Source organism: Prosopis cineraria, unplaced genomic scaffold (assembly GCF_029017545.1).
Source record: "Prosopis cineraria cultivar Desert tree isolate PC_DT_omini unplaced genomic scaffold, ASM2901754v1 PC2, whole genome shotgun sequence".
Classification (NCBI taxonomy): Eukaryota; Viridiplantae; Streptophyta; class Magnoliopsida; order Fabales; family Fabaceae; genus Prosopis; species Prosopis cineraria.
The window spans coordinates 32,310,484-32,454,662 of NW_026555333.1; the positions used below are offsets into that span (position 1 = coordinate 32,310,484).

At 31.1% G+C, this 144,179-nt stretch overlaps 3 protein-coding genes and 1 pseudogene across 12 annotated transcripts; 3 read left to right on the top strand and 1 right to left on the bottom strand.

Annotated features, from left to right (window-relative positions):
* Nucleotides 1-21,854: 21,854 nt before the first annotated feature.
* On the top strand, nt 21,855-24,454 carry LOC129303476 (biogenesis of lysosome-related organelles complex 1 subunit 2). 5 transcript variants are annotated; one of them, XM_054942822.1, is made up of 4 exons: nt 21,904-22,004; nt 22,665-22,807; nt 23,838-23,956; nt 24,113-24,454. In XM_054942822.1, exons 2-4 carry the CDS (start codon nt 22,789-22,791, stop codon nt 24,377-24,379), a joined length of 405 nt encoding a protein of 134 aa, XP_054798797.1. In that variant the 5' UTR covers nt 21,904-22,004; nt 22,665-22,788; the 3' UTR covers nt 24,380-24,454. The 5 variants fall into 5 exon arrangements, with proteins under 5 accessions (XP_054798798.1, XP_054798799.1, XP_054798800.1 ...); XM_054942823.1 differs by lacking the exon at nt 22,665-22,807 and having other exon boundaries at nt 21,855-22,004; XM_054942824.1 differs by lacking the exon at nt 22,665-22,807 and having other exon boundaries at nt 21,873-22,026.
* A 33,278-nt stretch (nt 24,455-57,732) lies between these two features.
* Nucleotides 57,733-68,552, bottom strand: LOC129302388 (alpha N-terminal protein methyltransferase 1). Of its 6 annotated transcripts, XR_008591273.1 has the most exons (10): nt 68,309-68,551; nt 67,850-67,994; nt 67,035-67,093; nt 64,687-64,806; nt 63,524-63,625; nt 62,902-62,956; nt 60,533-60,630; nt 59,686-59,807; nt 58,203-58,447; nt 57,733-57,884 (listed from the first exon to the last, which is right to left on the bottom strand). XR_008591273.1 is itself a non-coding variant. In XM_054941235.1 (9 exons), the coding sequence occupies exons 2-9, from the start codon at nt 67,977-67,979 to the stop codon at nt 58,435-58,437; spliced, it is 699 nt and encodes a 232-aa protein (XP_054797210.1). In that variant the 5' UTR covers nt 67,980-67,999; nt 68,309-68,449; the 3' UTR covers nt 57,980-58,434. The 6 variants fall into 6 exon arrangements, 3 of the variants coding, with proteins under 3 accessions (XP_054797210.1, XP_054797208.1, XP_054797209.1); XM_054941235.1 differs by lacking the exon at nt 57,733-57,884 and having other exon boundaries at nt 57,980-58,447; nt 67,850-67,999; nt 68,309-68,449; XM_054941233.1 differs by lacking the exon at nt 57,733-57,884 and having other exon boundaries at nt 57,985-58,447.
* Nucleotides 68,553-79,777: 11,225 nt separating this feature from the next.
* Nucleotides 79,778-88,646, top strand: LOC129302707 (uncharacterized). Its single transcript, XM_054941603.1, has 6 exons — nt 79,778-80,078; nt 81,010-81,167; nt 81,294-81,532; nt 82,310-82,472; nt 82,575-82,715; nt 88,431-88,646. The coding sequence occupies exons 1-6, from the start codon at nt 79,778-79,780 to the stop codon at nt 88,644-88,646; spliced, it is 1,218 nt and encodes a 405-aa protein (XP_054797578.1).
* Nucleotides 88,647-104,750: 16,104 nt separating this feature from the next.
* On the top strand, nt 104,751-114,467 carry LOC129302708 (pentatricopeptide repeat-containing protein At2g02980, chloroplastic-like; annotated as a pseudogene).
* Nucleotides 114,468-144,179: the final 29,712 nt, after the last annotated feature.

Consider the following 144,179-nt stretch of genomic DNA (forward strand, 5'->3'; position numbering starts at 1 on the left):
ACATAGCCATTGAGGAGGAAACTTGCTTCCTAGAGGTACTTAAGCGAAGGATGAAAGTTATTAGATGGACTCTTGTTGATATCCCTATAATTAGCCCTGATGTATGCATGCTAAAGGATGGTGCCAAAGCTGTGCGATAGCCACAGAGACGACTTAACTTATTGATTCTTGATATGGTAAAGAAAGAGGTTTCTAAACTTCTTTTTGTAGGTATTATCTATTCTATTTTTGATAGTTAGTAGGTTAGCCCTATTTAAGTAGTCCCTAAAGACTGGTATTACTGTTATCCACAATGATAAGGGTGAGTTAGTTCAAACTAGAGTCTAGAATAGTTGGAGGGTTTGCATAGATTATAGAAAATTGAATTCTGTGACTAGAAAATATCATTACCCTCTTCCCTTTATTGATCAGATGTTTAAGAGACTTGCTGGTAGATACTATTATTGCTTTTTGGATGGTTTTTTTTTGAATATTTTTAGACTTATATTGTACTTGAGGATTAGGATAAGACCACTTTCACATGTCCTTTTAGAACATTTTCTTATAGACACATGCCATTTAGCTTGTGTAATAGACCAGGCACGTTTCAGCATTGCATGGTTTCTATATTTTTTAATTTTCTTGAGCATTGCATGGAGATATTTATGTATAATTTCACTATCTATGATGATTCTTTTGCTGCATGCTTAGTTGATTTGGATAGGGTTTTAGAAAGATGCATTTAATACAATCTTGTGTTAAATTTTAGGAAATGTCATTTCATGGTTAGGAAAGGAATTGCGTTAGGATATGTTTCATATGATGGCATTAAAGTAGATAAAGCTAAAGTTGATATTATTGCATCTCTTCCATATCCTACTTATGTGAAAGATGTGCATTTTTTTTTAGGCATATTGGTTTTTATAGGAAGTTCATTCAAGATTTTAGTAAGATAATATTGTTGTTATCTCATTTATTGTAAAAAGATGTGATTTTGTTTTTAATTATTATTGTAGGTGTGCTTGGGATGAATTAAAAAAGACGCTCACTACACCTCCTGTCATTCAACTGCTAAATTAGAGCCTTCCATTTAAGCTCCTATGTGATGCTTTAGACTTTGCATTAGGTACGATTCTTATTGAAAGAGTAAAGAAAAGACAGCATGTCATAGCCTAAGCATCACAAACATTAGATGTTACTTAGGCTAATTATACTACCATAGAGAAAAAGCTATTTGCAATAGTCTTTGGGTTAGAGAAGTTTTAGTCTTACATCCTTCATGCTAAGGTGATTTTCTTCACAAACCATTCAGCTATCAAGTACTTGTTCAAAAAGCTTTCACCTGATTCAATAGGTAGTATTGATATAAGAGTTTGATGTGGAGTTTCGTGACAAAAGTAGTGTAGATGGTAGTTGATCACTTGAGTAGGATTTAAACCCTTATGGTAACATCTTCTTTACCCTTAGATGATTTTCCTGATAATAGGCTTTGTGTGGTTGGTATGTCTGTTTCTTGGTATGCTGATATTGCTAATTACCTAGCTGCTTCTATTTTACTTGCTAATATGAATAAGCATCAATTAGATAAATATAGAAGTGAGGCTAAATTCTATATATGGGATGACCTTTACTTGTGGCATATTTGTAGTGATCAAATTATTAAGTGGTGCATTCCTAATAATGAATTTGATTCTATTTTGGCTTTTTGCCATACTCTTGCATGTAGGAGGCATTTTAGTGCTAAGAGTACTGCTAGGAAGGTGTTAGATAGTAGATTATTTTAGCCTACCCTATTTCATGATGCCTATGTGTTTTGTAAAAAATGTTCAAGATGTCAATTTGTGGGTAATATTTCTAAAAAGCAAGAGATTCCTCAACAACCCCTTCTGTTTTGTGAAATTTTTTATGTTTAGGGTTTAGATTTTATGGGACCTTTCCTTGTTTCATTTGCCTATCTTTACATTTTGTTGACTATAGATTATGTTTCTAAGTAGGTTGAGGCAATCCTTACTCGTACTGATGACTCTTCTGTAGTGATTTCCTTTATCAGGTCTCATATTTTTTATAGGTTTGGGATCCCAAGAGTTATCATCAGTGGCCAAGGCACTCATTTTTACAATAGGAGTATGCAAAGCTTGGTAGCCAAGTATGGTATGATGTATAAGGTAGCTACTCCATATCACCCTTAAACAAATGGCAAAGTAGAGATCTCCAACAAATAAATCAAGATCATTTTAGAAAAGACGGTGCAACCTAACCGAAAGGATTGGAGTAAGAGACTAGATGATGCACTTTGGGCATATCGCATAGCATATAAGAGTCTCATTGGAATATCTCCATATCAAATTGTCTTTAGAAAAGCATGTCACTTATTGGTAGAGGTGGAGTATAAGGCATATTAGGCAGTTAAATAGTGCAACCTAGATCTCACTAATGCCGGTGTTGAAAGGAAGTTGCAGTTACAAGAACTTGAGGAGATAAGAAGAGAAGCCAATGAGAATGCTAGGATTTACAAAGAGAGAACTAAAGTTATTGATGATAAGCTTTTTAGTGAGAAAAATTTCATGTGGGCTAAAAAGTGTTACTTTATGTTTCTAGATTAAAGCTTATACCTGGACAGCTTTGCTCTAAAAAGGAGGGGCCTTACATTGTTACTAAGTTTTTCCTTTATAGAGATAAAAAGGGAGCCAACAGGTAAATGCTTCAATGTCAATGGGCACCGCTTGAAACCTTTCTATGAGGGATTCCCTACTCAAGATGTAGAGATTGCTGCTCTACGGGACATCATGTAGCCCTAGTTGTATTCCTTCCCTTTACTCTTTTTACTTTATATTGTTCATATTATTAAGCTAGGTTGTGTTGGATATATTTTTCTTCATGATTTATTGTTTGTTATACATTGAGGACAATGCATTATTTAAGTATGGAGGAGGGATGGCTTAGTTTTAATTGTAAATATTTTTTTTGTTTTGTTGAGTTTTTGTTTGTATAATTTTGGTGTTTTAGAAAGAAAATGTTTGAAAAAAATAATTAAAATTCTTTTTCAAAAATTTATAAAAATTTTGTTTTGAATGTGAAAATTGCAAGCACTAAGTGACTTGAGTATGATGCATCTTGATTTGAAGAGTAATTAAGCAGGTGTTAAGTGAGAAAGCTAAGTGGCAATGGTTTGGCTTTAGTGAATTTAGGCTAGTAATCATATATCTATGTGAGGTTTTGAGCCCATTATATTCCATATTTCTTTTTGTGTGTATACCACCTATCTTTTTCCTTAATCTAGAACTTGACTTGAATTTTATTTAAGACCACATTTTATACATTTTATAATTTTGTGTGTATACCCTAAACCCTTCCTAGTATTGAGTGAATATTAGGAAAGGTTACATATATATATATATATATATATGTTTTTATATAGAGTCGTAGGCAATCACAAAAGACTAGTTTTATATGGCATATGTGTGATGAGACATATGATCAACATCATCACATTATGAATGACTGAATTTACAAATGAGGTAACTATATTTTTGAAAAGCTAATTTTATTGTTATTTGTATTAGTTAGTTAATATTTTAATTTTAATTTTATACTTTAATTTAAATGTTTGACATTATGGATCTATTCTCCAAGGAAGAGGTTGACGACAACCTCACATGTTAGGCACAATATTTTACAAATGGTATGTGAGGTTCAAATAGTTTTTTAAGAAATTGTATAGAACATTTGAGTTTTGTGTAATTTCTATAAAATTTTGTATTAAAATTTAGATTATTTATATGTACTGAAACTAGCTGGCTAATGATAAATTATATAGAACATTTTATTTGCAGTAATTAAAGAAATAAGTAGAAACAGAATTATTTTAAAAAAATACTTTTAACAGTGGTTATGATTATAACTGCTGTTAAAAGTATCCCTTTTTTTTTTTCAAAAAATGCAATTAATGGGAAACTTTCAACGGTGAACTTATAATTACTATTGAAAGTTTATTTTTAATAGTGGTTGAACAACCGCTGTTAAAAGTCACATCCCCTGAAACAACAACGGTTCTATAACTATTGTTAAAAATGTTTTTTTAGCCATTGTTACCCATTGTTTAGCTTTTTTTCTCAAAAGAATAACCTCTCTTAATTACAAGCGATATCTCTCCCTCATCTTTACAATGATTTAGAATATGTAAATCACTCAATTGAAACTCTCTCTAAGAGTAATGATGAGTACAATAAAGTTTTAATACTCAAATAACGAAGATATAGATGATATTGACTCAATAATAATGATTTTCATATGATAAGAGTAATTGGAACATGAATTTCATAGCTTGATTATTTTTTAGCTTAATCACTTGTTAAGATAAGTTTGGATTGTTATATTTATAGGAAATAGAGTGAAATAGGTGTTAGAGACAAAATATGACTGTTTTATAATTGCTGCATAATAATTATAGTTGTTGGTGATGTTTCACATATGGAACAAACCTCATTCATGCATGAAATGGATATTTCACATGCACAAGTGACAAATCTCACTTGAAGCATGACAAATCATGTTTGAAACTTCATGTGGTATTATGTAGGTGACAAATCACATGTGGACAGAAAGTGATTCACACTTGAATTGGACCACATAAGCTATTGAGTGAAAAAAAGCTTTTGGGTGATATTTCACTTGTGAATGAGAAGTGATTCACACTTAAATTGGATCACAGAAGCTATCTAAAGATGTTTCAAGCATGTGTGCTAGTTTCAATCACGCGTGTTTTGGAGGGTTCCACTACATAGAACTTTATAAGGCCATAACTAATTCATACAACTCCAAATCCAATAAATTATATATTATTGGAAAGATCTTGAAGTCTAGTTTTTAATAAAAGAATTTTTTCTATAAAGTCAGTGTAACTTTTGAAATATAACTAAAAGAGTAATTGAAGGTCAACTCTAAATATGGTGCAGAAATAATATCTCAATACTCAACTTCTAAAATTCATATCTTTCTTAATAGAACTCTGTTTAGATAAATAAACTATCATTGAAAAGATGTTGGAGTTTATTTTTAAATGAGATATGTTTCACATTAAAATAGTTTTTGTAGAGAGAGATATGACTAGAAACATGATCAAAGGTCAAATATGATCTTTTGCACAATTCTTACTTTAAAGTTTAGAATTCAAGCGTTCATAACTTTTTTAACCTAACTCTTTTTTAAGTCAATAGAATAACTTCAAAAACTTTATAAATTTAGTAATAAAAATATTAAAAATGTTGTGAGATATATATGATTAAGGATGAAAAATATGAATGTAAAAAATATATATCTAACTCTTTTTTCTTAAGAGTTAAAATGTGTGTTTTGATTTAAAATATCTGGAGCCAATATTTCATATATAAATCAATGAGGTTAACATATTTCTAGCCTAATGATATTATACCTATCAAGTTCAAGGCTTTCAAGGTGCATCTAAACTTATATGAATGTCTTTATTCTTCTTAAACTCTTCTTTTGATCGTTCTTCCCTTTATGTTCTCCCATCTTGGGTATGGCATGCATGCTAATGATGACTTCAATTTCTTCCTTTTCATACTCACTCTCATCTTCACTTTGGATAATCTTAAATGATAAAAAATGATTAGTCTAGGTATCAATATGCATATATTCAAGTTATGAAAGATGATACTATAAACATTATTGGATATAGAATCAATTTTTATTTTTTCATTTTTTGCTGAAAGATATAGAATCAATTTAAGATAAGGAAAAATATGATAGTATAAAATAACTTTAATGCATACAAATTTCAAATCTCATATAATATGGAACAACATAAGTAAAAAAAATAGTTTAAAGTACTTATTTCATTGTCATACTTAACTACTCTGTGAGAGAGAGAGAGAGAGAGAGAGAGAACAAGTAGGCATAAGTATAATTAACTCATCTATATTTGTCATCATCAAAACTTAATTTAAACATAATGTCACAAGCTATTATGTCTAACAAAAAGTTCTCATCCACATAAAGATAAGAAATGTTTACCCATGTGTGATAAATGTTTACATATACTCATAATTCACATTGTTCCATCCACACTTGGATTGTAAGTATTCCATGCGTACTTGATCATTTTGTGTGCATATAAGATTTAGAGGATTTCATTTAGGCTTGAATCATAACTGAACCTTGCTTGAATTAAAGTATCAAAAGCGAAAACATAGCAATGTATACTAGCTCACGCTTAGACATCTTTGTGCTCACACTTGATTGGCAAGTTAGTGTGGAACAAATGTCTTGGATAAGCTTATGTAATCTAATTCATGCTTCGGTGTTATTTTTATCCATGCTTGATTGATTTTAAGTGTTAGCTTGAAGTGTGCTTAAGAAGAAATCTACGCTTTAATTCTGTTGAGTTTACACTTGAATGAGTAAAACACCTATTAATATTTAAATTTGACTTAGAGTGAACCTTAGTATTGAACAAGCTATTCAAGCTTGGTTCAGAAGTTGTCCAAGCATGATTCACATCATAACAAGTCTAGGTGCCTCTATATCATTCATTCATGCTTGGTACACAAATTGCTCATGCATATACAACTTATAGTGAAGTTAGGTGTTTCAACCTTCATTAAACACGCTTGAATCTAGATTAATCCATGCTTGGATCAAGTGATGTGATAAATGAGCTAAAAGTAAAGTTATCTCATCCACACTTGGATTGTGCTTGTCCATGCTTGAATGAAAATTCTGATAGCATTTAATGCACTTTACTAGAAAAGTGTTTTTTCTATCTTAGATCACTTCTAAATGTGTATAACAGCAACACTTTGTATTTGATGGGTCTTAAAGATCTTAAATCATGAAAATATATGAGTAAAACCTTATTGGAGTTTGTAGATAATGCTTAGATAGATTGAATACATAGAATTTGCATATGCTCATGTGAAAAGCTCTTAAGCTAGTTCTTAGGCTTACATTCTTATATTTACTATTTGAAAGAGTTTTTAAGTATGCTTAAGATTTTTTTAGTTATCTCTTTGAGAGAGAATTTATTGAAAAAGACAATCTCTATTATTAAAAAGATTCAAGAAAGGATTTTCTTAGTGTATTGAGAAAGTGCTCACTGTCTTAAAGTAAAGGATTAAGGAGACTCACTTGTGCAGTGAGAGACCTTGTAAATAGTTCACAAGTTGCTCATGAAAAGTTGTGGATTGTAATATGCTAATAAGCACCCATTAGAGCTTGTGTTATAGTGAAAATTTTAACTATAAACTTGATGTTAGATATAAGCCAAATGGTAGGCTAAACCTAAATAAATTGACTGCGCAGTATTTCTATCTTTGCTCTTCTTAAATTCAACTCAATTATACTTTGCATATTCCCTTGGTTCTTACATTAAATAATTTATATTTCACAAAAATTTTAAAATTTCTATAATAGAATTTATCCTTAACTCTAAAAGCAGTTTTGCAAATCTGTTGTACTATGTCGAAGTTGTTCTAATATATTTAAGAACAGTGTTTGCTAGCTTTAACACTTGTATCCATCAATTATACTCTTAATTAAGTATTTTGATAAATGTGTGACTTAAGTATTTAAGTTTTACTCTGATTTATTGTGTTGAAACCTCAAGTTGCCTCTTAATCTAAACTTAAAGTGTGAAAAATTTAAGGAAAATAAAAACTTTTTAAACACCCAATTCACGTCCCCTTTAGGTGTTGTTGCTTGAACTTACAACTATAATACCCCCAATTTTAAGTGAAAAAAGAAATGGATCCAAGCTTAAAAAACTTGCAAAACTAAACTTGTCATTTAGTATCCTATTTTTGTTATTATCAAAATAAAAGTAGTCATTACTTAAATTAAAGTAATCATTACTATTTACAAGACTTGGATTTTAATGATTAAAAAATTGTATAGTTGAACTAGCATTTGTAATCACCTTTTATTCATTTTTAGAAAAAAAATAATTATTACTTAAACCAAAGTAGCCACTAATATTTATAAAACTTGAATTTCAATGTTAAGAAATTTTACAAAAAGGAAATTGTAATTACTTATCTCATTTTAGTCACTGCTAAAAGAAAATTTTTCATTATTTAAACCAAAATAGTCATTTCTATGTACAACATTTGAAGTTTAGTGATTAAGCAGGGTGAAGCTTGTTATTTACTATCTTGTTTTAGTTATTTTAAAAAGAAAAATAATTACTACTTAAATCCAAGTAGTAACTAAAGTTTACAAAACTTGAGATCATTATAGCTATTTTACAAATAATAATAATAATAATAATAATAATAATAATAATAATAATAATAATAATAGAAAGGTTAAGAGACTTGAAAAAATTATTATATTTCATAATATTTCATTGTTATTTATATATTTTATGAGATTTTTCTATCTTTTTTCCATTTTATTATACCCAAGAATTTAATACTATTTTATATAAATGAAATGAGTTAATTAAGTATATAAAAGAAGTATTCATTTATAAGTATAAATAAATTATTTAGAGTAATTAATTAATAAAAAATCACAATAAAATCTCTTTAAATTATATAAATGATATTTTGATCCCTTAAAATGTTATAATTCTCTTGTAATCCCTAGAGACTTTTTTATCATTGAGAAATTAATATAAAAAACTAAATTGCCAATTGAAATAAAAATTTCAAGTCTCAAAATATATACTGTGACCTTGATTCACAAACTTTCTTCTTAAAATCATAAGAATTTAATAACAATTCGTAAGTTCGCAATTGAAATTCTAACATTCTTTAAGTGTTGTAAATATCAATTATTATTCACAAGTTTTGTTTTAAAATTTACAACTTTTCTTTTTAAACTAGGACTTACTCCTGTGTGATGCACAGAAAGCATTAATATTGATTATAACATAATTTAATACAATTGCTATCAATAAAGTAGCATATTTATAGTAGCTGAAATACTAATAAAGCTGACATACTAACACTTTATTATATAAATTGAAGACAATAGATCAGAATAAATTAATCATAATAACTAGAAAGATTCACCTTATGGATATTAGTGTATGAACAACATATAACATGAATAGACATGAAATGATAACAATATAAGGATTGGAAAGTTTTGCATAACAATAAGATACCTTAATCTACAAATCACATCACAAAAGGCTATCCCCTTGATGGAAGTAAATCATTAAAAATCTCCCCATACATGACATTTGCAGTTCTGTTCTTTGGCAAATTATGGTTGTCGTGTATAAGAATCTTCAATCCCTCCATACTCCTAACTCTAAAAAGTGCAACATATAATTGACTATATGTAAACACAGGTTTAGGTAAGTATAATCTAACATGTTGTAAAGACTATCCTTGAGTTTATTTATTGTCATATTAAAAGAAAGACTAATAGGGACTTGTCTTTTTTTTCATTTGAAATGGCCATTTACTCTCAAAAGGATTCATGTCTATCCTATGTATTAGCACTTTCTGATTTGGCTTTGAACCATTCAATGTGATGGCTTCAATAATGCTCATTCCTAGCCGAGTTATTCTCAATCTAGTATCATTGCATAATCCTGAAGCCTGATCAACATTTTCTAAGAAGCATTATCGGTGCACCAACCTTTAAACTCAAATTGTGAGGAGGTAACTCTGAGCTTGAAATAGAGTTTAGAAATTTAGTTGAATACAAATCATCAAAGATATCTTCATCTTGCGTTGATTTAGAAACTGTATCACAACCAAAGAATTCACTAGTTTCTCTAAGCAATAATGAACACAGATAATCATTCACATTATTAACTGTCTCAATTGTAGTTGCAAGTATTGCTCTATTATTAAAGTAGTTATTGTTTGATAAGTTATCTAATAAATTTGAATAAATTTCATTGACAATGCCTTGTAACGGATTTTTATAATTAGTTATCAATAACTCTGATGAAATATCAATCTCAATTGTGCCATCATGTGGTAATCCTAGTTTTCCATCACCAACATCTAATAACTAGTTTTAAAATTTTCTAATCTTTATGTCATCTGACTATAATGAATATGAGTTTAATCTTAAATTCTTAGTTAGATAAAAAAATTTACAATAATGCCAAAGATGAGATGAACTAATGCAAGCATCTACAATACTTGCACATGTGCCATTTGGAACAACTAGGAGGATTTGTCTAAAATCACTGCCCATAACAATACACTCCCCTCTAAATACACTGTTGCATTGTATTATGTTTCTTAATAAATGATCAAAGGCCTCTGTGCAATATCTCTGAGCCATTGAAGCCTCATCCCAAATAATCAACTAAGTGGCTTTCAATAAATTTGGTGCATTTATTTGAATAATTCTTCCATCGTCTCATTTGCAATACGTTAGATATTCATCCTCATTAATGGTTGATATATCAGTGAATTTCTTTGGAAAATATTTGGTGCATTTCTTATCCTTCATGTAAGATGACTTTAGGTTTGAATGTCTATAAGGACTGTGAATCATATATTTTCTTACAAGATTATATAGTAAAAGAGAAGAGTCAAGTATCTCAGTAGAAATTACTATCAAGTTGTTTTGGATCTATAATCTTGTCATTCTTGTCAAGGAAAAGGAGTAAGTGTGCATGTGGTAGACCATGCTTTTGGAATTCAATGGTGTACACCTTTACACTTAATGGAAATATAAGATATCAAAAAGAAGATAATGTCTTCAAATGGTTTCACTAATATCATAATCAAATGTACAAAGAATGATATAGTAAATCCATTACCTGCACAAACCATTCCAAAAATCTTCTTATCCTTTATAAATTGGAGTAAGGATTTGAGCTTCAACTTGAATATTCTACATAGTATATCTGGTCTATTAGAAGGATTTAATGATTTGGCCTTGCAAAAGCACATGATCTCAGGCCAAGCTGGATTGCATGTAAATGTAAGGAAAATATCTAGATATGCTATCCATCTACATATTGCCATAGCGTCTTGATAATTTTATATATGTATCTTGCCTTACTAGTAAAAGATGAAGGCAAAATTATTCTTTTACCAGTTGCTCTTGCATTCCTTTGTCCACCGTGCAAACTTCGTATAAATCAACCCTAAGTTCTTTCTAAGGTGTTTTTACCCATAAAAGTCATTGCGACTCTAGCATGGTATATCCATCAACAATGAATTGTTGTAGCAATCTTCTAGCATGTAACAATAAAGAAACTTCTGTATTCTATGCCATCAATCTATATGTAAAGTACTCTCTCATGCTAAGTCTTTTTCTTGTGTTTGGTGTTTTTGAACATAATTCATTGTGCTCAACATCATCACGATAACCATCCTCATTGTATGGGAATAGTAGAGGATATTGAAGTGCAAGATAAAATAGATGCAATTCATTAATCCTTTAGAGCTGACCTGATTAGTCTTGAATTATGATGTCTATTCTATTAAAATGGATATCAATATCACCAATAATTAAAGTTGCAACCTCAAAAGCAGTTGGGAGGTTGTATGTATGACTGTCTTTCTCTCTAGAGCTAAGTAAGCATAACTTCAATGGCCCATAGATGTTGTTATGTATCATGGATGATGCAAGACAATATTGCTTTATGAATTTACTTCATCTAGAACACACTTGATCAAGTTAACTACATATGGATTAACGGTAAAGCCTTTAACATATTTACTGTAGAAGGAATGACCAAAGTGATAAAAACAATTAAAAAGGGTGGAATAAATAATACTATAAATAAAAAAGATTAATTAAGGAAACCTTAAGAGTGTACCTTACTACAAATATCCTATTGTTTACTTCGTTCTCTGTGTCATAAATATATAGTTGGGAATAAACCAAACTCAAACCATTATAAGGTAACAAACCACCTATGGTATGGTAGTTCATACCGAACAAGAAAAATGTGTGTGGCCCAGCACCATCATTCTTGGAATGGTCAATCTTCCTACCCATTGATGTGAAGGAAAATATGTTATTGTAATATCTTATATTACTTTGAAAATTTTTTGACAGTTTGATTTCTTCTCAAAGAATAAAGAATGCAACGGTGGAGGAGGTGCATTCATCATAGGTAACAAAACCTTCCCTTGCAAGCAACATATTGAACAAATAAGAGTTCTCCTCCCACCTTGATTCCTTATACAGTCATGAAGCTACATTAAAAGCTCCACAAAATCTACATTCATATGTTTGATTGCCTAAGTCAATGTAACCTACGCGAGATATGTGTTAGCACAATGATGAGCGTATATTTGGAATGACTAATATTGAAATGTTTACTTAGAGTCACTAAAGTACCTGAATTATCTAACTCATTACTTGATTCACTTTAGATAGTTCTTTTTTAAAAAATATACATTATTAGTATCCTTGAAATGAACATCTTCACCTTTAAGGAAAAATGATAGGACATATTAGTATCATAATATTACCCTCTAATTGGGAGAACCATAACCTTCATATGGTACTATGTATAATTAGAAGCAAAATTAATATAGGTCAAGCAAACTCACAGTCTAAATCTACATATTCAGGAGTACATTCTTCTTTTCCTTTATAATCACATCCACTATAATGAAATTCAATGTCCCTGTAATAGGCAGATGCATCTGTCGAAAAGCATCAACACATTGGATTTCATAATAATTTTGATATTAATATGTAATAATATGCACAGAGTGGTAGATTAAAAGAAACCTGGTATAGACATCTCTACATGAAAGAATACCCTCTTTGTTCTGTTTGATCAATTTTTCAACCGTAACTTCTATAGTAATTCCAAAGATAATAAATGATTGTTGCATCCACTAAGTTTGAATAAGTCACCTAGAACAAAGAGCTTATATTACAATGAATATAGAATCATTGTAATCATACCTTTATGTACTATCGATGATGATCCAGGAAAAGCATTCTCAGTCATTGTGTTTGGAGGATTGTCTGTTAAACTGAATATGGAATTCCTTCCATTCAATTTAGGAGGAGGACCAATTCTGGTTGCTAGTATGAAGAAAAATTCATTTGAAAGCAAGAACATATGAGCTTAGAAAAAAAGAATCACATAAATATGCAATGGTTCTATTATAGCTGTAATTGAATTTATTCAATAGGGAAACTATAGTTATTATATGTTAAAAATTCAAAATCAGTCTCCTTTCATACAATAGTAATAATTGAAAAATAACATCGAAGTATCAAACATAAATGTAATTTTCTTTACCTAAGGAAGTCATTCCGTTAAACTTATAGTTCAGATTTGATGATATCATGTTTAAATCAAGTATAGAGTTCCTTGATTGTTTGTCAAGTAAAATAGAAGAAGTTCGGTCATTTAAGGTATTGGTTGGTTGGGTGCTATGCAAGTTCTCATCATTAGTTACCACAGTAGATGTGGAAGTATGAACATGTGGATTGAATGCATTCTATAGTGACATTGCTATAAATAATGATTGGAAGTGAGAATTAGGATGCAATCATTTTAGATGAATTAAATAAACATTAGCAATACTTATAACACCATGTTTATTATATATAAATAAGTTGATGCAATTGAAAAAAAAAAGAAAACATACTTACGAGAGCATCAAGCCATAAAGGGTACCTTAACTAATAGGAACATATGAGACGTTTGTTGTGTAATAGTTCATATCTAGTGGTGCCGCTTTATTATTTGGGAGATTTTCAAAGAAACTAAACCTTCTACTTCTACAATGCAAGATTGAGTTTGATGCTGTAGATTTATCAAGCTTTCATGGTTATTAAGTCTAGTGAATGAGCTTCAGGGCATGTACATAAATAACTTAATAGTGGAATATGACAATATACCTTGAGGGACATCAGATCCTAAACCAAACATATTTTTGGGTCCTCTGCATTAAAACTCCTATGAAGAGATCTCATCTCTTATTTGACATACGAATCTGCATTGATTGTCATTGATTGATAAATTTACTGCAAAATGAAAAGCTTTGCCATTAACATAAGTTGGTGGATTTGTTATTAAGCATCAGTTTCCACTTCATCAAAAGACTAACGACATCTACTGGAATTAACAATGAGAAGAATTGAAAAGAACAAAACATATGGAATATTGTCATGATAAGATGTTGTGGCTTGAGAAATGGAATACCATGCTCTTGATTTCTATGATTGACTGATATTTCATAAGAGGTTGCTGATGTGGAGAAATTATAAAGCATGAACTTTTTTTTTGTTCCAAGGAAGACTTGTACATTCTCTTGTTCTCTATCTTTTGATTCTTGCATGTAGAATGATTGGTTTGGTGCCCACAACATATTTAGCACACAGTAAGTAGGGAAAGGAATTGCTTATATCATTGGTCAATATAGACAAGTTTTTTATGTATACAAAAAGTTCTGTTTAGAGTATTGTACTTAACAATAATTATTCTTAAAATTGTGCAGACAACTTTATATTGTGCAACTTTAGAGTGAAAGGGACATATGAATGAAAATACTTTTATATTTTGATGATTATTGACAATGTTTTAAGCATAGACCTATTAGATTTTAACTTGTAGTTATATATAATCCAAACTTAAACTATTTACAACCAATTTAAATAGGATTTCAATGTTTTTCTATGAGTAAATTATGGCATATTATCTTGAATATACTCAACTTATATATAGACCAAATTCATAAGTCTCTTATATTACATTAATTATATTTACAAATAATGGTTATCTTATATAACAGCATGTAACCATGATATTTTGATAATATGAATGACATATAGGTGATTTCATTCAATTGACATAATAACTACCTTGTTGGAAAATAATAATGAGATGAAAAAGCTATCGTCATTTTGAAATTCAACAAATAAAGGATTTATTCAATTGAAATTATTAATTTTAATATTACTATTAATATTTTGTGAAACTGTTTTGTAATGTGTATACTTTCAACTTTGAATATCACTGGAAGCTTCAATGATGTAGATTAATATTAAAGTTATAGTTCATCAAGCAAAATTATGATAAGGTCTTTAGTTCAGAGTGTAAAGTTAAAGGTATCCCATATCATGCTTTGATTGCCACACGTTAGTTCAATTACTCCTCTTTTTCACATTTTTTTGTGTCTCTTGATTCTATTCATTTTGTCATTTTTGTTACTTCATAGGTATTTTCATTGAAGTGATTTATTAACTATGCTATCATTGTCCTTAAATAATAAGAAGTCTCATATGGAACTTAGTAAGGAAATTTTTATCTACAACAACAATGCATTAAAATAAGATGGAAAATCATATGATGTTTCTAGCTTGGTACCACATGAAGACAAAGGTATTTATTCATTGGTGAAATGTTTTAAGCACAAAGTATCCATATACACTTCTCCAACATCATAGACCAAATTGACACAAGCTAAAAACATAAAGGATGGAAGGAAAATTCCTATAACTTAGGTGAAAAGCACATGCCATCTACACATGGAAATATAAAAAAGATATAACTCATTTAAATGACCACTAAGTGGTTACTAGACACACAAATAACTAATTCTTCTATTTCTTAATATTCTTATAAGTCTTAGCGATCAAGGTGCTTGAAGAACCATCATCTAGATTGTTCCCCTTCCAATCATCCTTGCTCACTCTCTTCATAGGAATCTTTCTCTTGGACCTTGGTGCAACTAGAGCTGGGATCTCTGATATCTTACTCTCTTCTATGTCAGGGCTGTAGCTCTTGGTGGTCTGAACTTCTTGTGGAGAATAATCCAATGGAGTCTCCCTAAAAACTCCATCCACATTTTCACATCCAACCTAGCCAAATAAAGCATTGGGTAGAAATAAGCTACAACTTAAAGGTTATGTTTGACCTTTAATCTTAATTTTAGTAAATTGTGCAATAGGGAGACATGATTTATTTTGTTAGATATTCATAAACAAACCACATCATCTGTTGCCTCAATAAACTGCTCTATTAAATCTTCATAGCCAATATATTGCACAACACTAATGGATGATTTTAGGAAGTCTTTATTGTATTGGTTCAATTTGAGCTTCAACATCATTCTCCTTGCAACCAAATCATCTAACTCATCAGGTAAGTCATATCCTCTTTTATCCTAGACAAAAAATGATAAACAATGGAATTTGTGTGTGAGTTTTCTTCATAATAAAACTGTTTCTAAAAGTAGTATATTTCTGTTAGATCTCCTGAGCATGTAGAGGTCATATGTTATATTGTAGAATTATATAATAAAACAACAAAATAGGTGAAAATCATCAAAGTTGATTAACTCTTTAATATCATAATATCTACTTTAGTTAAGCCTTGAGTTCTAGGGCATTCTTCTGAAACATCTGATAAGCAAGCTTATCCCAGAACGCAATTGTGGCTTTCCCCGAATCATCAGCAACTTGATAATGGACCTTTAACCTAGAAAAAATTTACGTACACACTTAAGTGGCTCTTGATGTACCTCCATTTGTAATGCAACATGAAAATATGGAATATAGCAACGAAATTAATTAGAAGAATGTATACTTAGGCTCAATAGATTGTGGTTCTCTTTTACAGTTAGGGTAGTAATATTTTCCACCCTTATTTGTTGGCTTTGTCACACACCTGGCACACCCATCATAAATCCATCCATACCTTGTTTCAAGCTTGATGACCTCACAATTTATAAGGAAGGTTGACTCTTATAGTAAAACATGACATGTTGAAAGCTATTATTCAACCATAATGAGAATAAATGTAAAAAATAATGGTAAGAAGAAAGCAATAGATCATTGTACAGCATCTTGGGCATGGATCTCAGAAATCTTGATCTTCTCGTTGACCTACGAAGACCCTTGATGGAAAGTTGACTACTTTGAGAGAGTGGTGGCTAGGAATTATTACTACTATAAACTGGTGAGGAGTATTAGATCCACTATATTGCACAACAAAACAAGTTTGACACTTGTTTAACATGATATACGAGTAAGGTTGCAACAAAACTAAAGCATACATGTAATAAAATATTAGGCTCATGTTGCTATAAGATCCATGACTTTTTTAATGTTTGGATTGAACAATACCCTTGTTGTATGGAATGAGTTACAAACCTATGGTTTGCTATAAAGAATGAAGGAATAAGAAGAAAATGAAAGAAATAAAGGACAAAGATTGTGTATGAATGATAGCAGAATAAGTGAAATACTGTCATCACCAAAATCAATCCTAACTAGATTCAGCACCATAACCATTAGACTTTGCACATTTTCCAAGTGTGTGTTTGGTATGCATTGATGGCACACTCATTGTATAAGACACATTCCATAGAAATTTCACTAGGAATTTATAAATAGTAAGGCCAGAAGTAATGAGGAGAAATATATGTATGTTTTAATTAAAAAAGCACATATAAAAATAATCATAAAGATTCATAAAGTACTCCTTGTCCATGATGGTGAATCTCCACTTGTTCTTAGATACATTGTTTAAGCGATATTCCTCAAGTATCCTAATTGTCTTGACAAAACCAATGACATCTACAGGAAAAGAATATGGTCATTTCAAGCTTGAACAAATGAAAGTGGTAAAAAATTGAAGAATTAAACTATTTAGTATAAGTAATACTTATCAAGTATTTAATAGGTTTGCTCTCGGTAATATGAATAATGTCACAAATAGGGAAGAAGAAGAATGCATTGGTTGGTAACTAGGCAACATCCTCTTAAATATAAGTTTGTTAGCTGAAAGTGATCTTAAATGGATGGGTAGTTGGCCTATTCTGGTTGGTGCTGTGTGACAAGACAAAGTTCTTTTTAAAATACACATTGCCTTTGATGAGACTCAAAGTATATTGATCAAATAGGGCTTTATTCATTACTGATGCTTGGATCTTGTTTCCCTAAAGATAAAAAAAAGATTCAGACTCATAAGTTCAACATTAATCATTGTGGGGAAAAAACAACAGAAGAGACACTAATCAAAGAAACATGAAATACCTCCTCATCTACAAGGATCATTGAAATGCAAAAGAGGTCATGAGGGTAGGTCTTGTGGTAAACATTATATTTTCAGATAACTCTCACCATTATAGCCTAATGATCTGTGCCATCATGCAAGTCACTTATCATGGACATTCTAATGTGAGACATTATCTTGAAAAGTGATCAAAATGCAAGAGGAAGAGATGTAATAGCAACTGATGAAGAACTTTATACATGTACCATTAAGTAAGGAATATTTCATCAACAGAGCTCCCTTCCTATCATTTTCACCAATAAAGAATACTTAAATCCTTGTTAAAAAAAAGATGTTGGTAGATTCATTAGAATACTTGTGATAGATACACGATTAGAGTAATTATTTTATGATGAAGTATGAAAAAGGTTAAAACTTACATTGCTCAAGAATTTAGGAAAAGTAGATAACTAATGAACAGATGAAAAGGTGCAGAGGTCAATAAAATTAAGTAAGATTATAGTCAATATAGCTTCTCATATTTGCCCATTTGTGACAAGGTTTTTGTGAAACAAATCAAGGAAGCCTACATCAAATAAACATGATACTAAATAAAAGTTAAGATATGTATATGAGTTGACTCTTATACTATATACCTAGCAAGTGTGACAGGGCTATATACCTAGCATTTTCACAAATTAAATCAACCATAGAAAAGCTACTGAAAAGGTATATAAAATTTATATAAGAAGCCTTAACTGTATAGGAGGATTCTTACAAGCTATACAAGATATGTTGTCAAAGTAAATCTTCTCCTGATATGTAAGTAGGGTCATTGTTCTGAGCTCTTCATAATTCCAAAAGTAAAGGGTAGCTGTTAGATGCTATATTATTCTGCCAGATGTTTGTGACACAAATCAAGGAAGCTTGCATCAAGGAAGATGGCTGAATATATTATGTCCTCATCTATTACATGAATGAAAACACATGACAAATATGTGTAACATAAATCAAGGAAGCATGCATCAATTGTCACATTGGCCAGATATAAAGAAGATCTTCATATGTGAACTAATTGGGTGGCCATAAAAAAATAAAGGCTCAAGCAATATTATCATAATATCATAAACCTACAATCAGAAGAATAAAATATCATTACAAAGAGAAATTGATATAAGAAAAGGGAGCCAGCTATCATAAGCTAATATGGTAGACATCAGTAACCATTGATGAAAAGTGTCTGTGAAAGAATCAAGGGAACCAGAATTAAAAGAACATAAGATGGGGGAAAAGTAATATGGGTTTAGAAGAAAAACTAATATAGGTACATGAGGTGATGCATTTTAGTTTTATGTGTAACATTAATTAAGGAATGATGCATTAAAGAGCTTCATTCCTATCATTTTCACGAACAAAGAAAGTTAAATCTCATATTGTTAAAAAGATTTTAGTAGAGTCATTAGAATGCCTTTGACTGAGGCATAAAGTATGCTCATAAAACTAAATTTCAAAACACTATTGCACAGAAAAGACTTCTATATGAAACATTCATCAAATAAGCAAGCATGATAGGGCTATATAGCTAGCATTTTCACAAAATAAATCTATAGCAGAAAAGTTGCTGAAAAGGTATATAAAATATATACAGCATGCCTAAATCATATAAATTACCAAGAAGCATGCATAAATTTTCACATTGGGCAAATACAAAAAAGATGTTCATATGTGAAGTAACTATCATAAAGACCGAAAAGGATGGGCATAGGAAAAAAGAGATATAGGGATATTACCATAATATCATAAAACTAACATGAAAAGAAGAAATTATTATAAAAAAGAGAATTGGATGGAAAAAATGCTGTTAGATACAAGAAGGTAATCTAATAGACATCATTAACCATTCATGACAAGTGTCTTTAAAGCAACTCAGGGGAGGCAACATTAAATGAACATGAGAAAGGGAGAAAATTATTTTGGGTTTAGAAAAAAAAAATATAGGTGTGTGAGTAGACTCATTTCACTTGTACATGTAACATTAATCGATGAATGATGAATAACAATCCTGCTTTCTTATCATTTTCACATAAAAGAGTACCTAAATCCTTGTTGTAAAGAAGAATTATGTGGAATCATCATATTCAATATGACTAAGCCACGTAAGATGATCGTAAAGCTAAATGTCATAAGACTACAAATGTCGAGAAGGACTTAGAGAAGTGACAGATACACGATAAGGGTATTATTTCTTTAAAAAACTATGGAAAAAGTTAAAAATAATATTGCACAAGAATTCCAAAAAGTACATATGTAATGAAAATAGTAAAGAGTGCATAAATCAAGGAAAAAACAAAATAATGAAAAAACAATTAATAATTATCAATAAGTGAATGAGTGTTCAATAAATAAGGGCTATGATAAAAAAAACATGTAGATCATCACTACACATACACAAATAAACAAAGTAAGAGGCAACAGGGAAGATAAGGAACATGAAAGGATACTAGCCCTTCACAGAGAAAATGATGATGAGTATAATCAATCATTGGATGAAGATTGATGTTAGAAGTATTATAATATTCCACGAACAATTGGAGATCACATAGAACATAGAATATTAGAAAGTAAAGAAGTGTTCATTTGAGTTAAACTTCCACAAGATACTATGGCATGGTAAAGAAGGGAGGCTGGTGAAACCAGGATCATATGTTTGGAATAATGACAACTACATGTGTTTTTGATTGTTCTATGGGATTCTGAGGATTTATGGATTGAAGAATGAGGAATAAGAGGAAATAGGAGGAAACATAACATGAGCACATTGCAGATACAGGTCAATGCATGGAGGACATATAGAATTTCTTTCGATACTTGAAAGCTAAGCTGCCATACACGCTCCAAGAATCACTCGTAATATACGACCAGTGGTCAAAAAATGGATGAAAGTAACAGTTGTCTCCAGGCTACCAACATACATATAACATCAAGAATTAAGAAATGTCATCCACTACATCCCCTCGAGCAATGGAAATGATGAAGTTCACAATAAAGTCCAAGATCTCTTGTGTCATATGGAATGATCTAGGAAGGGTGATGGAGGATGTTTAATTTCTTGTATCAAGTAACATCTTTATATGTCATTATAAGAGTTATGAAAGAAAGCATGTTAGAGCATGGAATTTAATATAATGTGATTCGTGACGAGTTCTAGCAATTATGAATTGAAATACCTGATATTGAAAAATGATATTCCATACCAAATCACATTTAATTCAATAGTCTATAACGCATCTGATATTCTAAATGATCATATATTGATATGACATAATTTAATATGCAAAGAATTATTATGAGCTCTTGAGATATATAGAAATCTAAGGAAGTATGGAGTTGAGATTGACAAAATAAGGACTTAAAGAACCATTAATTGTTCTTAATTTTCCAATGATAATGATTTCAAGAGGAACAAATTTTAATAACAATTCACAAGTTCACATTTAAAAATCTTAATATTTCTTAAGTGTTGTAAATATTGATTGTCATTCATAAGTTTTGTTTTAAGATTCATAATTTTTCTTTTTAAATTCACAAGAATTGAACAGCAATTTGCAAATTTATATTTGAAATCTTGATATTCCTCAAGTATTGCAAATATAAATTATCATTTATAAATTTTATTTTAATATTCACAACTTTTTTTTAAATTAAAAGAATTTAATGTCAATTTACAAGTTCGAAAATATCTATTCTAAGCCTTGGGATTTTTATTTTAATCAAGGATAATTTAATATTTTATAATAATTTTTTAATTATTAATGACAGAAATTTTTTTTAAAAATTTTAGAAAAATTATTTCATTTTAAAAGATCAAAATATGATTTAAATAATTTAAAGAGATGTTAATGCCATTTTTTTAGTTTATTTTGTTATTTGAATAATTAATTTAGGCCTTGCACCAAATTCTTCTTAAAATTAATTATAACCCCCGATGAAACCCATTCTCATAAGCTCTTTGTCGACGAAGAAGCATCCCATACTCCGTTGGACGCCGTCCGCCATTGTCAGCCGTGCGTGGTCGTTCTCGGGCAAGCAGTGAAGAAGGTTCCAACCCTAGGTCTTTTCTACTCCTAAATCGGGTGATTGATTTGTTGAATCTGGTTTTGAATCTGGATTTGAATTTGTTCCCAGCGGGGCTGTTCTTGATTTGTCTTTGTTTTTTCATTTTAATTTGGTTTTGAATCTGGTCGTGTAATCGTTGAATATTGACGCCTTTGCATTTGGGAATATTTTCCTATTGAGTTTTTTTTTTTGGCACTAGTTCTTGCTTGAATGGTGTGTAATTGGTATTATACTTCTTCGCTCTTCATTTTGATTTCTAGCGACTTACATGAGCTGGATATTTTTGTCTTGCAATGTTGGATTTGTTGCGTATTGGCATTCTGTTTCTAAATCTTTTTATTAATCATCAGTTTGGGAAATTCTCGGGTATTTGTTGTGTATGATCTTGTAATGACTTGGTTTGAGTTGTGTCAAAGTATCTAGATGAAAAGTTGAAAGGTTATTATATCAACCATGCATATTTCAAAGATTTAAGTGGGGGCATGAGTTTAGTCTAGGTCCGCCTATGACGACCAGGACAGTGATGTTGATACATTTTACTTGTTAACGTTAGATTTTCTGGCTTCAAGACTCTTGCAATTGACATTAACTGGTTTAATGTCAGCTACACCAGCTGAGAATGGAATATCTCTTGATAATGTGTTGGAGTTTGCAGAATTATTACTTACAGCGTGGATTGTTGCATCTCGGAGAGGGAAGTCTGGAAAACACTGAATTTTCGCTCTGAAAAGCAGTTCAGTTGTGTGATAAGCTGTATATGAACAAAGAAAATACGACTGATGGGCCCACTGTGGATAAGTAAATGAGATTGCATATTGCATTAACATTTTCAGCCTCATGGGTTTGTGAAATTGTTCTGATGCATCAAAATCTTATAATAGTTGAAAATAAGGCATACTGGACAGATAGGATGTAGGAGAGGATACTGTCTCCTACATCCTGATGAAACCACTTCTGAATTGTGTTATTGAATTGCAAATCCCTGCAGAGAGTGTAGGTCTAATGGAGGATTACACTAGTCAAGGAAAATGAACAGCACCACTCTGTGCGTTCGAGAGGCATAGACTCTCCTAAGTTCTGCCCAAATCTTGCCTACCTCATCCCTCCACAATCTCCATTATACCCCCGCCTTTCCTCTCTTACCTCTAACTGTCAAGTGTCAACTAACAAAATCTCAAAATTACGCATCCACATGTGCTGGACTAACATTTAGGATTTGGGCCGTCTCCTATAATAAGTGAATCCAGGCCATTGTTCAAGAGATACTGGGAGTATTTGAGTTAGGTCTGTAAACATCAACCAAATTTTTTTCTAAGATAATACTTTCTCCTGTCACGGACAATAAATACATTTCATCATCACAACTACATCACTGGGTTCACCAAAATGGTTGACCATTCTCTGTTTATTTCATTGTCTTTCACATACATGATACACCCATATCCATGCGCGTGCACACCCACTCATGTCACATACAAATGCACATACTTTCCAGTCACATTGCTAGTGAACTAAATGTCAAAGTCCTACATCTGATGAATAGATCTTTTGTACTAGGTCAAGATGGCTGCAGTTTAAGCTTTCAATGAACAAATTTTATTCCACGATTTAAGTATGCAGGCTTGTTGCTAAACAGCATGCGTGACTTTGATGAACAATTTGGGGATTTTAATCTTTCCTTTTGGAAATTCGATAGATGAGGCGACCTATGTGTGTTATACTTTAATCATTCTTAAAGATATTTTCATCAGGGATATGATGTTTTGGCATGTATCTAAATTTGCTATTTCTGGTCCTCACTGGGTGGTATTTGCTGTCATAATGGCAGACAAAGCCATGGCTACTTCAAAAGATGATGGACCAACCGAGCAGAGTCCTGACGATCTGGCTGAGTCACTTAATGATCTCTTCTCTAGCGTTTCAACCATGGTTAAATCGGAGCTTCAAGTAATCCCAAATTCTCTCTCTGTTGAAACTATACTCATGATTAATGTTTCCTTGAAATTTCTAGAGCTTCAAAGTCAAATATTCATTGCAGTTGTTAGATTATATTAGATTAAAAGTTGAGTTATTTTTGAAATTTCTCCCTTCATTTTTTCCCAGGGAACCAATAATCATTTAGAGCTTCTGGAGAAGATGAATATGAGAGTAGCAGAAGAGTACAAGGGCTTTGGTGATTTGGCTTCTGGGTTAAGGGTATACATGGAGCAGTTGAAATCCAAGAGTGGTAACTTTGATGAGTATGTTCAGCAAATTGATGCAATCGATCACCAAGTAACTGAATTTGAGGCTGTGGTGTCAATGCTTGATAAATATGTGTCGTTGTTAGAATCAAAAGCACATTCTGTGTGCCGGAATCGATCTTCTTAATTTACATGAGATTCATTTGATGAACTTGATGGAATTTTCCAAAATGAACTTTTATTCATACATTTTATTATTTTACCTTTTTACTGTTTTATCTATTCAATCATATAAGATGGGCATGCCATTATTTGTTTAGGAGCAGGATTCAAACTTTACTTTGTTATAAAGTTATTATGATAAGCTTGATTTCAAATTTGATTAAATTTTCAAGAAAGGGGATGAACATTGTTAATTATTTTCTTATTTACACGTGCAAACATTTTTTTTTATTTACGTTATCATAGTAGAAGTTGCATTTGTTCGTCTTAAATGTTCAACTAATTTATCACATTACTATTATTTTTTCACGTTCTTTGTACAAGCTCATAGTTAAATAAAAGGGTTAAAGTGTAAATTCACCTCCAAACTTTTTCATGAGACGCAATTAGTAGCTTTAACTTTCAAAAAGTGCAATGCACCTTTGATCTTTCAAAAAGAGTATAATGTTACCTTACACTATCAGATTCCGTTTGTGAATGAACTAACTACATTTTATTAAGAAATGGCTTTTTGGTTAGACATCTGGCATATGCTATGCAAAGACATCCAAATGTCTTAATGTGGGAAATAAAAAACTAAATTTGAAATAAAATACTAAAATCATTGAATCTAAAATCAACAAGCCGAACTAAGTCTGAAAACCAAGTCGATTGAATCAATAAGCCAGATCGAAGCAACCTATCGAAGGTTCTCTCTAGCATGCCGATTTGGTCCTTCTCACCCTCCCAACAGCAAACCTATTAAAGGTCCTTCTCTAGCACCCAGATTCGGTCCTTTTCATATCCTCCCAGCAACGGCTTACCTCATACTGTTGAAGGTCCTTCTCTAGCACATCGATTCGTTGTTTGAAGGTCACGGCCTGACTGCTTTTTGTCGTGCTGCCATTCTTCCATTACGTGATTCTCTCCCTTCCATGGTTTGGCAGTTTAGATTCGCAGTTTGAAGTCCAGATATGAAATCCTGGTGCCATGCTAGGGGCGCCCCCAAAAAAAATTAAATAATTGATGGGAGGCACTGTTAAATTCAATGGAAGATTTAGTTTATATTTCTGGGTTATTTTAAAATGCAATTATTTGACATTAATGGAGTATACTGTACATGGATTTGAAATGGAATATTTTAGATCACGTTCCATATTTCACTGGAAATTTGGGTGCCATTCAATGTTGAGGTTAACGATGAAAGGTTGAGGGAAGGAGTGGAGGCTATGGGTCTTAGAGAGCTAAGAATCGACCATCGAAGAGTGTGGTCTCCTATGACTGAAACTAAATCATATATGTTGGACAAAATTACCTCTCTTTAAACATAAATGTTATCTAAAAATTAAATATGTTTGGATGTACATGGATTTAGGTTTAGATTTGAATTTGAGTCAAATTTCCAAATCCATACTTAAATATACTTCCTTTGTAATTTTAAATCCCTTCTTTTCATATTAAGAATTTCAAATTTCAATTCATTTTTAATCACCCTTCACCGCCATCATCCAATGCTAGTCTATTGCTGTCATCCGATGTAGGTTAATTTTTGTCATCTAGTGCTAGTTCGCCGCCACCAATTGGTGTCAGTCTGCCACTGCCATTGTTGTCTGGGATTGATGCGTGATCATTGTCTACAATCCATCAACCTTTGTCATCTAGTGCTAAATGCAGCCATCATTGACTAGAACAAGACTATCAACACTAAACATGATCCAACCTCTACCAATGGGACCCAATGATGACAATGACCAAAAACCATCTATCTATAATTTGGGACTAAACCTTTGAAGTCAACTGGGACAAGAAAGTGGCAGTAATTGACATTAGACAACTGACTTCAACAAAGATCATGTAACATCCTAAAGAATTTAACCCCTAATTAACTAAGTAAATGGGGTTGATTAAATAAATTAATGTGGTGTGTGATTACAAAGTGTTAATGGGTGTTTTTGGTTGTAATTTCAGCCCTAGGGTTGAGTTCGAAGCAAAGTCAAGCCATCCGCACATCAAAAAGTGATAAATAAGCTCCATTAGTATCTTTGCAATTAGTACTAGACCAAGGTTGCTTATTTTAGATTTAATAATATGAGTAAAAGATCCTACTAATAGAATATTTTGTAGATGATAATATTGATGAAGGATTGTCAACCATCAGATCACTAATTTTTAAAGGAGAAGACTATCCTTTCTAGAAGAGTCATATGATGATGTACTTGGAGGATCTTAACATAAAGATGCTAGACATCATTAGAAAAGGTCCTTATGTTCTTATGATGGTTGGAAATAATGGGCTGATGAGAGAGAAGAGAAAAGAAAAATTCACATGCAAATCAAGATGAAGGATGGAGAAAAATAGTCTTATACACAAGCATGAGACTTTTGAGATGAAGGATGGAGAAACCTTCTAGATATGCAAATTATATTTATGCATATCATCAACCACTTGATGAATCTAGGAAAAAACTATACTCAAGAAACCTACTCAAAAGTATACCTATAGAGTAGCAATCTAAAATCACTCCAATCACTAAAGCTAAAGGAGTTTCTATAAGATCTATATTTACACTATTTAGAAGCTCAAAAGAGCATAAACCTACTCTTATACGATATAAAGAAGAAATGAACGAGAAAAAGAAACAAAATGCTCTCACAAAAGAAGAAGCAGAAGAAGAGGTTGAGTCTAACACGTATTAGAAGTTTGCTGTGATGGTAAGATATTTTAATAAGTTCTACAAGGGTAAGAACTTTAAAAGATGATCCTCCAACGACAACAAGAAAGATCAAAAGGAGCCTCTCACTTGTTATGAATGCAAAAAGCCTAGATACATTAAGTGAAATTGTCCATAATGACAAAGAAAGCAAGCAAAGGAAAAGAAGAAGGAGAATCCTCATAAAAAGAAATCATTTACTGCTTAGGGAGATAGCTTCTTTAAGGATGAAGAAGAAGAGGAGGAGAAGGCTAACTTGTGCCTTGTACAACAAGAAGATGATTTAATTGAACAATGAAATGATGTATGCCTCATTATCTCAAAGAAGAAAATGAAGAAGTGGTGCATAGACAATGGATGCTAAAGACATAAGACTATATATATTGATTAGTTCATTGAACTACTTAAAAGAGAAGGGAGTCATGTGACCTTTGGAGAAAATCAGAAGGAACAGATTACTAGTGTTGGAAAAGGAAACAAAGTCAAAGGACTCTTCCACAACCTCATGAGTGTTAGTCAGTGCTATGCCAAAGGAAATAGAGTCATATTTGATTCTAAATTCTACATTATTCAAAGAAAGTTAGATAGAAAGGTCATTCTTCATGGAGACAAGGATAATAATTGCTATACATTTGATCTTGATTTAGAACTACTTTCTCAAAGATGTTTTCTAAGTAAATGTAAGGAAACCTTTTTGTAACAATGACACTTGGCTGAAGTTAATAAAAAGAAATTAGAAAAGTTAGAGAAAAAGGATTTGGTCATTGGCCTTCCACCCTTAAGCTTTGTTCAGGAGAAAGTACACCAAGCATGTCAATTTGAGAAACAAATTAAATCATCCTTTAAACCTAAAGATTATATCTCTACTGAAAAACTTTTTTAACTCTTGCATTTAGATTTGGTAGGTCCTTTAAGAGAAAAAAGCTTTAGTACTAAGCTTTATACACTTGTTCTTATGGATAATTATTCTAGATTTACTTGGACCTTCTTCCTTAACTCTAAGGATGACACATTCTATTCTTTTAGTACTTTGGCTAAAAAGGTCCAAAATGAGAAATGTATATCTATTGTGTTTATTAACTTTGACTATGAAGGAGAGTTTGAGAATGGAGAACTCATGAAGTTTTGTGACGAAAATGGAATTGGCCACAATTTATCAGTATAACACCTTCATAGAATGTTATTGTAGAAAGAAAAAAAAATAAAGTACTCATTGAAATGATGAGAGCTATGTTGAACAACAATGGAGTATCATAAGTGCTCTAGGTAGATGTAATGAGCACTGCATGCTACATTATTAATAGAGCATATGTCAAACCCAAACTCAACAAAACTCCATAGGGAGGAAGCCAAACATTTCCCACCTTCATGTGCTTGGAAGCAAAGTGTTCATCCACAATAATAGCAACAAGGAGAATCTAAGCAAATTTGATGCCAAGTCTGATATGGCAATTTTTATAAGCTAGTTTAATAAAAGCAAGGCATACAGAATTTTTAACCTTAAAACTAATGATAAGACACATTATTTACACACATTTATTAACTTAAAGAGGCCATTTTAATGCCCTGTAAGAGTTCATATGCATTCATATTACATTTTTAGTACAAATTTGCCTAAGTGTTAAATCACATGCAAGTGAGGTTAAGATTGTGAATTATGTCTTTTAATGGGTTAAGATGATTGGTCAAATTAGTTTTTATTGATTCATTTAAGGTTGAGAGTTATTAGAAAAAAAAATTTAAAATTATCTCTCTAAGGGTTTTTACTTAGCCTTTGATTTTAATTTAAGTGTGTGCTAGTCTAAATTTGTGTCTAGTGAAGCTTTTATACTCATTTTCCTTCAGTCATTTTATTACTTTGGATGAATTAAATATTTCTTATCTTAATCCAATTAAATAAATATTATACTATAATTATTTGATTGAATTGTGACTTAGGTAAATTAATGTGTTAATTGAAGACATATTTTCAAGGCAACCAAAGAGAGCTTTCAAAGGGCAAAATAGGCATGATATGTGCATCTTTAAGGAGGTGTAAATTAGGCTTGGAATGGTGCATTGTATTGGTTTAAAGCTAGCCTTGGAGTTGTCACCAATTTCCCTCCAATTTACTAGTTGGTTTTGGCCAAGTCACCTTATGGTTGAAGACCACAACCGCTTAATAAGTTTCCATGACTTTTCTCTCACTTTCTCTAAGCTTAATTCATGCACTTCACTTTCCATTCATATCACTTTCTCATTTTTCTACATTCAAATATTTTCTCTCACTTTTTCACTTGTTCTTTGATTTCCCATCCAATCAATCATCTATACACTAGTACAAAATACCTTTGCTAAACAAGTTTATGCCCATACAGTTTAGAGATGGTGGTATTGTTGAAAATAAATAGAATGCTAAGATGCTATCTAAACTGGTTCCTTAAGTAACTGGTTTAGAAATTAATATTTAAACTAGTTATAATGTATAACAAGTTTAGATGTATATTATATTTTAAAATATTTTTTATTTTTGAGAGATATCTAAACTAGTTATTAAACAAATTGGTTTAAAAGAATATTTTCTAAACAGGTTAAAACGAGTAACTAGTTTCTATTCCACTCCTAAATTTTTACGCACATAGTTTCTTTTTTCTCCAAGCCCTTCTCTTCTCATCCTCTCCTCTTTAATATCATCATTGGTCCTTACTACTTAGGCTTATAACGAAGTCATAGTTGGGTGGTGGATAGATCTGATTCTGAATAGTGGTTGGGTGGCATTTGATAAATGGTAGAGTAATATGGTTGAGATCTAATTTGAATAGATTTGGCATAGTCGCGAGTAGATCTTTAGATGAACTAACTTATGGTAATGGCTAACAATAGGTAGCATTGTGGACAGCATACAAACTCTAGCAGCACAACGAGCAAGAAGCTGGGTTTTTAATCATTTTGAAAAAGGTGTGTTCTTGTGGCTTTCCTCTTAATCATTTCAGTTAGTTACATTGAGATAAATCTTAGGTTTAAAAACCAAAACCTAGGAAGAGAACTATCCTTGTGAGCTATACTATTCTTCTTATGCCTATCTATTTTTGCTTATAATGTCACATTCTGTTTTAATGGTTGGTTATATTTCTCTATAATAGTAAGAAGTTACATTTTCAATTCCTCTAGTCTTTGATGAATTGTTCTTCATCATGTGAATATTTTGATTTTGCAAGAGAACTACTAACCCTAAAAAGGGGTACAAAAGGTGGTTGGACAGTAGAAGAGGTTAGTGTTTTAGAAACAATTGCTCCATTTCTCTCATTCTTCAATTAGATGTAGCCAATAAAGAAAGGAACTTAGCTTAATTTATTTAATTTCTATTAATATCCTTGTATATCTAAAAAAATATTAAAACTTTTTTTGGTTTCATGTTGTGGTAACTTGAGAGTGGTAGATATGCTAATTGTCTTTTATATCCTCATGCCTTTGCTAATTTTATATTCTGTCTTTTAAATTGTTCTTAATGTGTTCTTTATAGGATAAGACACTAAGGAATGCTATTGCCATTTTCAAGGGAAAGAATTAGAAGAAAATAGGTAATTATGTTTGCTTTTAAGGCCTTTGACTAATCTCATTTATTGTTGTATTTATGTGCTAGTATTTGGTTCAAAAATTAGTCCACCTAGGATTGCAAATGCATTCCACAAAAGTGAATTGCTCTAGACTTTAGCATCTTCCTTCTCCACAAAGCAAACCTTTGGATGATTCATCTGCATATATCATCATCATTTTTATTATTTTCATTCATATATCCTTGGATCAAGCATAGGTGGTTATCTTGTAATGGGTTCGACTGTATAAGGTTGCTAGTGAAGACACTAAAAAAAAACCATAATAATAAAAGTACCTATGTTGTACCATTGATTGCTTTTATGAATGTATATAATTTTAAACATTACATACTATTTAGTATATAATATATATATATATATATATATTGATTATTACAAAGAAAGAAAGACCTTGTGAGGAGGGCTAATTCCATTGACTTTATTACTTCTTGTCTCTTATTTCATTCATTTTGATTGGACTGATTGATATGCATAGTTTTTCAAGAAAGCAAAAAGGAGAAGTGTTATATTTGTGCAAACCACAACAATTAACTTATAGGTTATAGAGTACACAATATATTCAGTGCCAAGTGTTTACTATAAAAGAATTGCAATCAATTTTATGATAGACTTAAACTTTTGAATGCAATTGAGTTTTTCCCTAATAGATTAAAAGTGCAATGTCTCCATAGATGGCAAAAAGTTCTTAATCCAAAACTTGTTAAAGGGCCATGGACTTAGGAGGTTGAATCATATTTCTTTTTAGGAGTTATTTTCTTTGTAATTTTATTTCAAAGTTGATAATACTACCATAAAGAAAGATGACACGAATGCATCTACCACTAAAATCAAGTGGTTAGAGTTCATCCTTTTTATTTATTCATTGTAAGCTAGTAGCACTTTGCCTCCTATGCAAGAACTAGAAGGAAGATTTGATGAGTTTGTTTCTCATACTTGGCTTGTATTCTTCTTAGGCTTTACTTGCTTTATGCTTTTTTTGTTTGAATTATAAGATGTAGTCATAGGGTGCATTTTGTTTTGTTTTGTTAGCTTTGACTATTGGTAGCTATATATTGATTTTTTATAAATAGAATGACTTTATAAATACTAAAAATGATATTTTTGTTATAGTTATTGGTGTTGAATTTAATTTATTGTAAGATATAATAAAAATTATACAACAATAAAAAATTAAGGGCATTTTTTTAAATAGGAGGTAATTTAAAAAATGCTCCTATTTTTTAAATGTCTATAAATCATTTGTAAGTTATAACCAGTTTAGATCTATCCAATTCTATCCACAACCAGTTTAGATATAGACTATATCTAAACCGATTATGAGGTCATAATTGGTTTAGAAATAATTTTTGAAGGGAAAAAATTAAAAATTTCTCATCTTAACCTTTATATAAACTGGTTTTACAATTAGTTTAGATATGCTTCATATATCTAAACTAGTCTTATATAAACTAATTATAAAAATGGTTTAGATAATCATTTTTAATTAGTTTAGATATGCTTTTTTTGTACTAGTAATATCTCTCTCATTTCTCATCCAAATCACATAAAACCACCTTCATTCTTCTTCTCTCTCCAATTTAATCCTATCCCTCTAAATTCTATAGGGATTGAAAGCTTAAATCATCATTAAAGAGATAAGAAGGCACATCCTAGTTAGGTTCTCTTTTGAAGCTTTGAAGACATTGATGAGTGGCTAAATTTCTCAATGGATCCTGGAGAGAAAATGTATAGAAGATAAATCATTGGGCTTCACATGGCTAAGACTTTCTATTCTATTAGTTTCTCTCATTTGAATTGATGACTAATACCTTAGTCGAGGATTAATCTATCATTAGTTTGTAATTCTAGTTTGAATTTATCTTAATGTAATGAGAGATACTTGTTTGGTTATTCTTGTGAGATTCTTAGTTTAATTCGGCCATCTATAGTGAAATGCATAGTTGTGTTTTTCTATTAATGATTGTCTTACTTTGCTCTTACATAGTCTTGTGGGTAAGGTTGAGACACTAGAGAGAGCTTTACTAGTCTTGAGATTCACTCTTACCATTGAATAGGCACAGCCTCACTTGGATTTGCTAACCTAAATACTTGGTTAACTCTAAAATCAATCTAAGGAGATAATCTAAGGACATTAGTTGATGACTTAAGAAACTGAACTAGCTTGATTAAGTTTTCTAGGATAGTCTTCATAGGGAACTTTCACATGGCCAAGAAGGGAAGTTCATCACTAAAGCCATAAACAATGATATAGATAATGATTCTTCCACTATATAAACTCTAGGGTTTCAATTCTTTAAGAGGGAATTCACTTCATTTACTTATTAGTCTAGATTTTAATATTTAGTTCACTAGTTGGTAGATAATCTTTCCAAACACTTGGATTGATCTTTTGCTACATTAGGGTTGAGCCTAGTAACTATTTTGATAGGTGTGCGATTAGCCTAGTCAAAATTTGGTGCCATTGTTGGGGATTGTGCTAGATTTGATTTTGAGGTTATTTTAGTGTTTAATTTGTATTTTTGAAACATTTTAAGTTTCTGGAATTTTCAAATTAATTGTTGTAATTTTTGTTTTTACATTTTTAGTAAGTTTTTCTTAATTGCTTTAGTATAGCTTTGTGTGCTTAGTTGCTAGGATTTGTTTGTGTGCATTTTTCACCATTTTAGGTATTAAATTTGAATTTCTGTTGGACTTAATTGTTGTTGGACGGTGCTGAAAATTGCTAGATAGTTTTGATTCTCTTGATTTTTTTTTGTGTTTTTTACTTGTTTTGTGTGTTCTAGGTGCATTTGTTTTGTTTCCTTTCATTCTAGTATTATTTGAGTTGGTTTACTCCAATTTGGTGTCATTATATGCTTGCAGGAATTTTCTGAACAACATTGAAAATTTAAAAAAAAAATTTGTTTCAACTTGTTTTGTATTTTATCTTTGTTTATGTCTATTTAAGTTTAGCTTGTGTGTTGATCGTGCTTGTCTTGGGTTTAAATTGTGCATGACCCATAAGAAACATTCTTCTTTTATGGAATTAGACCCTGAAATTGAAAAGACATTTTGGAAATTAAAAAGATCTCAACCTCACTTGATTCTCATTTAGTGTGTAATTCCATAATAGAGGATAGACTAGGTCATGAGCACTTGCATGAGGATAAAGGTCATAGGAATGGCAATGGAAATGAAAATCAGCATTTGCATAATGATGGTCAAGAATGAGTTTGTAGGATTGCATAAGCTATGAGAGGAGAGAAGCATTAGGCAACTCACACAGCCTAATTGGCATGATAATCCATATGGCTTGTATATTCCTCTACCTAATGTAGATTTTGAATTAAAGCGTTCATTGATTTATGCATTGCCAAAATTTCATGAATTGTCCGGTAAAGATTGTCATAGTTTATTGCATACTCTATAAGTGGTGTGTTATACTATAAAACCTTTGCATATGAATGTTGATGAGGCATTTATTTTCTCTCTTGAAGGGCTTGCTAACAAGTGGTATTTTAACTATCCTTCTTATATGAAGGAGTCCTCTTGGACCAAGCTAAAGAGGATAAGTTTTTCCCAAATTCAAAGGTGACAAACCTTAGAAAGCAAATCTATGGAGTTCAATAAGGAAAGGATGAAAACCTATATGAATATTGGACTAGATTCTAAGGTTTTTGGCTAAGTATCTACATAATCATATCTCAAGTGAGAATTTAGTCCAATAATTCTATGAAGGCTTGATTCCAAGAGACATAAAGTCAACATTAATGCTGCCAGTGGTGGTTGTTTGATTGATCTCACCTCTTTAAAAGCTTGGGAGCTTATTGAAGAGATAGCTTCCAGTGGTGCACAATACTCTTCAAGGGAGAGAAGGAGTGTCAATTGGGTCAACATTGATGAATCACATGTAGATCTTCTAGCTGCCAAGATTAGGAGGATTCTAACTCCACGAATTTCACAAGTTAGCAATGTGAGTACTTCACAAGCCCTTGTTCCTTATTCTTGTAATTTTTGTGACTCACCAATGCATTTATAAAGTGATTTTCCTATCAAGTTTGAGCAAGTGAATTCAATAAATAATGGGAGGCAAGTTTTTAGTGGAAGGCAAGGTCAAGATGTCTACTTAAATACTTAAAATTCATCATGGAGAGACCATCTTAATTCTTCCAATTCTTTTCCATAATCCAATAAAAGGCTTGTTCCCTTTAATTCTTCCCCTAGTTCTTCTAATAATGTGCAGCTTTTAACTAAAATAAATAGTTGAATTTAGAGTATGTTTGATAGTATGAGTAGCATGCTTGATACTTTATCTTCACAATTCAATACTAAGTCTAACTATTTAAGTTTCACAATCTAATGCTATGTCTAAACATCTAAGTTCTTTTAATACATAAGCTCCTACTTTGCCTTCTAATATCATGGCTAATCCAAAGCCTAACCTAAATGCTATTACTTTAAGAAGTGATAAGGAGTTAGCAGAAAGAGAAGAGGAGAAAAATCAAGAAGATACTGTGGGTTCTCAAGAAAATTCTATAGCTATTGGTAAGTCCTCTAATCCCTCTTTTAGTACTAATGGTTTGGCCTTTTGTAAGGATGATGAAGAGGATCAAATTAAAGAGATAGTTTGGGAAGCTCCTCTTCTTAAAGAGGAGAAGAATGTCTCTACCAAGAGCATGAAAAGCAAGGAGTAAGATTCCAAGAAGGAAGAAACCAAGAAGAATCAAGAGTTTGCAATGAGACTACCATTTCCCCAAGTGCGAATTGTACCAACTCAAATCAAGGGACAACATGACAAGGAGGTATACAGGTTTTTTTTTAATAAAGTACATGTAAATGTTCCTTTTATAGATGTTGTGAATAATTTCCTCAAGTATGCTAAATTCCTTGAGGATGTTACACAAATAAAAGAAAGTTTAGACCTAATGCTAGGATGTAATTTTCTTCATTCATGAGTGCTATTATGAAACCCTAATTGCCTATATAGTGTGAGGTTCTCATATCTTTTACAATTCCTTATAAAATTGGCAACACAAATTTCTTTAATGCATTGATTGATTTAGGGCTTCCATAAATGTCATGTTATTATCCATTTACAAATTAAGCCTCAAACTTAGATTGCATGTATAAGACTCCTATAATTTGCCAATTAGTGGATAGAACACTTAGGAAGCCTCATAATTGAGGATTTTCTTATGGGTATCAAATGTTTACTCTTTCCTATTGACTTCTATATTTTGGATATATCTCAAGAGGAGAATGGGGATCATATGTTGATTTTTGGTAGACCTTTTATACAAACGGCACATACCATAATAGATATGGATATGCATAGGGGTGCTTTGATTTTAGAATATGGTAAAGATCAAATAAAATCTATAAAGCTATGAAGTGTCCATTTAAGAATTATTCTTTGTTAGGTCTTAGTGCTATATATGTTATGATTGAGGATGCTTGTGAAAGTCATGCTCTTGATTTGATTTCTCACCATGATTTTACACTTGCCACTACTTCTATCACATGTTCTTGTGTTGATACATATGTATGCCAAAATTGTTTAGATATTGATGAATTTTTAGAAGATATAGATCACTTCTCTCATGTATTGCTTGATAATGATAAAATATATTCTATTCTTGATCTTATGGGCCAAGAGGAGGGTTCTCTTTCTTTTGATGTAGGTACAAATAACATAGAGGTTAGAAATATGGATTCTTCTCTACTCGAAGCTATTGGAGGAAAACTATATACTTGGAAGTCAAGAGGCTGTGACCTATGTTGAAGAACTTGAGGATGCCATGAGGTTTCAAGAAGAAATTTAAATGAAAGTTCATAATTTTGTACCTCAAAAAGAAGAAATGCCTACGAAATCATAGATGAAGAATGGAAAAGAAATTGTGCCACCTCAAGTGGAGGAGGATTATTGCTATCAAATTCCTTAGGAGGATCACATGTTCATTGTTAGGGATTCCACTTTCTACTTCAAGCCTCTTTGATTAGGTTGTACCTCTCTAACCTTGACTTTTACTTTGCTTTATTAGATTTATATAATGATTGATTAAAGTTCAAGCATGAGGGAGGTCAAGCCATTAGGGAAAGGTAGAATTTTATTGTTTTTAGTTTGTTCATTTCATTGAAATTGCATGGCCTTATTTTGTTAAAGCCTTCACCAAAGTCTTGACTAAAGTCATGACTTTCATCTTGGCTATATAGTTCATTATAGGGCATTTGTATAAAAATTTTTCACTTAAACTTGTTTCATACATTCATTTTGAGCTTACATTATCATATGATGAGTCTAGGCATACATTAAGGATAATGTTAAGTATGGGGGAGAGACAAAAATACTTTGGTTTTATTTTCTTTTGATTTTCAAATAATTTTGAAAAAAAGATTATTTTGTTTTGTTTTGTTTTTGTTTGAAGTTTCTTTAATGATTGAGTCTTTTATTGAATCCTTGAAACTTGATTTGAAAGTCACTTTAGAGTTTAAATAGTTGACAAATGAACTTAAACTTTATCGTGAGTAAATGGATATGAGTAGTAAATAACCCTCGATGAAAGTAGTCTTATATACTCTTGTTAGTCAATTCATCTTTTAGAACTTAATTCTTTTCTTATTCAAAGCTACATCTTGTACTTGCTATTTGGAAATGATAAAGGAATTTGTATAAATTGAGCTAAAGGCCAAAAGGCCAACCCTTGATGTTATTATCCTTTGATCAACCTCTTTGAACCTTTTGATTTTTTTTAATGATGCTTGTACCCATATTTTCAAGGAATGCATGTTACTCTATTTTATTTCTCAAGATGCTTGGCATGTTATAAACTTAAAAAGGTGAATTTTTATTATTTTCCATTCTATAGAGCAAGGGTTACAACAAGAAAAAGTTAAAGCAACCTCAAAAGAAAAGAAAGAAAAAAGAGAAAAAGCAAAAGGAAAAAAATATGTCAAGAAAAAGAAAGAAATGCAAGAAAAGAAGAAAAAATGGAAAGAAGAAAAATATATGAAAAGGAGAGGAAAGAAAAAAAAAGTTCAATAAAGGTTACTTAGGTATGTGACACCCTTTGTTTCCTTGAGTGTAGGGGTGTTCACGGGTTTGGTTTGGTTTGATTTTGTGGAAAAACCAAACCAAATCAAACCAATCAATTTATAAATTAGTAGGACCTAATTGGTTTTTGTTGAAATCAATTTGGTTTGATTTTTTTTTTGGTTTAGTTTAGTTTGGTTAATGTTTGGATTAAGTTTCAATGAATTTATTTATTTATTTTCTTTCTTGTCCATATTCATAAATATAATGTTGGCATATATTAAAAATTAAGCCTAATTTCTTTGGCTCTATTTTTTATAAATAGAAGCATAACAATATAATAAAATTTCAATATGCTAATAATAATTAATCATAAAAATTGGTTTTAATATAAAATTTGGTTAACAAAAACCTAATTGGTTAGCATAAAAATCATAAAAATTGGTTAACAAAAACCTAATTGGTTTTTGTTGAAATCGGTTTAGTTAATGTCCGGATCAAGTTTCAATAAATTTATTTTTTTTCTTGTCCATATTCATAAATATAATGTTGGTGTATATTAAAATTAAGCCTAATCTTTTTGGCTTTTTTTTTTTTATAAAGAGGCATAAAAATATAATAAAATTTCAATATGCTAATAATAATTAATCATAAAAATTGATACTAGTGTTTAAGATTAAAATTATTTAATATTATGAACTTTCATTCAAGTCCTTTAAAAATGTTTATCTACATAATATTAAAATTATTTAATATTATGAATTTTAATATGTAATATATAATGAAAAGCTTGCTATAAAAATTCTAAACAAAATTCTTCTTGAAGATAAATTGAATATATGAGGCTTTTAACTTGTAAGTAATTAAAGGATAGTCATAGCATGTGTGATAAATGTATAATTATACATAATGAGGCTTTTTAAGAAGTTGTTAACCCCATCTCAGTTCTCTATACTTATTATTAAACTCTTTAAGTTGAAAGCATAATTATCATGCATATAAGAGAGATTAAAATTAGAGAAATGTGCACGTCTGAGGCTCTGAGCTATTGCTTCTTGACTTCTTCATGATGTGCAAGCAATAATTATTTAAACATACAAAAAGCAAAAACTTACCCAAGTACTATTGTCTTAAGCAATAAGATGAGATTAATTGGATTCTCATTTCTCAACACATACAACTTATGTAACCCCATGTCTTTGGCAATCAATACTCAATGTCATAATATCTACTTAAACTATACCAACTATCTATTATCCAAAAAAGAATTGATATATTTAATTACAACTTGTCCTTAAACCAAAAAGAGACATTCATATGCTTAAAATTATCTTAAAAAAAATCATTCCATCTCAAGCATCAATTAATTGTTATATGAGGCATAACACATGAAATGAAGGAAGAAAATAAGTCAACACTTGAACAAGAAGAATAATTTTATGACAAATAAAATAATTGATATATATATAGTACTTGCATATACAAAAGGAGATTAGAAGATCTTAATAGTAATTATCATCATTTTCATTCAAAGTGATAACACCAAGATCTATAATAATAAAACAAATTATCAAAGTAATGAATAATTTGATAAATAATTAAAATAAATAAACATCACTTAAAATTTATAAAAATATTACTAATTTCTATTTTCTCAATTTCATCCACCTTCTCTTCAACATCACTTGCCAATGGAGTAGATTGAAACTAATTATTTGCACAAATAAGGGCTTCAATTGTCTTGATACCTAGTGAATATCTATACTCATTTAGTATATGATCCACATTGCTGCAAGCAGATTTAAAAGCTATAGTTGAGATAGGCATAGCCAATACATCCCTAGCAATTTGTCTAATGACAAGATATTTAGATGAGTTCACTTTCCACCAATTAAGTATGTCAAATTTAGGATTTGTTTTTCTTTTAATCTCTATCAAGTAGAGGTCTAACTCTGATCAATTCTCAATATTATTATCTTCATTCATAACTTCATCAAACTCCATTGCAAATGAATCTTTTTCACTATCATTATAAGAAACACCTTCCTTCACTTGGGATTGAGTATTGGTTGAACTTTTTTTTAGATCATGAAAAAACTTATACCTATCATACATCTTAAAAAGCAACTCTTTAACCTGCCTAGTGAAATATTCAGCCATATCTCCATTATAGAGTTTTTTCAAACTCTATTCTACAAATTTCAACTTATACCTAGGATCAAGCACCACAACTGTAAAGATCATCATATTCAAATTATCAACATTCTCCTAATACTACTTGTCATGTTTTTGTTTCATTTTCCTTGCCATTGAACTCAACAAAGGATCATCACGTAGACACATATCATTCAAAGTTTTTACTGCCAAGGAAAAATCGTGAAAATATTGAGAAGATGTGACATACAATGAGCTAGAGACTTTTTTAGTGACATTAAAAAATATTTTCAAGAACTTGACAAAAATATATGCATTTTCCCAATCTTTTATGATTAGGGGTACTTACTTATCAATTACAAAAGCAGTATCCTTTTGTTCTAGTTTCTTGATTGCCTTTTGAAATTTCAAGGCACTTTCAAGCATCATGTAAGTGGAATTCTATCTAGTAGGACAATCTAACTTCATAATATCCTTTTCTTGAATTCTTGTTCGCTCTACACATGACTTGAACTTTTGAAACCATAATGGTGATACATGAATATATCAAACTATATTTCTAATTCTTGTTAAAGTATCACCAATTTCTTTCAACCCATTATTAGCAACTAAATTCATGATGTTCTAACATGCATGTATTCTCCCTTTATAATGTGCCCATTCCAATCAAGTATCCTATCTTTAACATAAGATATAATAATGTCATTACTTGAGGCATTATTAGCTGTAATTGTAAAAATCCTATCAATTCCCGAACTCAACAAATACTTCTCAATCAATTCACTAATAATTTCACCTTATGATCAGCAATTTGACAAAAGTTTAAAAAAAATTTATGCAATTTCCATTCATCATTAATGAAATCCAGTGAGATGTAAGTAATTCATATTTTGTAAAAATGTCTAGCAATTAGTGGTCAAAGAAATACTTTGTTTGATTTACAAAATATATTCCTCAATTTAGCTTGTTCAAACAAGTAAAGACTCAAGCAATCTCTAGCTACTATAGTTCGTGATGGAAGGGGAAATAAAGATTGAGCCATTACTTATGAAATACTAGAAACCTTCATTCTTAATAAATTAAAAGGCGATACATCAATAATTATCATTCTAGCAAGAGCTTGCCTACAAGAATTAAGATCAAATGTCACCCCCTTCAAACTAGTTCCACAACCTTCTCCTTCTTTTTTGGTTGAAAAGAAAGTTTAGGTTGTTTAGGATTTATATCTCTAATAGCAAATTTCTTACATCTTTCTTCCAAATGTGTTGCCATGTTAGAAGTGCCATTTCTTGTTTTATGACAAGCATAATCAAAGCCACACCAATTACATGTTTCCCTTGGAAAGTCAAGATCACAACCCTCCATCAAAGTAAAATGACTTCATACTTAAGACTCAAGTCTAGTTGGTTTTCTTTTACTTGTAACTTTTGAATTTTCTAGTTGCTTCTCTTGATCTTGATCTTTCTCTTGCTCTTTTTTTTCCCTCTGTTCTCTTGCTCTTTCTCTTTCTCTTTTTGTTGATTTGAGTCTATAGTTAAACGAGCATTGTTAATTGTTTCAAACTTGTTATTCTAAGATTGCTTATCATCATCATAAACATCCATCAACTCCATATATCTTTCTTGCTGGAAAAAAAAAAGCAATTATATCAATTAAATATGATATTAAATGATTTTTTTAAAAAAATACCAAATAAAACATTTACCTCAGTTCACTCATATTGAAACTCTAGGGCATACATTGTGCAAGTAGCCTCTCAAGAAAGACAAATAATCTTGTATTATGAAAGGAAACATAATTTAAAAAAGTAAATTAAACTAGTTTGTTTTATAAAAAAGATAATATACAATCCTCTTTACTAGAAAGTTAAAGATTATGTTTATTCTATTGGTATTCATGTGCATATCAAAACAAAACAAAATTATGTTTATCCTATTTGAGCTACTTTATATCTTGTAAATTGAAAGGTATTTTCAATCAAGGCATTGCTTTTATGCTTATGCTTGCTTTTTCACATGCATTTCTAGTGCATCATTTCTTAAGCTACATTACAACCCAAATAAAGACATCTTGATGCATAATGTGAGTGCTATCTAGCGGTGGATATGTGGAAAAGTTACAAGCCTATGGTAAGGCAATTGCTAAGTGAACTTGAGTGAAATATATACCCTATGGTTATTTGATTATTTGATTTAATTGTGACTTAGGTGGATTAATGTGATAATTGAAGACATATTTTCAAGGCAACCAAAGAGATCTTTCAAAGGGAAAAATAGGCATGACATGTGCAGCTTTGATTAGGCACAAATTAAGCTTGTACCGGTGCATTACATCGGATCAAGTCTACCTTTAAAGTTGTCACCAATTTCCCTCCAAGATTATTTTGTGATTAATTTTTAAATTGAATCTAAGTCTGACTTAAGCTTTAAAGTGTTTTAAAGTATTTTTCATGTCTTTATTTTTCATTTTGAAATAACAAGTTTTTCGTTTTTGGTATAAAGACCTTTATGCTGGTATAAGCATATCCATACTAAAACTAATGTGTGTTATGAGTGATTTAGGCTAAGACTTTTTATTCTAAAACAAAGAGTTTATTTGGGTATAGTGCTAATTATATTGGTATAAGCTATCTGTACTAGTATAATAAAGAATAAGTGAAGAATGATGATGCACCCTGTCTATTGTAGAATAATGCGATCACTTTAGTATAAAGTCTTTTATAGTAGTATAACACAATTTATACTGGTATAAGCCTTAGTAAAGGAGACAAAGCTTACATTAGAATAAAGAGTTTATTGAGGTATAAGCCTGACTTATACCAAAATAGCTATATCTATACTAGCATAGCGAGGTAATGTTTTGTATTTTGATACATTTACTTATAATTAGTTGTTCCAATGACTAGTTCTTTATACCAGTATAGAAAGTAACTATACTAAAATAAGGGTGTCTTGATATATGGCTCTATTCAGTTATTCCCATTTATTCAAAACCTTACCAGCAAAACTTACTCAAAGCTCCTTTAGCGCTTAAATTTAAATTTAAAGGAGTGAGCCATTTCCATTTTTCTATAAATAGGCAACAAGCACATAACTGAAGGTCTCTCCACACTCTGCAAAACTTACCAAGACTTGCCTAATGCAAAACACTAATTCTAACCTTATATTGCCTTACTTTTCTCCTAGCATGAACCTTTTAATTTGTATAAACCCTACTCCTTAAGCCATTTTTTATTCATCTTATTCCCTTTATTTTCATAGGGCACAAGTTGTATTAACATACTAGTAATACAATCAAAATTTCTCAAATTCACTTGGTACTCTAAGGAAATTTGATAAAGGACCTTTAAAACCCACATGATCATCTAATCAAATTCACATTTTTAAGCACACACTCTTCTGGCATGCTTGGCACACCCTTAAAAGGGTACGGTGCTCCAACCCATTCCTAAAAAAATAAGCGAACATAATTTTTGGCACATCTAATGGGACTCACTTGTCAAGGACAATGCCGAGAAACACCTATTCTAAAGATTTTGAAGATAAATAGATTGTTGACCTTACGGTTTGGAATGCAGTATTACAAGTGTAATGAGCAAGACTCAAAATAACTCAAGAGATATTGAACTACTTAGATCTAAATGAGCCTATATCTATCCTGCACACTGAGCCATTAGGCATTAGGAAGGTTTCTAAATAGTGCCTGAGAGGCCTTCAAAAAAGCTTTAAGTAGAAAACTGAGTAAATCAAGAAGACATTAGAGGACTTTATGAGGCACTACGAGTAAGATAACTATAAATGAGTTGATGTGGTGGGAATATTTCACACTCAACAATTGGAAAAAGTTAAAGAGAAAGAGATAATTTGAGCTACTAAAGCCCAAGAGTAGAAATTCTTTTGCCAACAACAAAAAGAGTGAGACCAGAGAAGGTATATAGAGAGCTATGCTAGGTCATCACGGAAACCATATAGTATTAAGTAATCAGTTCACCATCAATACAGTGATTTGCACAATGATTGTCAAGACCCCTTAGTGAAACACTCCCAAGAAGAGTCCTGTTCATGGGGGCAACCCTCAAGAACAAAAGAGTCCCTAAAGCCCTAACCATTGCCTAAAGATTAGTACACTCTACCCTATCAGAGGGGACAAGCAAGCAAACAAGTCTACTCTAACATAAGAATGAAGGGTTCTCTATAAATGCATTGCTATGGCTAGACTAATCTTTTGAATGACCATACTATATACAAAATTGATATCGTGTAGGGTGTCAAAGGCTTGGGTGGCAACGTTCATCCATAAAGAACCTAAAAAAAGAATCACGTGTGAAGAGAACTACCCTTGGTAGACTAGAAGTAGTTAAGAAGGCATTGAGAGAATTATATGGGTTAGGCTTAAGGACCCTACCGTGGCAAGAGTTCAATAAGCCATATCTAAAGTACATTGATTATGAAAATCCCTTCCTGAAGGGGTTCCGTATCCTTGAGTTCACACTATTTTCTAGAAAGGACAGTGAGGCTACATTAGAACACATTGCAAGGTTCACATTCTAGTGTGGCAAACTCAACCACTTAAACAACATGAAGCTAAGGTTATTTCCTATTTCACTCACAAGACTGACATTATCATGGTACATTAGACTTCTAAGAAGCTTGATATACAACTGGACAAAAATACAAGGGAAGTTCCATGAGCAATTCCACATGACAGAGCTAGAATTTTGTATATCAAAGATGTGAAAAACTATTCAACATCTTAAGGAATTCCTGAATAGGTTCAAGAAACTTCACAATTGTTGTAACCTATAGCTTCTCAAAACTAAGTATGTCAAAATGGCACAGCAAGATTTAGAGTTAAAGCTCCAGAAGAAATTCCAAGGTATGTAATTCTAAGATCTATTTGAGCTCACTGCCAATGTGCTAGAATTCAAAGAACTCAGCATCAAGGACAACTAAAGAAAGTGCACAATCATAGGCACATACTTTACAAAAACACCAAGAGACATTGCTGTGGTGAACTTAGCAAAAGATCAAGAAGTGGCATATCCCCTCTTGGTTCCTAAAGCTAAGGGGAATATGAAGCAAATCAACAGCAACATACAAACTCAATACACATTTGATATTAATAAATTTGATGAAATCTTTGACTTGTTACTAAAGAAAAAATTCATCTCCTTATCTACTAAACACATGTTCCCTTCCAAAGAAGAATAGAGAGGGTAAGACTACTATAAATATCACCATTCCTAGGATCATTCAACTAACTTTTGTTGGTCTTCTAAAAATGCGATCTAAGAATGCATCAATTGAGGGATCCTCAAGTTCCTTGAGGAAAAGAAGAAAACAATAATGTGTTAGATAGAGAGGTACAACAAAAGATTAAAATTTTAAATCCCTATCCTGAGATAGACTGAACGAACTCATTTAAGTCAAGGTGGATAGAATAATTACCTTTTAACTGTGAGCTCCTTATGTGTTGTCTTCAAGAAATTGAATCTTAGGAGCTAACAACATAGATCTGCTCCCTCTATCGGTATCCATACGAATAGCTTTCAACTTAAATGGCGTGCTAGTGCTGGAAGGACACTTTTATCTAGGGTATTTTCGTGGCTCTCACTGGCTTTTACCGTCAAGATTTTTCTGACTCTCACACACACATGAAGCATGTCCCTATCTTTATATAATATATAGATTAGGGTTTTCACCTTTCACTTGAAGAGCCTACCAAAATTTAGTTAAATTTATCTCATAAATTTAATCTACATTATTATATCTAATTCAAATTTTTCTCATAAATTTAAATTATATAACTGACATGATATTCTTCTCATATCATGTTAGTTATTTAAATTTAATCTATCATATAAAATTAAATTTAAAACTAACATAATATAACATAACATAATATAATATAATATAATACATATATCACATATACATATTATATTATATTATATTATATATATTTTGAAAATATATATAATCATATTTTGAATTTTATATTTCATATAAATATATATTTATTAAATAAATATTCAAATATATATATATATATATGAAATCCGTTCACCCAAGAAAAGCATTATATTCATTGAATCTAGACACATTTCAAAATAAACTTAGACATTATAGCTCGAGTTGGGCTATTCTTGTATGCGACCCTATAAGCTCATATGAAATTAGTAGTAGGCTAACTACGCCACTAGCCCACAAGTTACAAGTGGCCTCTAGCAAGACATTGTAACTACATCAATTTATATGGGGATTGATGATCCTATGTAACCTATCATATAACTATATTACATCTTTTTGTCATGTAATATTTTAGTCAAATATGAGATATGGAATTGTCATTCTCCTTATCTAACCATTACTTTCTTGATCTCTAAGTCGAGTAATTATAACACCCTTTCTATTATAGTATGGCCATACATTTTTTTAGTCTTACTCATCGAGATGCCCAGTAATATCTCTCAACTAATGTGAGAGACAAATTTCATCTTGACCACTCGTATTCCTTTACATAAATATCACTAAACTCAATCATAGTCTTTATGATCACCCGATCAAAGGTGACTTTTGATTAGGTCAAAGTTCAGTGGTCGTCATGTAAGAATCCATGATGATCTCAGGGCAAAGGGCTTAGTGATATGGTTACATACGAGATAAGATTATGATTTATACCATGCAACTTTCTCATAGTGGGTCGATCCAGCACCTCAAATCCTTTCAAGTACCTACGACTTTGATTTATATCTCTATAATTAATCAAATTCATACTAGTTTTGTTTTATCTATGATCCCTCATAGATGACTGATTAGGAACATTTAGGATAATCAATATAGTTTCTCCAAGGATATAGTTATCATAGTGAACATGCAATTAGTATGATAACGAGAAATTCTATAAATAACAATATTTATAGTACAATAATTGGCCCTAAAGTATAATTTCCAATATGGTGATAGATGAGAATCCATTTCCTCCTATAGCTACTATCAACATGATATAAATAGCAGAGTCAAAGGATTGGACTAGAGATACAGAGCACCTGATAATAGATCTCTAAGAAGATAAAGAAGGAACTTAGAGAAGATAGTATAGGTTGCCTTATCACGTATAGGTTAGGAAGATTAAGAATCTCGAAGAATCTAACAAGTTGACCTTCTAGTAAAAACAAGGAGTTCAAAAGAATCATTAGGAAGAAAGAACCCATATATCCTAATTGATCAACTCACTTCACTGACCATCAACATAAGTAGGTTCTCTTTCTCTTTGTGTTCCATTATTATGCTGATATTGCTTACTACCTTTCAATAAGACACAACAAAGAACCTTATTAAGGAGAAGGAAGCCATGAGAGATCAATCGATAGTAAAGGAATGGGTGAACAACTAATAAGTAGATGACTAGAGTGCCATAGCTAAAATGACGGTTAAAAACCTTAAAGGAGCTTTAGAGCTAGTCAAGAAGAAGGCAGAAGCCTTCGCGAAAGAAATTATAGCTAGTCTAGAACTTAAAAGCCCTATCACGATGACAACTAAACTAGTCTGCTAGGTTTTTACCATCCAGAAGCTAGAAGAATCATAAAAGATTATGACAAAGAAACCTACTATCCATATGACGCAATACCTTAAACCTCTTTACATAAGAGCTTCCCTAGTTGGAGTGCTTGTGTCATGCGTTTTAGTGGATAATGGCTCTATCATGAATGTGTTACTTGTAAAGTCACTATGAAAAGTAAGGAATACCAATACAACTTGATTCCTATTAATTTGAAATTAGTTCAATGGAGATGAGTTATAAATGGTAAGGGTTCTTTTGATAAAGATCACCATAGGTACTAAGAACACACTGACTACTTTCTTTATCATTAACTCAATAGCTTAATATCATGCCCTTTTAAGATGAAATTTAATCTACAGCAACAAGTATATCCCCTCATCCTTGCATAGTTGCACCTATGGTTGATTTGGGAAATAAAATAAGGTAGAGGTTGTCTAGGTAGATGATTAACCCTTTCACACCATGCTAGACTTTATCAATGCTAGGTATTAAAACCTAAATTTAAGGCCATTTAGATTCAATGGTTTAGCTAAGACTAGGTGACTAAATAATATCACCGATACCAAGGTATATTCACCTTCATCAATCATAAAGAAATAAAGGGTATAGCCCTATAATTGCAAGGAAGGTGCCCATCTACAAATTCCATCATAGAACTAGTAGAGTGAATGAGCCCATAGCTCTTTAGGCCACAGCTACCACTGCTATCCAAAAGTGCAAAGTGCAACAAACCTTAAAAGAAGTGAATCTAAGTAGCACTAAGATACCTAGATGTGTTGACAATACTGGAAGTATCTTAAGTATGTAAGGCTGGTATTATTTACGAAGACTTGTAGGGCTATTTAGAACCCATGCAATAAGAAGACCTTCAAGCCACCTCATAGCAAATAGAAGACATCCCTCTAAAAGTGAAAGATCCCTTAGAAGAAGTGAATCTAGGTAGCACCAAGATACCCTAGCTAGTCAATATAAGCAACCTTTAAAAAGCTAACTTGAAGGATGAGCTTATCAAAGTACTACAAGAAAAAGAGGATTACTTCACCTAGGAGCACAAACAAATGCTTGGTTTGTATAAGAAGTTGATATAGCACCACCTACCAACTAAGACATACTTCAAGCCTTTCTAACAACAAACTAGATAAATGTCCACCTAAATAAAGCTTCAAGTAAAGCAAGATATCAAGAAGCTCCCCAAAGTTAGTTTCATTCACCAATGCCAGCATTCCCTATAGTTATCCAACATAGTCCTCGTCATGAAGAAGAGTAGGAAAATTAGAATATGCATAGATTAGATCAAGGCAAGAGCCATGATACAAGTAAGTGCAAGTTCCCCCTAGTAAAACAAAATTTCAACGCTTTTTGGGACAAGTTAACTATCTTAGAAGGGTTATCTCTAACTTGGCTAGGAAGACCAAAGAGTTTTTGGATTTGTTGAAGCTGAAACAAAATCAAGACTTTAAATAGGAAGTGTGCCATCATCACATCTTTGATAAGATTAAGCAATATCTTTCTCAGCCCCTATTATTGGCCACATCGAGATATAGGGAGCCATTGTTTTTATATGTTTTTATTGTAAATGAGTCTATAAAGAGCTTGTTAGCTAAAAAGAATGCTTCAAGCCATGAGCAGGCAGTTTATAATCTTAGCTGATGTTTGACTACAATAAAAACAAGATGTTTAACAATCAAAAAAATTATGTTTGGCTCTCTCTATTTATCATATGTTAAACTACACCATCATATGTTAAAAATAATAGTTTATGTAGTCTCTTAAATAGACCACATGAAATATATGCTAAGCAAACCTATCATATCCAAGAGAATTGACAAATGCAGTCTTGCCTTTACCAAATTCACCTTAATTTACTACTTTCAGAAATTTTTTAATGGGCAAGCCTTCTTGAACTTCCTAACAAATCACCCTTCTCTAGATCCCTGGCAAGGAGTTGAGCCAAATTTTCATATCTTTACAATAGAGCCCAAGTAATCTCAAGCCTAAGTGCTCAAGTTCAATGATTCAAACATAAAAAATCTACAAGCATGAGATTATCATAATTTCTCCTAAAAGGGTACATATAGTGCTATCCATGAAGCTAGATTTCCCTTGCATAAACAATCAAGTAGAGTACAAGATGCTCTTTATCAGACTTGAACTACTTCAAGACATAGGCATAAAGGAAGTTGAGATAGAAGGGGATTCATAGTTGGTTCTCTGACAATTAAGAGGACAATATAAGTGCCTCTTAGATCCTTCAAGATCTAAACTACATAGAACTCACGCATATACCAAGAGAAGCCAATTAGGAAGCTAATGAGTTAGCCCAAGTTACTTTAGGGGTACAACTCTCCTAAGGGCTAGTAATTGCATTATTTTCATACATTTTAGGATAATTTTCTTTCATTACTACATCATTGGGAACTCATTTCTTGCATGATTAGGCATTTATAGGCCTTGAAATCAATTAGAGTTCATTTCTAATGTGAGGGTTTATTGATCATTTTAGCAATTTTTGAGACATTTTGGAAGTTTAACTAAGTATGTGTCTTTTGTCTTCCTGAGTACAAAGAAACAAGTTTGATCTTCTAATTCATTATAGTTTGGAAAAAAAAAGACATCAATCTTAAGTTGTTTCTAGAAAAAGATATCCATACAAGGTTATATTTGGTAACATAAGACATTAGAAATGGTGTTGTATCTTCCAAATGAGCTTCATTTATCACTTTAGACTTTGTACATATGCTTTGAGATCTTTTATATAATTAATTATAGGTTCAAACAATGAATTAAACAAAGGTTAATTGGCTAAAAGATTAGATTACAAAAACAATTCTGTAGCAAGAAGAACCTAGAGTGATACATGCGCAAGAGTTGACTCAAAAAGCTTCTAATGACTTCAAGTCTTGAGAATTTCAACCAAGCAGCCTTCTAATCACCCTTTGATCATATTTTTAAAAATGTTTAGAAAGTTTTAATCAAGTGTGGAGCAACCTACAATAGCTATATGTGTTTTCAAGTTAATTTAGCTAGAATTGTGGCCAAATTCATTCTTGATTGCCTCCAACCAAGTTTTTTATTTAGTTTCAGATATTTTATACCTTTAATCACCTAAAACCCACCCATTATACTAATTTTATACCTTTATTTAGTCTGGACCATGCACATTCTGCTCATTCACTTAAAATTCACATTATAATTCACACTCCATTCTCTCTCACTTTCTCTAATTTCCAGCTTGTGCATCTCAAATTTTCTTTCAATTTCTTCCATTTTCCCACACTTTTTAGCCACATTCTTTCATATCAAGCAAGTGTTGAAGCCATAAAATTCATCTCAAGGAGGATTCAAGCTTGGATTTGTAATGTCCTTATGACATTATGATATAACACAATTCCACACTATTACAATTAGGTTTAAAATTGAAAACCATAAAGGATTGGGATCCCACATAAACCTTTTAGAAAACTATTTCAAATTTCTTAAAATTTCCATTAAAGACCAATAGAAGCATAGGTATTTCATATATAGCACACAAGAAGAAAACTGAAGTGAAACGACAATTTTAAGCTAAACAAGGATTAGCATATGGCACATGCGTTGTGCATATGGTACAAAGTCATATATTCTCATTATATGACATGCGCCACAACATGTGCACCATACATCATGGCGCACGTATCATATTTTGTTGTTAAACAACACATCTGATACAAACTTTTGATATGCTCCATTTTTACACATAGTTTTTGATGGAGTGATTCAAGCATCCATACGAAGCTTATTTCAAAATTTAGCTAATAACACTGGTTTCATTTTATTCCAATACCTCATTTTAAAATTGGACACATAGATGTAAAATTACAATTTTAAGTCATTTCCACTCACTCGAGCTCCCTAATCTCAAACCATATGTCATTAGAGACCTTTAGGGCCTTGACCATATCCAATAGAACTTTTAATACCTAATTGACCATTGACATCATCAATATCACACATACACACAAGTTTGGCTGCTAAACGGCCCTTATCACATACTTTCACATTCACACACTTATCTATACTAAGCCAAACTTCACACACTTTCACACTAATTATATATATTTATATATATACATGTACTTGACACCATATTTTAGCCCTTGATTACTAAAATCACACACATCATAAGATTATACATATTGGGTTGATTTATATAAATATATAAGTGTATTAGATATTTATGTTTATGAAATCCCATAGCAACTTATATATGGAAAAATTATAAATTCAGGTTCATTATACCCACTCTATGAGGCAATAAGTAGTTCCATTACTCTCATTCCAACTCTTTCCCTCTAGAGCTCCAAGAGCCAAGTCCTATAAAATGATAACCATGGGTAAGATAAACATCTTAATAACCAAAATAATTCATACATGCGTATTAACAAGAATAACCATATAGAAGTAAACAAAACAATTGTCATATTTTTATAAGTATTACACACACACACATTCTTATAATCACTTCCAATAAGTCAATTACGCACTCAGATGATCACCTATCCATCAAACCTCTGTGATCCCTAACTAAACTCATAGGCTCTACTAGGCCAACTCTATACTCGTTGATTTAAGTACACCTTTAATTATAAAAACACTTGGCTAAAGGTATTATGTCCCACTTTTGACTTATGAGTTCCCCATTTCACACACACGATAGGGGTTTCATTGACTCCTATATGTACCTTTCGGGCACTAAGGAGTTGCTAGGTTGCTTGAATGTCTCATAGTAACAGTCTCAAATAGATTGCTACACCGAATGTCTTATGATACTAACTTGACCATAGGATTTATTTTCACACATCTCCACACACTCAGGATGAACTCTTACCCTCTAATATGATCATGCCACTTTCATACACATATAGCCATGTTTACACATTTTCACACTTTTATAAGCATATAAACTTAACAACCTTTTTAAAACCATGTGTAAATTCCTTAATAAATTTGTTAAACCTCTATTTCATTGCCAAAACAAGCAAGTTACAAAACATGCCAATTTAAACATAAAAGTATATTATCACATTCACTTATAAATAGTTAAATTAATTAATAAACATAACAAATTATCTTGTTACCTCAACCCTTCTATACTTTAGAAAGGTTACCCATGACACTATCTTGTCTATTAGATTCCTTTTGTTAAGCAAACATGCAAACTCACAATAATTTATACAATTTTACACTATAAGTCAATTATTGAATTGACTAAAAGTATAATTGTCACAATTAATCATAATTAACCACCCAACAAGCTTTAATTAACCATATAGGATCTCATCCTCCAATCATACCTCTTACTACTTTTCTTAGCCTTAACACACTTCTTACCTAATTTTCTACCCTTTTCACCCTACTTAATCAGGCTAAATTAGCCGATAACCCCAAAGCTTAGCAATTAACTTTCAAACTAGTCACAAAATCTTAACTCAATTTTGAAGAGTCTTTTTATTACTAAAGTATAAGAAAGCAACCCCTTATAACTTCCTGATTCAATTTCTCTATAACTTAAAGAGAAATTAATGTAGAATAAGAGCTTAAGACAATACAAAACTTACCCGGCAAGTGACAGGTCAAAAATATCTTTTGAGGCTTCAAACTTTCTTGCCCTTGTCAACCATTCTTCCCTCTCCTCTCCCCTTTGAATCATAATCTAACTCACATATTTAGAGTCAAAGTTATGTGCCATACGTTGTGGCAGATGAAGTATATGCTGCAACGTGTGGCACAATAAAGAAAATTTCATTGTGCTTGCATGCTTCACTCTGGACTGCCATTCTTTCACTCGATCTTATCAATTCAATAACTCTAGAAGTCAAAACCTCATCTTGCCATCCAAAAATTTGATTATCTAATTAATCCACTAAATTATTATTTTTTCCTTTAATTAGCAATTAGTTTCCTAGATTCAAAATTTCAGGATGTTACAAGATTCAAGGAAGAATAATCATCATGAAAGACTAGAAACTTTGAAGTTGTCCAAAAAAGAAGAAGCCATATCTTGAGTTTTTTTTTTAATTTTTTCTTTTGATTTCAATTTCTATATATTTTAATTCATGTATCTTGATTGAATTCTAGAATTTAGAATTCTCTCTTGAGGTCGAGACACATTTAGAAGAGTAGGAGATGTGTTTTTTATTCTTGAACTAGTTGTGCACTCTAAGTATTTGTATTTATGACTGAATGTTTTGATAAATGAATAAATGATTCCTTTTCAATCTATTATTGAATTCCATGTCATTAGCTACTGGTTAGGTCTTAAGCTTTAGTTAATATCATAATCTTGATTAGTTTAAAGTCTTGAACATGATCAAGGTAAGAGCTAGGGCTAGTCCTAAGAATTGAATCACATATTAGTGTACCCATTAGGTATATTTGTGCTAGGGTTCTATCATTATCACCTAGTCTTGATAATCATTAAGACACATTCATACAACAATTGAAGAAGGAAATTGAGTCAAAATAAGATAAGGAAGAACAAGGATAGAAGTGGTAGATTTTAATCTTAGGAAGCTACTTTGATACTTGGTTGAACACTTAGACTTCTCCTTTGCTCATTTTCCCTCAAAACTGAAATAAAAACATTTAATTTCTCTCTTAAACTCTCAACTACAATTCTGGAATTTCAATTTGTCATCGATCATTGGCTTGAATTGGTTGCAGAAGCTTGCTTCTTGAGAAGAATGACCTAGGATACTCATACTACTACACCTTAGTTTTTTTTTAAAAAAAGTTTGATATAACTTAAGGCTTTTCAAGTAGCGTCGTTTCTAGGGAGCAACATAGCCAATCATTACATTCCATTAATCATCATTTTAATTTGCTTTTCTTAAATCGAACTTTAATGTGCTTGTAATACAATCAACCTTTGCATGCCATTTAGTACACTTGTGATTTCTCACATTCACTTGGCACTCTAAGGAAATTGTATTAAAGGACCTTGGCAACTCACACGCTCATTTGACCAAATTCACACTTTTGATGATACACTCCTCTAGCATGCTCAGCACACCCCTAAAGGGCACAATACTTCAACCCATTGCCTGAAAATCGAGCCACCAATACCTATAGTAAAAGAGTTTTCAATAAGAAACTCATAGTGAAAAGGGAATTTGTGAAACCTTCAAAAAATTATAAATTGATTTAAATTAATATGTATATGGATAATTTTTCAAAATAAAAATTTTTTCATTATATTATATGCATAGGATAATAAATTTTAACATATTTATGTGAAAATAACACTTTTTGAAATAAAAAATTATTTTTATCATTTTAATATGCACATGATACAAATTTTAAAATAATTTTTGCAGAAATAAAATAATTTTTTGTTTACATTTGAGTATAAATGATGATAAAAAATTATAAAATCAAACAAATTGTTTTTTTTATTTTGTAAGCACTATTATAGTTATAGATGTTTTGATTATCAGAGTTATTCAATTTTGAGGATAAAAAATATAGTTATATATACTTTCATTATTATGATTATTTTTTATTGCTCACAAATATCCTCCTATTGGAAGCAATTGTAACATCCCATAAATTTAATCTGGTATGTATAAGTTAATTGAGGTTAAATTAGTGAATTAATTAACTTAATTGTGTTTTTGAATCTCTAATGGGCTTATTGGAATATTCAATAGCCTTAGGATGGGTGTTGGACCAACCGAGCCCAAATTGGGGCCTAAATTACAAGTAGGCTCACTATACCTTAAGATGAATCAAGCAGATCACACTAGATAGAAATATGGAAGAAACAGTTGAGAATGAGAAGCATGCTTCTTGATCTACTAGGGCTCATGATTTTCGGCCATTAGAGGTGTTTTTAAGCTAGAAATAAGAAATGTGAGCTTCCTAATCGCCTTCTTTCTCCCTACACAATTTTTCTATGGTTTTGGGTTTTAGGAGATGATGAATCCATCTCTGTTTGCTTTAAAACTGAACCCATTGGATTTATTTAAACCATTGGAAGTTGATTTAGGTTTTTGTATTTGAGGTTGATGATTTTGTGATGTTTTAGGTTTGAACAAACCCTTCCTTCAAATTTGATGATTTAAAGTAGTGTGGACTAAGAAATGGTATTATTTACCTTAATGGAGGAACAATGAAGCTAATGAGAAGTTGTTAAGACTTTGATTATGCCAACTATAGAAGTTAGGAATTTTGGATGGCTAATTAGAGCTAAAAAGTGTGTATGTTAGATTTGGAAATACACAAATAGTGTTTAATTATGTAAATTATTGTTACTCAAATACTCTTTAAGCAAGTGAAAGCTAGAGGAGTGTGTAAATCTCACGAGTAACAAAAAAAGGTGAGATAACTAGATAATCTAATCCTTTTATTTGCTTTTTTGGATTGTTCATAAGTTTTAGAAAAATTGAATATGCTGTGTTGGTATATATTTATATATAGAAAAGTATATTTTTGTTTTAGAAAAGTTATGTGAAGTGGGAATGGTTTTAGAACAGCTTGTATATACTGTCTAGCAAAATGGTTTCAAAATCATTGTTATGAGTTTATCAATAAATTGGTTATCATATGAAAGCCTTGTGATGATTATAAAGAAATTGATAACATGCATAATGACTTGCATTGTATTATTTGGGATCACCATTTTGTGAGAAAGTAGGAACTCACCTTAGGAGGTTAATTTAAATTCATATGGTATTCACTGACACCATAGGAGGCCCCATTGATAAGTTTCTATTATACTTGTTTGGAAGTCCCATTCTCACTCATAATGGGATTGGTGGGCATATGACATCCTAAGTATTCATTCACAAAAGTGAGTACAAACCACAATTTGCTTTATATGGTGAGTTTGGGCCAATCTAGTCATGTCGGCTTGATCCTATTTGTATGGTCCATAGATTTAGTTAGTAGTATTCCAAAGTTTATATGAATGGCATTAGATGATCATACATAGATAAATTGTGATTGAGCGTATTTGTATAAATTGTGATCAACTGCTTGTTTTCTATCCCGCTTTGCTTGCTCATTAACTATTTGATTTGCTTGCAAATAGATTTACGGTCCATTTGGATTTACAATATTTACTGTTTTTAAAGCATATTCTCACATGTAGAAAGTCAAATATTGTTTGGATATTTTAAAACTATTTAAAATGACTTTCCAAAAGCACATTCAAAAGCAGTGAAAATGTCGATTTGCCAATGTAACTCGCTAAAACTTTCCAAAAGCACATTCATAAGTTCAATACTTACGTTTTTCTTTTAACATTTCCTTCTGTCAAATTGTTCTGAGACATGTCAGAAAAGTAACCCATTTCATGTGATGTGATAATTTGTTATGTTCAATTATACAACACTACGAGCAACAATTATTTCGGACTAGCTGGGTTTTTTAGTAGTTTCCTTTCATTGTGCTTCCACTCCAACAATTAGATGCTTGAAGACTTTTATGCCAACTGTTTCATGCTTCCACTTTACTTTTATATCAAATTATTTTTGTATTTTTCTTTATTTTTTTCTCCTATTTTAGTGATTTTTTTTTGTACTTTTATCGTTTATTTCTTTTTACATTAGTCAAGTGATAAATTTTCATTAAAATTAATTAAATAAGTTATTAATAATTACTAAGTTATATATGTATGTTACTCATTTATAATTTATACCTTACATCTAAAGGAATATGTTAATTAATACTCCCTCTATCCAAATTTACAAAACATTCTTTGTAGCAAAATTACACATATAAACAAAGTTCATTAAATACAATGTATAATCTTATTTTTTTTTATAAGACATTTTAATCTAATGTGAGGCATTTGTATAATAAAAATTTTAAATAATAAAAATTAATGTCTTTGTTTATAGTTGTGCATTCAAAAACACATTTTACTATATATAATCCAAATAACTTTTAATTTATCAAACTGACTTTTAAAAAATATATTTAGACACAAATTGTATTACAATAACAACTTTTATCAAAATGACTTTTATCAAATTAACTTTTGATAAACTAACTTTTGACCAACGAAAAACCAAACACACTTATCATTTGATATGATACATTACACTCACCCTCATGATTATAATTTTACAAGTGAAGACTCCTCGAAAAGCAAAAGAAAAGGCAAACCAAGCAAGAAGACACACTACTACCTTCGTAATGTCTTTATTTTGTTTCATGCATATTTATCAATTTACATCATATTATTTCCATTTCTATTAATTTTATTTCTTGTTTGGCTAAAAAGTATAAGCGATGAAAAATTTTAATAAGTTTGATTCGAAAATAAAAAAAGTCCATTTACTATAAACCTGAAATCCTTACACCATTAGTGCTTGCTGGTGTCAGGCGAGGATTTCCAATTTTCAACCAAGTGAAGAATAGCTTGGCAACTGACGCGCAACTCTCCCTTCAAAAATCCGAGGTCCCATGTCATTACTGAAAATGAATGGAATGAAATAAATTTAAAAAAATAAAAATGAATCAAATTACCCATTTTCCGTGAGAAGCATGATAAAAATCATTAATATATACTATAAATGTACACCCTCCAAAAATCTCAAATTATAATTTTCAACCTTATAAACTAAATTACCCCTCCTCTTTGTGAATATACTCATCTATCTTCTTTAATCATCTTATTTTTATCTTTATTTTTTCAATCAATTACATTCCATTCTATTTTAGTAACAAATATGGCCCAAATCTTCCATTATTTCCTTCCGGCCTCTGGGTAGCCTCTTCCATTGTCGATACCTTGCCATTGCCAAATAAGTCGAGGTAGAATCACCAATTTTTGATCTTTTCCTTGGTGGTTGTCTGTTGTCTTTCTTTCATTCTTCCTTATTTTCTTCCTTTTCTAAGTCTCAGGTTCAAGCTCTCAACCAATCCTTCATTCTTTCTTTCTGTTTTCCCCCGTTTCCGAACTAGGCATGATTCCGACTCCATGAAAAATGTTCCAGTTCATTGTTCAAGCCCGGCATCCAACTCAAAAGCCGGTCCTGAATGGAACACAGTCCAAACATTTAAAAAAAAAAAAAAATGAGCCACTAAGCCGATCGGTGAACAGCAAGACCATCTGGTCCGGTCTGGCTTTTAAATTAATGCTGATGAGCACGAAATGCAGATGCAAAAACTTAGGACTAGCTATATCATCGTCTCAGTAAACATTTTTTAAAAATACCGTCACTTGAGGCCAACAATACTTAAATCAGACTCACTCATATACATCCAAGAAAACCAATTCGCAAATCCACAAAAATCCTGGGGAAGCTATCTAAAAGAAAAATAAAGAAACTTGCAAGTGTTCTGCGATTGACTCTCCTTGGTGAGAACCTGGAGGAGGATGCCAGGAGGGGTTTGAGTGAGCGACCAGAGATTTTATGTCAAGGGTAATAAGCAATTATAGCTTTTTTTTTAAAAAAAAAATTAATTACTAAAAAGGTTCTAACATCTTAAACAATCTTACTCTAAAAACCTCTTATTTACAAACCATGAATATATTTTACAAAGCCATTTCAATATCAAATAAAAACTCAAACTAGGTTGAAGCATCTTGATCTTTAAATCTAAGCTTTTTCCCCCCAATACCAAAATAGTCTTTTAACGAGTAGCCCTAATTTGACAGAATTTATTTTTTTATTTAAAATTATAAAGTATTTTTAACCAACTTTCACTGCCAACAAGAATAGCTATCATCATTAAAAAAACTCCCAAAAACCCAAAATATCTTGTATTTTTAAACATCGTACCTCTCAAAAAATGCATTACAACATTGAAGCTAAGGAGTACATTTACGAAGTTACAAGAATTAGTGGCTAGTAACAGATGAACATATTTCAGTTAAAAGACGAATTCAAAGTTTCGACTTTAAAACAACAAATCACATGGTAAAAGACCTTAAATAAATGTAGCAATTTAATAGGAAACGTTTATTATTTACTCTCAGCACCCCAAAGGAGCTTTAATAATGTTCAGACCATGTTTGGATTATCAATTCAGTAAAAGCTTATCAAGGGAAGCATAAGTGTAAGCTAGAATGATAGAAATAAAAAATCACGAGCTCATGATAAGATTGAAATTACCTTATAAATGCTTCACAAGCTTTCATAATAAATTAATCCAAACACACAAAATAAATAGACAGGCTCCGATAAAATACATCTGAAGGAAGCCGTCATTGTGAATCTTCTTAGAACAAGCTACTATACCTTCATTATTTCTAGAACAAGCAACTCACTTGATTATTCCAGGTCTATTAGCTCGTACTTTAGATTTGGCGCGGTGAATCTTCTTTGGAATATCGGTGGTTAATGCATACATCTTGACAGAAAATAATCCCTCAGGGAATCCCCTCTGATCCTGATCAAACACGAAATGAAAATAAGAAAGAGAAAAAAGGATTCTGAAATACTCCAAATTCAGTTTATCATCAATGTACAAGACACGGGATCTAAGCATTGATATATTGACTGGCATGAATAAGGAACAAGGCATCATATAAATGCTACAACACAAGATACATTGGCTCAACCGACAGGCACTGGTCCGTGGAAAGTGCTATAACCACTTAAGCACAAAGTCTTGAACTTGAACCTATGTGAATAAAGAAAACATTTTTGCGTGAGCAACCCCTAATTGAGCCCGACAATGTTCAAATCTAAATCAATTTGATAACCATATCAAAAAAGATATATTGGCCCAATTGTCATCAATATATGAAGTTATAAAAAAGTAGAATGGAAAATATTATTTTAGTGTATATTGATGTGATTGTTGATTTGTTTCATTCAATTTTTCAACTCAGTTGTTTCGAAAAATTAATCTTTTGCACAATCCGTGTACAATTTCAGTGCAATCCTTGCACTTTTGCGTGCAGTTTCTAAGCAATATTGCAATTTATGTACAGTCTTCAGGTGGGATTGACACTAGTTTGGAGTGTGTTGCGGCCAATTTGAGTGTCCAATATATATATATATATATATATCAAAGATGATAATATTGCAGTTTTAAAGTATCAGCGCTTCATGCAAGATCCAAGCAAGATGAAACAGTTTAGGCTTCCACATGAACCAACAGTAATTTACCTTTATTTTAAAAATATGCAATCCACATCTAGCAAAGAGTTCTTTAAAGTATAAATCAGATCTTGTAATGCTTCGATCGTCATTGTCAAGCACAAATCCTGAAAAGGATGAAAACAAAGATACATCCAAACAGTAAAGCCAGTCCCTACAAGATCTTAATGACACACAGCTAAACCAAGGGGAAAATTGCATACATATTGTGTGCGTGTCTGTGTTTTATTGGGGGATGATGTACAATATTTGAGTTTGAGCATGGGATAAAACTTTCAAACAATGATCAATCTACAAGATTGAAAAAACCATTCTACAGATTTTAGAGATTGAATGAGCAACAAAATAAATGTAAAGCAGCTATTTTGTTCATGAGCTATATAAATGGTGCAGCTCTCTTCCCAAATTCTATGCTTCGCATGGGACTCTCACAAGTTTTAATTATGGGGTTATCTTGACCAGGTCTAGAGAAAATGACATGTTAGTTTGTAAATGATGGAATGTAAAACTAGATTGGCCAATCGGATTCGCCACCTGGTGAACTAGCCTGTCTAGTTGACAAGGTGAAAGAAGAGGTTGATATGACCTAGATTAACCCAACTAACTCGTTCAACTCAATAGGTTAGCCAGGTTGAACAAGTTTTTTCCCCACCCTGGCCCCAAAACAACATCGTCTGGGGTTTTTAAAAAGAAAAAATTCAGCTGCATCTCAGCCTCTAAAATTGATGAAGTCTGGCTTGGCTTCTACCCCAAACAAAACACCCAAATTCAGAAGTGTTCTTCCGTTTGCTGCTGCTTGTGTCTCTGTCTCTTGGCCTCTAACATCAATGCCGTCTCTAAAATTGATCTCACCATTGTGGACTCGTGGGAGCTTGGCCATAGTAGACTCATGAGTGTGCATTACTGCAACGCTACTTGTGTGTCTGTCTCTCTGAAATCAATCTCATCTCTTGGTTGTTGTCTCTATATCTGACTTCCAAATCCTGCCATTTGCTGCTCACCCCCCAATTCAACTACATCATTGTGCTCTTCATGATTATACCAGAGTTGAGCTCCATTCCAGTTTGGTGCCTCTGTCCCGCTCACTCTCCCATATTTCACTGAATCATTGATCATTTCTGCTAGAAATCACTCTGATTTCACTCTGCATGATTGCTACTTATGCGTGACCAAGCTTTGGATCAAAATTTAGTTAATCTGGGTTGGATCTGATTTTTGCATTGCATTTGTCTCTCTTTAAGTTTCTTTCTTGTCTTTAATCTTTATGTTTTCAATTTTTTTTTTTAGGTTTGCATTGTGGGATTGCTGATTGGATTGTTTGCTCGGATTCATAGATCAATGACACTTGAAATTATTTTAGCTTGCAAAACAAAGTCTTAGTCATTGAACATGGACGTTGGAAGTAATCTCAGTAGTGATAGAAATGAGAATCACGCCCCCAAGTCTAATAATCCCCCTCCTAGTAGTAATAACTCAACATCTAGGGCCTAATCGGTTCATGGGAAAACTAATCCTACATGGGCACATGTTGTCTTAAAAAAAGAGGGCAAACAAAATGTGTATCAAGCTATTAAGGAGGAAGGATAAATAGATTGAAGCAACATCTTCCTGGTGTCACTAGTCAAGTAGTTTCTTATGTGAAAGTTCCTCATGATGCATGTCACAGGATGATAGTCTTTGCAAGTTGGGAAAAAAGGAAGCTTGTTGATGCACAAGAACACATTGGGGAACTTGAATCTAATAATGAACCTATTGCTCCTAGTCCAACTCCAATTAAGACAGTCCCAGAGAGAAGTGCCAATAAGAGGATTTGAATAAAGTTAACAATGATTTTGGTGTCGGTGCTTACTAGTTTTAAACTTTTTAATGATTGAGGGATTGTAAGGATGATAGCTTATTTTGAATGTTGTATTCTATTATTGTTAGAATTATTTTTGTATCTTGTATGAGACATTAAGTATTGGATGTGGACAAATGTTTTAAAGATTAATGTCTTCTTATTTAAATTATATTATTTTAATCATGACTGGTCTAACTTCAGTTTGACCCTCAGTTTGACCATTGAGCCTTGAATCAGCACCTCAATCGGCTCAACAACCTGTCCGGGTTTCAATACATTCTTCCAAACCCATGTTATTTTGCAGCAACGTCTTATAAGTGATCTCAAATATATTGATCCAATCCAACTATAAAAAGTGTTATTTCTGTGGCTCCACCCTCTTTACCTTGAGGACTTGCAGGAGCAGAATAATGAGAAGTTGAAAAGATTTGAAATTTTCAAGTCTGGCCACGCTGAAAATTTTTTTAGTTCATGAAGTGCATGAAATAATAATAATCAACAGAGTCAGAAAGATAAATTAGCAACAAGAGCATAATACCCTTTCTTGCAATATTCTCCTTCAGCACAAAAAAACCACCTGGTTTGAGGCCAACCTACCAATGACATTATTCACTTCCATCAGAAAATGAGCACGTAATGATACTTAGTAATAGACAAACACATTCCAATTTAAAAGGTTGGGGATTAGTTGTTTGTCTTGTTGGGATATTGATGGACTGCAACATTCTTCAATACCAAAGTTTAGAATTCAGATTTTACCCCAACAAGAAAAAAAAAAAAAAGGACTAGAATTCAGAATTAAGACTATTATTAAGTTTCTCTCCACCCTTTCTATCTTATACCATATACCCATTCTTGAATGAAAAGAGGGGGAAAATCTCTCTCCCCTTCAGCTAATATCATCCCATGCCATTGCCATATAGACTATTAATTCAAATAAAGGTTGGCGATTAGTTGTTTGTCTTAGTCTAGAATTCAGATTTTACCAAAAAAAGTCTAGAATTCAGAAGTAAGACTGCTATTAAGTTTCTCTGCACCCTTTCTATCTATACTATATAAACTCCCATTCTTGAATGAAAAGGGGGGAAGAATCTCCCTCCCCTTCAGCTAATATCATCCCATGCCATATAGACTACTAATTCAAATGAAGCATAATTTACCTTTGCCCTTTTGAAAAAAGACACAAAGTCCTCGTCTGTAAGATGACCAATGCACCACTGGATCCATATTACATCATATCTTTGAGTATCTGGTGTAAAATCCTAAAATGTAAGCAAGAAATCTCAATAAGTGAAGGCAAGTAACATAACCAAGTGATGGCATTAGAGAAGGCCTAAATGAGAAATTAAAGGCAACTAATGGCATTCAACAGCAAAAAAGGGGTGTCAACCCTCAAGATTCCCCACCAATTGAGAGTTGGCCAAAAAAACAATTTATCTCATCACTTAAAGAGACACTGTAAGAACTGATTGATACATGAGTTTTTTTTTCTTTTTTCTTCTTTTCTTTTTGGTGGGGGGGGGACACGTAGGTCATCTGCTATGCTGGGCTGCAGTCAAGGATGCATGGATACAATATTTAGGTGCCGTAACTGTATTGGACACTTATCCAATAATGTGCATCGTATGGGTGCATATGCACCATTTCATTTTCTTTTCTCTGGTGTGACTGGAAATATGCTGCAGCAATTTGGAACATGAAAAAAAAAAGCCAAATATGGAATCATTTTAGCTAGTTCTTCCCACCTTCAAATGCCCTAAAATATCCCTTCTCACTTGATTTCAAACATCCTTCTTCACTATGCTTTGCCATTCCCATTTGTGGTTTGCAAGTTTGTTTGCTGTTCTGTTGGTCATGTTCCATTCCTTTTCTGCTGTTCCTGTACTCCGTTATCACACCATTTTCAGTGCATGCATACTTTGTATGTTTTTCATCCTCTTCCATTTCCTCCTCTTTGTCCTATTCCATAGTACCATAAATATACTATAACTTGCATTTCGTTTTAGGGCATTAAAGGTGGGCAGAAACTGACCAAAACAACATCATTTTGTATCTTCAGCACTTTGACATGTTTTTATGCCATTTCAAAATGCCTCAGCATGTTTTAAAATGTTTGGTACCTTCAGCTAGGGCAAGCCAAATAGCAATGCGTAAAGGAAGTTTCAATGTGTATTCCTCACATTATCTTCAAGGATAATGAAAAACATTTCGTTTTAAGGGAAGCATCACGAGAAAATAATGAAAAACATGAGTTAGAATTTACTTCCTAATAAAGGAAAGTTACTACATCACATACAAGCGAATTAGACATCTAACAGTGTACCTGAAGAGGCACACAATGAAAGTTAACTGCTTTGTGGATATCTGAATCCGTATGATTTCCAGAAGCCAAAGTTTCTCGTGCAGCCTCTAAGAAATGAGATACTGGCTCAAGGAGGTCAACCTGAAATTTACACATAGTAAACAAGAGAAAATAAAAACAAAATTACCGATGTAAAAGATCATTATAACATCTAGGATGAATTAAAAACTAGTCGATATCAATTAAATATACAAAACAATTGCAGTGAAATATATTAGAGACAGTACAAGACAACTTAATGATAACATCTTTAAAACCTAGCACGCATCTCTCACCCGGGATTCATCGATACAAATATTACAAGATGATACAACAAATTTTGAGAAGTTCATGAAACTGATAGAATAGTGTAGTATTAATTATTAATATAATAATAAAATTATGGGAAAATTAATTTGTTCGTCCTTTAAGTTTTAACTCGATTATGACACGGTCCTGAAACTTTTGACTCACAACTCAATTCTCAATCTTTCCAACATTTTATAATTTTGTCCTTGTCATTCAAAACTCACCTCTAAGTTATCCTATGTGGCAAAAATCGTTAGTAACACTGTTAAAATTGTTGGCATTAGCTTCCAACTCACCTGCATGTGGCTTTTTCATAAAATTTAAAAGAAAAAAAAGTTAGTGCCGTAGAGGATGGACAAAGAGGAAGTTTAGGAAAGTTTTAACTTTGAAGTGATAATAGGTTTAAATGTTGAAGCATTAATTGCTTACTAATCGGTTATCTCTCTGACTGATTAGCAAAGTTTGACAAGGAAATGAACCAATAATGCCGTAACAATTAAAGAAAGGATGGGGTACAGTCTTGAACAGAGAACATAGCATAAAATAGATCGAGGGAGAAGAATAGAATGGTAGAAGAATGGATTGACAGAGAAGAAAAGAAGAAAGAAACTGGAAAGGTGAGAAGGAATCAAAACAAACTCGTGAATGGCAATCCAGTTCGACGGAGAAGGAAACCCACATCTGGAATGATGAATGAGGTCAACAGAGAAGGAAACCTAGATCCATGGAGAAGGACTGGACTAGATCTCTCACAAATCCAATAAAAGAAAAACAAAAAGATCCAGAGAAAAATAAAGCTTTCCAATGAACCATATCAATTTGCTATATATTGATCTTCCATTTATCTATTGTTTATCACCAGCAGTGGTGGTTTCTGACAGGGAAGAACAATGAAGGTAAATGATGAAAATGGAGAAGAAAGTTCACCAAAAATAGTGGAGATCCCCAGCCTATCAGCCGCTTGTCACCGATCTTATTTGTTTCCTCACCCATCTCACTCTTGGTCATTCTTATTGATCTCACTAAAATTTTGTTTCCTCACCCTTCTGCTTTTTGGGCAATTTCCACAGATGCTTTTTTTTTTTTTTTGAAGTTCTGATGTGGAGTCTGGAGTCTAACATGGAGCAAAGTTGGGGCAATTTTAATTTTGTTAAGGATCATTTGTGCCACATCAAATTACTCAAGAAAGAATATAAATCATTCATTAACGACAGGGACTAAATTTTTGAACGTTTGAAAGTCAGTCACGTGGAGTCATAGGTAAAGGATAAGTCTTAAATGAGTTAAAACTAGAAGGATTAAACTATTAATTTTCCCTAAGATTATGTATGCATTAAAAAATAATAAATTGCACCATCAATTATAAACCTCTATAGACATGATTAAAGGTGCCAAAAGCATAAACTTGTTAATGCTTTAATGTGTTTAAGAGCCATATTGATATGATTTAGTGCATTTAGAGCCTAAAGCATTTCTAGGATTTCTTTTTTCCCTGCTGTAAAACATGTTTAATTGTACTTCAGAATGAGGGAATAGCTTACATGCACAGTCCTCAAAAAGCATATCAAATGTGGACCTGTTCAACTTTATTTGATAATCTTTTCATTTGCACGGGATAATCTAAAGCTACAATGCTGTTACATCCCATTCTCTATCAAATAGAAAGCGTAGAAAGAACCTTCTGACTAAAAACCATCAGATTCCATTCTGACCAAGGACACCAAAAACCAGATGGCACACTGCCAAGAAAATAAAGCAACCCCTCTATTGGCCAAAACAAACGTACATGATAGTTTAAACAAATAAGCAAAATAAAATAAAATAAAATAAAAAATTAGCTGGCCACACCCAACCCTTACAGAAAAAACCCAAGCAAACTGGTCCAACACAGCTGGATTTTTATTAGGATTGAAGCAATAGAAAAAATTCTTGTAATGATTGATGAATTACAAAAGACACGTGGAGAGAAAGCTAGCCAGTTGAAAGATTCTATACATGTAAGGGAGGTTAAACTGACAAACCTCATTGAAGTACCTAATAAGAAGGTTTTTGGTGATCCTGCCGATGCCAGAACCACAATCTGGAAATGCAACAGATTGCTGATTAGATCTTTTAACAGATAAAAACAAACTATTTAACGCATGTCTAAATTTTCAACAAAAGCAGATATCAATTTTTTCAAAATAAAATAGGAAATGCAAGGTTAGACGCTCACTATGTTAACTGAAGCAATAAAAGAAAATACACCTAACTTAACTAAAGACAACACCTTTCTTCCACACGCACACACACACAAACACAGAAGAAGGTGTAGGGGGCATAGCCACAAACAGAACACACATACAGAGAATTTTGCCAATATTACTGAAACATATAAGAAACTTAGAACATCTCCATTCAACCAAACTAAACAGTCAATTCAAAGCTCTTAAGTATCTAAAGTTCAAATGAGTTAATCTCAACATTTTTCTTGGTTATTGCTAGTGAATGATATGATTAGCGTTATCACTAAGCCATCTCCTCATTGAATTGAAGCTAATTATGTGGACGTTAATCCAGAAATCGTTTCTCAGCTTGCAATTATAAATCTAAGTAGTTGTGCTTAAATTCACAAAAATTTACCAATAAAATCGGAATATAAAAAAAATGAAGTCCATACACAAAATTTTGTTCTGAAAACCCAAATTTATATTAGATTATTGACCAGTTTAAAAAATACATAATAATGAATATTCTAGCCCAACCAATATCATCAATCGATAAGTTGATAAGACAAATGGAATTATTCATCAGTAAGCTGATAGGAGGCAGTGTAACACAGGTAAAGAGAGGGTACCAAGAGCAACAACCGGTCGGTCTTTTACACCAGTAGGAAAACGCTCAGACAGGACCATTTTCAGGAAAGCCTCACTATCATTTATATCAGGTTCGTTCACATTTGCAAATCCTCCTAATACCCCGTCCATTGATGCCTCCACGCCCTATTCTAACAAACAAAAAATAATGCTTAGGAGAAGCTATTATTGCATTATCAAGTGAAGCCAGACAACTTGTCACTGCTAATATTCATTATATGTTGTTTCCTTCGACGATTCCTTAGCTCAGTTTCGATTAACTCAAAATTCCCCCCTTCCCCACAAAAATATGTTACTTCTTTAGATTCTGAGGCAGAGAAAGACCTACAGCAAACAATTTCAATCACAAATTCATAGAGCGAGTGAATCCAACCTTGGATACTTAGTTTGGGGGGGGGGGAGGACGTATAGATATGAGAATCGGAGAGCACGCAAGGTACCTCCCAATAGCCAACTCCATGACGATACCACTCAGTTTTCTTGTCGGGATCACCCGCTTGTTCCCGCCACATCTCATCTGCGGTCTTGAAGTCACGACCATTGGAATCTAAGCCGCCGGCGTCCATACAGGTTTCAGACCAAATTTAGAGAGAAAGGAACAGGAATCCACCAAAGCTTCGAGAGGCCTCGCGCTGCAATCGAAACCCCCGAGTCTCAGTTTCGAGACTAGTTCACTCGGAATAAAAAGTTACGGCTTCAAGATTTTAAACAGAAGCTTTTGTATGGGCCGTTTATTTAAAATTAAAAAAATAAATAATTCATAAATAATTTAAAGAACTTCTGAAAGAGATTTATTTTATAAAAATTTTATAAACAACTTAAATTATTTTATGTTTATTTATAATAATAAAAAATATTATTAATTAATTATTTTTAAATTTTATGATATATTTCGTAAGTTTTATTTTATAAAAATAATTTATTATTATATAATTTTAAAATCTTATGACATTTTTACATATCATGCCTCTTTAAAGCACTTTTTTTTTATTTATCGCATTAAATTATTTTTAAAAATTATTTAAAGTAACTTCTTACAATAATAAAAAATTTATTTTTTTAAAATTTTGATTATTTTTTAAAATTTAAATAAACATAATAAAAATTTACAAAATAATTTAAAAAAATAAGTATTTTTTTACGAAATGAACTAAAACAAATAGTGCCTATATGATATTGTTAGAATAAATTAAATAAACAATCTAATATTTATTATATTTTAGGTTGTGATTAATTTATTATATTTATTGTACATTTTTAAATTTTTAATGATAAATTAATTATATGTTAATAATAAATTATTTATATTTTAATATGAACTGGTCACACTTTCAAATTTTGGTCAAACTCTCAAATTTTCAACAATTTTAGCTCAATTTTTTTTTATGAATGGGCCAATTTATCTTTTATATATAGTAAAAAAATCCTCTCTATTTTCAAAACTAGCCCATTAAGCCGTGAGTTGCACCGCAGAAATGATCTATTGCATTTAATTACACTTTTATCAAAATGAATCAAGTAATTAATTATGTAAATGTATTGTAACTTGAAGATAACATAATAGTTAACGTGAATATTGTTTGAATATGTATTTAATATTTTATTAAGGATGATGAGATAAACTGTAACACTTGCTCTGAGTGTTATTCAAAAATCACACAATTCAAATAAACTAAGTGTGGTTAAGGAGTTAATTCTAAAACCAACTTATAAAACAAACCATTTAAATCAATAACAATTTACATAATAGAAAAACACACATATAAAACCTTTTAGAAAATTTTAACTAACTTAGGAAACAAACCATTTAAATCAACAACAATTTACATAATAGAAAAATATACATATAAAACCTCTTAGAAAATTTTAAAGGATTAATATGTAGCGCATGGAAACAAATAAGGCAAACAAGGGCAGTTAATTGATGTTATGACAGCATTAATTTTGCTGTCATGACAGCCCTCTCGGGCAAATCTTTAGGAGGTGCCGATTCACCGTCTGACCTCTGATTGAAGTAATTTTAAAGTTTACACATCACATTCAAAGGACACTATAAGTGTAGCAAATTTCAAAAAGATCTAATGGTCAGATTAAAAATTAGACATGTTAAAAGATTGGTCATCTTTGCTGTCATGACAGCTAACCTCCAGACTAACTTCTGAGATGCACCATTTCATCATCCAACCTCCGATCAAAGCGATTTCAAAGCCCACATATCACTTTTAAATAGTACTATTAGCATACCAAATTTTGGAAAGATCCATCAGACGGATTGAATTTCGTGCATGTTGTAACATTTTCGCTGTTGTTGTCATGACAGCACTTTTGCTGTCATGACAGCTCCTCTGGATCAAATTTCAGAGTGCATCGTTTCTCTGTCCGATATCCCATTGACGTGATTCCAAAGCCCACATAAAGCTTATAAAAGATTTTACTTGTGACCTAAATTTTAGAGAAATCCAACGGTCGGATTAAGATTTGGACACCCGGATGTAAAAGTACAGTTTTTTAGTAAAAACTATTTCCAAATTTGTCCAAATCTCATCCTAATGGTCACAAACTTGTGGGAATACTTTGGACACGTCAAATAGGACTAAAAACACTTGATAGAACATTTAAATTATAGAAAAACACTTTATACCAAAATTTGACCACTTAGATGCCATTTCCCAAAATGGACCCTGAACCCCCAAAATGCACAAATCTCACAAAAGTGGCCAAAAACTATTCCAAATATCATATGCACATATGAATACACATGATAAATATTTTCACTTGGCTTAGAGATCTCTGTGGGTCCCACGCACCCACTCTCTCTATTCAAAGTATATGTTTGCCCATAACACACCATTTGCAATGCAACCACTTTGCATTTGCTTATAGAATCACATATATATCAAAATAAATATTTGCTTGTAGTGAAAACTTGGTCTACTAAATAAATCCATCAAAACTACACACTATAGCCAAGTTTCCTAGCCACAAGTCTATAAGCAAACAACAATTCATACACAAGCCATACAATCCACACATACTCACGCACATATACATAATCATATCCTACTGGCACCTTAATCCTAAATACATTACATAGATTTGCTCAAAAGAAAGAGGTTGCAGTTCTTTACAATTCACAAAAAACCCCTAGATCTGCTCCTTTCCCCGTCCTCCACTGGTTCCTTCGCCTGGACCTGAAAATATTGAAAAGAAAGAGGTGAGACAACTATAGTCTCAGTAATAGAGAAATCTACATTGATTATTACAAAGCAAGCCATAATCGAATAAACGAATAATAAATTCAACATAGTATATAATTTAGCCATTTAAAATGCATGAATACATGACTTAGGCCGGTATGGCCTTTCATAACCAACAGAATGCCCCCTGACACTCTTTAACTCACAGGTAAACCTTATACCTATTTGTACCTCCATAAGCACAAAACATAATCTAAGGTATGATCTAATCCACCGAACTGCCTATGCCCCTTCGACGTGAATCCTGAGCAGTCAAAGCTAACTCCCTCTTAGAGCTAACCCGACTTACTCTCCATGTGAAGGCTACCTTGGCCAAGGCACTCAACCTCACACTTCATATGTTGGATTCCCTCCCCCACTGAAAGGTTTCAAACACTCAATACTCTAACCACTTTAGTGCACTGAGCCCTTAATACGTAAGGCAACACTGAGTACTGGCAGTGTGCCATAGAATATCAAAAGTCCACACCTTCTCATTGGTGAACTCCTATCAAGATCATGCCTTTTATTCGTGTCCACCTTTCCCGAGTATTGACCACTTCAACACTCTAAGGTAGTATAACATTTATAAATCTCCCTTAAACGGTTCCTTAGCCTATCTAAGGTACTTTACTTAATTACACTTCCTTAAGTGCAACTTCTATTCTTTATGATTACAATACATGCAAATTTCATTTCTATAAAAACATTGTTGTTAAACAATTATAAAACATATTTGCACTATAATCAAAATAGTACCCCGTAACCCCTTATAAAGCACATTTAATCTTTTAAAACATGTAATGCATGATAGCTAGTAATATTTATTCAAAAATAGCTAAAACAAATTATAAGAAATATAAATTCCCCTGTTACCTCAATCCTTTGGTACCAAAAAGGTTCCTCTTGTACAAAATAGGACTTAGCTTGTTCCTTAACTTTCAAACAAATTCCACCAACGATCCCTACAACATATATGTGATCCGCATCACTTATCATGACAAATAGCATTGATGAAGACTATAACTCATACTACACAACTTGGGTCAATGAGTAGTAATCCACCCTAATAGTCTATATATTAAACCAACCATTCACATAGTATTACCTAACCACCAAAACTATTTATTAGCCATCACTAGGCTAATTTTTAATTCATATAATTTTTAATCAATTAAAAACCTTCACTTAGTATCACCAACTTTCACCATTAGCCCTTATAATGAAAACTAAACCTTAATTTAAATCTTTTTAGGCTCAAATGGCAAAATTACAACTAAATCAATAGACTTAAATCATTGAAGAGCAAAACCCAACCTCTTGGGGTTTGATTTGTGTTCAAAACACCTCTTTTCATCTAATTATCCACTCAAAATATTAGAACACCATATAGAAACTCAAAACATCCTCCCAAGGATCCAAAGAAACAAAAGCTTACAAGAATAAAGCCTTTGGGATCAAAATTCAGAAATTCCCTCTTCCAAAAGTTAAAGAAAATCAAGAGGAAGGGAAGAGGATTGAAGTAGAAAGTTTACCTATCGTGTAGTCGAACTCATAACGGTCGCAAAGCCTCCTAAATCCAAGCCTAACTCCCTCTCTTTCTCTTCTCTTCTTCCTCTCACTCTCTCGTGCTCTTTGTTCTTTTTTTTATTTTCTATGTTTTCTTTGTCTGTTTTTCCCTTAAAAAAGCTGATAAGACTTTGGAGAAAATTACAAGAAAGGGCTCAACATTTTTTATTATAGCACAAAAGTCCGGGTCAACTTTGGTAATTTTTTTCATAGTTAAAAATAAAATAAAACCCAACTTTTGCTTTATAAAATTTAAACTCTAAACCTCTATCAAATTATTTTAAATTTTAATTTAATTATAGATATTTTATTTTTTTAAAATAAATCTGAGTCTTAAAATTTTTTAGGATGTTACATAAACACACTTAAACCATTCATCAATAGAAAATAACTAGATTCTAAGTTCTAACTCCTCTGCAATGCATGGGAGGATAAAAACATTGACAAACTCAAATAATAGTTAACAATAAATTATGGTAAAAACAATATTAAGCAAATTTTGCTTTTTATTCTAAAAACAGAGTGATCTTAATAGTATATAAATTATTTCTTCACACACTATTTACTATTTTGCATTTCTTTGACAGTAGTGAATGAAGAGTAGTTGGCAATAAAAATGAAGGATACAAAAGAATTTGATAGAAAAGAAGATAAAAAACATCAAGCATTTTCCTTCAATCAATGTAAGAACTTAGTTATCGAGTAGGTCCTAACTCCTAATCAACTTCAATACTAAAAATCAGTGCCCTCCTAAAAATATGGTATGTAAAGATGTGAGTTTTGCATTTGCAAAGAAAACAACCTGCAAACAAACTTTTTAAGAGCCAATTGATTTCCAATCTGTGAAAAAGCTTGAAACGTACAAAGAAAGAATGAAATGTGCTCTAATTGCGTGTTGTTTTCTCTGATTAGTTAATTATTAATAATATATTATATAAAATTTATAAAATGTTAATATTATTTATGAATGATAAACCATGGATTGGATGCCATCACTTTTTTTTGATAAAAGAGCAATTATATTAACAAATAAAATGGAAATACAAAATCAAAGGTTCAAAACTTAACAGTGAAAACAGAAGTAGAAAAATACAATTTGTTCTTGGTATATAACCACACTTCTAGAAAGAAACATGAGTAAAATATTGAAGTAATTGCTATGTGTCTTGGTAAACAGTACTGTGACCTAAAGGAGAAAATAAATTTTCTTTGTTGAGCTTTAACACCAAATCAGCAAGCTGGATAGATTTGTTTGATTTTGAGCGTCTAGGACTGAGATTATGATTTGTTTAATATTCATCCATGCAAATCTTTTATTCTACCATATAATAAGCTTCCTTATTTTTTTGCATGTCCTTCTGTCCGTTTTTCTCTGTTTTTCTTTTGTTTCTGTGTGAATTAAACATCTTATCTTGCCTTCTTGGAGTTTTATATGTTATATAAGGTTGTATATGTTATCCATACAACCTAGGTGTGAGAAAAGCTCCTGAAACTATCAAACATAAATGAAAACAAAAAAAAAGGGGTTCGAAAATGGAGTTTTTTAGGCAAATGATTGGCACCATTGCATAGAGGTCAAAAAAATGAAGAAAATGACACTAAAAACATGCAAAATAGACATTGGATGGAGGAGATATGACCCTCCAAAGATTCGGGTCCGACAGACTTGACCCATTGCTCCATCCAGATTAAAGAGACCTGGCTAGAGGTTGAAAACAATCCAAATGATGTCGTTTGGATCGTCCCAAAATTTTTTTTGTCTAGGCCTAAAGAATGAGGCCCAAATCCCAAAAAAAAGAGACAAGAAGGTTTATAGGCTAACGAGCCCAATTGCAATTAAAAAAAATTGTCAAAAAAAAGGGTGGGTTCTGGATCTTGGGTTATTAAAGCAAGTCGGATCAAGTCAAGTCAAACGACCCGATCAAACTCAATAAAATGATGATATTTGATTTTAAATTAAAAAGAGAAAAGAAAATAGTGCCAAGTGGGGCCACTGAAGGACTTAATAGACACGTGGACCACATCACTCAAGAGATCTTGACAAGTGGAGTCTAACGTGATGGTGCGTGTCATCGTTTGATGTCTCTATGGTGGCGCATGGCATACACTCTCCACCATTGAGAGTGGACTTTGTTGGAAGTTCCTATCTCTTTATAATTTTTTATCTAGACTAATTTTAGGGGCTCGTGTAGGCGTGTGAAGCATCCGATTGAGACACGGTTTATTTTTAAAAATTCCTAAATTTGAGGTCTACATTTTGATATATAATTTACTTATTTTGAAGTACATTTAGATCAATTTAAGAAGTTTTTCACTGCTTATGTGAGTGAATTTTAATTATTTAAAAATCATAAAAATAATTATAATCATTTAAGTTATTTATCATATGGATAAATATGAGTTGTAAGACCACCAAAAGCATTGAAAATTTGAAAAATGTTTTCTCTAAGAGGTATTTCAAATAAATTATTTTTTTTTAATGTTATCCTTTAGTGAGGATTCTAAAATGGAACCTATAGAAATAAAATTACCACTTGGTGAGGATTTAAAAAGTGATATGGCTATTGATTCAAATTAAATCAATTGTTGATCCAAACTAACTGCGAGCCAAAATTTTAATGATAAAAAAATTATTCCGAATGAAAAGATAATTGTAAAAGTACAATAAATATAAAGTTTCACAATTAATCTTGAAAGAATTTTTCCAATGTAATACAATTGGAAAGGGAAGAGAGGACATATGAATAACTTATAATAGTATAGCATAAATTAATTTCTCTAAATCATTTATTAGGCAAAGTATTGATGATTTAAATAAGCTCAATTAAATGAGGAATAATTTTCATTCCCTGAAAGAGTTTAGGAAAGTGCTATCTTAAATACACTCCCTAATAGCAAATTTTGGAACCCGATTAATTATGAATAATCAGAGAGATAAAGAGATAACTCTACATATGTGTAGGGGGTTGAAGACAAAACTCCAAGTAATCAAATGTGTTGAAGAATATTGGAGTATGGTTGAGGATATTTATGGTTGTCTCCATTCCTAAACTAAAAAAAAAAAAAACTGTGGACTTATCATATTATAAAGGGTAAGGCATTACAAAAGTCCTCTCAAGACTTTGAAAAAGTTACAAAACAAGAGTCATCTCATTTAAATGATGAAACGAAACTCCTTATAAGAATTAAGGAGATAAAATATTTTATCATAAAAAGATGATAAAAGGTAAATGATAAGAATACATGAAAGTACCTACTCATATGATTGTCTTGTAACTTTTGATTTTGCGTTTCAAATATGTACAAAGACTACATGTTTATTTTGAGTATCATAAAGCATGTTTTAGACTTATTTTATTAAATGGTTTAATATAAATAATGTATGCTTCGTTTGAGTGGGAGCTCTTAGAAAAAAGAGTTTTCTTAGAGTTGTAAATGAAAATTTATTTTGAAGTACTTGTATAAAATTCCTAATAAATGTTAATGGCATTACTAGAATCTATGTAATGGGAGGTACAAATATAGTCTCCTGATCATAGACCTAATGATGCCATTTTTATCCTAGTTAAGAATGATACAAGTATATGATATTATTACCTTCTTGTGTTATATTGCTGAAATATTCTTTAATTTAATTCAATAATAGAAAACATTATTCATGTGAAATGGTTTTGTGACTAAATTGAGAATGGCTACCAAGAACATAATTGTTGAATTAAACCAAGGGGATAAGCTAAACAGGAACAATTGGGATATCTTGCACCAAAAGGTCTCATACATATTAGAGGAACAAGATGTGATTAAGCCATTGATTATGACAATGGTGGAACCTAGAACTAGGAGTTTTGCCCAGAACAGGAGGCATCATGAGGCTTTCATGGCTTGGAAAAAGAAAAATAGTGTAGCACGCATTACTTTACTAAGTATAATGACTGATGACCTTATGTGCAAGTATGATAAGTACGCCACTGCTCAAGCTATGTAGATCGCACTGAAGGACAAGTATAGGTACTTTTACCACTAAACTAAAAAGGTTGGCAATAAAGTTTAACACTTTTAAGCTGAAGCCTAATACTCTCATGAGAAAGCATCTGCATGAGATAGCTAATATGATCCAAGAATTGAAAGAAGCTGGACACATATTGTCTAATGAACAGCACGTTCAAGCTATTATAAGATCACTCCCTTCTAGCTAGGAGTGCATGAAAGTAAATTTGACCCATAATGATAACATTGTCACTTTTGACAATATAGCAAAACATTTGGAGCTTTAAGATGAATGCCTTGAGGCTTATAAATCCTTCAAAAAGGCATACATAATTGAGGATGATGGTCCTTCTAATACCTAAGCTAATTCTCAAAAGGGTAAGAAGGGTAAGAAAGATGACTCAAATTTCAAGAATATGAAATCATTCAAGAAGAAAGGCAAGAAAGTTGGGAAGAAAGCTGACTTAAGAATGGTCGAATGCTATACTTGCTAGAAAATGGGCCATTTCGCAAGGGATTGTCTTGAGCGAAATAAATAGGATAAGGTACTAGTGAATAGAATCAATTCACATATTTTAAATGTGACAAGTACTCTATTTTTCTAACAAAACCTATTTATTCTTGTTGAATTTTAAAATCAGGCTCTACATAGAAATGATAGGGATTGAGGATCCCTCATAGAGTACCGTTAATTGCTGAATTAAAAGCAAATGGATTTATATTGGCAACAAGGCAAAATTAAGGAATTGGCTTTACATGGTAGAAAAGAAAAAGACCCTTTGTAGTGTCTTTTAAGCACCAAAATACCAATGGAACATTTTTTTAAATTTCTATATTATGGGTTTATTATAAACTTTTATGATAAAGTTTCAGACATTAAGAAATGAACAATTTTTTCTATTTTTATTTCAAGAAAATTCTTTGGATATTATTAGTAACAATCACCTTTATGATTGTTTTAATTCTAATATTGATAGGCGCAATAGACATGCTAAGGCTAAGACATATAAATTGGAAAAGAATGAGTAAAACTGGTAAAATAAGAATGTTAGGCTCAATTTCTAATGAGAAAGTGTCCTTGTGTGAGAATTATTTAACTGATAAAGTAATGAGAAAACTTTTCAATTAAGGAAACTAAAATAAAGTATCCATTTTAATTCCTCCATTTTGATTTATGTGGTGTTATGAGTGTAAGGACAAATCACAAAGTTGGTAATTTATTAATGATTATTTACAATATAGTCATGATGTGTATTTTATTTCACAAATATGAAGTTTTTGAGTGCTTTAGATAGTACCTAAGTGAGGTACAAAATCAAATAAACAATAAAATTTCTTGAATTGTTACTAAATGATTGAGATTGTAAATATTTGTTTAGTCAATTAAACTAACTAAAAAAAGGGATAATGAAGTGGTTAAATATCTTAAGCACTCTACAATAGAGTAGAGTTGCTGAAATAAAATACTATAAGATACGGTTAAGTTGATATTGGCATAAATAAGTCCACAAATTTCATGTTAAAGATACTTGACTAATAATTGTCGTCAGACACAACCATATGCCCTCAAAGTTAGTCACAACCACACCCTTTAAGTTATGGATAGAACATAAATCAGATTTAAATATTCTTAGACTATGGGAATTAATTACACATGTCCATGATGATTCCCACAAACATAAAAAAAATTCCATAAGGAAAAGAATGTGTCTTTCATTAGATTCTTTGAGAGATTAAAAAGGTTATTTTTTCATAAGTGAAAAGAAAGTTGGAATTATGATTGAATTTAAATTGTGAGATGTTCGATTTCTTAAAGAATGAACTCCCTACCTAGGAGGAAATTGGCCACATCGTATCTCTTCAAGAGACACAAAATAAGGTTGTATAGAACAAGCTAACTAAATTATCCCTATATATGTTGATATAAGTGGGAGCTTTGAGAGTAACATAGAGAATGTTCCTGTGAAACATTTTCATATGAAAGATGAGTCATTTATAGTTATTCTAAAAGAGAATGAAAAATCATGTTCTGTATATAAAAAAATAACGGAAGAAGAAAGTGAAAAAAGTTCTCTATACAATTGTGTTGTTGGTATTATACACAGTAACACATATAAGTCTAGTTATTCATTTTGTGATATAAGACTTGTAAATTGTTACTAGTCCAACCATGATGAAAAACACTAAAAAGCAATGAAAAAGATGTTGAGATACTTGAAGGGCACCATGTTGTCAAATAAATTTATTTTATAACATGTACTGTAATGATATAAGAGGCTAGTTCTATGGAACACTTTGGATTTGTAAATGAGAATTTAAATCTAGTGTAAATATATGTAACTATACTATAGCCTTCGCTATGCAGGAGCAAGATTTCGAGTATCATAACAAAATTGAAAATATGGATGCAAAGACTTTGTATGAGATATGTAACATCCTAAGTTTCCTTATTAGTAATTATCAGTATTTTCAAGGGTAATTTGGTCAATTTAGATAAATTGTTATTTAGCGAGGTTTATGGAGACTAATATGGTTTTTTGATCCTTGGACAGCCTTAAAAGAGGGCTAGGTCAAGGTTTAAGCAGGCCATAACACGGAAGGAAGTTTAAAATTTTGTCACACAAAGCAGATATCGACTGTTCCTGGGAGAGTATTTGTGTTGTCCCAGGAGGAGGCAGGTGTGTCTCTAAATTTGATTAGACGTAAAATCTCTCTGCACAACTGTGATATAGATGCTTTGTTTGATTCTGGTGCTATCCATTCTTGCATTTCTGATGACTGTGTATTGAGGTTAAAATCATCTGTGCATACCTTGCCATATTTGATTAATGTGTCCATGTTGGCGGGAATTTCTGTAAGAACTGACCATGCTTGTCTGGGTATAGATTTGAGATTTGAGAATAGATCAACTACTATCGACTTGATCTGTCTGACCATGATTAGGATTGATGTAGTAGTGGATATGGACTGGTTGTCGGCAAATAATGCGACACTAGATTGTGTAAGAAAGATAATATCCTTGCCAGCGTGCACTGCACCTATAGTAAAATCTAGTCAGTCAAGATTCTTGTCGGTAATGCAAGTAGAAAAGTGCATTCAACAGGGTTGTCAGCATATATGGTGTTCTTTTCCGTTCATGCTACTTATTACGGAGAAATTGAGAAAATTGGAGTGGTGAATGAATTTTCTGAAGTATTTTCAGAAGAAATGTTTGGATTACTGCCTGAGCGAGAGGTGGAATTTTCTATTGACCTTATGCTTGGAAAAGAACCCATATCGAAAGCTCCTTATCAAATATCTCCATCAGAGTTGGCAAAGCTAAAGAAACAATTGAAGGAATTACTAGAAAAAGGGTTTATAAGACCGAGTGTGTCCCTGTGGGGATCACCAATGTCATTTGTGAAGAAAAAGGATGATAGTATGAGGCTGTGCATTGAGTATAGATAGTTGAACAAAGTCACAGTCAAGAACAAGTATCCTTTGCCTAGGATCAATGATTTTCTAGATCAGTTGATTAGAGCTGCAGTGTCCTAAAAGATTGACCTGAGTCGGCTACCATCAGTTGCGAGTCAGGGTTGAGGATGTACTACAGACTACTTTTCGCACTAGATACGGTCACTATGAGTTTCTAGTGATGCCGTTTGGATTGATGAATGCTTTGGTAGTGTTTATGAACTACATGAACAGAATCTTCCATCCTTATCTGGATAAGTTCGTGGCAGTATTCATTGATGACATTCTAATTTACTCAAGAGATGAGGAAGAGCATACGAAGCATCTTTATACTGTCCTATAAATTTTAAAGGACAATAAGTTATATGCCAAACTCAGCAAATGTGAGTTTTGGCTAAGGGAAGTGAGATTCCTTAGTCATGTAGTATCGGTAGACGGAATTGTCGTGGATCCACACAAGGTGGATGCTATGTTGAGATGGGAACTACCTACCTCAATGATAGAGATTAGAAGTTTCTTGGGATTGGGAGGCTACTATCGGTGATTTATTCAGGGATTTTCACAAATTGCATCTCCTTTAACTAAGTTGACTTGAAAGGATCAGCCATATGTGTAGACCGATAAACGTGAATCAGTATTTTAAGAGTTGAAGAGGAAATTGACGTTTGCTCCAGTACTGGTTATTCCTAATCCTCGATTGTCGTATGTAGTTTACACAGATGCATTGTTGAAAGGTTTAGGGTGCATTTTAATGCAAGATGAGTGAGTTGTTGCATATGCCTCAAGACAATTGCGATAACATGAGGAGAATCACCCAACTCATGATTTGGAGTTAGCAGCAGTGGTTTTTGCCTTGAAAATTTAGCGACACTATCTTTGTGGGTCTATGTTTGAAGTATTTAGTGATCACAAAAGTCTGAAGTACTTAATGGATCAAAAGGAACTAAACATGAGGCAACGCAGATGGATGGAATTTCTCAAGGACTACAACTTTGAGATCAAGTACCATCCGGGTAAAGCCAACGTAGTGGCAAATGCATTAAGCAAGAAAACGGTACATGTTGTTTATATGATGGTTCAAGAGTATCGATTACTGGAGACTTTCTTAGATACTCAAAGGAAAGTACCACAGATAACATTATACAACATGCATTCTACGGTCATAACCAATGAATTCTAGAAAGAGTTGAGAACTACTCAATTTGAGGACGAGTATCTACTTAGGAACCATGAGGATATTGAAAAGAGGAGACCTACAGAGTTTGAATTCAATGATGATGGATTTATGACTTATCGGGATCGAATTTATGTGCTAAGTGATGAGGAGGTAAGAAAGACGATCCTAGAGAAAGCACACCGTAGTGAGTATACTATTTACCCTGGTGTCACTAAGATGTATCAGGATATGAAGCAAATATGGTAGTGACCAGGAATGAAGAAAGACGTGACATAGTTTGTGACTAGGTGTCTGACGTGTCAAAAAGTTAAGATTGAGCCTAAAGGCCTGGTGGTGTGTTGCAACTACTAGAGATCCTAGAGTAAAAGTAAGATAGCATATCAATGGATTTCATTACTGGATTGCCTAAAACTCAAGCGAGCTATGACGCAATATGGGTGATTATGGATCAGTTGACGAAGTCAACGCATTTATTGACAGTAAAGACTACCTATTCACTTCAGAAGTATGCCAAGGTCTATATAAATAAAATAGTAAGACTTCATGGGGTGCTAAAGGACATTTTCTCTAATCGTGATCTAAGGTTCACATCAAACTTTTAGAGAGCGTTGTAGAGAGCAATGGGCACTAAGTTGAAATTTAGCACGGTATATCATCCATAAACGGATGGTCAGACTGAGAGGACTATCCAAATGCTCGAGGATATGTTGCGAGCTTGTGCCTTAGAGTTGAGAGTTAGTTAGGATACACATCTACCGTTAGCAGAATTTGCTTACAACAACAGTTTTCATTCTAGTATTGGAATGGCTCTTGTACGAGGCATTATATCAAAAAAGATGTAGATCGCCTCTATGTTGGACAGAATTAAGTGAGAGAAGTTTGTTGGGTTCGGATTTGGTAGACCAAACCACCCAAAAGATCTAATTGTTTAAGCAAAAGTTATTGACAGACTAAAGTCGACAAAAAAGCTACCCGGATCAGCATAGAAGACCGTTGGAATTTTTGGTTGGTGATCATAGGTTTTTGAGGGTCATGCTAATGACTGGCATTGGTAGATTGATAAAGGCTAAGAAATTGGCTCCCATATTTATGGGTCCCTTTGAGATTTTAGAGAAGTTGGGACCTACTGCCTATCAAATTGCCTTACCACCGAGCTTATCAAGTGTACATGACGTGTTTCATGTAAGTTAGCTCAAGAAATGTCAACCTGATCCTTCTCATGTCATTAAGTTGGAAGAGGTGGAACTCTAAGATAACTTGACCGATCAAGCTGAACTAAAGCAGATTGTAGATGTGAAAGATCGACAATTGAGGAACAAGACCATTCAATTGGTTAAGGTCTTTTGTAAGGGTATGACTCTCGGTGATATAACTTGGGAGATCAAGGATAAGATAAGGCAACTGTATCCCCAATTATTTACACAGGTATGTGTTTGAGCAAGATTCTGAATTTTAAGGGCAAAATTCCTAAAAAGAGGGGAGAATTGTAACATCCTAAGTTTCCTCATAGTAATTATTAGTGTTTTCAAGGGTAATTTGGTCAGTTTAGATAAGTTGTTATTTAGCGAGGTTTATGAAGACTAATATGGTTTTTGGATCCTTAGACAGCCTTAGAAAAGGGCTAGGTCGAGGTTCAAGCTGGCTATAGCACAGATAGAAGTTTAAAATTTTGTGGGGCTTTCTGTGCCATGCGCCACGGTGGGCGTGTCGATGTACTGTGGTGTACGTGCAAAATTTGCACTTATCAGATGCAAAAAATAGATCGAAAACAAAAGAGAAATGGAGAAATACCGAGAGAGTGATGGAGAAAAGCTTATGGTCTGCTAGGGCACGATCCCTAGGCTAATTTGAGGCCATTTGGAGCTTGAATCACCATTACATAAGTTGTACATTCCCTTTTCTCCCTCTTTTATATGAAAATTTGAACATTTGGGGTAATAGGGGTTTTGATTTTGGTCCCCTTGGGTTTAGACCAAACCCATTAGTTTATTTAAGATCTTGAAGAGTTAAATCAAGCTTCTAACCTTAAGTTTATGAGTTTTGTGGTGATTGAGAATTTTTGATAAGAGTTGGGACAAACCCTAAGTATAATTTGAGAATTTTGAGACAAAGTGGGACATTGATTACTGAATTTGGTGTGTTGGAATATGTAATAGGATGGTTAGAGTGTGTGGGAATGGTTGATGTTGTTAAAAAAGGAATTTGAGTATTTTAGGCACTTAGAACCTAGAGAATTCGGAGTTATCCGGAGTGATAATTGAAGATTGTCACTTATTGGTGTAGATTGAGCATTGTTCGAGCCATATCGTACATATAGAACGTGTGGAGGTAACGTTGAGCCACGGTAACCCTTTTGGTGTGACAAAGGGGTTGAGATAACCATATAGTTCATTGTGTTTATTAACTATTATAACTGTGTAGAAGTAATTATTAAATGATAAAGTTGTGGTTTTGAAGAGGTTTGTGCATAATTTGATATTGTAAATGATTTTTAGCATGAAAAAGTGTTTTGTAAATGGTTATTGCTTCTAATTGAAATGTATATACTATGTATATAAGTTTGCGATGTGAAAATGCGATGAAAAGTAGTGGAAATTGTGAAGAGTGTGATCATAAGGGGTGGGAATTCACCCGAGATATGTAGGAATATGTGTGTATGGAGATATGTGAGTAAAAAATTCATATGGTCAGGCTGACACCATAAGACATCTGGTGCAGCATTATATAGGACTATTACCATGGGACATCTGGGCAATTTGGCAACTCCCTAGTACCCATTAGGGTGAGGTTAGAAATCAATGACGCCTCTATCACAAGTGTGTGAAGAGGGAAAAACTATAGTCCATAGGTGAGTTAGATTACCTTTGGTCGAGTATTTCAACTATTGAAAGTGTGCTCAGGTCAACAAGTGGTTGAACCAGGAGAGCTTATGGTTTCATGTCGGAGAGCATTGGAGGTTCGATTGTTAGACAATCATGCTAGTGTAAAACTATGTGTTTTGTTGAGAAGAAATACACTTATCTCATAATTATGGTATGCTTGTTATTTTTATGGCTTTGATACTTTTTCATGGTTATTTGTGATAACAAACATTTGATAAACTATATTAGTTAGTGAGATGTTTATCTCACCTCGTGGTTATAAGAGTGTTATAGTATAGCTCTTCCCTTTCTCCTTTTTGGTTTTGTAAAGAATATTGTCACTATATATTGCCAACTGAGGAACATGACATTATTTGGATATTACTTGTGTGATTCTTGTGATAAGTATGTATATCTTGGTCCAAGTTTGATGTATTGGATTAAGCGTGTGCTTGGCTAAGTTATATTTACAAGTGATATATATATATATATATATATTTCAAGTGTTTTGAGTGCCAAAATGACCAATTAATTTATGTGTTGAATTTTATCCACCCATTATGTTATTGTCCAATGGGGGTTTGGTGGTCATTTTGAGCATGATTACTTCATTATGTGATATAAATGGATTGTTATATGGTGTGTGGCCTATTTGAGGTGGTCAAGGTGTCTCTGGGGCTAATGGTATTGTGCAGTGTGAGTTGGACACGATAATATGTGTTTTGTTGTGAAAACAAACCATTTTGGGTTCGGGTGTCCATCTTTTAAACGGATGATTGTTTAAGTGTGAGACTGGTGTCATTAGCTAAAGGGCTCAAAGAGTTTGTGTGGATACTTAAATCGTTTAAATCAAATGTCGGATGGCAAAACGGTAAGCTTTGAAAGTTCAAAAAAAAAGTCATGACAGTAGGTGCGCACCATAGTGTATGATTGTTATGTCGCAGCACAAGAGGCTCTCAAGGGACCAGATAAGGGCAAAATGACTTGTTTTTGTTTGTTTTTAAGTGAAATGATTTTCATGCTTCCCTATTTGCTCTTAATCGATTTTTAACCATGGTTTGAGCTCAAATAATATTTTTTAAAAAAGGGTTTTCTTGGAATCCTAATTTTTTAACTAATTATTTTCAAACCCTTGAGTTGTGGTATCTTTGGTAAGGGGTTTTATTAAATCCTAATTATCACAATGATGTGTGAGTATTGTCCTGGTAATGTCAAGGTGGACATTGCAAGATATAGCACAAATAGTTGTATTTGGACAACTAATTCCTACATAGTATGAGATAACAAATCCTCTTACAAAGCATATATGGCTATATATGTGTGTGTGTGTGTGTGTGTGTGTGTGTGTGCGCGTGTGTGTGTGCGAGCATGGAAGTATACAATGTCTAGTATGTCGTGCAAGTTAAAAAGGTTGGCTCTCTCACATGAGCAACTGCCTTTGACTCTCAAGAGGAGCAACCAAAGTTATGACATCTATATTCACTAGTAAGGCAGCAAGAGTGCTAATATGGTAGAGAAGAATGCAAACTATATGTTGCCTCAACATAAAATAAGGAGTGTATTGAGATGAGATCTGTCTATATATATGTAGATCAAGTCATGGATTCCCATATCTGTGATACCTATAGCCAGACAGTAAATTCTTCAAGATTAACATCATGTGAGATCAGTGAAAGAATTTGGGTTAGACATTATGTGTCTAAACTTAAGTCTGTATGGTGTTAATGGTAAAAAAAATGACATACACTCTTATGAGATAAGAGTAACACCGTAGCATATGACTCATACCACATGTGTTTAAGAACCACAGTTAGGAAGCAAGTGAAATAATCCCTACATCATTGTTGTGTGAGTCCTAGAAAGGAATAATCTTTTCATTAATGTCCTTTGACTTTGACAAAATCATGGAGGTAAGATATAGTACCTACTACTTTAGCATATATCATATGATCATGATAGATGTGATCTAAAGGTAATGTGCTATGAAAGTGACTATTTCTTATTAAAGTGATACATGGGTGAAAGGAAGATTACATAATATATACACGCCTATGTTAGTGTTTAAGACTAGTCCCTTATGACATCATTTTGTGGGTTCATAAGTATAGACACTATGCCTAGGAGAAAGGCAATCTGAGTCTTATATTGACTCAGAGAGGGAATAGAGTGTCTAAGAGAAAAGTGTATATAAAGTAAATCTAGGACATCCAAGGCACAAAGTCAACATAAGTATAAATAAGCTTTAGGGTTATTTTGTGCTGGTTTGTAATAGAATTTCTAGTATAAATGCCCAAAATGGAGACGTCAAGTCTATGTGGTCACTGTAAAGCATCTCATATGAAAATAGGGAAGAGATAGAGATGGGACCAGGTATATCTTATCCACTAAATATGAGTGGGAGATGTTGGGATATCTACCCTTAGTGGATCAGGCCCAAAGATAAGCCCACATTAATGAATGGGGCTTTATCATAATACAAAGGATGGGTTCTTAAGTGTAATTTAGGTGGGCACTTAAGCGCAATATTCTCCTCTTCATATGTTGTAGAGAAAGTAGTTACTTTCAAGTATGAAAACCGTGTATGGAGTGGGAGTTAACAAATGGGATGCATGAAACCATATCGGATGATTCTCTACAATATATCTCCAAAAAGAAAAACTTCCTTTTTCTTGTTCTCTCCTCTTCTCTTTGCCATCAGTGAATTCATTATGAAACCTATCAGAGTTCATACAGTAACTCAGTTTCCACATAGAGATATAATCCAATGCAACTTATAGGTACGCTTTCGGAATCCACATATCTACAACAAGCATTAGCTTAGTAAAACCCTCTTTAGCATAATAAGGACCTGTACCCCATATGAGTTTATCATTTCCATCAGTGAATGATATTGGATTGCAAAGCATGGACTTAGCAATTGCTTCATCATATAAAGCTTTGATAGTAGAACCATTTCAACAAGAAGCAACCTAAGAGTTGGGATTTTTTATAACAAGATTAGATACCTTGTGAGCATTATAATTCCTTAAAAGATTTGGATGAATGGGTTTCCACCAGTAAGTATAAGTAAGAGAGATGTCTTCTCCATTACTGGTTTTGTTAGCTATGAAAAAGTCCAGCTTTCTAGAATTTGAATTTTAGTATGTTTGATTTTTTTTTGGTACAACAATCGAAGTTTTGAAGGATCTCCTATTTTTGTTAGCATGGTTTCTCCTCTAGGTGATTCCTTTTTACCTTTAAAGTTTTGGTGTGTTTTTTGTATTTTAAACATAATTCTGTATTGAACAACCATGTACGTTGTTCCTTTTTTTCATGTTGCTTTACTACCTATTTCTATTACTAAAGCTTCTCTATAATTATCATTTTTAAGTCTTGTTACATAGTTCGAGAAACAATCAAAATAGATTGGTCCTTCAAACAAATTTGACTGTATAATTCCTATTATAGATTTTTGAAAATCTTTTTTCTATCTTCTGTCTCTTGGGCATATGAATATAAGTTCATCTAAACCCAATCTAAAATTAGGTTTAACTGAAATCTGTACCATGCCTATATGCATCCAATTATACTTATTTCTAAATTTTATAACTGTTTCTTCTGGGATTATTTAATAATGAATTAATTTTTATTTATATAAAATAAACTAAAAATAAGAAGTAGTTAATATTAGAGATATATTTTTTAAAACAACTCCATTAAGTATGACATAAGTTAAAAATAATTAATATTAATGTAATATAAATTGGGAGTTGGCGTTTTCTCATCTTTTCATTTTTAATTAATAATATAATTTAATAATTAATAAAAATTAAATACTTAATATAAAATTAATTATAACTAATTAAATAAAAATATTTTAAATTATCAATCTTATATCTAAAGGTTGGTGGACCATCAACAGTATTTGATTAGTGTATTGATGAAAATATCCTTAACAAATTGTCACTTTCTAACATGTGAACAGCATGTTGTTTTTTATCAAACAAGATTGCCTTCCAATTGACTGGGACATGCTTTCAGTGTTGGTTCCTTGATCTTTATTGATTTTTTAGGAAATTTAGTGTAGTGGACTTGCTACTCCCCTTGCTCATCAGTCATCTCTCTCACTCATTCTCACCTCCCTGTCTTCAGCCATTCCAAAACATTCCATAACCTTGGTCATCACTGTTCATCTCTTCCCTCTACCTCTCTTTCCAAAGTTTGCATTCTTTATCCTCCTTGACGACTCCAATTTTTTTTCCTTAACAACATTGGAGGAACTTTGAGTCTTCCTCAACAGCATATACTTCGAAAAAATCTGAAAGGGAATGATGAATTGATATGTGGTCCCAGGAGGGAAAGTGGTATTGGGAGAGATGAAGACGATGCGTCAGGACACTTGAGAGACCCTAAAGTCAGTATTCCTAACTGCTCTGCTCTTCAGGCGTTGATGTTGCTTTTTTCTTGTGGGTCCCATGCATGGGTTTTAGCTTTCGCATTGTATCTGGTTCTCTAGTGGATGATATCTAACACATGTTTTTACATTTTCCACATTGTGCCTTTTCCTTCCCATTTCTTGTGTGCCTTTGTCTCATATTTTGTTGTATATTTGCTTATGGTGTTTCTTAGTAGGGTATTTATCTCTTTGGAAATTTAGTTATCATGCCTCTTTCATTTTGGTTATTACATTCGGCTTCGATTCAATGTCAGGGAAGAAATTGTATGGGTGTTCTTCTTTGGGGTTATGTTGTTATGTTATCTACCGTATAGGCTTTTTTGTGGGTTTTTCCTATCTGAGCATTTTAGATGATGTTACTTTGTTTTGTCCAGGTATATATTCTGACTTGTTTTCATTTTATGCTATTTTGTCCTTGAATACTTTGGGCTATGCTACTTTACTTGTCTCCATTGTCCTTTTTTTGCACAAGTTTCTCTAGAAGCCATCAGATGAAGTTGGTCAAATTGAACTTCTTCCCCTCCTAGGTTCTAATTGGTTTTCTCGCTCCTTTCTTTGACTTCAAACCCACCTTTTCCTTTCTTTAGGGGTTCTGGGTAATCAAGGTTGGTGCATCATGGGTTGCTATCTCTTTGTCTTTTCAAGGCCTTCCTATAGTATCTTTCTCATCCTCCTTATGGGCTTCTATTAAAATTTTAAACATTACTAGATAAGAGAAAGCACATTTTGTAATTTTGTTACATGTGACCATATCCTACATCTTCTTTGTCTTTCAGTTTTTCTTTACCCTCCTTGGACCATATTGGGTTGATTCAACTTATAGATAATTATTATAGCCCTTTATCTCTGAAGAAGCAAGGAAGCAAAAGTCAACTCTAAAGAAGATCCTATCATTTCTCTTTCCTAGGTTCATATACGAATCTCTTTGCATAGACTTCAATTGTGATTTAGATAGCCTTTTGTTATCAAACATGATTTGAGCATGGTTTTACACACACGTATAAAATACACTAAATATATGAAATCACTTTTTTATTTTAATAATTCGTGCAAGGCTTTCTTAGATTTACAAAAAAAAAACTATAAAGGGTTGCCCAATATCTATGCGGTGCTGTGGATCTAAATTAACCATTATACCATTAAGAAAAAAGGATGAGTAAATATAATTTGTTATAAGATTCATTTGCTTTACGTGAACATTTTATATAATTCACCCATTTTTCACGGTCCTTAATAAGAATATTCAACAATGATTTAGAGTAAATAATTATTTGCTTTAAGATTCAGTTGCTGTTTTATTTATTTTGTCTTTGTCTTCCTTTATTTTGAATTGATTCATTTTTAGCCTTTTAAGTTTGTTGAAGAGGTTATAGTTAAATACATAACAACATTTAATATTATGATTGCAATTTGGCATTACTACCATGCTTCAATCTTAAGACCATTGCATTGCATGATTGAAGTAGGTTTGCTAAACTAAGATTAGTTTTTTGAGCTTCAATGTCTTTAATGATTGAGTGTTTGTCAAAATAGTTTTTTTCTATTTTGAGTACAGTATTGGTAGGAATTGATTGGGAATTATCTATTTTATTGTTGAAGAAATCATTATTCTAGGAGTTTAAGAGTATTACACGGTCTACTGCTTGAGCATAAGAGTTATTGAGGTATGCTACAGCTAGTGTGATCTGTAAAAACAATATTAGTGACTCTTATATGGTTTTCTAGAAAAAGTCAAGGGAATGTATTTCCAGGTTGAGTTAGAAATACTTGCAACTTATGTAAGTTATTGATAATTCTAAACTTCCACCTCAAAGTTCCATTATGATGAAGTTGCTGCAAACTCTCAAATGATAACAACTAGTAGCCAAAAAATTTATTATTTATGGTTTAGCTATTTCAAATTAGGTATATATATAACTAATTTGCTAATTATGACTACCCTTGAAGGACAAAAATGCTTCAAAACAAGCACATGAATTTTAGTAACCAAACAAGAACATCAAATGTTTTGCTGTCACTTCACTTGACAACACCCTGTATATGTAGCTTCAATCCTTGTTGAACCTTGGTTTTGATGATTACAAAATGAGAGAATATTGTGTTTGACAGGTTTAATAATCAAGAATCAATGACTTGTAAGGGAATCGATCAACTTAAATTTAAATTTTTGTAGAATTCATTATTCCATAATAGTTGCTTTCTTCCCAAATAGGCAAAAACATGTAAAATCTTCTTTAATCTTCTTACGTCGTGTTTCTCGCAAAAGATTAAGTATTTGACTTAATATTAATATCTCATACTGCCTAAAAGGTGTCTCAAGCTTTCCTGGATCAAAATCTCATAGTCTATATGCCTTTGTTGTTTTCCTGATCATTGGTCCTTATTCTAGAATAGTGACCTTATTCTGAACTAGCTTATTCCCAAGTAAGCCTCCCTTCTTCCCAAGCATCATCCCTTCTGCCGATTCAGAAATAGTCTATTTTGGAATAGCAGTTCTTATTTTAGAGTAGTGGTCTGATCTTCATAAGCTTATGCATTGAGTCTTTATGAAGTTTAGCTTATTTGGGAATAGTTGGTTAAGAATAGCTTATTTGGGAATAGCTCTTCTTATTCCTAAATAAAGTCTTTTAGATCATCATCTCATAACTTTATTTCGATATATGCTATTTACTTTGAAATAAGCTCTCTCTATTTTCCTTTAATATATTCTTCCTGATTCTTGAAGAGCCTCGCCTATTCTGAAACAATCACACTATTTCATACTCTGTTTCGTGCGAGAAAAACAGAGGTTTTCATAACCTTTGCTGAATCATTTCCTTTCACATTTTGAGTGTCATTTTAATCATACAATGTCTCTAGAATCATTTTAAATGCGTTTTTGGGATAAGTTGAGCTCAGTTTGTTCTTACCCATAAAACCCTTATTCTTAAATAAGCTTTTCTCTTTTGAAATGGCATTCTCACTTACTTTGTTAGAACATTTAATGAAAAGTTGCATTACTTTCCATACTTGCCGTAACAAAGAAAGCTTTGTCGAAAAGCACTGTTCCATTGTCCCAGTTTAATAAATGTTCAGATATCTTAGACAAAAAAAGCCGTTGACTCTAATGGTTATATTCATAAGAGTAACGGATCCTTAACGAGCTTCAACTATGAAGAAATATGAAAAAAGCTTAAGTTATTCATATTTATTGTTCACCAACCTTCTAAGCGTGTATTTATTTTCAGTAAGCTTTATTGATTATATATCAACTCTGAGTGAGAGTATTTAACAGTTATTGTTCACTTTTGAACATACTCTGTTTCCCTCTGTTTTACTAATTAATAACAAAGCAACTTAAACTTAGAGAGTTTAAGTGAGTTACTTCATTACTTTTTTAATGGAGAGTGATACAAACTTTAGTTGAAGTCTAGGATTGTACTGAGGCTACTAAGAGCTCGGATTAATCTTGGTAAAGTTAGTGGAGAAATCTCAAGAAGAATTTGAAGACTGGATGTAGGCTTAAGTGGCTGGAGTTGAACCAGGATAAATATCTAAGGAAGCTTATTCTTTTTTATCTTCTCTCTGCTTGGTGACATCTCTCTAAACTTTCCTTTTTATTTTAGTTATCATTTATTAAATTTTTATAAAACCCAAATCACCCCCTTCTTGGGTGGATTTTCAATTGATATTAGAGCCTGGTTGCTCATTATTGGCTTAACAATTAGAGTACAATGATCCCAATAGCTAATTTTGCATATGATAACCTTGGAAAAGGATTGTCTACAACTAGACTACTTGCTTTTAAGGGAGAAGACTACCCATTCTGGAAAAGCAGAATGATGATGTACCTCGAAGCTCTTGATATTGAAATGTTGGATATTGTCACTAAAGGTCTATATGTCCTAATGACAAATGAAGATGATGGGCTAATGAGAGAGAAAAGAAAAGAAGAGTGGAGTAAATAAGATAAATGTCTCGTAAATCTCAATGTTAAGGCCAAGCTTATTATAGCTTGTGCATTTAATTGTACTGAATATTATTGTGTTACTCATTGTGCAACTGCCAAAGAAATGTGGGATGCTTTATAGCAAGCTCATGAAGGAACCGATGGAGTTAAGGAGAATAGAAAGTGCAGTTTGATACATGAGTATGAGACCTTTAAAATGAAAGAAGGAGAAAGCATAAAAAAATATGTAGATTATATTTACTCATATCATAAATTATCTCATAAATCTAGAAAAGACATATTCTCAAGTAGAACAAGTTAGGAAGATTCTCAAAAATCTTCTAATAGAATGGCAACCAAAGATCATTGCTATCACAGAGGCTCAAGGATGTTCAATATTATTGCTTTCTTTGATAGCTTAGAAGAATATGAATCGACACTTCTACAATACAAGGAAGACATGAATAAAAAGAAGAAGGGAATTGCCTTGAAAGTTGTAAAAAATGATGATTTAGCTACAGAGTCTGATCAAGATGAGGAGTTTGCCATGATGATTAGAAGATTCAAAAAATTCTATAGAGGCAAAAGGAATTTTGAAGAGGATCTTCTAGTAACAAGAAGGATAAGAAGGAACCTCTTACTTGTTATGAATATTAGAAGCCTGGTCACATTAAATGGGATTGTTCCCAATGGTAGAAGAAATAAGAAAAGGAGAAGAAAGAAAAACGTCAAAAAAAGAAAGCTTTTGTAGCCTGGGGAGACAGTTCTTCAAAAGATGAAGATGAAGATGAAGAAAAAGAAATAACCAATCTTTATCTCATAGCACAAGAGGAAGAAGACAATTTAATTGAATCACAATCAAATGAGGTAAACTCTGACTTACTACAAGATGAATTTAATGACTTGTTTACTTTATTCAAGAACAATGCAAAAATCTTTTGCATGCTAAAAGAACTATTTCTAAATTAGAAAATAAAATTCAGTCCTTTTCTAAAAAGAATGAATTATGTGATAAATGCAATTTATTACAGAACCAAAATGACTCCTTGAAAAATGATTTAGCTAAGTTCACTCAAGGTATTGAGATGCTAAATATTTTAATTGGTTCTCAATGTTTTATTTTTGATAGATCAGGAATCAAGTATAATCTCACAACTGATACCTCTTTGAAAAAACCAAAGAAGGCAGTAAAGTATTATCATAGTTTTTTAAAGCCTTTTGTGCATTCATCTAGTCCTTTAATCACATGTGTATTTTGTAATAAGAAAGGTCATTATGTCAAATCTTGTCTTCATAAGAAAAATGGCATTAGTGTGTTTATGAAATAGGTTCCCAAAGGTATGTATGCACTTGGGAGTTCAACTAATAAAGAAGGACCCAAAAAGAAATGGGTATTTAAAAAGAAATGATCCTATAATTGTAGGTTTGCCTCACTGTCTCAAAGAAAAAGAAAAAGTAGTACATTGATAGTGGGTGTTCGAGACACATGACTAGAGATATTGATGAGTTTGTGGAACTTTTAAAAAAAGAGGGAGGAAAGTAAACTTCGTTGGAAATCAGAAAGGTCACATTGCTAGCATTGAGAAGATTAATAATGAAAGAAAAGCAATCATTGAAGATGTTTTATACATCAAAGGACTCTTTCACAATCTTATCAATGTCATCCAAAGTTGTGATAAAGGAAATAGAGTTATATTTGACTCAAAATCTTGCATAGTACAAAGGGAGTCGATGGAAAGATAGTTCTTCATGGTGACAGGGATGGTAATTGTTATACATTCAATTTAGAATCTGAGTCTTGTTTGTAAAAATGTTTTATAAGTAAGTATGAGGAAAGCTTTTTATGGCATAGATGCTTGGCACATATTCATAAAAAACTAGAAAAATTAGTGAAAAATGATTTGGTAATTGGACTTTCACCCTTAAGATTTGATCAAAGAAAAATCTATCAAGCATGTTAGTTTAGAAAACAAACTAAAACTTCTTTCAAGTCTAAGGATTTTATATCCTCTAAAAGACCCCTTTAGCTCTTGCATATGGACTTGGTGATCCTTCAAGGGTTAAAAGTTTTAGTGGTAATTTATATACGCTTATTATTGTTGATGATTTCTCTAGATTTACATGGACCTTCTTCTTGAGTTCTAAGGATGAAACGTTCTATGAATTTAGTACTTTTTCCAAAAAGGTCCAAAATGAGAAAGGTAGATCTATTATGTCTATTAGGTTTGATCATGGAGGAGAATTTGAAAATGGAGACTAGAGCAAGGAATCAATAATTTTTCTATACTAAGAACTTCTCAACAGAATGGCGTAGTAGAGAGAAAGAACAAAGTACTTATTGAAATGGCTAGAGCTATGCTGAATAACAATAGAGTATCTCAAGTTTCTTGGGCAAGCATAATGAGTACAGCATGTTATATTATCAATAGAGCCTATGCCAAACCAAAACTTAACAAAACTCCATATGAGTTCTACAAAGGAATAAAGCCAAATATCTCTCATCTCTATGTATTTGGAAGTAAGGTATATATACACAATAACAACACAGAAAACCTTGAAAAGTTTGATGTGAAATCAAATATGGAAATTTTTCTGGGCTACTCAAATAAGAGCAAGGCTTTTCGAGTATTCAATCTTAAAACAAAAGTTATAGAGGAGTCTACCTACGTTATCTTTGATAAAAATCCATAAAAAAAAGAACTCTAACATGGATGAGTTAACTGAACTAAAATCTCAAACACTTCCAGAAATAGTTAAGAAAGCAGAATCTTCATCTGAGATAGAAGCAGACTCTCAATAGCTAATAGCTTAGAGGAACAATAAGAATCATCCTCTTGACTATGTCATTGGAGAAATAAGTGATCCTGTACATATACGAAGTCATCTATGAAACATAGCTGGTCACTCAGCCTTCATTTCAAAGATTGAACCCAAAACTATCAAAGAGGCTCTATCTAACTCCTACTGGATAGATGCTATGCAAGAGAAAGTTAATCAGTTTGAACGAAGTCAAGTTTGGAATTTATTTCCAAGAAAGATCATCTAGTTATTAGAACCAAATGGGTTTTTAAAAATAAGCTTGACAAAGGAGGTACTATTATTAGAAATAAAGCAAGATTGATAGCCAAATGATACAATCAAGAAGGGATTGATTATGAAGAAACGTTTGCCCTTGTTGCAGGATTAGAAGCAATTCATCTTCTTCTTGCATATGCAGTTGTGAAGGATATTAACCTCTATCAGATGGATGTGAAAAGTGCATTTCTAAGTGGATACATCCTTGAAGAAGTGTGTGTTGAACAACCACATGGTTTTAAAGATTTATAGAATCCTAATGCTATATTCAAGCTCAAAAAGGCATTATATGGACTCAAGCAAGCACCTAGAGCATGGTATGATCGATTAAGCTCTTTTCTTTTAGAAAAGAAAGGAACATTTACTTATTGTAGAAATTTATGTGGATGATATAATATTCAGTGTTGCTGACCAATCTTTGTGCAAGGAGTTTTCTAAGCTAATGCAGGGTGAGTTTGAAATGTTAATGATAGCAAAATTAAATTTCTTCTTAGGACTCCAAATTAAACAAAAAGGTGATAGTATCTTTATCTGTCAAACAAAGTATTTAAAGGAGATGCTTAAAAAGTTTGAAATAGATTAAGCAAATGGAATAGAAACTCTTATGAGTTCATCTATTAAAATGGATGAGGATGCAACTGGAATAGAGTATGATTGCAAATTATACAGAGAGATGATAGGATCACTTCTTTACCTTATACAAGCTGCTTGATATCTCTTTTAGCATAGGACTCTATGCTAGATTTCAATTAGCTCCAAAGGAATCTTATATGACTGTTGTAAAGAGAATATTCAGATATGTCAAGGATACTGATATATTGGGACTTTAGTATCGTAAAGGAGGAAGTAAATTCTTGATTGGGTATTCTGACGTAGATTTTAAAGGATGTAAAATAGAAAGGAAAAGCACGAGTGGGATTTGTCACTTCTTTAGTGGCTCACTTGTATCTTGGGCAAGCAAGAAATAAAATACTATCTCATTATCATCAACTGAATTAGAATATATTGCTGTTAGATTATCCTGTTCACAAATCCTCTGGATGAAGCAACAGCTTGAAGATTTTGGAATTAATCTTAAAGAAATTCCAACAAGTGTGACAATACTAATACAATATGTTTGACAAAAAATCTAGTACATCATTCCAAAATCAAGCATATTGATATTAGACATCACTTCATCATAGTTTATATACAAAAGAAAGATGTAATGGTTGAGTTCATCCCTACTAGTTTTCAACTAGCAAACATCCTCACCAAGCCATTAGCAACTAATGAATTTATATACATAAAGAGAGAATTAGGATGCCTAATGAGCTGTAAATACTCCTATCCTAAGTTGTAATTATTGTTTTATAGAAAATCATCTAACTTAAGCTTCAGAGTATTTTAAGATGTTTTTACAGGATCTTCTATTTAAGATTGATTGAGATTAACTAGTTTCTAAGTGAATGAAGGTTCAAAATCCTTATTATTTACTTCTTTAGGAATAGTAATGCTAGTTCGAAATAAGTTATTTATTTCAAAATAAGGAAGATGGCAGAATGCTTGTTTAGAGAGTAACTGATTTAGAATAGCATGTGAGTCAAAGTAAGCTATTCTAGAATAAGGATGTCTATTCTGGAATAAGCTATTTGCAAAGAAGTCAAATCACTTTGGAATAAAGCATAATGTGAAACACAAGACAGCTATTATGAAATAGTAATCACTATTCTAGAATAATAAGGTATATCTTTAACTTTAACCTTTTATATTCCATAACGGCTAGTTTCTTTAATAACTCTTATTTCAAAATAGGCTATTTATATGAGTTGCTTAGTCCTTTCCTATACTTTGACCTCTTCCAAAAGAATGCCTTAAACCTCTATCTCTCTAAATCGTCATCGAATTCACTCTGTATCTTGAATTTCTGCCAAAAACCCTTACCTATCACGCTCGGTCATAACCTAACCTTCAAATTCCTCTCCTTCATCAACTATGTATGGGTCTTCCTTGAAAGCTACTAGCACAAAGAATACTCCTGAATCTTTAGTAGCTCGCGGTCTTACTCCTTAAGATTTCTTCAAAGCAAGGGATATTGTGATTAAGAGATAGTGTAGAAGTTAGAGTATCTCTGCTGGCAGCAAACATGATGATGTTATAAAGAAAGTAGAGTAATTTGCAAGGCCACAAAAGAAAAGGGTTCTTAAAAATGAGTTCAAATTCAAGAGCCTGCTCAAGAAAGCGAAGAACATCAAAGTACTCTTGATATTGCTCAAGGTACAATCCAATCTCCTTCTCGTATTTCTAAACCATAAAGCTTTGGAACTATTGAAAGATCAACAGAAGATGTCAATGAGGAAGAAACCAGTGTCCAGAAAGTTAGCATAGAATAGTCTGATTATAATTGTGGAAGCCTAAATAACGGGGTTATTTAGGTACAACTCCTCAAATGCAATGCAAAAGTTTTTAGATTAAGTTGGTTTGTAGATTTTAAAGTACTACATGACAATAGTCTGGATATAACCAGATATGTGGAACCTTATAAAAAATTGTTGGAAATTAAACTCCCCATATGTGAAGAAGTCATACAAGCCTTCTATAGTCCTATTCAGATTTTTGATAATGGGAAGATGTTAAAGGTAAAAATCAGAGACCAAGAGTTTGAAATCACAGAAGATTACCTGATCGAGTTACTGGAATTACCAACTGATGGCTCTATGCTAAGATTCTCTGATTTCAACTTCACAAAGCCAATTATGCAAAAGACTTTGGTACCTTCTTAGGAATGAATTGATATACCTGTGACCAAGCTAACCACTATGCCTCTAGAGCATAGGATTCTACATGATATCTTAATTAGAGTTATCTTGGGTAAACTAACCGGATTCAATGTTTTGATTCAAGAAGATTTTATTTATCTAATTGCCATGATTAAAGGTATGAAAATCCATGTAGTAGCAATCATCCTAGAAAAAATGAGATTACTAGTCTTACTAGATCACAAGCGAGCTGGTATATTTCTTTTGTATGGGGGTCTCTCATCTCTAAGATATTAAAAGATCTAAAAATCAAAGAAAGGACATGATGGGAAGAAGATTGCTCAAGTTGACATCATGGGACATACTACTCTAAAGAAGATGCAACTTCTTGCAAAAAAAAGGACATGATAAAGCCTGCTCTTCTGCTCCTCAAACTGCACCTATCTCCTTTGTGCACTCATCTGCTAGCAAGAAGAGACGAGTTGATCCTTCTATGCCTAGCTTTTCTTAGCCTATACAGGAAGATGAGCCTCTGCCTAATATAGAAACACATACGGTGACATGGCTAAATAAGAGATTCAAGACCTTATCTGAAGTGTTCACAATGTTTCTGGAAAGGCAAAATGAAGGTTATAAACTTGAGCTGTAAAATTAGCTAGATGTTGAGTTACTTAAGGCTCAAGTCAGTAGCCTTGGAAATTCACTTGAGGAGATCAAAAGTCTACTCAAAAGGAACTATACTCGATTATCCACTCCTGAACATATTTCTATGTACATTACTGATACATCTTCCCATGGAATAGAGAAGAAGGATTTTAAAGAATTGGAGGGTCTTATTACCTTAGGCATTCCAGAAGCTCCTGGTACTGAGCAACAATTTGATCCTAATCCTCTAGTTGACATAAATGGTCAATCTCCTAAACAGAAAGGGGGCTCAACAAGTGAAGCTCTGGAAGCTATAATGGCCATTGCTCAAACCTATGACAATGAGGACTCTGATGTAGAAGAGGTGACATCCTGGACTTTTGTTTCCCAAAAATCTTCACCTATATCTCTAGGTGTTCCTATTACAACTCCTTTCCAGGACCTTATGAAGCATAACTCATAAGTATTTTTGAATCCTAAGCCCTTGACTACCTCACTAGCCTCTGGTGAGATTGTCAGACTCTATCCCCAATTTTCCCCTCGACCTACTTAGAAGGAGTTAGAAGAGAAGGTTAAAGCAGCTAGTCCAATTACTCCAATTACACTGTCTCCTCATTTCTTTACACCAGTTTCCCTAACTCCTCAACCCTTTAATGCTGACAAAAAGGGGAAGAACAAGTCAGAGAGTTTGAAGAGTAGTTCTGGTAGTCTGATGAGTGGTTTTGGTATGCAAAGTACTAAAGGAAAAGTAGTTATGGATTCAAGGTTAGACAAGCATAAAGGATTCCCTATGATTAGAAAGAAGAAAAGTGCAAGGAAATTTAGACCCAAAGTTGTCAAGGAAAAAGACCCTGTGACCAAGCCTCTGTTCTCATTCCCCTCAAAAATTTTTAAGAAACCTTCATTGCCTCACCCTGATATCCTTACAGATGATTGGGTGAAAGATTTTATGGCTAGAGTTGATGCAGTAAAGATCAAAAAGGGTCCTATCTTCTCTAAATCCAAAAGCACCAAACCTTAGCATTCCTTTGTTTAAAACTGAGCTTATATTTTAATAGCCTATTTTTGTTCTCTTCAATCATAACTATGTATTGTTCTTACTTCATTTCAATATTTGTGCTTATTCAGTTCATGACTCAATTTATTTATCTATTTATTAATTGTTTAAGGTAGAGTCAAACTCTCTTTAGGACTAACAAAGTGCATCTAATATTGTTATCATAAAAAAGGGGAGAAATGTTGAACCTTGGTTTTGATGATTATAAAATAAGAGAAGGTTGTGTTTGACAGGTTTAATAATCAAGAATCAATGGCTAGTAAGGGAATTAATCAACTTAAATTTAAATTTTTGTAGAACTCACTGTTCTGGAATAGTTACTTTCTACCCAAATAGGTAGAAACACGTAAAATCTTCTTTGATCTTCTTATGTCATGTTTCTCACAAAAGATTAAGTGTTTGACTTAATCTTAATCTCTTATATTGCCTAAAAGGTGTCTTAAGCTTTCTTGGATCAAAATCTCATTGTCTATGTGCCTTTATTGTTTTCTTGATCATTGGTCCTTATTCCAAAATAGTGACTTTATTTTGGAATAGCTTATTCCCAAGTAAGTCTCCCTTCTTCCCAAGTATCATCCCTTCAACCTATTTAGGAATAGTCTATTTCAAAATAGTAGTTCTTATTTTGGAATAGTGGTATGATCTTTGTAAGCTTATGCATCAAGTCTTTCTGAAGTTTAGCTTGTTCGGGAATAGTTTGGTCTGGAATAGCTTATTTGGGAATAGCTTGTCTCGTAACTTTATTCCGATATATGTTATTTACTTTGAAATAAGCTCTCTGCATTTTCATTTAATATATTCTTCCTTATTCTTGAAGAGTCTCGCCTATTTTGAAACAATCACACTATTTCATTCTCTGTTTCGTGCAAGAAAAATAGAGGTTTTCATAACCTTTTTTGAATCATTTCCTTTCACGTTTTCAGTGTCATATTAATCATATAATGTCTCCAGAATCATTCGAAACACGTTCTTAGGATAAGTTCAGCTCAGTTTGATCTTACCCATAAAAGCCTTATTCCTAAATAAGCTTCTCTCTTCCAAAATAGCATTCTCACCTACCTTATTAGAACATTTAATGAAAAGTTGTATTACTTTCCTTACTTGCCGTAATGGAGAAAGTTTCACCAAAAAGCACTGTTCCATTGTCCCAATTCAGCGATTGTTCAGATATCTCAGAGAAAAGAAGCTGTTGACTCTAACTACTATATTCACAAGAGTAATTGATTCTTAACGAGCTTCAACTATAAATGCAAATATTTATGAAGATGGACTAGATATGAAGAAATATGAAAAAGCTCAAGTTATTCATATTTATTATTCACCAACCTTCTAAGCATATATTTATTTCTAGTAATCTTCATTGATTATATATCAACTTTGAGCGAGAGTATTTAACAGTTGTTGTTTACTTTTGGACATACTATATTTGCCTCTGTTTGACTGATTAATAATAGAGCAACTTAAACTTGAGTAGTTGAAGTGGGTTACTTCATTACTTTTGTAAGGGAGAGTGATACAGACTTTAGTTGAAGTCTGGGATTGTACTGAGGCTAATAAGAGCCCAAATTAATCTTGGTAAAGTTAGTGGAAAACTTTCAAGGAGAACTTGAGGACTGGACATATGCTCAAGTGGTTGGAGCTGAATCAGGATAAATATCTGAGCAAGCTTATTCTTCTTTATCTTTTCTATGCTTGGTGATATCTTTCTAAACTCTCCTTCTTATTTTAGCCATTATTTATTAATTTTTTATAAAATCCAATTTACTCCCCTCTTACGTTGACTTTCAATCTTGACATCTATTTTCAGTTTCATTTGTAAGGAAGTGTTGTGTTTAGATTGCAAACCACTTGTGGACTTGCATAAGGAAGAATAATCTCCAAGACCCTGTCAACAAAAGGAAAATTATTTGTAATGATAACCTTCGAGTGGTCTTTAAGATAGATTGTATTGTCATGTTGAACAAAAGGAAAATTATTTGTTTGGTTTATAAATATTGTGCTGCTCCTTATGAATTAGTGAAATCTATATTGGAGTCATCTAAATTTGTTAAACTAGTTTTCAGTAAGAATTATGTTACAATGTCCATGAAATCACCAAATCATCATCATCTTCTATATAATATGTCTCCATAATTCTGAATTGTGTAACCTATATTAATCTGATTACCTCAAGTTTATCTATTTATAGCAAAGCTATACTTTAAGTTTAACACACAAAAAATAGTGAGCCATATTAAATATTGATCATTTATAAGAGTCCATAAAATACAGTAAAATTCTTGTGCATCACTCAGGGTGGAACATTAGTTCTTATAGTAATAGTAATAAATAGTAAAGTAACTTGTATTTATATTAAATAAATTCTAAATAGGAAGTAATTAAAATTATTTATAATTTTTTTAAAAATCTCATTTAAATTTAATATAATTTAAAAGTTATTAATATTAATTTAATTGATATTATCAATAAAATATGATTAATATTAATTTAATATAAGCTGAGAGCCTGAGAGCTGACATTTTCCCATTGGCTTTTAATTGATAAATAATAATATAATTTCAAAATTAAATAATTATGAAAAAATTAATAATAATAATAATAATAATAATAATAAAATAATGATATTTCAAATTATTTTTATATTAATAATATTGAATAATTAATTTATTTTTATTTTTATAAGATAAACTCAAAATAAGGATCAATTAATATTATATCTATTTATTTATTTTTAAAAACATAGTTAAATTTAATATAATTTAAAGATAATTAAAAATATTGTAATTAATTTAAATTTAATTAATATAATTTAATATAAGCTTAAGGTGGCATTTCCCTAGGATGAAACGCTGCCTCTCAATTTTTTTAATTCTTAGATTATAATATAATATAATCATTAATACAACGTAAATACTTATAATAACATTAATAATAATACTAATTATTATGTTAGTAATATATATATATATATATATATAATTTTTTAATTACATATATTTGATTAAAATCTATTTTATTATAATAATAAAAACCAATAAGTTAGTTATTTAATTAATTACAGTAGAGTCTGTTGTAGAACTCTCAAGTGGCGTCTCCTTTCTTGAGAAACGTCACATAAAATATTTTATTTTTAATTACTTTTACACATTGTGGAAATCTCAAGTGGCGTTTCCTTTCTTTGAAAATGCAGCCTAAAGTATTTTATTTTAAATTAATTTTACACATTGTGCAATACTCGTATGGCGTTTCTTTTCTTAGGAAATGCCACCTAAGCTATCTTATTTTAAATTATTTTTATAGATATTGAAAATAGCCACTTAAAGGTTTACCATTTTTAGATACATAATTATTATTAGTTATTATCAATTTCGTAGTTGGTAATATATATATATATATATATAAAATTATTATTTTTATTATTGAAATTATAACTAGGTGAATTTTTTGTTGAAATGCTACTTAATTATTCAATAACAACATGTGGCATCTCATGTAAAAAATGCCACCTCTTGTTGCTTTCTAAAAAATAAAAAGTAATTGACAAGCGATTGCATTTGAAATAGTAGTGTATTTTATTAATCTTTTAGTTTTGAATATTTTTGGAACTATTTGTCCTTTAATAAAAAAAAAATACTAGTGCTAATTGTCATTTTCACTAGCATTTTATGTGGCAAGTGGGAGTCATTTTCAATTTTTTAGCTTGTTTTAGAGTGTTCCAAGCGTGTTTTGTCACACAGAGAAGCTTAGTGCTTCTATCATTTATTCCATGCTCAAGAACCATTAGTACCAATGCATGATTTGTCACACAAAGAAGATAGATGCTTTGGTCATCCAAATCACGCTTGAGAGTATTATAGTCTAATGCCTAAAATGTCATAAGTGAACCAGTTTATATTGAACAAGCTCCATTCCTCGACTAGAAAGGACCAATTCACACTTGGATTAGACTCTAACACTACATTAAATGCTTTGCAAGAAAAGTGGTTTTTTCTGATGTTCTTTACAATATGTCTCCAATGACTATAATTATTGTCCTGAACGTTTCTAATGGTCTAAACTACCTAAAACTATATATAAGATCTTATTTAAGTTAGTAGGTAATGATTAAAGTGCATAAAACCTTAATTGCATTGGATTCTTACTATTTTGCACCATATTCATGTGAAATAGCTCTCAGTTAGTTTATAGGCCAAAACTATACTATCTACTCTTTTAAGAGTTATTTTTTAGAGTGCATAAATTGTTCCTATCATCTTAATGAGTGAGAATGTCCTGGAAAACACCTTCTACTTACTTTTAAGTAATTCAAGGGCTATTATCCCTTAAGTTGTTAACAGAGAAGAGATTTCCTTTATGAAGGTGATTATTGTCAAGAGAGATATTCTCTTGAATTTGAGAGACTCAGGTGTTGTGAAAGACTTGTAAATGACTTAAAAGTGCTTAAGTAAACTTGTGGATTGTATTGTGGTAGCAAGCACCTATTTAAATTTAATTTGTGAAAATAGTGGAAAATATAAGGGTGATCTTGGAGATTGGATGTAAGTCAGGTGGTTAGGCTAAATCAAGATAAATTCTCTATATAGTATCTCTATTCCTTAACTCTTTATGTTTAGTATATTTATATTTTGCTCTCTCTCTCTCTCTCTCTCTCTCTCTCTATCTCTCACAGTTCTTCAACTTAAGATTGTGAAAACTGTTTCTTTCTTGTTCAATTGCTCATCATGGGTCTGTTGCTTCTGGTTTGCTACGTGTTCTTTCTTGTTTATTTATGATACCTGGTTAACCATTTTCTCTCTCCCTCCTACTCACTCTCCTTATTCAGTATTATTTTACCCTCACTTTTGATTTTACTCTATATATTTGGTATGTCTGTATGGTTTATAAATAATTATTGCATATCCAATTATTTCCCACAACTTTTTCAGCATGTAATGCGAAAATGTATAGTTGTATACTACTATCGATTTGCTGCTAAGTTATATTAGATGTATATGCAATCAAGTACATCCTATGACCAGAAAAGAAAATTGATCATTCGTGCACATTAAAATGCGAAGGATTCATCATTGTTGGAGGAATAATCCCATTGCTGTTTTTGTAGAATATCAAGAACATTTGTCAGAACAAGTTTTGTACTGGTCAAGGAAATGTATAATCTTGCAAAAATGTTCTACAGATTTCTTTAATATGTAACTAAAGAGACTTGAATTTAGATAAATGCTTTGAAAATTAAGGTTTTTATTTTATATAAATTATATTATTTTAATCATTATCAGAGAAAACAAAGAAGAGAGTTATTGAAAATTGGTCACCTATAGAAGTTTATTTATTGAGAAAATAACTTTATTTTACACTATATTCTGATATTTTTGACTTCTTTCTCTATCACTTCCTCTTCATTCCTTCTATCACATAAAATTGAAGCTCGTGTCTCTCTTCCATGAGTTAAATGTTTTTATTACTTCCTCTGATCCTAAACACGGATCAATCATTGCCGAGAAGTTGACATTAGGATATCATCTTTTGGCATTTCCTTTTACAATCTCATTATCCCATGCACTTACAAATAGACCCAATTAAGAAGCTTTTGGAGCATAATAATGGCTTCAACTACTCTCTAATTAACCCCACTTTCTTCTCCAAAACCCATCACAGGGATATGACAAAATAGCGAACCCCCTCTTACCTTTTCCCCACTTGCTCTCTCTCATACTCAAATGTGCCTCTATTAAAGAGCTTAAGTAGATCCATGGATATGCCATCAAAACCCACATCAAAGATGACATCTCTGTACTTACTAAACTCATTAATTTCTGCACTTCCAACCTAACCATTTCCTTCATGGAATATGCCCATAAGATGTTTGATGAAATTCCCAATCTAGATATCGTCTTGTTCAACACTATGGCATGTGGCTATGCTCACTTTGATAACTCACTTTAAGCAATGGTACTTTTAGCTCAATTGTTATGCTTTGGCTTGCTCCCAGATGATTATACTTTCTCGACCCTTCTAAAGGCATGCTTTAGACTTAAAGCCTTAGAAGAAGGAAAACAAGTGCATTGCTTAGCTATGAAACTTGGGGTAACTAATAATGTGTATGTACGCCTAACACTTATATACATGTATGTTGCATGTAATGATATAGATTCTACTAGATGAGTGTTTGATAAGATTTCTGAACCATGTGTTGTTACTTATAATGCACTCATTACAAGTTATGCTTAAAATAGTCAATCCAACGAGGCCTTAGCTTCGTTTAGAGAATTACAAGAGAGGGTTCTCAAGCTAATTGATGTCACCATGCTTGTTGTTCTCATAGCATGTGTGTTGTTGGGAGCATTAGACTTGGGAAAGTGGATACATGAATATGTTAAGAAAAATGGATTTGTTCAATATGTCAAGGTAAATACTGCACTTATAGATACGTATGCAAAATGCAGGAGTCTGGATGATGTGGTTTTTATGTTTGGGAATATGCATGTGAGAGACACTCAAGCTTGGTCAGCCATAATTGTGGTTTATGCCACTCATGGCTATGGTTTCAAAGCCTTGTCAATGTTGGAAGAAATGAATAAGGAAAAAGTATGGCTTGATGAAATAGCATTTCTAGGTATATTGTATGCTTGTAGTCGCAATGGATTGATAGAGAAAGGTTATGAGTACTTTCATAGTATGATTCATAAATATGGAATTGATCCCAGCATAAAGCATTATAGATGAATTGCCCATTGTCAAGATGTTGCCAATTGAGCCCAATACCCAAGCGTACAAGTATAGTCCAGTTAAGGCCTAAAAGCATCTCTATATAGAATAGCCCAAATGATATTTTGTTATGTACAACATTATAATTTTGTTTTTTCATAGCTAAATGGCACATTCATGTTCACTAGGTTTTTACCCTATTCCTATATAAAGTAACAAAGGATCTCAGACCTGTATGCCTCTCTCTGAAATTTTCATTTTTGTCTTTTATTTTCTTGGTATCAAAGCATATAAGCTTGCTACCATGGCTAACACCAACTCTCATAACAGTCTAAAAACACGCTTAGGCACCCAGACTTCTTTGATTTAAGTATCAAATTTGCTTAAAACCCTTGGAGGCTCTACTAGACTTTCTTAGACATGTGTTGTGAAGCTTGAGCGGACTAATTTCACCATTTGGTCGAATCACATTCTTCCAACAATCAAAAGCCATAAACTTGAAGGATTTATAATGGCTCAAGTGTTTGTCCACTCAGTTTCATGTTACAAATAGAGTTTCAAAGCTCAACTTAGATTTTGAGGACTGGGTTACAATTGACTAGCCTGTATTTGGCTAACTTCTCAAAACTATGACACTAGACGTCTCCTTTGAAATGATCAGTTTGTCCACCTCAGCTGAGCTCTAGAGTGTAGAGTATAGAATAAAGCTCATATTCTTATGCTTCGTTTTAAGCTACAATGCATAAGGAAAGGATCCTCTTTAATGCAGGACTATCTCTCTAAAATAAAAACTCTCTCTGAAAGTTTGGCATTAGTTAGGAGCCCTATACCTCATTCTGACCTTATGTTACAAGTCCTTGCTGGTCTAAATAGGGAGTATAATCCTGCAGTTGTGTAGCTCGCCAAAGAATATAAAAGTTAGATAGAATTCCAAGTTGAGCTTCTTACCTTTGAGTCTCAGTTGGAGTAGTTAAACTAAATTTCTTAACTGAATGTCTCCTCACAATTTGCAAATTTGGCTTTCTCTGAGTCACCAAGAGGTTCTTGGTGTAGTGCACGTGGTGGTAAGTCCTTATGAGATAGCTGAGAATCTGGATAAGGTGGTGACAAGCCATTATGTGCCTTGTGTGAGAAGCATAGATATCATGTCAAAAACTGTTACAAGAGGTTTGATCGTTCCTTTAAGCCACCTACTAATAGTAATAAGAGCTCCTTTATTGATACTCATGCTAGGACCAACTTTGTGATTTATGCCTCTCCAGATATAGTGAATGATGATTCCTAGTACCTTGAAGGATGTTTCCAGACTTGACAACCCTGTGAAAAATGAAGGTGAGATCAAGTTGGTTGTTGCAAATGGTCAAAATATAAGAGTTGAACAAATAGGTACTTCTACAATTCAAAATGTTCATAGTAAATTAGTTATGCTTAATGATATTTTGTATGCTCTTATTGCTACAAAGAACCTTCTAAGCATTCCTAAAATTTTTGATGATAATGATACTATAATATCTCTTAACTCTACGACTGCTCTTGTGAGAAAGCAAGGGACAAGGAAACCTCTACTTCAAGGAGTGAGAAGTAATAGAGGACTTTATAAGGTTGATGTGCAGAAAGTCAAATAGTAGAAATAAAATTTTGATGGAGATCCATAGTTGGTTCTCTTGGTAGAACAAGTTGGCAACAATTTAGATACTAGTTTTGATTGTAAGAGACTTTGGCATTGTAGACTTGGTCACCCCAGTGACTGAATTTTGATAAAAATTATTAGTGATTATAATATCAAAATTAATGAAAGTTTTGTTTTGTGAATCATGCAAGTTTGGAAAGTCTCACTTGCTTCCCTACAAATTTTCTATTTCACATGCATCTAAACCAATTGATCTTATTCACACTGATTTATGGGGGCCTTCTCTAATTTTGTCACTAAATGGCTATAAGTATTACATATTGTTCTTAGATGATTATAGTCGCTTTAGTTGGATTTTTCCTTTAAAGACTAAAGATAAAGCAATACTCATGTTTATTAAGTTCAAACAGGCTGTGGAAAACCAATTCAATAGGAAAATTAAGGCTATTTATAGTGATTGGGGTGGAGAGTATAGAAGTTTTACTAAAATAGTACAAGAGGCTAGCATACTTTTTAGACATTCATGTCCTTACACTTCACCACGAAATGGTAGAGCTGAGAAAAAGCATTGGCGTATTTTGGAAATTGGCCTAACACTCCTAGCTCAAGCACATATTCCTCTTTTTTGTTGGTGAGAAGCATTTCACACAGCTATTGAACTCATTAACAAGCCTCTTCTTCCTGTTTTAGGAGGTATCTCACCCTATCAGAGGGTATTTGCTAAATTTCCTGATTATGACTCTCTAAGGGTTTTTGGTTTTGCTTGCTACCCCTGTTTTAGAGCCTATAATCAACGTAAACTTCAATTTTGTACTATAAAGTATGGTATTCTAGGGTACAGTAACCACCATAAAGGCTAAAGGTGTCTAAGTCTTATTGGGAGAATATGTTGGACATTGTGCCTTAGGGCTAATCATTGTACTATACATATTATAATTTAATAAATTTCTCTTTTGTTATCATATCAATTGCATGTTCACTATGATAACTGTATCTTTGAACAAACTATAGTGATTGTCTTAAATGTCCCTGGTCGGTCATCTATAAGGGATCATAGATGAAACAAGACTAGTATGACTTTGATTAATTATAGAGATACAAATCAAAGTCATATGTACTTGAAAGAGTACAAGGTGCTGGACTGACCCGCTATGAAAAAGTTACATGATATAAGTCATAAGCTTATCTCATATGTAACTCTATCACTAAGCCATTTGACTTGAGATCATTATGGATTCCTACATGATGACCACTGAACTTTGACCTAGTCAAAAGTCATCTTTAACCGGGTGATTATAAAGGTTATGATTGAGTTTAGTGATATTCATACAGAGGAATATGAGTGGTCAAGATGGAATTTATCCCTCACATTAAGTGAGAGATAATATTACTGAGCCCTTCGATGAGTAAAATTAAGAAAATATATGGCCTTACTATAATGGAAAGAGTTTTTTCCATTGCTACTGTCAGTCCATTCAGAGATCGAGAAAGTAACGGTCAGGTAAAGGAGAATGACAATTCCATATCTTATACTTGACCAAAATATCGCGTGACAAAAGGGAAGTGATATGGTCGCATGATAGGTTACATCGAATCATTGATTCCCATGTGAATTGGGTAGTTGCAATGTCTTTCTAAAAATCACTTGTGACTTGTAGGCTAATAGCGTAATTAGCTCAATGCCAACTTCATATGGGCCTATAGGGTCACATACAAGAACAGCCCAACTCAAGCTATAATGTCCAAGTTCATTGAATTTGGAATATGGTTAGATTCAATGAATGTAATATAGGGTGAATGATATTTATGCATATACATTTATATGAAATATAAAATTCAAAATATAATTATATATATATATATAATATATATATATATATATATTCATATGTGTGTGTATGTATAGATATCTGATATATATATATGTATATGATATATAAAATTAAATATAATATATATATTGAAATATATATGTGTATATGTATATATATATAATATGTATATGTGATATATATATATATATATATTATATTATATTGTGTTAGTTTTAAATTTAATTTTATATGATAGATTAAATTTAATAATTAACATGATATGAGAGAATATCATGTCAGTTTTATAATTTAAATTTATAAGATAAATTCAAATTATATATGATAACATGGATTAAATTTATGAGATAAATTTAATTAAATTTTTGTGGGCTTTTTAAGTGGAAGACGAAAATCTTGATCCATAGACTATATATATAGGGATGTCTTTTATGAAGGAGGTGTGAGTTAGAAAAAGTTCTAACGGCAAAAACATTTTGAGAGCCACGAAATACCTTACAGAAAGAAAAATTAACGTTCAAAGGAGAACGGACGATGAGAGTGCTAATTAACGTTCAAAGGAGAATGGACGTTGGGAGCGCTAGCACACTGTTCGAGTTAGAGAGCTATTCGTGTACATACCGATAGAGGGAGTAGATCTACATTATCAGCTCTTAAGATCCAAACTTTTGAAGAGAACATGCGGCAAGTTTGAAGAATTAAAAGGTAACTCTTCTATTCACCTTGACTTAAACGAGTTTGTTCGATCCATATTAAGATAAGGACTTTAAATTTTTAATCTTTTGCTGCACCTTCCTATCTAAGAGAATATATATTTCAAGGAATGTTAAATTTAATGAATATGTATTTCTTTTTGTAGATGTATTTTTGAACAAAAAGTTAGTACCTGAAACTGTTGAGGTTCATCCTCAAGTGTTTTTCAAGGCATCTTTGAAATATTTTCCTTCTAATCACTCATATTTTAATCTGAGCAGTGAGAACAATTTCACAGGTGCTGACATTCCTAAGTCTGCTTCTCCTGCTACAAGAGATACTCAGATCGGTTCTGTTCCAACAAGCCTCACTGTACAAATTGAAGAAATTATTGTGCAAGATTATACTGTACCTTCTCCTAACAGATTATTTAAAGCCATAACTTTTAATTCTTCGTCAGATGCAAGTAACCAGCTCACTCATAGTGTTCCCGAAACAGATTCTAATAAGTCACAGAATATTCAGAACAAGCATCAAAGGGTAACTCGCAGTAAATCAGGTATTCATAAACCTAAGTTACTATATATTGGCATGGTTACTACTAATGACCTTCAACTAGTTAGAGAACTTAATACTGTTCAGGAGGCGCTTAAGTCTAAGTTATGGAGGAAAGCCATGATTGATGGATTTAATGCATTAGTCAAGAATGAGACTTCGATTTTAGTTCCTCAAACTTGCAAAGAATGACCTGTAGATTGCAAATGGACTTTTAAAAGAAAATGTGGTCCAGATGGTAAGTTTCTTAAACCTAAAGCTGGACCTGTAGCTAAGGGTTTTCAACAAAATCTGGGAGTTGATTATGATGAAACACGCAGTCCAGTTATCAAGCCTTCCACCCTCAGATTTATCCTCTCAATTGTTGTCACTCTTAACTGGCATATTAGGCAGTTGGATATTAATAATGCTTTCCTAAATAGATTTCTTCAAGAAAAAGTTTTGATGCGACAACCAGTGGGCGTCATAGACGAAAGGTATCCCAATCATATTTGCTTATTGAGCAAAGCTATCTGTGGTCTAAAATAGGCACCTAGGGCCTAGTTTGAAAGATTGAAGAATGTAACGCTAAACTGGAATTTTGTTCACTCTAAGTGTGATAGCACTCTTTTCTTCCTTAAGTTGAAGGATAATATTATGTTTTGCTTGATTTATGTGGATGATATCATAATTAATGGAAATGACTACCATATGCTCAATGTGTTTGTCAAAGAGTTGAATGCACTATTTTGTCTTAAGGATCTAGTCCAATTACATCATTTTCTAGGGGTAGAAGCCTATAGAGATCTTACTGGATTGTACCTTGAGTAGGAGAAATATATACATGAGCTATTAAAGAATTGTGGTATAGAGAACTGTTCACCAATACCTACACCCATGTTTGTTAACAATAATCTCTCAATTCATATTGGTATTCCTCTTCAAAATCCTACAATCTACAGGAGAGTAGTTGGTACGTTGCAATATTTTGTTAACACAAGACCACATATTATGTTCTCAGTTAACAAGATCAGTCAATTTCTTTAGAGACCAACAGATAAGTATTGGCAAGAAATTAAGAGATTACTCAGATATTTGAAGGGCTCATCAGATCTAAGTCTACAAGTGAAACCAAGTACTTACCTGAATCTTCAAGGGTTCTCTGATGTGGCTGCATGTGTAGATGACAGGAAATCAATTAGAGGTCACTTTGTTTTCCTTAATGATTCGCTAATTGCTTGGTCAGGGAAGAAACAAAAGGTAGTCGCTAGATCAAGTACAAAGTCTGAGTACAGATCTCTCACAGATTTAGCTACAGAACTTGCCCGGTAACAGTCCTTGATTTCTTAAATTAGGTTGAGAATTTGACCAAGTTCCAATTGCATGGTACGATAATCAGAGTGCTGGTGGCCCAGCTTCAAATCCAATCTATCACTCACGGACAAAACATATGGAATTAGACGTGCACTTTATCAGAGACAGAGTAATCAACCAAAGATTGGTAGTTAAATATGTACATAAACTTGGCCTCTCGAAGTCTCCAAGATCTGGTTTGAGGGGGCATGTCAAGATGTTGCCAAGGGAACCTAATACCCAAGCGTAAAAGTATAGTCCAGTCAAGGCCCAAAAGCATCTCTGTACAAAATAGCCCAACCGATATTTTGTACATGTACAACATTATAATTTTGTTTTTCATACTTATCTACACTATCCGAGGGCACATTCATGTTCACTAGGGTTTTTACCCTATTCCCATAAAAAGTAATAAAGGATCCTGGGCCCTGTGCACTTCTCTTTGACATTTCCACTCGTCTTTTATGATCTCCTATTAAGCCCACTCCAATCCTCTAGCGGACATTGCTGTCTGTTTGTAGCAGTTAGGCGAATGTTGAATTGGGAAAGCAAGTAATTCAGAGAATCTTTGAACTTGATGACACTCATGATTGGGATTATGTGATTTTGTCAAAGTTGTGTGCAATATCTGGAAAATGGGAGGATGGGAATTTCTTGAGGAAAATGATGAAAGATAGAGGTGCAGTGAAGGTTCCTAGTTATAGTTCTATGGAGGTCAATAATGTTGTTCATGAATTCTTCTCTGGGGATGGAGTTCATTCCACTTCTACTGCTCTGCACCATGCACTTGATGAGCTAGTAAAAGAACTGAATCTAGCTGGGTGCGTACTTGATACTTCTCTCGTCTTTCATGCAGACATTAGAGATAAAGAGAAAGAAGTTGTTCTTAGATATCATAGTGAGAAATTGGCCATTGCTTTTGGCTTCTGAATACTCCACCTGGGACAACAATTCGTGTGGTCAAGAATCTTCGAGTCTGTGGTGATTGCCACAACGCGGTGAGATTTATATCATTGATCTTTCGTAGGCAAATTATTCTTAGAGATGTGCAGAGATTTCATCATTTCAAAGATGGGAGTGCTCGTATGGGGATTACTAGTAGTGGTTTATCCAACATTAGGGTATACTTTTTGAGGCATAAAAGGTCCAGTTGAGTTAGGATTTAAGGGCACACCAGGTCAAAACAAGACTCAGATCAAAGAATGCTTCTGATTATCTACCAATAAAATGTTGACATTGGTAGCAGGATATTAGCTCACGTGCTTATGAGATATGAGTCACATCATTGCTAATTAAACCAACGGCCTACATGTAAGTATATTAGAAGCAAATTTGGCATAAAAAAAATGCCTGCATGTTTATATATCCTTTTCCCCCATTATTGATTGACTTCATGGTTCATGTTTAGTTTGAACTAATAGTCTTCATCCACGTTTCAGGATTTTCTTGTTGGTATGCATAATGAGACCCTTGAAGAAGAAAGCTTGGCTTCCTGTTTCACGTATTGGGAAGAAATCTTTAGTGTGATTCACCCATGGGGACTGAGTAAAACAGAGTTTGTAAACTCAAGACAAGTAGGTATAATTGTTGTCTACCAAGAAACAAATTCATTCCCATGTATATAACCGATTTGTGTTGCCAGCATTCTTTATGTCTATTCATGACAGCAACAAGTGTCTTTTTCTCACTAAAATATTTTATGATTGAATTAGTGAGAGAGGTGGGATTTCATTCATGTAGAACCTGCACGTGTAGAGATAAGACTCACTTTTTTCCTTTTTGGTTCCTCATACTTCATTCCTTGAAGTACTTTGGACTGGGCACTTGAAGTTTGCAATATAATTGGCCTAAAAATTGAATGCCGTGTGGAGAGACAAAATCATGTAATTATTAGTATTTTTTTCTCCCCTTATCATAAGTGTAAATGATGTACACAAGAGAATGGAAGAAAAGTGTAGTAAAATTATGATATATTTTATTTCTGAAGATTCTTAGCTAGTATAAGATAGGATTGACAAATATGGTTAGACATGATATATTTGAATTGGCCGGTCGGATTTTCTATTCCATACTAAAATCAATAATTTTCTTAATACCAAAAAAATTTGATAATTTTCTTGTAAAGTTGACAATTTTTCATTATTTAAATAACAAAAATTCCTTTTTTCCCCAAAAGATTAAAATAATTTAGAACAAAATCAATGATTTATTATATTTTGGAAGAAGGGAAATACATGCAAGAACGGATATGGCATGACTCAAGTGTAGGGTTTATTAGCAATTAAAAGAGGCGTGCACGTTGTGCATTCTCTGAGGAAGATATATAATAGAATTTAATTTAATAAGACATGTTCTTCGATGTGGAGTGTGAATAATTATTTGTATTGGGTATATTTTATAAATATAAATTATAGTCTTTTTTATAGATTACAAAGGGAAATTCAACATGATTATAGATCCTGTACTCCTCACCATGAGTTCCCTAATTGTATACATTAAAATGAAACTTAAAGAAGACACTCACAATAACAATACACAACAATAAATAGAAATATGTCTAAAATAATGGGGAAAAACAAATATGCATTTTTTTACAGTCAACAAAAGCATATTTTTATCAATTAAAATTGGTGTGAGTAGTAAAAACTATTATCACTTAAATAAATAATTGGATATATGTCATAATTGTTAAACTCTCGAGTTAGATTCTTCAAGCTTAACATTTTTAAGCTTTTTGCTTATACAATCGTGTTAATTTACTCGTAAAATTAGATTGACAAACTTGGTTAAACTCGCTAGTTTATCTTTAATTTTATCATTTTTACATTTTTAACTTATAAAATTATGTCATCTAATTCATAAATTTAAACTAGATGCAAGCTTAGTCTCCTTTAAAAAAAATTCAAAGAAAAAATCTTAAAAAAAATAATATTAATAAAAAAGAAAACAAAAAATGCTAAAAATAATAAGTTTCCCTATTTTAATTTTTTTATGGTTTGTATGATAATTTATCAATGTAGGTGGGTTTAATTTCAATAATTTATACTTTTAATTTTTAAATATATCTAAATCAAATTACAGTTATGTTTTATATTTCAATAATTTAATAATAAATTTTAATGGCTATTTATTAATAGAGGTAAATTTTTACAAGTTCATGATCCAAGTTTGTAATTCAAGTTTATATTCCTATTACAAGTTTACTCAAATTTATGAGTTTAACAAATTTGGTGTATGCAACAATTTAGTTAGTAGATATTTGTTTTTGCTCTCACTATCTTGGAAAGATAATACATATGGTCAACAAGCCAACTTCTTATACTTATTAAAAAGAGGTGTACTTTTAAAATTTTAATTTTATACAAAGTTTTAAGATCCTTTAATGTTATAAAGTCTTTTTACTCTTATAATTCTAAAACAGTTAATTTTAACAAATAAAATGATGATATATACTATAATTTTAAATGTTAACAAAATATTCTTAAAAATTATAATCTTTTAATCCAACTAATTTTATTTTTAAAATTTAAACTTTATGGAAGCATTTTAGAATATTTTATACCATTAAATGCTACTATATTAGGATTTGTTTATTAATAAAACTAAAGCATTGAAATTAAAGACTAAATTATTTTCTTGGGTATAAGGCAAATGCATTAATATGAAAACTGAATTACAACAAAGACTACAAGGCAGACACATCTGAGACAAACTAAGAGCTCATAACCCATAATAAAATATTCCAAAAGTATGACATTCTCATACAATAGGTAAAGAAGTTCAGCCACATTAAATTGAATGAACCTACGAACTCTATGGATGTAAAGATAATTTTTTTTCTTCACAAAGATAGAAAAATGAAGATGCCATGCCAATTCACCAAGCCTTATAAAGGTGGCCATCAACACTTACCCCTAATGACTCTGATAAAATCAATAGGGAAAGATTTGACAAAGATGCCAAATCCATAGTCCCTGTACAGGAAACCTTTGCACGCTAGTAGAAGTCTCTAACACCTAGCTTGACCATACGAATAATGAATAAAAGTTCCTCTTGGTGAGTTGTAGTTTACTTGCATGCTCCTCTTATTTACTTATGAACACTAGCCAAGTCACTACATTGTAACAAAAACTTAAAAAAACCATTAAAATATAAAACATTCTCATGAAGCCTATTCCAAGGAGCTAACATAAAAATGTTTTCCAGTTTACTTATTGAGATTATAAAGAAAAAAGAAAAAAACAACTAAAAATATTAACACAATGTAACATCCCAATTTCAAATTTAAAAGTTAATGAGAGTTGATAGAAATTAGAGTGAATGTTTAAGGATAATTAAATTAATTAAGAGATGATTATTGGGATTAACTTAGAATATAAATTTGAGTTAAGATTTTTAGAAAATGGAAACATCATCATCATCATCATCATCACCATCACCACATCATTTGACTCTGAATCTTTTAATTAGATAACTAACAGTAGGACATAGTTGTTTTTCATTTATCATTGAGAAGCACCAGCTCATAACCCTTGGCACTCTCATATGATAAAAGAAATAAAATGGCTTTTTATTTTTTTTAATTTGTTTTTCCTTTAAAACATTCATATCCTTCTACCACTTTCTAAGGGAGATTTTCTTTAGTGGTCTAAGAACATGGAACCATTCAAGGAACTATTTTGGAAAATAGTTTGGACATTCTCAATGAGCCAAAAAAAACCAAGAATGTGTTATCTAGGTTTTTTTTTGGGTTCGATCGGGAATGTCTAAATGATTTTTCACTCACAGACGTGATTTTTTCCTCAATCCTCATCATTTTCCTTTCTTGAAATCACAAATCTTTAATGGCATCTATCTTGCCCACCTATTCTCATCCACTTTTTGAAACCCTATCTACCATTTCTCCTAATATCTCCCTCCCTCTTCTTCTTCTTCATTTTTAAATGTGCTTGTGCTGGTTTCTTCAACTAGTTGCTAGTGGGCTTGTTGAGGCATTGATTCCAAGCATTTTTTAGGCTCAATATCAATAAGTTAAACTTGTCTTCTTTAAATTAGTTTTTGCAGAGTTTTTGGTTAGGGTTTTCATTTGTGGGGATACCCAACCATTAGATCAAAATTTTATGGTGATTTTAAAGTTAAATATGTGTTATCTAGGTTGTTTTGAAGGTGGTTATGATAATAGGGAGCTTAAATATGAAATCTTGGACTAAGTGGATGGATTTTTATAATGATTTGAGGATGTAGAGGCTAAATAAGTTATATGTAAATATAATGATGATTATTATGATGATCATTGATGGTTATGATTATGTAAATATAATGATGATTATTATGATGATCATTGATGGTTATGATTATCTGCATTGAAAATTTTATGTTGTTAGAGATATTTCACAAAATCAAAGTCATATTTTATTAATTCCTCAGTGAAATTTCACAGAAATAAATGTCAAGAGAGATAAGTGAACCATATTCATAAGCAAGCAAACAAACTAAGATAAGTGAACCATATTCATAAGCAAGCAAACAAACTATGAAAATTAAATGGCTCCTCTCTTTTTTATATTAATTTGAATTGTACTTCATATGTTAAGGATGAATAATCTGTTCGGATTTTTCTTCTTTTGTTGCAAAGAACATCCATAGCATTCTTTATAAGGAACAAAATGGACAAAAGCCAATTGAGTATGTTAGTTTTCCTTCTTTGTTTTAGTATTTAGTATTAAATTATGCCTATGATGTTCATTCATTTAATTACAAACTTAACGCATTATTAGCTATATTAGTAAGTCTCATCATTTCTGAAATCTATAACTTATTTTATGCAAGCAAGTTTGTTTTGATAATATATGTGTGTAACATTTCCAAAATTTTTAAGACCCAAATTTAATTTAAAATAAAATTTTTATAATTAAATTAAAATTAAAAATAATTAATAGAGGTCCAGAGTTCGAATTTTACTAAGTAAAATTTTAGTTTTATTTTATTTTTAACTATGAAAAAATTACTAAAACTGACCTAGGCTTTTGTGTTATAACAAATGGGCCCTTTCTTGTAATTTTCTCCAAATTGTTTGAATCAATTTTTTAAAGGCAAAATTGAATGCAGAAACGAAAATGAAACAAGGAAAAGAAGCAAAATGCAGGAGAAAGGAAACGATAGAGGAGAGGGAGAAGAGAGGGGATTCAAGAGGTTTTGTGGCTAGTATGAGCTCAGCTACACGATAAATAAACTCCCTATTTCAATTATCTTCCTTCCCTCTTAGTTTTCTTCAATTTTTGGAAGAGAAAACTTTTGAATTTTGATCCTAAAGACTTTATTCTTGTAAGTTTTGATTTTCTTGGGTCTTAGGGAAGTTGTTTTGAGTTTATATATGGTACTCTAATGTTTTGAGTAGGTAATTAAATGAAAAAGGGAGTTTTGGGGAAAAAAATTAAACTTTAAGAGATTGAGTTTTGCTCTTTAATGGTTTAAGCCTATTGACTTAGTTATAATTGTGTTATTTGAATCTAATAATATTTAAATTAAGTTTTGGTTTTCATTACAAGGACTAATTGTGAAAGTTGATAACACTAAGTGAAAGTTTTTGGTTGATTAGAAATTGTATGCTTTGGAAATTGATCTAATGGTGGTTAATAAATGATTTTGGTGGTTAAGTGGTATTATCTGAATGGTTGGTTTACTATATTGACCACTGGGATGGATTAGAGCTCATTGACCTAAGTTGTGTGGTATGAGTTAGTCTTCTTTTATGCTATTTGTCATGATAAATGATGTGAATCACTTATATATTGTAGGGATTGTTGGTGAAATTGTTTGAAAGTTAAGGGACAAGCCAAGTCATATTTTTGGTATAAGGGGAAAATCTTTTGATACAAAAGAGGTGAGGTAACAAGAAAATTTATATCTCTTATTATTTTGTTTAGCTATTTTTGAATAAATATTACTTGTTATCATGCATTACATGTTTAATGATTAAATTTAATTAACTGTGTTTTATAAGGACTTATGGGATACTACTTGGATAATAGTGCATATATGTTTTTTATTTGTTTAACAATAATGTTATTATGAAAATGAGGTTGTTTGCATGCATTGTAATTATAGAGAATGGAAGTTACATTCAAGGAAGTATAACTAGGTTACCTTAGATAGGTTAAGGAAGTGCTTAAGGGAGGAGTGATATATGTTATACTATCTTAGAGTGTTGAAATGGTCAATACTTAGGGATAGGTAGACAAGAGTAAAAGGCATGATCCCAGTGGGAGTTCACTATTAGAAAGGTGTGGACTTATGATATTCTATAGTACACTATTAGCACTTAGTATTACTTTTTGTATTGTGGGCTCAATGCATTATAGTGGTTAGTGGATTGAATGTTCAACACCTCTCAGTGAAGGAGGGGATCCGACATATGAAGTGTGAGGTTGAGTACTTAGGCCAAGGTAGCCCTCACATGAAGACCCTCACATGAAGAGTAAGTCAGGCTAGCTTTGGGAAGAAGTTAGTTTCAATTGCTTAGAATTCACGTTGAAGGAGCACAGGCAGTTAGGTGGATTCAATCATCCCTTAGATTATGTTTGGTGCATATGGGATACAAGCAGGTATAAGGTTTACTTATGAGTTAAAGAGTGCCAGAGGGCATTCTGTCGGTCAAAAAAGGTCATACCAACCTATGTTATGCATTTATGCATTTTAAATGATTATATTATATGTTATGTTTAATCTATTATTTATTTATTCGACTATGGCTTACTTTGTAATAATAAATATAAATTTTTTTGTTACTGAGAGTATGGTTATCTTACCCCTTTCTTTACAATATTTATAAGTCTATGTGAAGGATTTAGTGGTGGATGGCGACAGGAGCAAAGCTCGGGGTTTTCTTTAATTTGTAAAGAATTGCAACCCCTTTTTTTTAAGCAAGTACAGTGTAATGTATTTAGGATTAAAGTGCTAGCAGAATGTGATTATATACATGTGTGTGAATATGTGTGGGTTGTATGCCTTTTGTATGAATTTTTGTCTGCTTTTAGACTTGTAACTAGAAAACTTAATTATGGTGTGTGGTTTTAATGGATTCATTTAGTAAACTAATTTTTCACTACAAGCAAATGTTTATTTTGATATGTATATGAATATATGTGGTTTTACAAGCAGATGCAAAGTGGTTTCATTGCAAATTATGTGCTATGGGCAAACATACACCTTAGATAGAGAGAGTTGGTATGTGGGCCCTACAAGAATCTCTAAGCCAAGTTAAAATGTTTAGTATGTATATTTATATAAGTATATGGTGTTTGGATTGGTTTTTGACCACTCTTGTATGATTTGTGAATTTTTGAGGCTTAGGATCCATTTTGAAAAATGGCATTCAGGTAGTCAAAATTTAAAATAAGAGGTTTTTCTATTATTTAAATGTTCTATTAGGTACTCCTAGTCATATTTGGACAATTTTGATAGGATTGGACAATTTAAAAAATAGTTTTTACCAAAAAGTTACACTTTTGCATCCAGTTGTCTAAATTTCAATTCAAGCATTGGATTTTCTTAAAATTTAGGTCACAAGTAAAAATTTTTTACAATCTTCATGTGACCTTTGGAATCACCTCGATCGGACATCAAATAAAGAAGCAGCACACTCCGAAAGTTGGTCTAGAGGTGCTGTCATGATAGTAACAATTGCTAAAGTTATGACATGCATGAATTTCAATTCATCCGTTAGATCTTTTCAAAATTTGGTATACTAGTAGTGCTCTTTGAATGTGATGTGTAGGCTCTAGAATCATTCTGATTGGAGGTCGGATGATGAAATGATACACTCTAGAAATTGGTTCGAAGGTGCTGTTATGATAGCAAAAATGCCAAACTTGTAACGTGTTCAAATTTTAATCCTACCATTAAATCTTTTTTTAATTTTAGAACACTACTAGTACTCATTAAAAGAGACGTGTGAGCTTTAAAATTACTTTAATTAAAGGCCATATGGTGAAACAGCACCTCTCGAAAGTTTACCCATAAAAGGCTGTCATGACAACAAAATTAATGTTGTCATGACAGCAATTAATTGCTCCTGTTTGCCTAATTTGTTTCCATGCACTACATATTAGTCCTATAGACTTTTCTAATAGATTTTATATGTGTCTTTTGCTATTATATAGGTTGTTTAGTGATTTAAAGGGTTTGTTTTCAAAGTTAATTTTAGGATCAACTCTTTAACCATACTTAGTTTATTAGTTGTGGTGTGCTTTTGATAATACTAAGGGCAAGTGTTACAGTAGGTGGGTAGGTGGGTGCATGCGTGTTTATCCTTTTTTTGGCCCAATTTTGATAATGTTTATCTTAGTTTTGGTAATTCATTTGTTTTTATGATGATAGATATTTCAAAAAATCATAATCATATTCTATTAATTCGTCCGTGATATTTCACATTAAGCATGATTAAATTTATAGTTGAGATTAACATATTTTTGAAAATTTTATTTTATTATATTAATCGAGATTAGTTAATTAATGTTATTTTGAAAATTATATTTCAAATGTTCGACAATACAGATTCATTCCTTAAAAGAAATTGAAAACATTAAACATTAACATACATTGAATAACTTAATTTGCGGAGAGTTTGTGAGTTTAGATAGTTATAAACAACTTTAATAATTTTTTTTAGTTTAAGACAAGTTTTGGATAGTTGATTTTGACAATTTTAATTGTTGCAAATTATAAATGAGTTATGTTGGATAGTTGATAATTTTGTATAATTAAAATAAAATTCAAGCTGGGTGGTTTAATTGGAAAAAAGCTAAAGGAGTTATTTGCGACCGTAAGGTGCCTAATAAACTTAAAGGAAAGTTTTATTGCACTGCTATCAGACCGGCAATGTTATATAGTAGTGAATGCTGGGCTCTAACGGGACAGCAAGAGCATAAAGTTAAAGTAGCAGAGATGAGAATGTTACGATGAATGTGCGGACATACACGTAAAGATAAAATTTGAAATGAGCACGTACACAAAAAAGTGAGGGTGGCACCTATTGAGGAAAAATGGTAGAAAATCAGTTGAGATGGTTTGGGCATGTACAAAGAAGACCAAGGGAGGCACCAGTGAGAAGAGTGGAACATATAACTTTGAGTCCGATTAAGAGAGGTAGAGGAAGGCCTAAGAGAACACTTTTGGAAGTTATTGAACGTGATCTGTTAATTAATAATATTCCTAAAAGCTTGATAAATGATAGAGCACAATGACGTCTTGCAATCCATGTAGCCGACCCCACCTAGTGGGATAAAGGCTTGTTGTTGTTGTTGTGTTGTTTGGATGAAAAATTTATATGAATTATGCTGTTTAGCTGATTATTTTTGTGTATAGAGATGGTATAGTATATAGAAATATTATATATATATATATAATTACTTTTTACATCAAATATAACTATAATCCATGTAGAAAATTAGTTTTGTACATCAATTGTAATAATAATTAATGTAGGAAACTCATTTTTTTTACATTAGTTCTTATTACAACTGATGTGAAAATCAATTTTTTATATCGATTATGTTTATAACTAATGTAGAAAGTAAGGTATTAATTTTTTTTCTAAAATATTAAATGACATTTTAGATTGTTTTTAGTCTTGATATAGAAATACTTTTCTACATCAGTTTTAATTCTACATCAGTTTTACAACTAATGCAGAAAGTCCCTAACTTTCTACACTCCCTGAAATCTATGTGAACTGATATAAGAAGTGTTTTTCAATCATTGTAAAAAAAAAAAAAACACTTTCTGTTATAGTGATCAATTGAGTTTGCAACCCCTGCTTTTCCCATTTTGATTTTCTTGAAAAAAAAAAAAACATCTCTATACCTCCTTAGAATCCTCAACACATCTAGGATGCTTCAAATTAAACATGGCACAAGTATAGGCAAATCGATATCCATGCCAATAAGATCATTAGACATGAAGATAGACCAATTGACAAAGACACGGCATCTCGATCGACAAGATTAGGTCTCCCTTGTTGTTACCAAAAAGATACGAAATCGTAGCTGAGGGTTCACTGCCGCTCTCCTATGTAACTTTAATTAACTTCAATTAAAGAATTAAAGTTTCATATAAATGTACATTTGCCAAGAAAAAACTAAATTTAAATAAAAATTAAAAATCATTAAACAACCTACACCAGTATTTAAAACGCTTGAAAGCTAAACAAAGCCCATCCTTCTTCAAAGCAATATTCAAGATCTTGCAGGGGAGAATGGCAGTTAAGTCCAAAGAAAACTAATTAATTCAAGTTGAGTCCCAATTAATTTCAAAGTGCCAACAAAGTCCCTTGCTCCTTTAATGATAATAAGTCTAACTGTTTCAGAGATTTATAAGTTTGGCTCTTAATTTTATAATTTTATTGTGATGAATTTGCAACTTATTTTTTAAATTTTAACAAATTAAGTATACAAACTTCCATTTTTAATGTTGAGAAGTATTAAGTTTAATAGTTTCAAAGATTTGCAAGTTTAGCCCCCAATATTGATACTTTGTTGTAATAAATTTGAAATTTTTTTTATATAAATTTTAATAGGGTACACAAATGTTCATGATGTAGAATGGGAGAGGACAAAGATGAGATAACAGAACAGAGTAGAGAAAGAGATAGAAAGAGGGTAGAAATAGAAGAGAGAAACTCAGAGAGAAGCAAATCAATATCAATTCTGATTCATTCAAAAAGATAGACAAAGCAAACACGTGAAGGCGGTATTTATAGACCTTAACTTAACCATAAAAATAAAAGTATTACCAGCATAATATTCTATAAATCCTAATAATTGAATGCAAATATTGTAAAATAATTTAAAAGATAACCTGGTAATCTAAAAGATTATATTATTCAAATCAAATCCTAAAATTGTTCTAATAAAATAAAAATCTCAAATCTAATTAATTTTGTATCCCATTAGTTCTTCTTTGATATTGAGAAGTATCAAGTCTAATAGTTTTAGAGATTTTCAAGTGCGACTCTTGAATTTGTAACTTTATTGTGATGAATTTATAACTCATTTTTTAAATTTTAACAAGGTACACGAATGTTTATCTTTAATGTTAAGAAGTATTAGGTCTAATTATTCTAGAAATTTGCAAGTTCAACTCCAGTTTTTATAACTTTGTTGTGATGCATTTACAATTTATTTTTCAAATTTTAATAGGGAACACAAATATTTATCTTTCTTGTTAAAAAGTATTACGTAACTCCAAGGATTTGCAAGTTTAGTTCCAAATTTTACAATTTTATTGTGATACATTTACAATTTATTTTTCAAATTTTAACCAAGAACACAAATATTATGTCTAATGCTCCATTGGCTATTTTTTATTCCTCATTTCTCCATTTCTTCATTGCCTATTATTTATTCTTCAATCCTATTAAAATTTAAAAAATAAGTTATAAATTCATCACAATAAAATTATAAAATTAAGAGCCAAACTTGCAAATTTCTAGAATTATTAGACTTACTATCTCTTAAGGACTAAGAAACTTTGTTGGCACTCTAAAATTAGTTGAAACTTAATTTGAATTAATTAATCCTCTTGGGACTTAAATGTCTTGCATTTTGAATCAATAATTAAACTAGCCGATGTATTAGTTCACAGTTCAATTTTCTGACCACAGAACCATATTTCAACTAGTTGAGAATAAATTGATATATTTTAAATAATATATTTTTAAAATAAAAATAAAAAATATGTATAATAAAAATGAATTTTTAAATTTCAAACAAAAAATATAAAACAAAAAGGTAATATCCAATAATATTGCATCATTTTAGTCCAATATATATAAATACACAGTTATTCATAATTTATAATTTATAACTTTAATATATATATATATATATATATATAATATCAACATAAATACATACATGTATATATAAATATATGCGTGCATGCATACACACACATTTCTCATAACATTGGTTTTGATCACTATACTAATTCAATTTTCAATAAAATTTTTCATGGAGGTAGGTTGATGATTTAAATGCAAAATAAAAAACAATTTTAATTCCTTGGATTATTCAAATATAATTCGATGAGTATCTTTCATGTTATATCATATAATCATACAATCCAAGCCATAATCTAATAACAATTTAAAAAAGTTTTCAATTTAAAAAATAAATAATGAGAATGATATGAACATGAAAACTAAATTAATAAACTAAACAAGATAATTACCTGTTTTTCAAGAAACAGCTAAAACATAACAAACAGATTTGTAATGAATATTTTAAGACCTACCAATTATTATAGTTTTTTAAACTTCTGTTCATGACTAAATATGGAACAACTAAAACAACACCAAGAGTTAAAAACATTATGATGAAGAGATGAGCAGAGAAAAGAATGATCAAGAAAAAAAAGAAAATAAATTGACCAACTATAAAAGAAAAATAAATATATAAAAAGAGATGGAGTAATAAAGGAAAAAATAAAATAAATTGGCTTACTATAAAATAAAAAAAGAATAGTACATTAAAAGATAAACCAAAAAATAAATAATGAGAATAATATCAACATGTGAAACCAAATTAATAAAAGGAACAAGATAATTACCATTTCTAAATAAACAGTGCAAAAGAATCAATAATTACATACATAAAGGGAAACTTGATAATAAAATCCCTCTAAATTATGTAAATAATAATTTAATCCCTTAAAATGCTATAATATCAATAAATCTCTGGAGACCTCTTTGTTAATAACTTTTTTTTAAAAAAATTTTTTACCCTTATTGACAAATTGTAATTTTTTATTCAATTCTTGTGATTTTTTTGAATAAAAGTTGTAATTCTTTAAAAAAAAAGTTGTGAATGAAATTTATTATTTTAAGAACTTATTTTTTAATAATAGAAATTACACTTGATAAATTATAATTTTTTATTTAACTCTTGCGATTCATGAAATAAACAAAAGTTGTAAATAGGACTTGTTTTTCAATAACAAAAATTGTACTTGATAAGTTGTGATTTTTTATTCAACTCTTGTAATTTACAAAATAAAAGTTGTGATTCCTTAAACAAATGTTGTGATTGAGTCTTGTTATTTTCAATAAGTATAAATTATATTTTTTCTAAAAAGATCATTGACAAAGAGGTCCTTAAAGACTTTATTGATATTATGACATTTCAAAAGATCAAACTATTATTTACATAATTTGAAGAGATTTTATTTTCATTTTCCCTACATAAAAAGATGAAAACAAAATAAATAACTCCCGAAACTTCTTTTTCATGTCTAAATATGGAACAATTAAAACAAGACTAAGAGTTAGAAACATTATACGATGAAGAGATGAGTGGAGAAAAAAGTGATCAAGAAAAACAAGAAAATAAATTGATCAAATATAAAAGAAAAAATAAATTTATAAGGAGAGATTGAGGGAATAGTAAAGATAAAAAAAAATTAAATAAGTTGGTTTACTATAAAAGAAAAAAGAACAATGCCTTAAAAGATAAACGTAAAAAAATAATAATAATAACAACATGAATGATATGAACATGTGAAACTAAATTAATAAAATGAACAAAATAATTAACCGTTTCCAAATAAATTGCTACAATATAACTAATTGATGTGGATTAAATGTTTTAGGACCTACAAGTTATTTTAGTTTTATTTGATATTATAGATCAAAATTAATAAAAATAGTCCAGCAACAATCATAAAAAAAAAGATAACTCCTAAAATTTTTTTACATGTCTAAATATGGAACAACCAACACAAGACTAAGAGATAGAAACATTAAGATGAAGAGGTGAGCGGAGAAGAGAGTGGTTAAGGGGAAAAAAAATAAATTGATCAACTATAAAAGAAAAAATAATACATAGGAAGAGATGAAGGAGTAATAAAGAAAAAAGGGAGAATTACAAATAGGTTCAAAATAAGACAATCAATTGTTAATGAACCTTACAATAATTAATTTTTTATATGAGATTTCAATGTAATTTTTCAAAAAAAAAGAGGAAATAAATTAGTTTGCAATAAAAGAAAAAAACAGTGCATTAAAAGGTAAACAAAAAAATAATGCGAATGGTATGAACATGTGAAACTAACCGTTTCAAAATAAACAACTGCAACATAACTAATTCATGTGGAATGAATATTTTAGGACCTACGAATTATTTTAGTTATGTTTGATATTATAGATCAAAATTAATAAAAATAATCTAGCAATAATCATAAAAAAATAGGAATCAGAAAAAAAATTAGAAAAAGAAAATAAATAAATAAAAAGTGCAAAAGAATCAATAATTATTACATAAAAAGGTGAAAACAGAATAAATAACTCCCCAAATTTTTTCCATGTCTAAGAATGGAATAACAAAAAAAGGAAAATAAACCGATCAAATATAAAAGAAAAAATAAATTTATAAGAAGGGATTGAAGGAGTAATAAAGGAAAAAAAGGAAATAATTTTGTTTACTTAAAAAACAGTGCATTAAAAGATAAACCAAAAAATAAATAATGAAAATGATTTGAGCATGTAAAGCTAAATTAATAAACTGAATAAGATAACTAACCGTTTTCAAATAAACTGCTAAAACATAACTAATTGATGTGGATGAATATTTTATGATCTATCAATTATTTTAGTTTTGTTTGATATTATAGATCAAAATTAATAAAAATAATCCAACAACAATCATAAAAAAATAGATAACTCCCAATTTTTTTTTTACATCTCTAAATAGGGAAGAACTAAAACAAGACTAAGAGATAGAAACATTGTAATGAAGAGATAAGCGGAGAAGAGAGTGGTAAAAAAAAAAAGAAAATAAATTGATCAACTATAAAAGAAAAAATAGTACAAAAGAAGAGATGATGGAATAATAAGAAAAAGGAAATAAATTAGTTAACTATAGAAGAAAAACAAGAAGAGTGCATTAAAATAAAAACCAAAAAATTTAATAAACTGAACAAGAAAATTTCTCATTTCCAAATAAACTACCAAAATATAACTAATTCTTTTCAAAAAAAATTATAAATAATTGATAGGGAATGAATATTTTAGAACCTACCAATTATTTTATTTTTTAATCATAAAAAAATAGGGAAGACAAAACAAATAAGATCAATTAGAAAAATAAATAAATAAATAAATAGTACAAAAAAATCAATAATTATATACATAAAAAGATGAAAACAAAATAAATAACTTCTCAAACTTTTTCATGTCTAAATATGAAACAACAAAAAAAAAAGGAAAATAAACTATAACAGAAAAAAATAAATTTATAAGAAGAGATTGAAGGAGTAATAAAGAAAAAAAATGAAATAAATTGGTTTACTATAAAAGAAAAAAGAACAGTGCATTAAAAGATAAACCAAAAAATAAATAATGAGAATGATACAAACATGTGAAACTAAATTAATAAACTGAACAAGATAATTAAACATTTCCAAAATAAAATACTAAAACATAATTAATTGATGTGAAATGAATATTTTATAGATCAAAATTAATAAAAATAACCATGTAAATATTATAAAAAAATAGATAACTCCCCAATTTTTTTTTTTACATGTCTAAATATGGAACAACTAAAACAAGACTAAGAGGTTAAGCCATTATGATGAAGGGATGAGCGGAGAAGAGACTGGTCAAGAAAAAAAGAAAATAAACTGATCACCAATAAAAGAAAAAATAATAATACATAAGAAGAGATGAAAGAGTGATAAAATAAAAAGGAAATGAACTAGTTAACTATAGGAAAAAAATAACTTACTCATTTCCAAATAAACAGCTAAAATATAACTAATTGTGACACATCTTGCCTTTTATACTCTAAGTATGCTATTAAATAATATGAGGTTAATAAAAGAGTACTTATAAAGCATATGTAGTAGAACTTTTAAAATAAACTTCTTTCTTTACTTTTTTTTTTTATAACCATACTCTCCTGTTTCTTAATTAATTAAACTCATCTTTTCCTCTTTTATAGCATGGCATACATAAGGAAGATAGATCAAGAGAATTAATTGTAATACACTAATTTTTTTAAAAAAAATAATTTAACTCAACTATAGTTGGGTTACAGCCACCCAACACATTTTTATATCAATAAATTCAATATAAAAATATTTTATAATTGGCTTAAACTTGTACAATACAACATTTCAGATAAATTTTTACCTCCCACATGCCATTAGGCTCAATCATATTTGTCCATCCTTATACTCCCAACAAGTAAACTAAATCACATTTGTCCATCCTTATACTCCCAACAAATAAAATAAATAATTTAGTCAATTTTCAACACAAGCCAGTTATTTGGCCTCATAATTATGCCATTTTAACTAATCCAAAGTAAACCAAATATTAAAATTTTTGTCATCCAAAGTGTACCAAAAATAGAAATAGTTTGAAAGGCATGATTACACTTATATATTCATATAATTGTCAATAAACAAAAAGTCCTAATATTGGCAATATAACACATTATAAATCATAAATCAAATACCCAAAAGAGATAGTGGATCTATACTACTAAGCCTCTAGAACTCCTCCACGTGTCACTCGTGGCTCTTCTCCTGAAAATTTTTAACCACATAATGAGACTAAAAAGTCCCAGTAACCAAAGCCAATTTATGATAGTGTATACAAACAGTTAAGTGTGTGCTTATTAAGTGGGAATCAAAAATAATATAATTCCAACAAAATATAAGAAATATTACAATACACACAAACAACCATCCTTATATCCTTCCATTAACCTCGAATCGTAGCCCTCACTCGGTGCTAAATTACCCAGCCAAAGATAGATTAGCCCGAGCCCTTACAAGCTACCTATTGAGCTCCAATAGGGGCGTATCATGTGGCACATAAATACAACAACAATAGCAAGTCTCCCAACACCTCCCACAATAATCAAACAAATTCATAATAATATTGCACAATTATACAATATTACAAAATTCATAATTTTCTCAATAATCACCCAATTAACATGAAGTAACACTAATCACAAATTAAAAGCATGGTTACCTTGTGGCTTTTTTAATAAATTATTCCTTATAATTTCTCTCCCACCACAATCTTCACCAATAATACAATCTACAAATAACATATTAATTATAAATATTAGTTTCAATTTTTGAAACTAATAAAATAATTCTAATAATAGAATTAAAAAAATATAACATAATTTCTAATCTCAATCTTAATACAAATCTAGAGTCAATACTATTAAGTAAAATTTTTAACTCCTCTTTTAATTATCAATAAACATTAATAATCTAAAAATCAACTTCTAAACTAATTTCTATTATCAAAATTTTCTTTTTATTTTATAAATTCACACATAAAATACCCAAATATTAAAAATTGAGTCTTTAGCTTAGAATCATAATCCTATAGCCATAATAATTCATTTCTTATCCCAAATAATTATCTAAACCTCAATAAATCAACATATATTTTCAGATCTAGTTTAGAATTTGATACATAAGCCACAAATTCAAAGATCATCAACAAATTTATACTCTAGAATATTTATTATACTACTAATAACCTCATAAACTATATTTATTCAACGTAAATTCATCCCTCTTCCAGATCCTAAATTTTTTACCACCACAAAATCAGAAACCAAAGAGGAAGGATGGCTAAGAACAAATTTTAGATCACTTACTTAGTCTTGAAAAACTTGAAATTGCACCCTAAATATCCTATTAAAAACTCTTACATTAAAAATTCAAATCTTTCGCACCGATGACTCACGCTCACTCTGCCTCAGCTCGCTCACGAAAGAAAGAATGAAAAAACGAAGGAAAAAGGTGAGTTTTTATAAAAATTCAGTGGGACCCACATTTTTTTTATTATTTCTTCTTTCCTCTCTCTTCTTTTTTTTTATTATTATATATGCACATCACACAATCATAACGCCGAAAGCATCCGTTCCTCCTCCTCCTCCTCCTTTTCTTTTCTTGTTTTTTTTATTAATCTCCCTCTCTTCCTCTCTCTCATACATTTTTATTTTCTTTTTGTTTTTTGTACCTACACCTACATAATACATACAGCCATGAAAAATTCGCTCCCCACCCTTCATATATATATATATATATATTAATTTCTATATATATATATATATATTACATTTCTCAATCTCTTTTCTATTATATTTCTCTTTCTTCTTTCCTAATAATAATAATTTTTAAAATCTTAACTTAGAATTATATCCTAAGTTAGATCTAATAATCATCTCCTACTAATTTATTTACCTCTAAATATTTTTCAAAATTTCTATTAACCTAAATTAACTATTAAAATTTAAATTGGGATGTTATATTAATTGTTATCTAGCTCAGGGCATTTTTTTTAAAGAACTCTTCTTTTACACTTAATCATGTCATTTGAGCCTTTGTGAGATTTTCATCCTTATCTTTTTTATATCTTGCTTTCTTAATTTAATGCGGCCTCTTATTCTCTTTCTCTCATCAACCACCTTTATCTTCTTTTAACATTATAGTGTACTTATGTATATAGATACAGTCATCAATAAAAATCATAACATCTTTATGCCATAACCTATATGGCAACTTAGTGTTCAAAGGATAGGTGGACTAAGTGTTCTCCTCTTACATACAAACTTAGCCAGTAGTAAACTCCTATTTTCTTGCAAGCCACCTAACTTATACCTCAGCATTTCCTTTATTAGTCCTATTGGTGCCTAAAAAGTTAGTCAGGGGGGATGAGATTCGAGAGAATCTCAATAGCAAAACTATATAACTCAAGTACTTAAAGCATGATATACTTTTCATAAACATTCAAAGCCATGTAGACAAATATCATAATCATAACATGGAAAATTACATTGGCCAAGGAATCCAGCATAACATCATCATCATCATTATCATAAACATTTTATGAATTTAACATTTAGAATTATAGATGGCAAGTATATTGTAATACTTACTTTAAATGTTATCCAAAAATCACACAATTCAAATAAACTAAGTATGGTTAAGGAGTTGATCTTAAAATCAATTTAGGAAACAAATTATTTAAATCACTAAACAAATACACCATTGAAAAATAAACATTGAAAACATTTAAAAAAATTATAGGTTCTACCTAAAAGCACACAAAAGCAAACTAGGCATGATGGCAACCCTCTCGGGCCAACTTTCGAGAGGCACCATTCCGTCATCCAACATTCAATCGAAGTGATTTTAAAACTCACGTCAATTTTAATGATTACTAGTAGTGCACCAAAATTCAAAAAGATCTAATGGTTGAATTAAAATTTGGACACGTTATAAGTTTGGCATTTTTGCTGTCATGACCGCACATTTGAACCAATTTCTGAAGTGCACCATTTTGTCATCCGACCTTCGATTAGAGCGATTCCAGAGCCCACACTTCATATTCAAAGGGAAATACAAGTCTACCAAATTTCAAAAAGATCCAACAGTTGGATCAAAATTCATGCACATCTCAACCTCAGCAATTGTTGCTATCATGACAGCATCATGATAGCATCTCTAGACTAACTTTTAGAGCACACTGTTTCTCCATTCGACATCCGATAGAGATGATTCCAAAGCCCATACAAAGATTATAAAAATTTTTACTTGTGACTTAAATTTTAAGAAAATCCAACAGTCGGATTGAAATTTGAACACCCGAATGCAAAAGTGCAGTTTTTTGGTAAAAATCATCTTCAAAATTGTCCAAATCTCATCTTAAGGGTTGCATACTTGTGGAAATACTTTAGACATGTTAAATAGGAGTAAGAGTACCTAATAGAACATTCAAATGATGAAAAACCCTATACATTAAAATTTGATCACCTGAGTGCTATTTTTCAAAATGGACCCTAAACTCTTAAAATGCACAAATCATACAAGAATGGTCAAAAATCAATCCAAGCACCATGTATTTATATAAATGCACATGCTAAATATTTTTACTTGACTCATACATCCCTGTGGGGCCCACTCACCTAGTCTCTCTATTCAAGGTGCATGTTTGTCCTTAGCAAACAATTTACAATGCAACCACTTTGCAATTGTGTGTAGAATTACATATATTCACACACACACACACACACACACATTAAAATAAACATTTGTTTGTTGTAGAAACTTAGTTTATCAAATGAATCCATCAAAACCACACACTATAACTAAATTTCTTAAACACAAGTCTACAAGCGGCAAAAATTTATACACAAGCACACAATCCACACATATTCACATATATGTATAGTCACATCCTATTGGCATCATAATCCTAAATACATTACAATATGCTTACTCAAAAGAAAAGGGGATCCTATTCTTTATAAATCACAAGCAAACTCCAAACATGGCTCTTTTTCCCGTCTACCACTAGATCCTTCACTTGGACCTTTAAATATTGTAAAGAAAGACAACCACAGTCTCAATAATAGAGAAGTCTACATTGATTATTGCAAAGTAAGTCATAATCAAATAAACGGATAATAGATTCAACATAATATATAATTTAGCCATTTAAAATGCATGAATGCATGACATAAGTCGGTATGCCCTTTCCTGACTAACAGAATGCCCCTTGGCACTCTTTAACTGGTAGGTAAACTTTATACCCACTTGTACCTCTACAAGCATAAAATATAATCTAAGGTATGATCTAATCCACTGAATTGCCTATGTCCCTTCAATGTGAATTCTGAGCAGTCGAAGTTAACTCCCTCCCAGAGCTAGCCGATTTACTTTCCATGTGAGGGCTACCTTAGCCTAGGCACTCAACCTCACACTTTATATGTCAGATTCTCTCTCCCACTGAGAGTTGTCAAACACTCAATATACTAAGCACTTTAGTACATTGAGCTCACAATACGTAAGGCAACACTGAGTATTGACAGTGTGCCATAGAATATTATAAGTGCATACTTGGTGAACTCCCACCTAGATCATGCCTTTTACTCTTGTCTATCTTTTTTGAGTATTGACTACTTCAACACTTTAAGGTAGTATAACATTTATATTTATCCCTTAAATGGTTCTTTAGCCTATATAAGGTATCTAACTTAGTTACACTTCCTTAAGTGTAACTTTCATTCTTTATTATTACAATACATGCAAACAATCTCGTTTTTATAAAAATATTGTTGTTAAACAAATAGAAAATATATTTGCACTATTATCAAAGTAGTACCGCATAAGCCCTTATAAAGCATATTTAATCTTTTAAAACATGTAATGCATGATAGCTAGTAATATTTATTCAAAAATAGCTAAACAAAGTAATAAGAAATATAAATTCCCATATTACTTCAACCCTTTGGATCCAAAAGGGTTTTCCTTATACAAAATAAGACTTAGCTTGTTTCTTAACTACTCAATAAGTTCCATCAACAATTCCCTATAATATATAAATGATCCACATCACTTTTCATGGCAAATAGTACAAAAGAAGACTATAACTTTTACCACACAACTTGAGTCAATTAGTCATAATCCATCCTAATGGTTCATGTATTAAACCAACTATTCTTAGAGTACCACTTAACCACCAATATCATTTATTAGCCATTGCTAGGCTAATTTTTAAATCATACAATTTTTAATCAACCAAAAACTTTCACTTAGCATTACCAACTTTCATCATTAGCTCTTATCATGAAAATCAAAGCTTAATTTAAATCTTATTAGATTCAAATAGCATAATTATAACTAAATCAATAAGCTTAAACAATTTAGAAGCAAAATCCAACCTCTTGGGGTTTGACTTTTGGCCTAAAACTCTATTTTTCATCCAATTGCCTGCTTAAAATATTAGAACACCATATAGAAGTTCAAAATAGCCTCCTAAGGATCCAAGGAAACCAAATCTTACAAGAACAGAGCTTTTAGGATTAAAATTCAAAATTTACCTTTTCTAAAAATTCAAGAAAACTAAGAGGGAAGGAAGAGGATTGAAGTAGGGAGTTTACCTATCGTGTAGCTAAGCTCGCAATGGCCACAAAACCTCCCAGATCTAAACCTCACTCCCTCTCTTCCTCGTCTCTTCTTCCTCTCCTTTGTCTCATGTTTCTTTCCCTTGCTTTCTTGTTTCACTTTTGATTCCACGTGATTTTCCCTTTTAAAATTGATCTTAAAACATTTTGCAAAAAATACAAGAAAGGGCCCAACATTTTTTATTATAGCATATAAGCATGGGTCAACTTTGGTAAATTTTCTCATAATTAAAAATAAAATAAAACCAAACTTTTGCTTAGAAAAATTCAAACTTTGAATCTTTATCAAATTATTCTTAATTTTAATTTAATTATAGATATTTTATTTTAAAATAAACCCAAGTCTTAAAAATTTTTAGATGTTACATGTATCATCTCATAACATACTCATGAAATAAATACAAGAGTTTCATAGTAGTCTGCTACTTGTCTCAACTACTTCCTCTTAAAGCCTTTGAACTTGGGATACATTCACAAGTATCAAGTCCTATAATAAGAATTTAATACTAGGGTTAACATTAACAAAAAGCTTGTTTATAATTAAAGAATGCACCCTAGTCTACCCTGATTTAACTTAACTTACGGAATAAATTAGATGACCTATACTGGCATATGGACACTTGATTGTATCATAAGATTAAACATGATATTACATGATATTATAACTTTGACTTTAAATAGTAATTGACTTGGCATCACATAGCTTTAGGGAGACTTCTCTCTCAACCTATAATCTCGTTCAAATTCTCTTACATGTCTTTCAAGCTAGTCATTCTCTAGGTGATCGGATTGGGTATCATTCATTAATAGCCCACAATCTAATAACACATAAGCAACATACTTGCACAACTTCCCTAGCCTCTAGGATATCATTCATGAGATTACATAACTTAACTTTACTGTAGAACCTTCATAATTCGGTGTACTTGGATCATTGGCCTCAAATGGAACTTCATCTTGAATTCTTTAGCCCATAAAAACTAACTTGCTCCTTAAGATTTAAGCTTAGTCTAGGACCAATCATGGAATATAAGGCCCATTAACTTTGTTTCCGCCCAATTAATTTTATATTCTGGAATTATACCTTAACTTTGAAAAAACATAACTAATTCTAAAAAAATCATTTGGGCATGGTCTAGGTCTCAAATTAAATCTTGTGAAGTCATATTCAATGAAAAAATAATTTTCAAGAAACCATGTGTACCATAGATAACTCATAAACTCGAGAATTACACTATTCTAGATTTTCCCATACATTTTTTAGATTTCAAATGCAAACTTTGAAAATTCATAACTTATTCATTAAAAATCATATGAGCCCAATTCTATTGTCCAATTAAACCCCTTGAACTAAATTTTAAAAATACAAATTGGACAATCCATCGTTACATATATTTTCAGAATTGCACAAAGTTCATCATTAAAAAATCTCTTATTGTCAGTTCCAGATTGTAAAATTCATAACTAATTCTGTACATCTTTGATTTAGATGAAACAGGACTCTTTTTAAAGCTTAACGTGTCCTCTGTTATTGTCCCAAATTTGGTGGTTAGATTCAAAATATAAGTTTCTAAAACCACCACGCAATAAGGCAAACTCAAACCTGGATAGTGATGAACTTGTGTTTAAATCTCATATATTAACTTAGGGTTTCAATCTCATACATGCTCTTAGACACTTCCATACATAAATACACACATGAATCAACATTAAACAGCACTTCTAAGGTTCCCAAAACTCCAATAAAATCCAAAAAACAACATGAAAATTCGGACAGCATAATACGCAGGACAAAGCCATATCAAGCCTATAATCTTATGGTTTCCATCAAGATTCTCAACAAGCAATACCATTTGTAACTTAAACACATGTTTTTGCCATTTCTAACCTCCAACCCAAGTCCAACATGATGAAGAAAGATATTAAATAAGCAAAACTCACATGTAAGCTTGGAAACTAAGAAAAAGGAGGAAAAACGTGAAGAAATCATGATTTACCTTTGAGATTTGACTTGGAGCTTCAAGATCTCCCTCTTCTTCGTCTCCTTCTCTCTAAAATCTTCTCTTTCTCTCTCTCTAAAGGTGCTGCACGAAATTGTGGAATGAAAAAGGAAAGAGGTAACGTTCTTTACTTTAGAACACTGGGCTTCCTTTGTAAGCTTCATTAATGGCGTACTTGGTAATTTTGACTTACATGATGTCTTCTTTTAATCATTTTTTCCACTTGTTTTAATTTAATTCAAATATGAATTTTGAGTCATCTTTTCTCCTTTAATGACAAGTGGCATGATTTTGTGTTAGGCGTGTGGTCAATTGACTTCTTATCACATTTTTTAAATGTGGAGCCGGCTGTCATCTTTTACTATATTCATTGAGAATCGTGCCTATTGGATGCATGCTTTTGCACGCACTTATATAAAAAATTAAAAACTGATCCTTATAACTTTTTCTCATACATTTCACCCTGGCTAGATTTTTTCTCATTTTGCATGCCAAAACACTACTCACGTAAGTCCATATTGGAACATTTGGACACCTTGTAAAATGTTTTATGTGCATTAAAATAATATTTATTTTTCCTTACTCATGCACATAAATACTTATTTCTTTGCACCATAAAATGTGTATTAAATTTTCTTTTCTCATTTCTCGTTAATTTATTACCTTGTAAAGCATGCACCCTAACTTTATTTATCTTTATGTATATTGAAGGCTTCTTATAAGGTGTGTGGTCACCCATAAATTACATTATGGTACATGATACCTAGGCACTTTTGTGCATTACTCTGATGCAATAAATGTTGGATGTTACAAATTGACGTGAATGCATATTTTAGGACCTACCAATTATTTTAGCTTTGTTTGATATTATAGATCAAAATTAATAAAAATAATCCAGCAATAATCTTACAAAAATAAGGATGAGAGAACAAAAAAGATCAATTATAAAAAGAATTAAAATAAATAAATAATGCAAAAGAATCAGTAATTGCATACAAGAAAAGATGAAAATAAAATAAATAACTCTCCAAACTTTTTTTCATGTCTAAATATCAGACTACTAAAACTAAGATTAAGAGTTAGAAATGATATACGAAGAGATGAGTGAAGAAGAGAGTGATCAGGGAAAAAAAGAAATAAAATTGATCACCTATAAAAGAAAAAATAAATATATAAGAAGAGATGAAGGGGTAATAAAGGAAAAAAAGGAAATAAATTGGTTAACTATAAAAAAGAAGAAGAAGAGTGCATTAAAACATTAATCAAAAAATAAATAATGAGAATGATATGAATATTTGAAACAAAATTAATAAACTAAATATGATAATTACCCGGTTATAAATAAACAATGTAAAAGAATCAATAATTACAAACATAAAAAGATCAAAACAAAATAAATAACTCCCAAAACTTTTTTCATGTGTAAATATGGAACAACTTAAACAAGACTAAGAATTAGAAACATTATGATGAAGAGATGAGCAAGAGAAAAGACTGATCAAGAAAATAAATTGATCAACTATAAAAGAAAAAAATAAACTTATAAGAAAAGATGAAGGAGTAATAAAAAAGAAAAAAGGAAATAAATTGATTTACTATAAAAGAAAGAAAGAATAGTGCATTAAAAGATAAACCAAAAAATAAATAATGAGAATGATATAAACATGTGAAACTAAATTAATAAACTGAACAAGAGAATTAACCTTTTCCAAATAAACTGCAAAAACATAACTAATTATTGTAGCATGAATATTTAGTCATATCATTCCATATAAATCCAATAATATTTAAAATTACATCATCATATTTCTTTCTCTAACCTACAATGATATCCTTATCTCACATATCCCCTATTTCCTTTGTAACCAATACATGATTTATCACTATAGTTCTTCACAAGTACAATTTATTCAAAGCATTAGCGATTTCGTTTCTTATATTAACAAGTATTTGAACATCAACTCAAACTCCTTAAATTATTTGAGGTCACTATTCAACAACTCAATTGACACATTCCCATTTCAAGTCCATAACAAATTTAATTAAAAGGGAGCAACTTAATATAATTTTTTCATATGAAGAAAGAAATATTGAATTTTACAAATATATATTAGATAGATATAGATATTCAAGCAACACTTATACATTCCTAAATTTCAATGTAAAGATTAAATCACATACATCATAAATTTCAATTCCTAATACACCTAATATACTTGATTACTCCAATCCAACTCTTCTTTACATTTTAGTAAAAACCTTTTATGCGTCAGCTACCAAACTATTGCATCAAGGTTCTTAATCCTTAAATCTTATACCAAAAAATTTTCAATTATCAATATCAGAGAAAAATAAAGCGGAGATTGAAGAAGTAGTAAAGAAAAAAAAGGAAATAAAATGGTTTACTATAAAAGAAAAAAAGAATAGTGCATAAAAAGATAAACCAAAAAATAAATAACAAGAATGAAATGAACATGTGAAACTAAATTAATAAACTGAACAAGATAATTACCTGTTTTCAAATAAACAGCTAAAACATAACTAATTGATTTTGAGTGAATATTTTAGGATCTTCCAATTATTTTAGTTTCTTGTGATATTATAAATCAAAATTATTAAAAATAATCCAGCAATAATCATAAAAAAATATGAAAGAGAAAAAAAGATAAAAAAGAAAAAATATATAAATAAAGAGTGCAAAAGAATCAATGATTACACAAATAAAAAGATTAAAACAAAATAGATAACTCTCCAAATTTTTTTCAGGCCTAAAAATGGAACAAATAAAACAACACAAAGATGTGGAAAAATTATGATGAAGAGATGAGAAAAGAGTGATTAAGAAAAAAAAATAAATTGATCAACTATAAAAGAAAAAATAAACATATAAGAAAAAACAAGAAGAGTGCATTCAAATATTAAATATAAAATAAATAATGAAAATGATCCGAAAATTAGAAACCAAATTAATAAATTGAACAAGACAATCTCCCATTTTAAAATAAACTGTGCAAAAGAATAATTAATTAATTACATGCGTCAAAAGATGAAAACAAAATAAATAGCTCCCCAAACCTTTTTCACATTATGATGAAGAGATGAGCGGAGATAAGAATGACGAAGGAAAAAAAAAATAAATTGATCAACTATAAAACAAAAATTAATTTATAAGAAGAGATTGAAGGAGTGATTAAAAAAAAAAGGAAATAAACTGCTTTACTATAACAGAAAATGACAATAATGATATGAATATATGAAACTAAATTAATAAACTGAATAAGATTCCAAATAAATAGCCAAAACATAACAAATTGATGTTGACTGAATATTTTAGGATCTTCCAATTATTTTAGTTTCTTGTGATACTATAAATCAAAATTAATAAAAATAATACAGAAATAATCCTAAAAAATAAGAAAAAACAAGAATATATATATATATATATATATAAACAGTGCAAAAGAATCAATAATCATTATATATATAAAAGTAGGGCTAAAGGCTATGAGAGGATGCCACATGTCCATTTTTAGGTTTGTTGCAATTTTATACTTTGGAATATTTTTCTTCTAATTCTATGCTCCGAAGTTAAATTTGAGGTTAGATTCGAGCTAATTATTATTTTTTAATTTATATAAAATATGTTATTTAGATTTGGAGTTAGTTATGGGATGACTTATTAATTTTTAGATGTAAATAAAAATTATTTTTTACCTATTTGAAATTCAAATTTGAATTCAAATTAATATCTGTCTATTTAAAGTTTCCATCTACCTTAAAGATATGCCAAAAATCTAGGTTCCCATGATTGGGTATATAAATACAAATATATTGGAATTCAAATTTAAACTAATATTTATTTGTTTAAATATTTAGAAAAAGGAATATGTGTTTGAATATTTATACCTATCCTCATGATTTTAGAGAATTATAAATATGAAAAAGTATAGATATTAATCTATTTAATAATTTGGATCTTATGATGTTAAATTTCACATATTATAAATTTCATAATGTAGATATTAATCTATTTACTAATAAAGTATTTAGAACTACCATTTGTTATTTATGGGGAATATTGAGGTGTTAAATTTTGGATAATACTAACATGTTGAAAAGACCCTCATGAAGTTTGTTAAAATTCAAATACAGTAAATATCTATACTTACAAAAATAAATATTTAATATCTATCATTTTGACTTTTTAAAGATTACCCCTAAATTTTTCCTCTCAATTCAGTCTTATTCAATTTTAAATTACTACATTGGGTCAATAGCACATTTCACACCTTCACGTCGGTTTCACTTTTCTAATCGCATTTGGTTTATTCTCCTTTCAACTATTATTCATACTATCAATGGCTTCTGCATTTAAGATGCTGCAATTTGTATCATTAACACAACAAAAAAGGGTTGGCACATTGTGGTTAGGGTGATTCATATTTATAGATTGCTACATAGAAATATATTCAAAAAAATCCAATGGTATTCATAGCAATATAATGTTTATGTTTTTTATATTTATTTTTTCAAATTTAGATCCCATCAATTACATCCAATATATAATACTTATCTTATCTGTAGGATAACATTACTATAGGGTAGCCAGATCTCTGCAATCATTTGAAAGCCTTTTGTGAAATGTTTTGAAGATATGTTGCATGTCTCCCTGTGCTCCAAATCATATTGGATAACGGATCATTTTTATAAGATTAACTTCATATTCTTTATGTGAAGTTGCATTCTAAGATGGATTCCATCCATCCATCATTTTGGGTTTAATTTTATTAACATTTCAAAACTTACAGATAAAGAGGCAATGAATAATAATTACTTAGTTGGTATGTATTTAAATTTTTAAATGTATTTTTTAAAAATCTATTTAGCATGTTTAAGATAACACCCTATCTTAATTCTTTAATTATGGATTATCTAATATTATTTAATATATAAGGATTGTACAATAATTTTATTATATATAACAAGTTCTCGATTATCTTATATAATATATGGAATTAGTTTAATATAATTAGAGAGTAAAGTAACGACAAATTTATTTAATATGTCAAATTTTTGAAAATAATAAATTATTTATTTAATTCGTGTGACTCACTTATCAAATAAAATCAATAAGTCTAAAAGAATTATTTATCTTTTCGAACAAATTTATTTAATAATTTGAGGTGTGAATTTAGGTTTCAGATAACATATCATTTTTATACATGATTTATTTTGTTTAAATATATTTTCTATTTGAATTTCAAATCAAAAAATATAAAATGGGGTAATTAAATTATTTTTTATTTTATATGATAATAAAATTAAATTTTAGTTATATTTTTACTGGTGCGGTTTGAAAAATAAAATAATAAAATATATAAATCTATTTATTTTAATCAATTTAAATGGATACAGAAATTATATAAATTTGGTTTTTTTATAAAATACAAAAATATATTATATAATTCGAATCAATTTAAATATAAATATAAATTCTAATAAATTAAGATTTTTAAAAATTTTATATTTTTATTTATATTATTTATATTTGTTGTTTTAGATATTACAATATAGTATTTTTAAATGTAATTATTTTTTAACCATGCTTTTCAAATTTATTTTGAATTTAATTTTTTTATTTTCTTTTTAAACATGACTTTTTTTAAATTAAATTTTTTGGAAAAAAATATTTTATTAAGATATATTTTTTAATTGAATTTATTTATTTTTATTATATATATAAATATATTTTTCGTTTATAATTTTTTATTTTATGTATGGAATATTATATGATTCTTTTAAAGTCACCAATAAAAATTTTTGGATGTAATTCTATGATTCATATCAAAATAAAAAAATTCAGTTAAATTTTGAATACATGCTAAATTACAACTAATTAATTTCAAATCATATTAAAATTTTTAGTTGTAAATATATTTTTATCAAATTATTTTAATATTATATTTACATTTTGGAGGATAGAAAGTTAGGACCTATATAGCTTATATTATATTCTAGGGTTTGTATTATTTTGATTATACTTCAAAGTTTATTATTGTCCTTTAAATATTTAATTAAGGTATCTTGTAATATATATATATATATATATATATATTAGTATAATTAAAATTTTTTAAATTTTTAAAAATAAAAAAACTATACAAACTTTTGAGTTTAGCCTTAAATCCTATCAATAAAGGGTGGTCATAACACACACACACACACACACACACACACACACACACACACACACACACACACACATATATATATATATATATATATATATATTTACTTTAAAATATGATTTTAAATATTTACTGATGCATTAGCATCTTATTTTATGTAATCAAATTTTATCTTATTAATTTGAAGATGTATTGACTTGAATTTAAAGATGGAT

Excerpts from the sequence above, each read along its gene's own strand:
- LOC129303476 (XM_054942820.1), top strand. The coding sequence starts at position 23,765 with ATGATGTTTTGGCATGTATCTAAATTTGCTATTTCTGGTCCTCACTGG. Across the intron at positions 23,957-24,112 it reads TGGTTAAATCGGAGCTTCAA|GGAACCAATAATCATTTAGA; the intron begins GTAATCCCAAAT and ends ATTTTTTCCCAG.
- LOC129302388 (XM_054941233.1), bottom strand. The coding sequence starts at position 68,434 with ATGGACGCCGGCGGCTTAGATTCCAATGGTCGTGACTTCAAGACCGCA. Across the intron at positions 67,094-67,849 it reads CCGACCGGTTGTTGCTCTTG|ATTGTGGTTCTGGCATCGGC; the intron begins GTACCCTCTCTT and ends TTGCATTTCCAG. Across the intron at positions 63,626-64,686 it reads TTCATTGTGTGCCTCTTCAG|GATTTTACACCAGATACTCA; the intron begins GTACACTGTTAG and ends CTTACATTTTAG.
- LOC129302707 (XM_054941603.1), top strand. The coding sequence starts at position 79,778 with ATGGTGTTCTTTTCCGTTCATGCTACTTATTACGGAGAAATTGAGAAA. Across the intron at positions 80,079-81,009 it reads TGTGAAGAAAAAGGATGATA|TATTTAGTGATCACAAAAGT; the intron begins GTATGAGGCTGT and ends CTATGTTTGAAG. Across the intron at positions 82,473-82,574 it reads GTGTACATGACGTGTTTCAT|ATTGTAGATGTGAAAGATCG; the intron begins GTAAGTTAGCTC and ends GAACTAAAGCAG.